At 43.7% G+C, this 143,485-nt stretch overlaps 7 protein-coding genes and 1 non-coding gene across 15 annotated transcripts in view; 3 read left to right on the top strand and 5 right to left on the bottom strand.

The window, feature by feature from the left end:
* The window catches only part of LOC121571563 (poliovirus receptor homolog), a 75,482-nt gene extending 25,507 nt beyond the window's left edge, over window positions 1-49,975 (bottom strand). Inside the window, exons 1-7 of one of the 3 annotated variants that reach the window (XM_041883098.2) lie at window positions 49,572-49,975; window positions 25,795-25,904; window positions 25,242-25,485; window positions 24,635-24,934; window positions 23,834-23,951; window positions 23,115-23,263; window positions 11,221-15,238 (exon numbers count right to left, since the gene is read on the bottom strand). In XM_041883098.2, coding sequence (XP_041739032.2) covers window positions 14,679-15,238; window positions 23,115-23,263; window positions 23,834-23,951; window positions 24,635-24,934; window positions 25,242-25,485; window positions 25,795-25,904; window positions 49,572-49,659 — 1,569 coding nt within the window. In that variant the 5' untranslated portion in view covers window positions 49,660-49,975 and the 3' untranslated portion in view covers window positions 11,221-14,678. Of the gene's footprint in view, window positions 1-11,220; window positions 15,239-23,114; window positions 23,264-23,833; window positions 23,952-24,634; window positions 24,935-25,241; window positions 25,486-25,794; window positions 25,905-49,571 lie in introns of those variants that run through there. The other 2 variants (XM_045221938.1, XM_045221939.1) reach the window with 2 other exon arrangements.
* A 7,639-nt stretch (window positions 49,976-57,614) lies between these two features.
* LOC121571564 (transcription factor 19) lies at window positions 57,615-63,348 on the bottom strand. Its single transcript, XM_041883099.2, has 4 exons — window positions 63,174-63,348; window positions 60,874-61,481; window positions 59,639-60,623; window positions 57,615-59,426 (listed from the first exon to the last, which is right to left on the bottom strand). The coding sequence occupies exons 2-4, from the start codon at window positions 61,130-61,132 to the stop codon at window positions 59,108-59,110; spliced, it is 1,563 nt and encodes a 520-aa protein (XP_041739033.2). The 5' UTR covers window positions 61,133-61,481; window positions 63,174-63,348; the 3' UTR covers window positions 57,615-59,107.
* A 1,582-nt stretch (window positions 63,349-64,930) lies between these two features.
* On the top strand, window positions 64,931-65,007 carry trnav-uac. Its single transcript has one exon. It is a non-coding gene; the product is annotated as a tRNA-Val (tRNA).
* Window positions 65,008-69,851: 4,844 nt separating this feature from the next.
* On the bottom strand, window positions 69,852-85,430 carry LOC121571565. The gene is made up of 9 exons (XM_041883100.2): window positions 85,300-85,430; window positions 83,131-83,189; window positions 82,761-82,781; window positions 82,328-82,600; window positions 81,685-81,984; window positions 81,156-81,443; window positions 80,669-80,847; window positions 75,955-76,053; window positions 69,852-72,116 (listed from the first exon to the last, which is right to left on the bottom strand). Exons 2-9 carry the CDS (start codon window positions 83,174-83,176, stop codon window positions 71,721-71,723), a joined length of 1,602 nt encoding a protein of 533 aa, XP_041739034.1. The 5' UTR covers window positions 83,177-83,189; window positions 85,300-85,430; the 3' UTR covers window positions 69,852-71,720.
* A 1,088-nt stretch (window positions 85,431-86,518) lies between these two features.
* Window positions 86,519-94,416, bottom strand: LOC121571567 (tubulin beta chain). The gene is made up of 4 exons (XM_041883101.2): window positions 94,245-94,416; window positions 89,693-89,801; window positions 88,891-89,001; window positions 86,519-88,709 (listed from the first exon to the last, which is right to left on the bottom strand). Exons 1-4 carry the CDS (start codon window positions 94,299-94,301, stop codon window positions 87,652-87,654), a joined length of 1,335 nt encoding a protein of 444 aa, XP_041739035.1. The 5' UTR covers window positions 94,302-94,416; the 3' UTR covers window positions 86,519-87,651.
* A 1,581-nt stretch (window positions 94,417-95,997) lies between these two features.
* LOC121571568 (flotillin-1) lies at window positions 95,998-112,298 on the top strand. The gene is made up of 13 exons (XM_041883102.2): window positions 95,998-96,150; window positions 96,952-97,018; window positions 97,148-97,223; window positions 97,361-97,451; window positions 97,955-98,098; window positions 98,907-99,026; window positions 99,172-99,267; window positions 108,574-108,726; window positions 108,961-109,142; window positions 109,386-109,431; window positions 109,744-109,881; window positions 110,098-110,262; window positions 110,917-112,298. The coding sequence occupies exons 2-13, from the start codon at window positions 96,976-96,978 to the stop codon at window positions 110,935-110,937; spliced, it is 1,275 nt and encodes a 424-aa protein (XP_041739036.2). The 5' UTR covers window positions 95,998-96,150; window positions 96,952-96,975; the 3' UTR covers window positions 110,938-112,298.
* An 801-nt stretch (window positions 112,299-113,099) lies between these two features.
* Window positions 113,100-128,840, bottom strand: LOC121571569 (zinc finger protein 384-like). 5 transcript variants are annotated; one of them, XM_045221932.1, is made up of 12 exons: window positions 128,700-128,840; window positions 127,299-127,366; window positions 126,716-126,974; window positions 126,369-126,491; window positions 125,853-125,891; window positions 120,050-120,201; window positions 119,781-119,857; window positions 119,378-119,602; window positions 117,433-117,600; window positions 116,823-116,901; window positions 116,456-116,614; window positions 113,100-115,848 (listed from the first exon to the last, which is right to left on the bottom strand). In XM_045221932.1, the coding sequence occupies exons 2-12, from the start codon at window positions 127,359-127,361 to the stop codon at window positions 115,456-115,458; spliced, it is 1,737 nt and encodes a 578-aa protein (XP_045077867.1). In that variant the 5' UTR covers window positions 127,362-127,366; window positions 128,700-128,840; the 3' UTR covers window positions 113,100-115,455. The 5 variants fall into 5 exon arrangements, with proteins under 5 accessions (XP_045077867.1, XP_045077868.1, XP_045077871.1 ...); XM_045221933.1 differs by lacking the exon at window positions 128,700-128,840 and adding an exon at window positions 127,926-128,108; XM_045221936.1 differs by lacking the exon at window positions 117,433-117,600.
* Window positions 128,841-132,526: 3,686 nt separating this feature from the next.
* The window catches only part of LOC121571571 (carboxy-terminal kinesin 2), a 12,312-nt gene continuing 1,353 nt past the window's right edge, over window positions 132,527-143,485 (top strand). The window contains exons 1-12 of one of the 2 annotated variants that reach the window (XM_041883106.2): window positions 132,527-132,649; window positions 133,094-133,126; window positions 133,361-133,447; window positions 133,570-133,663; window positions 133,815-133,868; window positions 138,863-138,898; window positions 139,021-139,228; window positions 139,543-139,708; window positions 140,187-140,354; window positions 140,592-140,705; window positions 140,862-141,146; window positions 141,389-141,553. In XM_041883106.2, the coding sequence (XP_041739040.1) occupies window positions 133,115-133,126; window positions 133,361-133,447; window positions 133,570-133,663; window positions 133,815-133,868; window positions 138,863-138,898; window positions 139,021-139,228; window positions 139,543-139,708; window positions 140,187-140,354; window positions 140,592-140,705; window positions 140,862-141,146; window positions 141,389-141,553 (1,389 nt within the window). In that variant the 5' untranslated portion in view covers window positions 132,527-132,649; window positions 133,094-133,114. Of the gene's footprint in view, window positions 132,650-133,093; window positions 133,127-133,360; window positions 133,448-133,569; window positions 133,664-133,811; window positions 133,869-138,862; window positions 138,899-139,020; window positions 139,229-139,542; window positions 139,709-140,186; window positions 140,355-140,591; window positions 140,706-140,861; window positions 141,147-141,388; window positions 141,554-143,485 lie in introns of both variants that reach the window. The other variant, XM_041883105.2, reaches the window with a different exon arrangement.

Here is a 143,485-nt window from a genome sequence, read left to right as displayed (position 1 = left end):
TCTAACTATGGACAGCACACTGAGTATAGCATTAACCAGATCCCGATCACACTCCTTTCTAGTCATATTGAATGAGATTGAATAGATTGGGCCTCGAATTGAATTAAAGCATTGTGTACGATATTGTATGGCTTTAACGGAGTCTAGCATTAACAGAGTGATAAAGATCCCCGTTGCACTCTCGTCGCTCCATTTCATTTCCCTCTGGCCTGAAGACCATTCTCCCTACTCCTATTTATGGGTGACACGCAACAAACTGCGAGACGCTCGCTCTGCCAGGCGAGTGGCCACCCAGGGGGAGAAAGACAACCAGACTGCCAGGCTGTACAGATGGCATCCCACGACAGACAGAAGCCACGGCATATATCACAACACTGACGCCAGAGTAGCAGGAAATAGGCCGTGGGGCGTAATAACGAGGGTACAGGGCGGGTACAATGGAAAGGGTAGAAATGACAGTAAATTACAGTGCTACCACCGTGGGGACAACAGGTCATTAATTGTGGATAGATGCATGGTGAGACTTTCTTACTAGTTACTGTCTCAGTGGGGGAGGAAGGAGACAGTATAGTCTGCTGTTTTTGCTCTTAGTGCAGACTGTCATGACATATAGATCTGTGGGGGGGGTGAGAGAGAGGAGACTGATAGAGAGACAGAGAAAAAGATGTAAGAGAGATAAATTGGATGTGCGTTTGTGTCTTCTAATGCGTCTTTGCCTGGGCGCGCGCGGCTCCACGTGGGCGCCCATTACCCAGCAGTCAGTGCTTTGAGACCGCCAGGCCGAAACGCCCGCTCAGGATTTCGTGTGTAATCAGGCCGAGCAGGTGAGCCACGCTCGCGCGCCGTCTCTACTCGTCAGGCTAACGCAAGCGGATGGACGGATGGACGGGTGATAGAATGAAGGAGTGACAGCTGGGTCAACGGCGGGGAGGGATGAATAGAGAGCCGGACGGATGGGAGTCATAGGATGGACTGGTTTATTAAGATGGTAAAGAAGGTGAAAGGTAGCGACAAGATGTATCCATGTGTGCTGAGGGAAGAGCCCTCAAGAAGCGTAGCCATGATGAACTGTATTCTGTTAGTGATGCTGCTGTGTGAGAGGGAGAGACCGTTTGGGCGTATGTGTGTGCGAGACAGAGCGATAGGGAAAACAGAGGAAGAAAGAAAATGAAATGGAGCCGAGAAAGAGAGAATGTGTGTAGCAATATTTGTGTGTTAACTACACATGCGTGCACGTACACTCCCACAATCGCATGTGTGCCAGTGTGTTAACCAAATAAATAGAGGTGAGATAGATTGACGTGAAAGCGGATATGAGACTCCATTATATCCACCTCACGTTTGTCGGGCAGAGCCGAAGATGGAGGGCTGAAAGACAAATTAAATGGATATCCCGGGTGAACACGTTCTCAGCAAGATCCTGACAACGAGATATGATCGGGGTCGGCTGGATGAGAGATGGAGAGGGGATAGACTGACATGACAATACCCCAATTTCCCCAGTCTTCAAAATGAGAAAGTGAGTAAGAGTGTTCAAGAGGTAGACAGATGGATGGATGGATGGATGGATGGATGGAGAAAACGAGAGGGGGAGATACAAGATATGAAGCAATATGGTGAGCTGCACAATGACGAGTGAGTGTGTGACTGATACACAGAGAAAGGTGACGGAGAAAGGTGACGGAGAAAGGTGAGAGAGAAAGGTGACGGAGAAAGGTGAGAGAGCGAATGAAAAGAGCGAGAGAAAGACAGGTGAAAAGATGAAGGGAGAGAGAGAGATGTGACAGATGACAATGGACAGAGGGGTTGAGTGGCTATTCATCATGCACTGAATAGGTAGGTAAATATTTGAGGAATGAAAAAGCTTCTCTCTCTCGCTCTCTCTCTTTCTTACTCGCTCTGACGGAAAGGTATAAGATAAACAAACCAAGCTGTTTTTGTTCAAACTAATCCTCAAATTCTCTAGAAGCTGATAGAGATGTTGAACAAACAAATACAAAAACATTTTAAATAATAAAAAAGGCATTTCCACAAATTGTAGAAATGTTTGTCTCATTCCACAAATTGTAGAATGAGACAAACACAAACACCCTATACGCACACGCCCAATCATCCACCCACCCACTCACACAAAACATATCTACAATCAGATCTACACACATATATCAGCAACCCGCCTCCACACACACACACACCCTATTCATCATCATCTTTGATTCCCTCAGCAAAGATGATGATTAGAAGAAAAAACAACCCAGTGAAAATCAGCCCAGAATATACAGAAGTACGTCATTTTTTCCTCTCCATCTTCTCTCCTGGTTAGGATCTAGGATCTAGCGCAACTCTGGAGTGGGAGCTGCCTGTTGGGAATCACGCTGGTGGGGAAAGGGCTGGATTAAACACTGAATGATCTGCAGAATGCCTGGAGCCACACATACACGCACATAACACACTCAATCGTGCACACACCCTCGACTTTGCATCAAAATAATTTCTGTTTCACAGTTCTATTCTTAAGCGCAAGAATATCCCCTTCCTCCTTCCTCACACACACACTCAAACTCATAAAGCACTAGCAGAATGTTGGAGGTTGGAGAACCAGAGGCGCTGTTGAATAGCTCTCCTACTGTGGAAGGAGTCGCCAATCTCTGTTACCAACCACTCTAAGAACACCAATTAACCATGGCTGGATTTAAGGGACGCCACGGAAACAGGGTTACTGTGGTCTGGCGGATGGAGCGATGGGCTGATGACCAGGAGGCTTGCGAGGGACATAAACTTAAGTGGAGGGAATGAGTGCTGCACTATTGTGCCTCTGGAGAATCCGTTTGAAACTAAACTCTGTAGATAGCTTGGTGAATAAATAATGAAAGCTAATTGGGGGACAGAATATAAATGTAATGGTAGGCTAAAGATAGTGTTCTGGATGGGGGGAAAAACATAATGGCTGTGGATTTAAAGGGGCACTCAACAGTTCTAACAATAACAAAGCGCCTCACCCCAACACTGTTTTGGTAAACAGCTGAGGGATAGGGTTGGCGAAATATAACCACTCAAATACAACTACTTGTTTACAATTACATTGTTTACAAAGAGTGGCAAAAAAGTTAATCCACCTTCAAGAAAACAATAAAAGTACATCTAATGCGATCGACCGTATGACTGGAGAGATACTAGTGTTACTAGAGATTCTACTGAATGTTAAATGTATTACATTTACATTTTACATTTTAGTTATTTAGCAGACGCTCTTATCCAGAGTTAGTGAGTGCATACATTTCTTTTTTTTTTTTATATACTATTACCTGTCAGGTATTTTAATTCTCTGTAATGTCTACTTGTTAAATTATTGTTATGTCTTGTTGTAAATTGTAATTGTTTGTAATCTCTTTTTTGTTCTGTGTTGGACCCCAGGAAGATTAGCTGACATTATGGCGTCAGCTAATGTGGATCCAAATAAAGTTATATTCTTCAAGAATCAATGGATATATATATATATCATTAATTTAAAAGTACAAACATTTATATACAGTGCCTTCAGAAAGTATTCATACCCCTTGACTTTTTCCACATTTTGTTGTTACAGCCTGAATTCAACATTTAATAAATATCTTGTTCTGAAATATCTCATTTACATAAGTATTCACTCCCCCGAGTCAATACTTTGTAGAAGAACCTTTGGCGGCGATTACAGCTTTGCATCGTCTTGGGTATGTCTGTACCAGCTTTGCACATCTGGATTTGGGGATTTTCTCCCATTCTTCCTTGCAGATTTTCTCAAGTTCTGTTAAGTTAGATGGAGAGCGGCGGTGAACAGCAATATTCAAGTCTTTCCACAGATTTTAAATGGGATTCAAGTCCGGCTTTGGCTGGGCCACTCAAGGACTTTCACATTCTTGCTTGTTCTGAAGCCATTCCAGAGTTGCTTTGGCTGTATGCTTGGGGTCATTGTCCTGTTGGAAAGTAAATCTCCGCCCCAGTCTAAGGTCATTTGCACTCTGAAGCAGGTTCTCATCAAGGATTTCCCTGTATTTGGCTCCATTCATTGTTCCCTCTTTTCTGACCAGTCTCCCAGTCCCTGCCGCTGAAAAGCATTCCAATAGAATGATGCTGCCACCACCATACTTTACGGTAGGGATGGTGTTAGACGGGTGATGAGCTGTGCCTGGTTCTCTCTAGAAATAGCACTTTGCATTCAGGCCAAATATATATATTTTTTGTCTCATCAGACCACAGAATCTTGTGCCTTATGATCTCAGAGTATTTCACGTGCCTTTTTGCAAACTCCAGGCGTACTGTCATGTGCCTTTTTCTCAGGAGTGGCTTCTATCTGGCCACTCTCCCATAAAGCCCAGATTGGTGAAGTGCTGTTGTCCTTCTGGCAGGTTCTCCCATCTCAGCCAAGGAACTCGGAAGTTCTGTCAGAGTGGTCACTGTGTTCTTTGTCACATCCCTGACCAAGGATCTTTTTTAATTTTAATTTGTTGTATTTTATTTTAATCAGCTTTAATTTTGCAAATAGATTGTGGCTTCCTCAACTGGCAGCTTCATGAAATAGTACCCGCAAAACACCAGTCTCAACGTCAACAATGAAGAGACGACTCCGGGATGCTGACCTTCTAGGCAGAGTTGCAAAGAAAAAGCAATTTCTCAGACTGGCCAATAAAAATAAAAGATTAAGATGGGCGGTCTGAGATATGGCTTTTTCATTGCAACTCTGCCTAGAAGGTCAGCATCCCGGATTCACCTCTTCACTGTTGAGGTTGAGACTGGGGTTTTGCGGGTACTATTTAATGAAGCTGCCAGTTGAGGACCAGTGAGGCGCCTGTTTCTCAAACTAGACACTAATGTATTTGTCCTCTTGCTCAGTTGTGCACTGGGGCCTCCCACTCCTCTTTCTATTCTGGTTAGAGCCAGTTTGCGCTGTTCTGTGAAGGGAGTAGTACACAGCGTTGTACGAGATCTTCAGTTTCTTGGCAATTTATCGCAGAACAAGAATAGACTGACGCTTTTCTGAAGAAAGTTATTTGTTTCTGGCCATTTTGAGCCTGTAATCGAACCCACAATTGCTGATGCGCCAGACACTCAACTAGTCTCAAGAAGGCCAGTTTTTTTGCTTCTTTAATCAGCACAACAGTTTTCAGCTGTGCTAACATAATTGCAAAAGGGTTTTCTAATGATCAATTATCCTTTTAAAATGATAAACTTGGATTAGCAAACACAACGTACCATTGGAACACAGGACTGATGGTTGCTGATAATGGGCCTCTGTACGCCTATGTAGATATTCCATTAAAAATCAGCAGTTTCCAGCTACAATAGCCATTTACAACATTAACAATGTTTACACTGTATTTCTGATCAATTTTATGTTCTTTTAATTTTCCCCGAACCGTACCACCCCACCCCTAATTGGAGTAAACTAATGGACAACAACATGTAGGCTTCTACTTCCAGCTTATACATACTATATACATTTTACGGACACAATATATTTTACATTAGTTATCTTTTGTTTGTTTTTAGTCCCATCCTTCAGCTACCCTCAACCCCTCCCATCTATCGCTGAACACCATCAATATATTTCCCATATATTTTTCAACTGTGCTGTGATGTTTCACAAAAGTTCTGAACCTATATACATTTTACGTACACAGTATATTTTACATTAGTTATCTTGTTTTTTTGTTCTTTTTGGTCCCATCAAGGTCGTTCTTGCCCGGTTGCTCAGTTTGGCCGGACGGCCAGCTCTAGGCAGTCTGGGTAGTTCCATATTTTTTCCATATCCTAATGATGGAGGCAACTGTGCTCTTGGAAACTTTCAACACTCTAGTAATCATTTTTATACCCTTCCCAGATACACTCCACTAATCAGGCCAGACGGAAGCCACTCATCAGGTAAATAAGGTATTTAAAAATATATATATAAATTAGCAAAAATTTATAAAAACCTGTTTTTGCTTTGTCATAATGGGGTATTGTGTGTAGATTGATGAGGGAAAAAACTAATTTAATCCATTTTAGAATAAGGCTGTAACGTAACAAAATGTGGAAAAAGTGAAGGGACCTGAATACTTTCCGCACTGTATATGCCTCATCACAATTCTATCTCGGTGATCTACGGACAGTTCCTTGGACTTCATGTTATAGTTTCTGCTCTGACATACACTGTCAACTGTAGGACTTTATATAGACAGGTGTGTTTCTTTCTAAATCATGTCCAAATAATTGAATTGGCCACAGATGGACTCCAATTAAGTTGTAGTGACATCTCAAGGATGATCAAAGGAAATTGGATGCACCGGAGCTCAGTTTGGCGTGTCATAGGAAAGGGGTGTGAATACTTATGTAAATCTGATATAACATTTTCAATAAACGTGAAAGAAAATCAAAAAAAAAAAATCACTTTGTAATTATGGGTTATTGTGTGTGGATGGGTGAGATTGTGTATTTTTTTACATCCATTTTGAATTCAGGCCATAGCACAACAAAATGTGTATGAATACATTCTGAAGATCCTGTAGCAATCGCAGAATGCCCCTGTAAAAAATATAAATTTAATCGTAAGCTAAAGATAGTGTTCTACATGGGGTAGAAAACATACAGTCGTGGTCAAAAGTTTTGAGAATGACACAAATACTAATTTTCACAAAGTCTGCTGCCTCAGTTTTGATGATGGCAATTTGCATATACTCCAGAATGTCATGAAGAGTGATCAGATGAATTGCAATTAATTGCAAAGTCCCTCTTTGCCATGAAAATGAACTTAATCCCCCAAAAAACATTTACACTGCATTTCAGCCCTGCCACAAAAGGACCAGCTGCCATCATGTCAGTGATTCTCTCGTTAACACAGGTGAGAGTGTTGACGAGGACAAGGCTGGAGATCACTCTGTCATGCTGATTGAGTTAGAATAACAGACTGGAAGCTTTAAAACGGAGGGTGGTGCTTGAAATCATTGTCCTTCCTCTGTTAACCATGGTTACCTGCAAGGAAACACGTGCCGTCATCATTGCTTTGCACAAAAAGGGCTTCACAGCCAAGGATATTGCTGCTAGTAAGATTGCACCTAAATCAACCATTTATCGGATCATCAAGAACTTCAAGGAGAGAGGTTCAATTGTTGTGAAGAAGGCGTCAGGGCGCCCAAAAAAGTCCAGCAAGCGCCAGGACCGTCTCCTAAAGTTGATTCAGCTGCTGGATCAGGGCACCACTAGTGCAGAGCTTGCTCAGGAATGGCAGCAGGCAGGTGTGAGTGCATCTGCACGCACAGTGAGGCGAATACTTTTTGAGGATGGCCTGGTGTCAAGAAGGGCAGCAAAGAAGCCACTTCTCTCCAGGAAAAACATCAGGGACATACTGATATTCTGCAAAAGGTACAGGGATTGGACTGCTGAGGACTGCGGTAAAGTCATTTTCTCTGATGAATCCCCTTTCCGATTGTTTGGGGCATCCGGAAAACACCTTGTCCGGAGAAGACAAGGTGAGCGCTACCATCAGTGTCATGCCAACAGTAAAGCATCCTGAGACCATTCATGTGTGGGGTTGCTTCTCAGCCAAGGAGTGGGCTCACTCACAATTTTGCCTAAGAACACAGCCATGAATAAAGAATGGTACCAACACATCCTCCGAGAGCAACTTCTCCCAACCATCCAAGAACAGTTTGGTGACAACCAATGCCTTTTCCAGCATGATGCAGCACCTTCCCATAAGGCAAAAGTGTTAACTAAGTGGCTCGGGGAACAAAACATCAACATTTTGGGTCCATGGCCAGGAAACTCCCCAGACCTTAATCCCATTGATAACTTGTGGTCGATCCTCAAGAGGTGGGTGGACAAACAAAAACCCACAAATTCTGACAAACTCCAAGCATTGAATATGCAAGAATGGGCTGTCATCAGTCAGGATGTGGCCCAGAAGTTAATTGACAGCATGCCAGGTCGGATTGCAGAGGTCTTGAAAAAGAAGGGTCAACACTGCAAATATTGACTCTTTGCATAAACTTTATGTAATTGTCAATAAAAGCCTTTGCCACTTATGGAATGCCTGTAATTATACTTCAGTATTCCATAGTAACATCTGACAAAAATCTCTCATAACACTGAAGCAGCAAACTTTGTGAAGACCAATCCTTGTGTCATTCTCAAAACTTTTGACCACGACTGTATATAAAATGGTAGTGAGTTTAAAACCCTCTAGACAGTATATGGCTGTGAGCAGTTGGGCAGGACTGAGCATGACTATCACTTCGCAGCCAACATAAAAAGGGTTCGATAACTAGTGCTCTGGCCATCATTTCGCAGGGAACGATAGGCACCAGAGAAGCAATGGTGCAGTGGTGTGTTTCAGGGGTGTCAGTTTTATATTTCCAAGCCAGAGAGAGAAGAGAGAGAAAGAAAGAAAGAAAGAAAGAGAGTAGCCTTCTGGTATCTCTTCCCCTTTGCTTTTGTCACCGCTGTGCAGAGAGCCCAACCAAAAATGACATGTCCAGTCTCCAAGTGCCCACGGTCAACTTCCTCTCCCTGTCTCAGTGTCACTTCCTTGGTTCTCTATTCGGAACCTTGTCATTGTAGCTAGCGAGCCAGTGCTATCCATTACCCACTGTCCTGGGATCAGTTAGGATTAGCTACTTTTAACCACATAACACCACATACCGACAGGTGACCACTTTGTGGGTGGTTGGTAGATGATGCTGATTCCAGATCAGCTGGAAAGCTAATCACTGGACTGTCCATTACCCACTGTTCTAGGATCAGTTAGCTTAACCCACATCACCTCAGATACTGACAGGTAACCACTGTGAGAGGTTAGTGGAGGCTGATTCCAGATCAGATGGTAAGCCATTGCACCTCAGGAAACACATTGAATCCTGTTGCTACCTTTGCCTTTTCAAAGGCGAGGTAAGCTTGCTCGGAGTTCTCCCTCATGCTCGAGTTCACACATACAACGACAACGCCACACCTGCCACACCACAGTTTCCCATGTGTATCAAGAATGGTCCACCACCCAAAGCACATCCAGCCAACTTGACACAACTGTGGGAAGCATTGGAGTCAACATGGGCCAGGAACTCTTGACACCTTAGAGTCCATGCCCTGACAAATTGAGGCTGTTCTGAGGGCAAAAGGGGTGCAACTCAATATTTGGAAGTTGTTCCTAATGTTTTGTACACTCAGTGTATATAGCCATGTTATTTTTACTCGTTGTTGTTATTCACTGTGTATTTATTCCTCAAGTCACTATTTCTATCTTTAATTCTGCATTGTTGGAAAAGGACCCATAATTAAGCATTTCACTGTTAGTCTACACCTGTTGTTTACAACGCTGTGACAATTGACAGCAAAACATTCCACACAGACAAAAGGTGACCGTTTTTTATGAGAAACTGAGAGAACATTCAGGAGGAGGCGAAATAGTCAGCCAGTGAGCAAATCCTGTCCATCTGTCCATCCCGCTGAGAGACTGGCCTGGAGAAAAGACACTTTAGGTCATTTATCTGACAATCTACGTCAATCCATTCAGCCTGAGTGGCGCGGGAAAGGTGAGAGAGCAGAGCAGCTAGGCCCCAGGGCGGTCCACACAGGGCTCAATGAAAGGCCCCCTGCGGCCGTCCACAGCCCTGCCGGTCCATTAATACTGGCCAGCCAGAGTCATTAGTGGCCTGTCGATATACTGTAGGCAGGCAAGCAGCCGGGAGGCCCGAACATAGCAGGCTATCAAGCGTTTCTGCTAGCCCTGCCCTGACACCCTCTGGCTAAGGTCACAACCCCCAAGGTAAACAATGAGCTACTAGGTCATGTGGGCGAGACACTTATTGGCGAGTCGAGGAAAATAATTTCAAGTATTTCGGCATCCAGCATTCAGCATCCAGTGTTTATTTTACAGTTTTTGTATATCTCAGTTTCAATATAATGTATTATTTTTTATAATTCTTGACAATTAATGTATAATTTGTCATGGAATTTTGACATGCCTGGGAATGCTGACATGCCTGAGAATGCTAACATCCCTGTCTTCCATTCATACTGGGGGATAAAGGCTCGTTTTTAATAAAATAAAAATAATTAGCATAGACGGTGGCCTACAAAATCCATAACAATTCACATTCTCTAACACAGAGGTATCGTGAGAAAAATAGTTCCAACCCAGTCACGGTTCAAAACAACGTGGAACTAATCGAATAATATGCATAATTACAAATAATTTGTAGACTGATAATTGACCGCAAGAAGCCCAAACAGATATAATATTTGACTAAAACAATTTCAAACCTTGCTTACATTTGTATACGATCACATGCTTCTTTCTATTATGCATGGGAATACTTGGGAACAGATTTCCTAAATTAAAATCACTTGGAGATGTTATCCTGGTGTTTTTACTGTCTTTTATGTCGAACAATGAAAATTCTAAAAATATATTATTTTTTGCTCAGAAAACTTGGGGGGCCAAATAAAACCACCCACGGGCCGAATTTGGCTCGCGGGCTGCCAGTTGGGGAACCCCGATGTACAAAGATCTTAAAAGGCTATTTTTTCAGTACCGTTCCCTGAACTGAAACTATGCCTATTCATGTCACCATCGCCTGCATTATGTCAACAAGGATAAAAGGTCAGAATGAAGAAAGGGTTTGACAGAGTGCCGCAAAGAGGTGTAGTCAAGGCAACAGACAAGGACCTAAAGTGGACTGAGGAGGACCATAAACGTCTCGCTCATAGACTACAGTCAAGGATGTTGTGGGGCAACGTAGTACCACAGGTTTGTCTGAATAAGCCACCTTATTTAAGTCCATAAAAATCGTTTGGAACTGTAGCCAACATAAAACACCATCCAGCCCACTTGTTGTAAACAACTCATTCAGGGAACCATCAATGCACCTACTTGAGAAACTGCTCATTGTCATCAGTAGTCTTGGCATGATGGTTACGCTACGTTTATTATCTCTCATTGTTCCACATGAATAACCCTACAGTTTCTCCAGCACTTTGGGTAATTACACTTGTCTAGATGGGGATGTTGTGGAAGAATGTGATAAATGTAACAAAGAACAGACACAGTTTTCTGTGTAATAATGAGAATCGTTTCAGTTTTATATCGAGGTAGACCAAATAACGGCAAGAGCTGAAGCAAAACATTGTCAATATGCATGTTACATACACAATCAAATCCACAGACGGACCACTACGCTGTCTGAACGTCACACATAAGACACAATCATATTTAGAAATCCATCATACTTTAATAACACCAGAATACAAAAATAAAGTGACAGGACAAACTGGAACGAAACACCCACACTGTCGGACGGTGATACAGAGGACATTGCTATACTAGCAGCTTGTAGTGAGAGACATAAACACCTGGGAATATAGAAGAATTGTAATATTAGTCATATTCTCCAGGTCATCATCCTGTCAATATTGTGCACAAGAACAATATACCCCACTGTAGAATTGAGCAGAAAATATGAATAGCTTATTATGCCAGGAGCTGGGCAGAACAGATGCACTACTAACATGACCACATAAATTAGTAATGCTTGTTGCATGTATGTTCTATTTATTTATACTATGTACACAAGGGACACAGGGAATACTGCATGTAGTGGAATTGTGAATTTAAGGCTTCATTTGTTTGTCTTGAGATTAGAGTCGGACAAGAATTGTAGGCTGTCGTGACCCATTATGCTTTTTAAAATAACCACCACCACTGCCCTTAGACAGGAAGGGTAATTGCATGCCAGAAACATTACTTTTTTTATTCAATGTGAAATTGGTGCTTGTTTACTTCTAAAACAGGGAAATGGGGAATCAAAGGTTTTAAGCCTCTGTAGAGAAAGATGTTCTCTCTTTTAATCTTAGTAAGATGGAGAATGATGGAGCCCAAAGAGGAACAATCTTGCCCCTGCTAATGGGAGGCATTGAACTCAAGGTGTGATAGGTCGGGGAAAGATGTTTTTGGGTGTGTGCATTCTACGGGTAAAACAAATCTTCAGAGGGTGTGTGATTATATGCTCTCGTGAGAATGTATCTGTGGAAGAGAGAGAGAGAGAGAGTGTTTGTGTGGAGAAGATGGTCAGAGCAGCTTGGAGTTCAAGGCCCTTGATAATATAATGTACCAGTAGGCTACAAGATACATGTCTTGACACATGTAATTACAGTAAGGTCATTTGTAGTCATTGGTTATTTTCCAACCAACTCCCATGATAGTAGTCTGTGATACTGGACCAATTTACCATCATCTACACAGCACTTACAAATAACATTTCTTATAGGAAGTCTTGAAGATAAATACACACTTATTTCATTAAATGGATATCTTACATCAAGATATACACAATCAACACTTCACATAAAAACACTTATTTTTCTTCGTCTTTTTTTGTATACCCATTCGCACGAAACATCATAAGGAAAACAGTTAATTTGAACACAGTGGTGATGATCTGATAATGTGATATGAATCTGTGATAAGAAACGGCAAAGGAGGGGGAGTGGGGCATAATATCTACAGAGAAACGGCCCGGATACCAATACCCAATCAAGACATACCAATACCCAATCAAGACATACCAATACCCAATCAAGACTTCATCTGGCCGGGGTGGCACAGGAGACCACTCCAAAGGTCCCTTTCAGCCATTCCGGCTCCGCCAGTGAAATATTCATATCCATGCGGGTCCTCATGCTAAGCAATTTCCTATCACCGTCACCCAACCACTTCATCAGTGAGGTTACTGTGCATGAAATGAGTGATGAATGACTCAGAGATAAAATCATGATAGGTTTAGCAATCCATATGTATGAAATTATGCAAAACAACTCCTGCATAATATTGGGCTATTGCGCGGTGAATCAGCGTGTGGGATACACAACTCAAAATCCACTCGCCGACACAAATCTGTACAATCACGCTACACACACCCTTGCACAATACACACACTCGTCAGCACACCCACACACGACCGCTACTTTAAAGTGAACGCCGCTAATCCGACAGTGGAACATACTGCGGGTGGGGTTAGCTCCTTAACCTCATTCCAGGTCTGGCAGCTAGTCAAATTCGGTCCACTCAGAACTCGAAAACACATATGCTGGCCAGGCTTAGAACTAATGGGCCTTGGTCAGAAATATCCCCACACACAGTCACAGGCATATTTAATGTGTTACTGCCCCCTTAGAAGGCCAGAAGAGATTTGTCCATTAACATACAGCTAAAAAAAACCTCTACTAAGTATTTTGCCCTGCTAAAAAAATAGAATATTTCTAAGTCTAAGAAGATAATTGATCGTAGACGGTCTACCTCATACCACCTCATAACTCCTACTGTATTCGGGAGCAAAATTTCGCAATTTCAGCCGTATGTGCAGCTTGGCTTAACTGGATTAATCGCACAAGTGCTCAATACCAGCCGGAAATCAGCCTCTCTCTATCCCTCTGCACAAGATAATGCGCAACACTTTTATGCTTCTTCTACTCCTGAATTAAACATGCGGGGTAGGAACAGCTTGTTCTGGTAAAAACAGAGCGGGAAATATTCCGCCTCTGCCTCTGATCCCTCGAGCGTCGGCGGCAAAACATTTCTTTACTATTAAAAAGACGCCGCATTGATCGACTTGCCGGGGAAATGGAGTCTGCATCCTTTTCTAATTGGTCAAACTGACAGGCAGAGGAGGTGGTCCAGTTAGAGCTGGGTGTGGCCTGTCGATCTGTCAGTGAGTGTCTCATCTGTCCGTGGCTCTGATTGTTCATGGAGCTGGTTGGTCCCTCAGAGTGGTAGGCTAGTCCACCTCAGACGGTGCCAGCTGAACCACTGCCTAGCAGTGACATCCCTGCCAACATACAGGTGGAAAAACAAACGGATCTGGTCGCCCACATCTCTCGTCCGAACCCCACCCCCAGCTTGGTCTACCATGTCACTGGCATCCCAAATGTAAAAGAAAAGAATCACAATACCAAAAGAAAGAAGGAAATGTGCATGAAAATGAAGTTGGTAGGACTAGCTCTGCCTAATAGTCATTATATGAGTCATTAAAACCAAATGCGGTTCAACAAGGCCTTAAGGCCCAAACATCTTGATAATACAAAGACCATTACATAACACTGTGTATGAATGCCTGTGATGATGCACATTAAGACAGCAAGTTACAGCTTTGTTCCTTGTCCTCCACACCGCGGTCCACTGGACGACATCTTGAAGCAGTAGCAGTGGTTATATAACTAGTGCGACCATCTATGAATTCGTCTAAAGTTTTACCATGAAGGTGACATTGAATGGTATGTTTCCTTACCAAGAAAAAGTCTTAGTGTTTGCAGTCCTGTGGATTAGTTAGCTACTAATGCAGTCACATGGTCATTCTTCATGTTTCACTTGCTAAGCTGAAATGAAATGGAGCAGTAAGCAGCATTGAAGATGAGTTACATGGTTTATTTTTTTGGGTAGACTGACTGACTTAGAGACGTCTAGTCATTCAGCAGCGCACTCAAGTCATCATTCTGCTTGTTAGAGATCAGTTTCAACTCCTTGTTTTAGAAAAGTATCATAAGCGTAGAATGTCTCTATAGTATGCAGGGGAAGGGGTGGTTGTTGGTGGTATCATTCGAGAGAGGCGGTTGGAGGTTGGTGGTGGACTCTCCTCAGCTCTCCCTCCTGGACCCTGTTGGTTGACCGTCCCTCTCTAGACGTAGATGGCAGTCCGGGAGATGACCGACCCGTCCCGCTGTGACTCCATGTCGTCGTCCAGGTACATGCTGTCCCCTCCCATCTCCTCGTCGTGCCGGTGGATGTGATAGGCTGGCGCCATGCCGACGCTGAAGCTGTCGTAGCGCTCCTCTTCCACCTCCAGGCTGTCGTCAAGTGCGTCGAACTTCCTGCGCTCCGCCTCATCCATTTCGCTGCTCAGCAGGATGTCGTGGGCGGTGGGGGTGGAGCCTGGCGGGCCGTGGTGGTGGAAGTCGTTGACCTTCTCAGCCAGCGCTCCAGGGTCGCTCTCGCGGTACGTATAGATGGGCCCGTTGATGTTGGCCCCAGTGCCTCCATTCTTGTTGCCAGCTCCACCGAAGAGGCGGGCTTTGTTCCCGTAGGCGCCTGGCTCTCCGTTGCTGGGGTAACCACGCCGTTGCCGGCGACTGCGGGTCACCAGGACAGCAATCAGCGCGCTGACCAGCAGTAAAGCCAGCAGGCTGCCGATGATAGCCCCCGCCAACACGCCCGCGTTGGACGGGTCCACTATGGCCTCTGCAGAGGGGGGGAGGAGGGGAGCAAAAGGTAGAGGAAAATACAAAAAATAGGGGGAGGAAAGGGTAGGGGGGTTGGTCGGTTTTTAATGGGCCTCTTTCCGTAGGAGTAGTACTGTTGTTCTGGTGCTCTCCTGGTGAGATGCTGTCAGTGAGGTGGTGGTGTCTCGATCAGTGTTGTTGCGATTTGACTGGGATTGATTCCTCCCCTTTAGTTGCAGTTTTTTTGCAGCCCCCTGTTGCCCATTTATACAGTACGGTTGGTGTGAGCCAAGTTTGAGCCGGTCCACTCTTGTTTCAGTAGAGAAACAAAAATGAGGAACACATTTTGTGACACACGATGTGACGAATCCCGGGTCTGATATTTTGACCGAGGCGTACATCGGGCACAACAACGCAGAGACGAGAGAGAGAGAGAGAGAGAGAAACAGGGACAGCGATAGGAAAATGGAAGTGAAAGGGGACTACAGAAGTGGTAAAGACTATCACTGTGGTCATGCATGATGGAATTGGAACACATCGACATACTGCTCTGCCCCCCCCCTCGCACCTAATGGGTCAGTTAGTTTAACCCTGGGCTATGAGCGCTCCCCCACTATAAACCAGGAACCAGTCCAATGGAGGAACTCAACTCAGAGCCACATGAGGCTATAAGAGGCCAAAGCCCACCTACAGTTTGATCCATTCCAAACCCCGACCTCATACAGGGCAGCTTGGAATGCCCTGCCAAGACAGAGGGCTTGGGAGATGCAAGGCCTTAATGTCTAGATCTAAATCTGGGTATGGGGAGGTGAAAACGTCAAAGCCACGGCACAGGGAGAACTAGGACAGGGGTAGTTGGGAGCCAGGACTAAATCAACCAGCAAGAGGTAATAAATGTCAAAATGATCACAGCGAGCTTATATCACCGCCTATATTACTGTCATGTCAGAGAGATTAGGGGAAGGAGCACAACAGCAGATCCGACCTGAACCATCTCTTCCTGTTTCGGAGAATCACAAATTAGCAAACAGGAAAAGAGATTCTCCGAACAGGAAAGAGGCAGGGAAAATAACATGGATCTGGGATGATGTTGAAAATAATGATGAGTACGATTTCAGGTTCTTGCTGTACAGTACAGGTAAAGTACCCATATGCATAGAACTGTAAATATCCTATAATAACCTAAGGTTGACGCACTCTTGGTGCACTTAACTCTTGTCTATTAAAATCCCTCCAGATAATATGTGAAGAGGGAATGTACCGCGTTGTGCTGCCAGTGCTGTACAGTGTGAACTCTATCAATGGGGTCAGAGCACCTTCTCAACCTACGCATGCACATTCACATCAAATCTCCAGTCCCATCGACCCCAACCCTCCCTCCTCCCCTTCCCTGAAAGTCTCCTGTGTTTCCATAACCATCTCAATCATTTCACATTCTTGTAGTCTAGTCGGAAGCGAGCGAGGTATTTCCTCAATCACCACAATTCCCTCCCTTTCTTTTCAGCCATATGGAAGCGGACACAAAATCTCTCACACGCAAAATGTATTTTTACTCCTCCATTTTAGTCTACAGCCAATTGAATCCCCCTCTCTCTTCGGATATTGAGAAGGTGCTAAATTATTTATTTCTGAGAACGCTGGGCAGATGTGCTGAAACTAAAGCAGAGAAAAGATGCCTTACTGAATAACAGCCACCACTTCACCCTCGTTTCACCTGGAACCTTCCTTTACAGTGGGGAAAAAAAGTATTTAGTCAGCCACCAATTGTGCAAGTTCTCCCACTTAAAAAGATGAGAGAGGCCTGTAATTTTCATCATAGGTACACGTCAACTATGACAGACAAAATGAGAAAAAAAATCCAGAAAATCACATTGTAGGATTTTTAATGAATTTATTTGCAAATTATGGTGGAAAATAAGTATTTGGTCAATAACAAAAGTTTCTCAATACTTTGTTATATACCCTTTGTTGGCAATGACACAGGTCAAACGTTTTCTGTAAGTCTTCACAAGGTTTTCACACACTGTTGCTGGTATTTTGGCCCATTCCTCCATGCAGATCTCCTCTAGAGCAGTGATGTTTTGGGGCTGTCGCTGGGCAACACGGACTTTCAACTCCCTCCAAAGATTTTCTATGGGGTTGAGATCTGGAGACTGGCTAGGCCACTCCAGGACCTTGAAATGCTTCTTACGAAGCCACTCCTTCGTTGCCCGGGCGGTGTGTTTGGGATCATTGTCATGCTGAAAGACCCAGCCACGTTTCATCTTCAATGCCCTTGCTGATGGAAGGAGGTTTTCACTCAAAATCTCACGATACATGGCCCCATTCATTCTTTCATTTACACGGATCAGTTGTCCTGGTCCCTTTGCAGAAAAAACAGCCCCAAAGCATGATGTTTCCACCCCCATGCTTCACAGTAGGTATGGTGTTCTTTGGATGCAACTCAGCATTCTTTGTCCTCCAAACACGACGAGTTGAGTTTTTACCAAAAAGTTATATTTTGGTTTCATCTGACCATATGACATTCTCCAAATCCTCTTCTGGATCATCCAAATGCACTCTAGCAAACTTCAGACGGGCCTGGACATGTACTGGCTTAAGCAGGGGGACACGTCTGGCACTGCAGGATTTGAGTCCCTGGCGGCGTAGTGTGTTACTGATGGTAGGCTTTGTTACTTTGGTCCCAGCTCTCTGCAGGTCATTCACTAGGTCCCCCGTGTGGTTCTGGGATTTTTGCTCACCGTTCTTGTGATCATTTTGACCCCACGGGGTGAGATCTTGCGTGGAGCCCCAGATCGAGGGAGATTATCAGTGGTCTTGTATGTCTTCCATTTCCTAATAATTGCTCCCAAAGTTGATTTCTTCAAACCAAGCTGCTTACCTATTGCAGATTCAGTCTTCCCAGCCTGGTGCAGGTCTACAATTTTGTTTCTGGTGTCTTTTGACAGCTCTTTGGTCTTGGCCATAGTGGAGTTTGGAGTGTGACTGTTTGAGGTTGTGGACAGGTGTATTTTATACTGATAACAAGTTCAAACAGGTGCCATTAATACAGGTAACGAGTGGAGGACAGAGGAGCCTCTTAAAGAAGAAGTTACAGGTCTGTGAGAGCCAGATATCTTGCTTGTTTGTAGGTGACCAAATACTTATTTTCCACCATAATTTGCAAATAAATTCATTAAAAATCCTACAATGTGATTTTCTGGAAAAAAATGCACAATTTGTCTGTCATAGCTGACGTGTACCTATGATGAAAATTACAGGCCTCTCTCATCTTTTTAAGTGGGAGAACTTGCACAATTGGTGGCTGACTAAATACTTTTTTTCCCCACTGTACATCTCCTTTCAGTAGTACACTCCGCACACGCACACACACACAGCAGTCTCTGCCTCGCTCACACACACAATGTGCTGTCTCGCTTTAATTCTCTCTCTCTCTCTCTCTCTCTCTCTCTCTCTCTCTCTCACACACACACACACACACAGCAGTCTCTGCCTCGCTCACACACACACTGTGCTGTCTCTCTTTAATTCCCTCTCTCACACACAGCTGTCTCTTCTCTGAATTGAATTGAGCTGCACCCTTGCTCCCCTACAGAGGTGAGGAACGCTAGGAGGTATTCCCCTCCCCAACCTCAGTGACATCCCCACCCTTAGTCACTCTGATTCCTCATTCACCACCACCTTCTTCCCAGCTGCAGTCTCTATATGCAGCAGTAACACTGTTTTCACCCAGTCGGCATGTACTCTTAAGTGGACTTGCTGCCTGCTTTCAGGATATGTCGATACACACAACAAGGAGGGGTGAACTAGTGTAGCTCCGAGTGCTCGACTCCCACTCTGACACACCACCTCAAGAATGTAAGCTCAGAGGAAATGAGCCTCGGCTAGGAGTTACTGAAAAGAAATGACTGCATCACATGATCGTAAAAACAAAAGACATGCTGTAAGCAGAGATGGGTGAATCTGGATTGGGTATTGATTCTCAGTGTGTGTCTGGTGGTATGTTTCTAGAAACACTGCATTTGATAGCTGCAAAGGCTAAACACCCTGTTAATGTGCATACTCTGCATAATGGATTATATAAACATTGAGCAGTCCATCAAATATGATGGGGTTACCGTCTAAACACATCTGATGGGTTTAGCTTAAAGCTTATTTAGACTCCAATTCTACAGAGCACACATAATATACACATTTGTTAGCGCATGCTTGTCTTAAGACTAAAAAAATTCATAACATGAACGTCTCTCTATTTTTAGATAAAGGACTCTGATTCTCAATCAGTTCTGTGACTACTGTACTAAGACTGCATTATACACAGGCACATTTGTTTTGAGACCAATTTTAAGTTGGACAAATCTGCTGCTATGATTGAATCCAGACCTCGACTGTTGATAGAGATCAACAAACCGACACACAGTTAATAGCAATGTAGCAATCTGCCTCAAAATGAGGTAATCTGCGTTTCCGTGAGTCATTCGTGGGGGGAAGCTGAAGAGGGGGAGAGAGAGAGACAGAGAGAGACAGAAGGAGAGAGAGAAAGAAGTGTGTGGTTCCAGCTTCATTCTTCCAGAACAGAGTGAGGAGGCCCCAAAGCTGGGGTAGAGGGGGAAAAGCAATCCCAGTACTAGTCCTGAAGGATTTAGGGTACTCTGTCTTCCATTGGCTTCCCATTAATTAATGATGGGGGATTATTTTGACAGATAGTCATCTGACCTGATGTGCCATAGAGCTAACCCTCTGGCTAATTGAAAGGTAGCTTCATGACCCTGGAGGATTACAGAGATGCGCTCCTCCAGCCTGAGGCTATGCAGATAGGGGAGCTTGTTTGTGCTGGGTCAGGCCAGAGGGCAGTTGCATTTATAAGCCTGGGAAAATGAGGAAAATGACAAAGCGCCAGGCACAAAATGGAAGCGTGTGAGCGGTTAATGCAATGGCAAAGCGTTCGGGCTTAGACTTTATCATTCAAATTGAAGTGCGGCCGCTCACAGGCAAGGCAATCATTGCCCTTTGCTTGGGTCTTTAGATGCCTGGCACGGGAATGCCAAAGCAGGCGTATCGTTCGGTCGTTCTTTGACATCAAACAGCTGAGGCAGAGCGGAATTGGGGGGGGGTCTCTCCTGAAAAAGTCAGGCTGCTACTGGAGGTAGGGTTGGTGGAGAACCTGATTGAGAACGTGGCCCCAGTTCATAAGGAAGCATAAGGTGGTTGCTGACATTTGAATGGAAGTCCTTCCTGACTAGTAAGTAATGCAATGAACCACGCACATTTCTATCAGAAATATTTAGGAAATATTTACTCAGATTCTCAGTCAGATACTCCTGGCCGCAGGCATCTTTCAATCATTCATTGTGTTTTGGCAAGGAGGTTCGATATTTAAAAAATATATTTTTTTCATTGACCAACCTTGGACAATAAACCTTGGACATCAGCACTCCACCAGACTGGGTTAGCTTGCAGAGCTTAAAGGGATAGTGCAATATTTTGGCAACGAAGCCCTTTTTCTACTTACCCAGAGTCATATGAACTTGATGAGCATGCTAGCTTTTCCAGTACACTTCTAATCATTGCGCTAAAGCTAGTTAGCTAAACTACCTTCAACTTCTTTCAAACTGCACGCAGAGACATACAAATGGCATCCATGAGTTCATCTGACTCTGGGTAGGTAGAACAAGGGCTTTTCCTCGAATCACCAAAGTCTTGCACTATCCCTTTAAGCTCCGCAAGCCAACCCAGTCAGTTGGAGTGCTGATGTCCAAGGTTTGTACATTTTGCTAGTTTTTTTAGGCTAGTTATTTGGCTTAGTTCTTTGTAACACACGTCTTCAGGCCTCGGGCAAGGTTACTAGGTCACATTGGACTAGCTCTGCAAACTACCTCCATTACATCTAGTCTTGATTGGAGGCAAATGGGCAGATATTCTCTAACTTGTTTATTTGTACCTTCCCGACAGGTTCTCCATGGGGGCAGGCTTAGCATCTCTCTGGGCGCCACGGGGCAGTCTGATAAGCCACCATGGCCAGGTGCCTGCCTCTCTCCTTATCTCCCTCACAGAGATGAAACCTCACAGTCTGGCAATTCTAACTACACCCCCTTAACATGGACACAACTGAGGCAGGAAACAAAATCTGCTCAATCAAGATGGATTAATCGAGATATGACAATTCATTCAAGATTAACTTCCAGTGGCCTCCAGCCAGTCCATCCCTGAGGAGGACACCCCCGGGAACTAATGCTACAATACAGTAGGGTACTAGCCCCGGGTTTATGTCAGCAGACATTTCAGTGCCAGTATTTCTTCTCGGCTAGATTAGTTTATTCTTCTGTCCCTGAGGAGGCTTGTGTGTGTGTGGGTCCAGTGGATGGCTTGCCTGAGGAAGTGGTGTGTGTATGTGCGCATGTGTTCTGCTGGTCAATTCAGAAGCGTTCCAGTGAACAGTGACAATAACGCTATGCACCGAGCCAGCTGGACCGCCCACTAAGGAGGGGGGCACTGGAGAGACAAGGGGTCGCGACACCCTGCCAGGTTGTTGAAATTCTAGCAGGAGTCATCTCAGAGTTCTATGGACTTTTCTGTTACTGTTTTACCCTTTCTAGCTCTCTGCCTACATGGACAGATCCAGATCCAGATCCAGCTGGCGCCTTGTCGACACTAATGCGCCGTCTCTGGCACGTGCCCGCTGAGCAAGTGTCGAGCGAGAGAGTGGGGCTTTTTCCTTTCGTCAGCAGAACTCTGTTCTTTCTTTTACTCCGAGACCATGGGTCACGTGACCGAACGCTCCTCTTTAAGAGAAAGGACATAATCTCCTACTTTGTGCTCTCCACCCTTGTTACAATCCCAACCTTAAAGGGGTGTTTTAAAAGCCACCCCCAGATAAATATCTCAGCGCTTTCATCTGAAGTTAAAGGGAACAGAGAGAGCTTTTAAAAGGATTCACAAGTGAAAATGAAGGTAACGGATTGTGTTTGTGCTACAAAGTGGTTTCATTTCAGTTGCTTCCTTTCAAATGTGTTTCTGCACACAAAACTCATACTGTTATGGGATGAAACACTGTTCAAAGCCAAGGACAAAGTCAATGGAGGTTGGACCAGGTTTTTTCTCAGGTACTTGCAAAGTTGCGGGGCTGGTGGGAGTGCCAGCCAGCCCTGATACTGTAGTCACAAGGCAACGCTGCTAGCTAGAGCACCAGAGGCTTACTTCTTCCCCACCTCCCACACGTTTCAGCAGTGTGCGCCTACAAAGCACCTTTGTTCTCAAAGGGAGACAATTCAAAATCTCTAAAAGGATTCCCACGGACTCTAAATGTAGCTTTTGCGTTGTTCAACTGATCGAAAGGCGGCACCCATTTTGACCAGGCAGAATCCACAATGTAACACAGCATAGCTGACATCCTACAAAGCACAACTGACGCCCAAGTCAAAGCTAGCCAACATAAGGCTGTTCTGTGTTTATTGGATCAATGTGTGAAAGCATGGGAGCAAAGAGAGGAGAAAGTGCATGCAGAGGAAGAGCGGACTCTTATTCGAAGGGGGGAAAGAAGCGATAGACCTACACTGAGGATGTTAGTGAGGAGAAAAGAAAACCCGGAAAACTGGCTCACACCAACTGTATTCCCGCATTAATAAAAAAAAACTTATCAGAACCTCTACAAACCAAACCTGCCCAGCAGATGACTGAGAGTAAGCTGTGAGAGAACGTTAGTCTCTGACAGAGTAAATGATGGAAAAATATCAGCCTGCAGGAGTTTAGCCCTGATCCCAGTGTGTGTGTCCCCACAAATGTCTGTGTGTGTTTTGCACATATGCTCGTGGGCAGGAGTGGTGTATCAGTGTGTGTATGTATCATTAAGTTGGAGTAGGCAGGCAGCCGTCACGTTCTCAGTGGGTTTGACTCACCGATGACTGCTGTGGTGACCTGGTGCTTGCTCACTCCCAGCCGGTTCTTCACCTCGCAGACAAAGGTGGTGTTCACAGCCTCATCCACCTTCCGCACGATCAGCTTGTTGGCGTTGATCTGCACCGTGTCAGGCATCGAACCTGACATGCTGTGTGTGGGAGGGAGAGGGGGAACAGGAGTGAGAGAGACAAACGATTTGGAAGAACCACAGCCATATGACCCGTTCCTGTTCCACAAATCCCGTTCCATATTCAGAACCTCAACTGGAGGAGCAGGCTGTCGGCTGCAACAACAGTCCATCTAACCGCCATCTGTCTATCATCACGAGACGAAACGAAGACAATGTGGATAATCAACAAGAAGAGAAAAACAAATTAAATATGGTTTTCTTTTCCATTTAACTGCTGCAGAGATGCTTGTGTTCCCCATTACGAGATAAAAGCAAGCTGCTGGGCCCCAGAGGACGGGCAATATTGGTACTCTAGCAGATCAGGTTGGAATTGTTAATTGATTGTTTATGCCTGACTGACTCCTTCTGTTGTCTGGGATAGACAGGGGAGACATTGTCTAAAGTAATTCTTCGGGCGAATTAAGACCACAATGGGGAAGGATACTCCAAAAGTCTGGGACAGTCATAAGAAGGATACTCCGTACGTCTGGGACAGTCATGAGAGGGATACTCCAAAGGTCTGGGACAGCTATGGGAAGGGATACTCACACTGTCCAAGTGACGGTGGTGGGGGCAGGGTTGCCAGTGGCCTGGCAGGTCAGGACAGCGTCGGTCCGGCCGATGTACCAGTTGTTATCATAGCCCACTATGGACACAGTCGGGGGATCTGAGAAAGAAGGGGAAAAGTACGAAAGAGAGAGAGACAGAGAGAGAAACAGACACAGATAGAGAGAGGAGAGAGAGAGGCAGAGAGAGAGCGAGGCAGAGAGAGAGAGAAAGAGGCAGAGAGAGAGAGAGAGAGAGAGAGAGAGGCAGAGAGAGAGAGGCAGAGAGAGAGAGAGAGAGAGAGCGCGAGAGAGGGAGAGAGAGCGCGAGAGAGAGGCAGAGAGAGAGAGGCAGAAAGAGAGAGAGATAGAGAGAGAGAGAGAGAGAGAGAGAGATGTTACTGCAAGTGAACACTGATTACCTACTGGAGTTCAGGAGTGGAAGAGACTTCGACACAGAGGTTTTCACAGCAAGAGTTGACCTATAAAGCATCAGTGAGACTGAAAACTACCGCCAGAGGAATGCAGAGATATGACTAGGGACTGATGTCTCACGCTAGGTAAAAACAAACACAGCAGCCCTAACATGCTTCTGAAATGGAGGATGTGAACCATGCTTGTGTGATGAATAACCCAACCTTGTCTGAGACCTGAGACCTAATGCCTATATTTAAAAAAAGTGTTTTTTACCCACTTGGTTGAATAAGACGGTTATTCAAACAGTTATTTCAGTAATGCCTAGGCTTTGGTTCAGAGGGTTAACATTTGTGTGGCGTGGGTTCGAAACCCAGTAGTTCACGCTTACACTCGACGGACAGCTTCATGGGGAAGGTTTGGGGCTTGTCCTGGGTGCGCTGGCTGATTATGCAGGTGACCTCTTTGCCGTTGTCCTCGGGCGTGGGCACCAGGAGGTACTCGCTCCTCACCGTCACCGTGCCGTCCGGCCCTTTTTTGGAGGTGGTGTTTTCAGTGCCACCGACCGCTCCCATCCAGTTGATGGTGGCCGCTGGCTTGCCGTCAGCCGCCTCACACTGGGCCACGACCACTGGTTTGCCGCTGGTGATGGCTTGGACGATAACGGGAGATGCAGAATTCTTGGGTTTAGCTGAGAGAGAGAGGAGAGATGGGGAGCGACTGCATGAGTGAGTTTGTTGTTGTGCATATACTGGAAGTGTGGTCCCTCAGAGTTTAATCAAAGATAGAGTGCAAGAGAAAGGCAGCAGTGATTCAGCTGGCGAGCATGAAAAGCGAGGCGATCGATGCGGCGGCTTAACAAGGTGGGTGCATTGGAACTGATGGGTTTCGTGACACCGCATTCATTTGAGGACACCATTAGTCATAGCACCGGAGCCCTCTCTTCGCCGAGTGCAATTAGGGCACAGACTGACAGAAAACAAACACCAGCTGCTCACCAAGCATGACCAGATTGGTGGTGCCTTGCTCATTGCCGCTGGGGTAGGTGGCGTACTCGCAGGTGTACCGCCCGGCGTCGGCCATCTTGAGGCTGGTGATGGTAATGGAGGGGTTTGTCAACGTGCCATGGATGAAGCGGACACGTCCAGTGAAGGGAGATTCGGGGAAGCTCTCGCCGTATGTGGGGTGAAAGACGGCAATGTTGTCCCTCTGGCCTTCTGTGGGCTCCCATATCCACGACACCTGTATCCAAGAGGAATGACAAGAAATTAGACAAGATCTTAGAGGGTTGCAGGATGGCAGTCTATGGACATAGATTTCACAGATCCAGGGGTATGAAATAGCATATTAAGAGAAAAGGTGAGCACCCACACTGACAGAATTTCAATGCAGAAATGTTTTCGGCCACAACGGTTGCTACATTAAAACTCTAGAGAACATCTTTACAGTACTGTCCTTTCTTTTCAAGGAAATCAGAGAGCAATATTTGTCTTTCTCTGCGTCAAGGCTGACGTGCACAGCAGGCTCTCTCATCATGTGTTATCTGGCTACCTGTGTGAGCTTGGTGTTTCCTCCGTCGACAAACTGACAGCGAAGGTCGACCGACTCGGTGGGGTACGCCTCCACCTCCGTCTCCACCCTCACCCGCTGACACGAAGCTGCTGTGGATGGAGAGAGAGAGACAGAGAGCGAAAAACAAATAAACATCATTCAGCCTCTAATTTTCTGCCTGTGGCTCAGGCTTACAGAACCCCCCCTCACTACCATCTCAGTTCCACTGAAAGCCCAGTGTATAGTAGAGATTGATCAGTACAGCATGTCGCCAGCCAGCTCGACAAGGGTGGAAAAATAGGGTGACTGAGTCTTAGCGGGTGTGCATCTAACTGTGCCAGCGCTGAGATTGTATAGAGTGTGTGGGTTTGTGTGTCTGGGAACAACTCATACTAATGCTGAGTGTAGAGTGATTGAACAGTGCATATGTGAGTGACTCTGCCATTGAACCAGAATTCCCACCGCAGGGAGACAAATGGGGCCGGGGCTGTCAAACTTCTTTGTCTACGACCGGAAAAGCAGCAATCAGCTCGATTTAGAGTTTATTTCTCAGTATCTATCTGGACTGCACCTCACCCTCTCACATCCGCCCCCTCCCGAAACGACATTAAATCACTGTGATCAAAATGCACCATACAGTTTGAGGACATTATTCACAGTGGTGAATGCTCTCTCTGTAGCAGGTATAAGTGCCAAACAGGCCATAATGCTGAAAGTGTCTCTTTCTCTTTCAGCATTAAGGCCAGTTTGGCACTTAGTGCATTTGGAAAGTATTCAGACCTTGACTTTTTCCGCATTTTGTTACGTTACAGCCTTATTCTAAAATGGATTTGAAAAATGCTCATCAATCTACACACAATACCTCAATGACAAAGCGAAAACAGGTTGTTCTTAGACATTTTGGCAAATGTATTAAAAATAAAAAAACAGAAATACCTTATTTACATAAGTATTCAGACCGTTTGCTATGAGACTCGAAATTGAGCTCAGGTGAATCCTGTTTCCATTGATCATACTTGAGATGTTTCTACAACTTGATTGGAGTCCACCTGTGGTAAATTCAATTGATTGGACATGATTTGGAAAGGCACACACCTGTCTATATAAGGTCCCACAGTTGACAGTGCATGTCAGAGCAAAAACCAAGCCATGAGGTCAAAGGAATTATCCGTAAACCTCAGAGACAGGATTGTGTCGAGGCACAGATCTGGGGAAGGCCTCCATCATTCTTAAATGGAAGAAGTTTAGAACCACCAAGACTCTTCCTAAAGCTGGCCGCCCGGCCAAACTGAGCAATCGGGGGAGAAGGGCCGATGGTCACTCTGACAGAGCTCCAGAGTTCCTCTGTGGAGATGGGAGAACCTTCCAGAAGGACAACCATCTCTGCAGCACTCCACCAAATCAGGCCTTTATGGTAGGGGCCAGACGGAAGCCACTCCTCAGTAAAAGGCACATGACAGCCCGCTTGGAGTTTGCCAAAAGGCACCTAAAGGACTCTCAGACCATGAGAAACAAGATTTTCTGGTTTGATGAAACCAAGATTGAACTCTTTGGCCTGAATGCTAAGCGTCACGTCTACAGTGAAGCATGGTGGTGGCAGCATCATGCTGTGGGGATGTTTTTCAGCGGCAGGGACTGGGAGACTAGTCAGGATTGAGGCAAAGATGAACAGAGCAAAGTACAGAAAGATCCTCCAGAGCACTCAGGACCTCAGACCGGGATGAAGGTTCACCTTCCAACAGGACAACGACGCTAAGCACACAGCCAAGCCAACGCAGCAGAGGCTTTGGGACAAGTGTCTGAATGTCCTTGAGTGGCACAGCCAGAGCCTGGACTTGAACCTGATCTAATATCTCTGGAGAGACCTGTAAATAGCTGTGCAGCGACGCTCTCCATCCAACCTGACAGAGCTTGAGAGGATCTGCAGAGAAGAATGGGAGAAACCCCATAAACACAGGTGTGCCAAGCTTGTAGCGTCATACCCAACAAGACTTGAGGCTGTAATCGCTGCCAAAGGTGCTTCAACAATGTACCGAGTAAAGGGTCTGAATACATATGTAAATGTGATAGTTTTTATTGACTTGTAATACATTTGCTAAAATGTCTAAAAAGCTGTTTTTGCTTTGTCATTATGGGTTATTGTGTGTAGATTGATGAGGGAAAAAACTATTGAATCCATTTTAGAATAAGGCTGTAACGTAACAAAATGTGGAAAAAGTCAAGGGGTCTGAATACTTTCCGAAGGTACTGTACACCTGTGTCATCACACCAGACTGAGCCTATTATTTAGAAGTATCAAAATAGAAGGCTCTGACTCACACAATTCACACCCAGCTCATATCCTGTTCATGGATTTCCAGTAAACTGATTTCCTTGTATGTCAGCCTTTTAGATAAACGAGGTATGACTATTGTGAATCTTAAAGGTAAACTCAGCGAGATGACGTTGCATGCAAGTAAACACAGTGGGTCGATTTCCACAACAACTAAGAGCGTTGAAGCGTGAGGCTAAACTTCTGCTGTTTTGGTCCGGTAGCTACCACATTCTAGCAGCGTGAAGCGCACCCGTGTACATGCGCACATACTCTGTGTGACTATGTGAGAGCAAAGTCTTGCATCGCACTCATCTCAATATCTGTAGTGCTGTTTGTTGTAACGTTATCTCGCTGAGTCTACCTTTGAGCACACTTAGCAGTGCTGTGCATGAAAGACCCGGCATGGGCATAGCCTTGAACCGGTTCCTTCTGCAGGCTAAGCTGAGATGAATAAGAGAAGGCAGGTTAAGATCTCTACGTCTTTCTTTCAAAGCACTTCAGTGTGAGGTTCGAGCTGGCAACCACAGGAGTTCCTTTGAAAAACAATGACTTCCAGCATCAACAGAAAACACGTATTAGATCCGAGTGAGCGCAGCATCGAGAAATCAGCTCGACAGTATCACGAAGGAGAGCTGTGCTTCAGCTCAATACGGGCTGACAGACATATGTAGAAGAAGACCAGAGAAACCCCAATCATTAGGCCTGCTTCTTACTGGACAGTATTGACCGTCAAATCATGAAAAATATACAGTACCAGTCAAAAGTTTGGACACCTACTCATTCAAGGGTTTTTCTTTCTTTTTAATATTTTCTACATTGTAGAATAATAGTGAAGACATCAAAACTGTAAAATAACACATATGGAATCATTTAGTAACCAAAAACGTGTTAAACAAATTTTAGATTCTTCAAAGTAGCCACCCTTTGCCTTGATGACAGCTTTGCACACTCATGGCATTCTCTCAACCAGCTTCACCTGGAATGCTTTTCCAACAGTCTTGAAGGAGTTCCCACATTTGCTGAGCACTTGTTGGCTGCTTTTCCTTCACTCTGCGGTCCAACTCATCCCAAACCATCTCAATTGGGTTGAGGTCGGGTGATTGTGGAGGCCAGGTAATCTGATGCAGCACTCCATCACTCTCCTTCTTCGTCAAATAGCAATTACACAGCCTGGAGGTGTGTTGGGTCGTTGTCCTGTTGAAAAACAAATGATACGAGTGTCACCAGCACAGCACTCCCAAACCATCACACCTCCTCCTCCATGCTTCACGGTGGGAACCACACATGCGGAGATCACCCGTTCACCTACTCTGCGTCTCACAAAGACACGGCGGTTGGAACCTAAAATCTCCAATTAGGACTCATCAGACCAAAGGACAGATTTCCACCAGTCTAATGTCCATTGCTTGTGTTTCTTGGCCCAAGCAAGTTTCTTCTTATTATTGGTGTCCTTTAGTAGTGGTTTCTTTGCAGCAATTCGACCATGAAGGCCTGATTCACGCAGTCTCTTCTGAACAGTTGATGTTGAGATGTGTCTGTTACTTGAACTCTGTGAAGCATTTATTTGGGCTGCAATCTGAGGTGCAGTTAACGCTAATGAACTTATCCTCTGCAGCAGAGGGAACTCTGGGTCTTCCTTTCCTGTGGCGATCCTCATGAGAGCCAGTTTCATCATAGCGTTTGATGGTTTTTGAGACTGCGCTTGAAGAAACTTTCAAAGTTCTTGAAATTTTTCGGATTGACTGACCTTCATGTTTTAAAGTAATGATGGACTGTCGTTTCTCTTTGCTTATTTGAGCTGTTCTTGCCATAATATAGACTTGGTCTTTTACCAAATAGGGCTATCTTCTGTATACCACCCCTACCTTGTCACAACACAACTGATTGGCTCAAATGCATTAAGAAGGAAAGAAATTCCACAAGTTAACTTTTAACAAGGCCCACCTGTTAATTGAAATGCATGCCAGGTGACTACCTCATGAAGCTGGTTGAGAGAATGCCAAGAGTGTGCAAAGCTGTCATCAAGGCAAAGGGTGGCTATTTGAAGAATCTCAAATATAAAATATATTTTGATTGGTTTAACACTTTTTGGTTACTACATGATTCCATATGTGTTATTTCATAGTTGTGATGTCTTCACTATTATTCTACAATATAGAAAAGAGTAAAAATAAAGAAAAACCCTGGAATGAGTAGATGTCCAAACTTTTGACTGGTACTGTATATGTTTTATTCTATAGTCCTGTGACACTCTTATCAAGTCTACTCAATTCATGTAGACATTCTTTATCAAATATATTCCTTGATCATTCCTGCATTAGTCAGGAATCATTAGGGATCATTAACATCACTAAGCAAACAGGAGTAAGCGATAGCCTATTGTCACAGGGCTCATTTAACAGGCAGACTTGAGCCCATGGAATATATGCAGAGCCAACATCACATGCATCTTCCGGCTTGTAAGCAGCAGTGAGCAGGAAAGATAAAATTATTAACACCTCAGCCATAATCAGTCGTGTTATCCACACTGGGCCAATTACAGATTTCACACACGCACATTTCCCCTGCTGCCTGATGGCTTTTACTAACGCTCACCTCGTATGTACAGTGTTTCTGATTTGTTTCCGAACTTCATCAAAGCAATGTTGGCCAAAGTGAAATGTGGGAAGCGAAGAAACAGTCGAAATGAGACAAATTATTAGAGGAAGCTTTACAACCTGGAGTCTGGCTCATTTAAAAAGCGTGATCAGTTCTGTACGTGGAGCACCCTTGACATTTAACAATCCGAACAAGCAAAAATGTAGTTAGTCAAGCGCAAAGGCGTAATTACCGATATTTCTGCCAGAACGATGTGAAAGTGGCAAGGGGGGAAGGCACACAAATGAATAACAAGGGTTCAGGGAGGAGGCGCTCTGCTGGAGCCACTTGTCGAAGAGCCGTGTTATTTCAGGCTGGATTGGAGACAAAAGAACAGGTACGGGTTCTGGCCGAGTTGTCAGGCAGCCAAAATGAAGAGAGAGAGAGCGAGAGAGAGAGGAAGATGGAAAGAGAGATGGAGAGAGAGAGAACGAGGGAGGGAACGAGAGAGAGAGAGCAAGAGAAAGATGGAGAGGAGACAGAGAGAGGGAGAGAGGGAGCCAAGGCCTGCAGAGGCGGTACTAGGAGTGTGGAGGGCACAGGTGCAGAGAAACTACAGAGTGAGCTGGGAGAATGGGTGAGCTGCATGTGGGCACTCTGTTCTTTTTGTATATATTTTTTCAAAATAGATGAAAAAAAGAAAGCAGGAAAGAGGATAGAGTGCTGCTGTGTACTTTAGCCCAGAATGTGTCGAACACGAAATGAGTCGAAAGCAAAGGCACCTTTCCCGCCCGCCACTCTTTATGTGGCTGACCCGTGATGAGCATTGGTGCAGTGATGACATCTCTGCCATATTAAAGCAGACCTCCGGTGAGCTGGCCCATTCATCCCCCTCTCCCTCTCTCCTCCCTTGCGCTTCCCTTCCCACATCTGAATCCATTAGCTCTGCAGGTACACTGATCACAGCCAAATGGTCCACGCTAGAGGATTAGGTCGTGGCAGCTAGGGTCATGCCGCGCTCTCGCTCTCTCCCTCACTCTCTGCCACTCACCTTGGTCTCCCTCTGTCCTTCCTCTCTCTCTCCCCATCCCGCTCTTCTATACAAACACAAAAGGCACACCCTAATATGGACAGAGCACAAACTCAATAAACACACACCATGCAGGAACAAAGACACACACACCTCACAAAAGGGACACACACAGATAGACACACACACACACACACTCAGAGTGCCTCCAGCTGTTTCCCCTGACTCTCCTGTCGATCGGACAGACACTAAGCAGACTGATCCTCTCAACTGGCTGTCACTGACTGCCGGCTAGCTCTCTCGCTCTCCACTTCTCCCTTTCTCTCCCCCTCTACCTCCCTTCTGTTCAGCCCCTCCACTCGCTCTCCCCCCTCTCGCTCTCTTTTCCTCTTCATCTCAAGGTCAAAGTAGTGCTCCCTTCTCTCTTTTCTGCATTCCCCAATCCCTTAGTCCCCATCTCTCTCTTTCATCTCCACCACTTTGCTCTGTGTCAGACCTTCTTCATCTGCCGCTCTTCCTTTTATCTCCCAGGGTCTCAAGTCGGCTCTCTTTACCTCCAATGTCCCGTCACGTCGTTCATTCTCTCTTAAGCCTTGCTCCTGCTTGTACACTCCCACTCACTTTCTCCCCACTCCCCTCACCTCCCCCCCCTCTCTTTGTGCCGTTCTTCTACCTTCATTTTTCTATTCTGCCCGTCTGTCCTTGTAAAGGGATAATGGTGATATGTATGGGAGTGTGTGCACAAGCTCTATAAAGAGATATACTGAGATATTGAAATTTGATATGTGTGTGTGTGTGTGTGTGTGTGTGTGTGTGTGTGTGTGTGTGTGTGTGTGTGTGTGTGTGTGTGAGAGAGAGAGAGGGAAAATGAATTGTGTATCTTTGTGTAAAACAAAAGGATATATGAATTTAAGTGTGTGTGTGTGTGTGTGTGTGTGTGTGTGTGTGTGTGTGTGTGTGTAGAGAACTGGCGATTGCAAGATCTGCATAGCATACAGTGTGTTCCACTCTGAGTGAATCCTCTTCCCAAAGGGGTTCAGTAGCCATGCATCATGTCTCTGGAATGGCTATCCAACCGCACAGCTACAGCTCTACTCCACAGCCCTCCTATGATAAATGTATGTGGGCCTCAGCACTCCCTCTCACAAACCTGCTAACATACCCCCAAACACAGTTATCCACTGTACATAACCTATCTACAACATACCCCCAAACACAGTTATCCACTGTACATAACCTATCTACAACATACCCCCAAACACAGTTATCCACTGTACATAACCTATCTACAACATACCCCCAAACACAGTTATCCACTGTACATAACCTATCTACACACAGAAAATAAAGACGCTATTCATTTGGCTACAAATGCATGTTTATCAAACATGCATGAATGTGGACCTAAGCTGTGTGCGAGACAATGTTTGTCTTCATACTTCTATATACAATTATTTTATCATTCCTGTTCAGAAAAGCCCAAACACAGCCCTGCAGCCTTGGCGCTCCATTCTGCCCGATTCATAATTCATCCGCCTGGTTAAGAGGAGAGAGCTCTCCCTCTTATTAAATTATTGACAAGCAACATCTACACTGCACCTGGCCAGGGGGAGGAGGAAGAAACAGATGGGGAGGAGGAGAGGGAGAGGGTACGGCAGGAATGAAATGAGAGAGAGAGAGAGAGAGTAGAGGTGGATTGGGTGAGTACGCTGCGTTTCCCCATTATTTAGAAGCCTTGTCGATGCCTTGTTGCCACGGACTCCACTGCTTCTGTCATGGGGCCGCAATATTAATTTGAGAGCCATTAGAGTCGGTCTCTTGTCTGCCGGCACACAGTACTAGAAGTTAATAAGTGAATGGAACAGAGGCAGCGCAGAGTGAATGTCAGCTGACAGAGAAAAGCACTTAAGACGAATTAAGTCCAGTTGCACCCAGTGACTTTGTCGCACGTCAACAATCGTCGCTATTAAGAGTGGTCAACGACAAGCCAGACCCTGCCCATGTAAATGTCTTTGATAGAGGTCTGTTGAAAGAATGGATGTCACACCTTCCTTCCTTCCTTCCTTCAAATATGAAAGGGAAAAGATGCGTAGGAGCTGGAGTAATGGGAAGGGAGAAGTCTGGAGTAATGGGAAGGGAGAAGTCTGGAGTAATGGGAAGGGAGAAGTCTGGAGTAATGGGAAGGGAGAAGTCCTTTGTGGACATTTGACATTGTTTGGACAATGCCTTTTTTCTGTGGTGGGATAAACGCAGCTTTTCCCCATTACCACATGTCAAAGCCATAAAGAAAAGCCACACCACTACAATTACAGGGCATCCACTCCGGTTCCTTTGCCAGAAATCCCAGACTATGGGCTCTAAATCCCACAATCCATCCAAAAACGACACTTCCCAGAATCCCACCTGGGCTGTACATTATTTTCAATTAAGAAAAAAAATGACATTGTATTGCAGTGAAATGTGTTGTTTTAATGAGTGTTTGTCATCTACGGCAGAGTTTCCCAAACTCTGTCCTCAGGACCCCAAGGGGTGCACGTTTTGGTATTTGCATTCGCACTACAAATAATCAACTAATCATCAAGCTTTGATTATTTAAATCAGCCATGTAGTGCTAGGGCAAAAACCAAAATGTGCCCCACTTGGGGTCCTGAGGACCGAGTTTGGGACATGCTGCTCTACGGGCTGTCGTGTAACGTAGATCTGTCATGTACCGGAGCAAAGACCTATTTAGCTAGGGATTAACGTCATGGTTTTAGGAAGGTATTTATTCCTAAATCTAACTATTAATATGGTGAATAATAAACTAGCTCTGTGAGTGTGTTGGGGGGGGCTCTCACACGGAATAAGGTGAGTTTTTAAAGAGCACAGTATCGTCACCGAGTAGCAGGCAGCAGTGTCCACATTTATAGTCAATCATCACGTTAAGAAAACCACACAGGAGGGGAAACATTGAATTACATTAAGGGCAAGATACTTATCCACTAGAATGAGAATAGGCAGCTTAATCCGAGTATGTATTACAGACCTATCACTGTCCTGAACACAGATGAAAAGGTGCTGGGAAAGGTCCATGCAAATACTTTTGAGGAAGGTCCTTGGAGGAATAATTAGTCCTGCTCAGACCAGGTTTACTTCATACTGCATTGTTACAGTTCAGACAGTAGGTACTGCAGGTTGTTCCAGACTCATCCGCTCAATTGCCTGGTTATTGATTTTGTACAGTGGTCTTATCTGGTAGTCTCTGTAAACTGTAGTACTCCATTGCACACGGTTGCTTTTTCTTTTAAGTAAGCGGGTACAAAATGCAGCTCAAATATTGCGCAATTGTTTTTTGTTTTTTTACCTAGCATAGTAGTGGGTGGGAGGGCATCGACGGCTTGTAAACAATGATGATTCAAATAGCAGCTGATTCACTCCAGGCACTGGGCTAGCCCTAAGGAAGATACTTCACCTGATTTGCTTCAGTTAACCCTCAACTGCTTGAAATGGATAATGAAATGGGTACAATGTAAACGGCCCCAGATGATGTCATCGGTTAGCTTGCTGAATACCAGGACACTACTGAATTAATGCACCATGCCTCTAAATGGGAGGCAACATGCAGTGAGTGCACTATTCAACGGAAACAACATCTGTTTCAACTCCAGACGGCAGTCAAAGGTCTCACTGTGCACACCATTTCCATCAATACAGCAAACCTGACATGCATGCACAGTGTTTTCATCAACATGCCTTAGGTATAGATTTGGTGACGTTACATATTTATAACTGCAGCAAGGACATTGCCGTAAGGGTAAAACAGCGGTTCAGGATTTTAGTTGCGTCAGAGCCAACCTGGTAGAGGTGTATCTCGGCTGTGTCTCAGGAGTTTTCACTCTGGGCCGGTAAATCACAAACATGCGGGTGGTGAAATAATGCCGGCTTTGTGATTTAAGTCCTCAAATTAGGGGTCTTGCTGCTTGTCGCCCTATTGAGGGATTCACACTGATTAAAAATACCCAAATCTCTCATCTCTGGCTCCTGGGCTGGGGACGGGCTGCTCTCTCCCGTTGATTACATACATATCTGGCTCTGCTCTGATCCCTGGATTTCCAGGATCACGGGCACAATCTGCCAGATGGGTGGGGAAAAAACATAACAGGAGAAATCTAATTAAATAACATTAGTTCCTTGGGCTAAAATATACTCCTCATGTCTAGCACCTGTGAATGACAAGGTGGAAGTGTCCTTTTCACCTCTACCCCAATGTGATTGGCCATTCATATAGTTGCCGTCACCTCTTCCTCAATAAAGGAAAGATACGATTGCTTAGATCACAAGGCCAAGGTTCCTGGATGTCAAAGTCCAGCTGGTCACACTGTGCACCTAAATGAGGTGGGGGGGGTCAACCTTGTCAGATTCCATAAATTCAGTTTTGGTTTCTGGTGACTCTGTCCACATCAAATGTCTTATCTTTCCTCCCAGTTCCATCTGGTTAGTAATCTTAAACTATCACACACACATGAGATATTGTACCAGTGCCCTTCAATCAAAACGTCCTTGGGGGAGATTAGTCTGGACGAGAGACTGTCCAAATCCCTCCCCTCTCTCCCTGTCTTTCGGCAACAATATCAATATTTTCATGACTCAATCAAGCCAACCGTAAACAAGTTGTAAACAGACTGCAATTTGATCCCAACCCAGCTCGTGACTTCCAGGAACGCATGCTGTGCTTTTGGTCGTCAAGGAGATGTGATGGAGTGACTGTGGATGAGGCAAAGCAGCTGTGAAGCTGAACAACAAGCTGTTCTTTCTCAGTCACATCTGGTGACAGCCCGCTCATCACAGAGCAGACACTGCCAATGGTGGAAGGGGGAAGGGGAGGGGCAGGAAAGGGGGAGGGATGGAGAGATAAGGTGGTTTGTGGGGGGGGTAATAGAGTTGGAAGAGACCATAGTCATTTAGGCCTATACAAGGATGGATAATTGCATAGTAATTTAACATATTTGTAAACCTGTTATTCTATCCTTGACAGCAATGAAGAAAATATGCATTCACTAGCATATGTTACATACAGATGATTAAGTGTGAGTACAGAATCTGAGGTATGGCAGTTGAAAGTGTTGATATGCCGACCAGTGAAACTATAACGTATGATGATGAAGAACGACTCTTAAAGTACAAGACTACAAGTTTCAATAGAGAGCTGGTAGGTATGCTTCAAGAGCGTTCTAATTCCAAAACAGGCTTCTCCCCAGGAAACCTTATCACTTGCTAAGCCCGTCTCCAAGAGTCTCTTCCCTCCTCCACGCTTCACTTCGCCTCTCTTCAATCCCATCCACTGCGTCCGTCTTTCAGTCTGTCCTTCCTCTCACTCACTCGCTTTCATGTTTCCCTCTCTCTACACCACATCAGTCTCCCTCAAAAGACAAACAGAAAATGCCACGCCAAGTCTGGAGAATATTCATCCATCTGCATTTCTTTTAACACCTTGCCAAGCCTCTGTCACAGAGCGGATAAGGCATGCAAAGCGATCATAAAAGTGACAGACACAAACAGAATAACAAGGTTATATGGTTGCTCAAATCATATACACTCACTGGACAGTTTATTAGGTACACCACCACGTTCACAGAAATGGATTGCTCATACAGACAGTGTGTCACGTGGCCGGGGCTTGCTATAGAAAACAGGCAGACAGGCATCCAGTTACTGTTCAATTGAACGTTAGAATGGGCAAAACAAGTGACCTAAGCAACTTTGAGCGTGGTATGATCGTCGGTGCCAGGCCTGCCGGATCCAGTATCTCAGAAATGGCCGCACTCCTGGCTTTTCACGCACAACAGTGTCTAGGGTTTACCGAGAACGGTGCGGCGAACAAAAAACATCCAGTCAGCGGCAGTCCTGTGGGCGAAAACAGCTCGTTGATGAGAGGTCGAAGGAGAATGGCAAGAATCGTGCAAGCTGTTGTGTGCAGAACGGCATCTTGGAACACACAACTCGTCGATCCTTGTCACGGATAGGCTATCGCAGCAGACGACCACACCGGGTTCCACCAACCAATCCGCAGCAACTGCGTGATGCCATCACGTCAGCATGGAGCAACATCCCTGTGGAATGTTTCCGACCTGTAGAATACATGCCCCGAAGAATTCAGTCTGTTCCCGAGGCAAAGGGGGTCCAACCCGGTACTACATAGGTGTATCTAATAAACTGGCCAGTGAGTGTGCACCTTCACTGTGGTCTACCAAGGTCTTTACCCTGTCTGATTTTTACATAAACATCCTCATATAAAAATACCAGTGAAGAGGTGCTCTCCACATTCACCCACCTCTTTGGGAAATGTGCCCTGCGTGGGTATCGGCTTACAGAGTCAATGGAACTTGACCCCTTTTTATGTAGCAGTATGTTCACCACTATGACCGTGGGACTGATTTCTCATATTCATAAAAAACTAGGGCACAAAAAAAACGAGAGCTAAAACAAAGTGGTCAGGAAACCCAGGCTGGTCTATTTTCTGTGTGGTCTGACATACTAGCCTGGCCAAGGTCTGTGAGCTGAGCAAATGGCTCCATGCCGCGTGAGGTCTTCACCAGAGGAAATGCGCATGATACGACAAATTGTGTTTTGTTATTCTCCGATTTTATCTTGTGGTGTGTTTATTTAGTAGCCGAGGTCCATGCAGAACAATTGAGCCATCCATCTACCCACTCAGCAATAGCATTTCCTCTCTTACAATTTGCTCTCGCCTAATTCAATTCGTCTTGAGTGGGCAGGTGCACAAAATCCTTGCATCACCAGACTCACGGATAGAGATGCACAGGGTGTGTCGAGTCTATCCATTTCACTGTCAGATAGATCAGTAGCTCTGCACAGATACAGCTCAATTAAATTCTAACCAATAAGGGCTGTACAAGAACCCTTACATCATTTGGATTTACTGATGTCCAGTCACAGGGCGTTGGAGCCCATCCGTTTCAGATCACTAGATCTGTGCAGATTGCAGCTCAGTTCCGCGATGTGAAACAGCCTCCGACTCTCCCCACAGGCTTCTGTGGAAATCTCCCATGCCAGGCATCCCTATTCATCCTCACCCCAGTCTCGCCCCTATCTGATGTGCTCTCACTAAGTATAGACCTTTTTCACTTCAGCTCATTAAGGAGAAATGTAGACACCTTCCCTGTCAGCTTAGCACTCCCTCCTCCCCAGCCCCCCTTCCCTGTTTTCGATTACTTATGAGGCAACCCCGCCTCTCTCCTCTCTGCCTTCTGCCCTCCGTCTCAGTGACAGATCATCTCCTCCATTAACGCAGTACAACTCCCTCCATTATCTCTCCCTTCTCTGACTACTTTCTTTTGTCTGCTGCGGTAGTTTCGCTCTTTCCTGCTGTTCTTACTCGCTGTTAGCATTCGCCCCATTCTGGTTCTTCATGCAGTTCCCTCCACCTCTTCTTTCTCCATTTCCTCTCCTCTGATTTATTCCTGTCAGATCTCTCTCTTTCGCTATCTCCCTATTCATCAACACCTGTGTGTCATTATCCCAGTGGGTAAATAGCGGCAGATTACCCGTCTGTTTTCCCTATGCACAGTTGAGGTCAGCCGAGCATCCTCTGATCCAAACCTACAACACAGTATGAAGCGCCTTAATTCTGATTCTGGGTCAGCTGTTATGGACACCTCTTCAGGAGGATGCCTGCGTGGCGAAACAAAGCCTCCGCTCGGGCTCCCGGTGTGATCACTAATTAGGTGCTCGTCAGCCTGTCCTGTTCCTGTTAACTCCGGCATGGTTCCCCCCCAACAGTGTCCCCAGAGTGTAGCTACTGCCTAATGAAGTCCTGTAGCCATCACTGCTAATGGAGCCGTCACATTGCTTATTCCAACAGTGCTTGGTCATGGACCCTCTCCAGCATCCGCTGCCTTATACGATGGGAGGCTGCACCGATGCACAGCTTATCTGGCAGACTACTAGAGTGACAAAGATTGAGAGTGACAGTCTGTGTGCGAGTGTGTCTGTTGGGGTCAATGGCAGCGGTGTCACTGGAGATTCGTAGCGATATGATGATACATTAGCCCACATTTGTTCTGGAAGGAAGGAGAGTGTCCACTGAACGATACTATACTACCACTGAGACGGTGGCCCTGGATAGGGTGACTGTTCCATTCACAGTCATTCAAAGTATCTGCTGAGATTGGCTCTCTCGTTCACTACAACCCAATGCAAACAAGCTTGGCGGAGGCGGTGTACCATTCACTGAAGTTTTACTCATTGAGAAACTGTTGAGTTCCGTTGGCTTTACATTAGAGTTCATCTGTAATCTTTTAACCCTTTTATTTGGAGGCTGACCGAAATAACGAAGAATGGAATGCCAGAAATGCTCACTTCATGTTGGTCGCTCTGAGGGAGAGCCCGTTGCGTTTTCCTCCCTCTCATTGGCTCTCCTTCCCTTCTGTTCACATCTGAATAAATAAACATAGGGTGGGGTGGCGGAGTGGGAAAGTAGGGCACTTCAACCTGGATGTGATGTAACAGCCTAACTCATTTGCAGAGATAGGACACGGAAATACTGTGTGTACATACACAGAGAGAGACAGAGAGAGAGAGAGACAGAGAGAGACAGGTGTTACTGCAAATTGGAGCAACTATATGAACACTAATTACCTACTGGGGTGCAGGAGCGGGAGACGCTTCAACACAGGGGAAAGGAGCGATTGAGAGCATGTCTGCTAAAGAGGGGAATGGTTTGAAAAAGGCAAATTATCAGGCAGTCTGTGCCAGGGAGAGGTAAAGAGGGAGAACAAAATGGAATATAAGAGATGGAGGGCTGGGTTTAAGAGGTAAACTGACAGTCACTGAATCAAGGGAAGTGGAGAGGTGCCCTGAGAGGGGAGGAAGGGAGAGAGAGAGAGAGAGAGAGAGAGAGAGAACAGGGGAGGTAGAGTGAGAGAAAGAACAGGGGAGGTTGAGGCGAGGGAGAGAGAGATAGACAAAGTGGAAGGGGAGCGTTTCGACATGGAGACAGGGGGTACAGAAGGGCCACATTTCCACAGAGTGCATTAATAATATATGCCGGCTTAAGCATTTCATTTGAGAGCGAAAACGTTCCTGTGGGCATGACATGCAGGCACAGTCCCCCTCCTTCTCTCTTCTGCTCCCTCCCAAGGCAGAGTCTATTTAAATGTCTAATTTAAATGTGTGTTTAATCGGGGAGTGTCATAGCTCTAATCGCGGCTGGCGTCACAGCCTCCTCTTCCCCTCTCACTCTCCTCATCTCCGTCTCTTCCTCTCTCTCTCGGCTCACAGCCTGCAGCGCGTTTAGACTGTCTCTGGGAGAGAGCAGGAGAAACGAGAGGGAGAAAAGAGAGGGAATAAAGTAGTCCCTCTGCCCCTGAGTGCCGGGCCTTGTGATGATGATGAATTAATGAATCGCTGACAAACTCTTGGGCTGCAGACGAGTGTAAGCACACGCAGAGGGGGCGTGACGAAGGGCGAAAAAAAGCATTGCGTCTGGAATTAGGAATGAATAGAGTTGGGCCGCAGCCAACCGGGCGGCGCCTGAGGGGGGTTGGGGGATACTCCGGGGAGATGATTCCAGCGGCAGAACGTGGACGCATGCCCAGAATAACCCCCTTCAGCTCCCCCCACCTCCAGCTCCCCAAAATACTGGCACACGCTGCGCCCATGCACACAGAGTAATCGTAAACACAGCTCGGTTGCAACGCAAGGCCCCAATAAAGGGGAGAACCGGGGAAGGAAAAGCCCCTGGGGGCCGGCGGGGTGGTTTTTAGTTCAGGGGAGGTCTTCAGCAACACGCACTAATGCTCTCCACAGGCAGAATGTGCAGCGATACGGCAAAGCTGGCCAGAAAGATTTTTCTAAATATATATGTCTTCACTCATCCGGTTTCTTCATCAACAACTCCTCCAAGGCACAAACCCCCTCAGAGTCTTCGGCATCACATTCTCTTCAGGTTTCTCCTGTCGTCGTACGTCCACAGTTCTCTGTCCAAGGGAGATATTGGCGCCCACTCCACCGTTACCTTAACCTATCTGACCTCCGCTGACCTCTATCTGGTATGTGTCACTGTCTCCTCTTCCCACACATGGATGGTGGTCTGAATCGACCCCACAGCTCAATACTGTCAAGGCTCCATTAAGACTGAAAACCATCTTGATTTAGCACCAGGTTCCTCACTGGGAGGAGAAAAAACATGGTCTGTTTGCGCTCCATTGTTGTGTCGCTGGGAAAGCTCTTCTATTCTGATGGCAATTCTTATCCTGGGTATATAATTAGCAATTGGGTGGAAAAGGTCACGAAATCCAGGGGCTTTTATGAGATGCAAGGAAATTTAACTAACGATTGATGGATGACTGCGCAGGTTTGGGAATTCCCTTGGGATTGCGTAGTCAGCCTTGACTTGGACGGCGCACTACTATCAATATCATTATCGGTATTGTTATTTCAATGCATTAACAGGGCGGCTTAAATATGTTTTTTCCTCCCACATGAATAACATCTAATTCTCTGTTGTCATGCTGGCCTTGTTAATGAATTAGTGCTACGTTGCGCTTACAGAACTGTTATTTATCCTTATAAAAGAAAGTTAAGTAATACGCATGCTTTCTCTCTCACCTATTGACGATACCGCTTTACAAACATGGTTTCTCTAAACCAGTTCCAGATTGAGTGGCTGTCGCTACAGTACATTCTAGAAATAGAACATAGATAGATGTTCTGTGCCACAAGGACCATTGTTGGAAACAGAATCTCTTTGGAGTGAAGCCCAATTGTCCTTCACACCATAATGGAAGAAAATGTACACAAGGTCTAATGGTGACAGCAACAGGCTGGGCCACACACAAACAGCAATGGTCTAATGGGGACAAAATCCCAGCAAAGTAGCTATTCACCTCCATTCATGAGTGGCAAAAAAAACAGGCAGCTCCTCTCTGGAGTGCTGTTTCGCAAGATAAAACACAAAAAAAGAGCCGCTCAAAGGTTGATCTGGATCCAGTTTTTGTTTTTTTTATCATCAAAGAATCCCAGGGGCTACAGTTTGGGCAGGTAGAACAGATCCCAGAACAGTGGGAGAGCTTCTCTCGTACAGGTTAGGCACAAAGGCTTCAAAGGGCCCCTCTCTCAATGCTCTGTCCCAGTGAGAATGGTGGGAGGGAGAACATTCACAGTCTATTTCTGTCTGGAGAGGCCAGGGCTCAATTTTTCCAGATAGACTACATGATGAATAGGACAGTGGATGACCTGTCACACAGTCCACCGCAGGCAGGGCGCAGGGCTTCGTGGACTGGAAAGCCATCTATGCATCATAGGGGCACGACACTCAGTTTAGGTGGCAATTAAGCTCCACCCCAGAAGGCATCTGCCTGGCTCCTTCCAAAGGCAGGACAGCAAAAGGGCACCAGGAAGGAAGTCATACCTGCAGGACAGGTATGTCTAGATCCACTGGGTCATCTTTTACTGTCCGTCCAGTGCAGGCACACACAGTACACTACCCCTCCCCCTACTCCTACTAAAGTCTGCAGTCTGACTCAGGCAGTGGTAGGGGTTCTGAGAAGCTCTGACACGCTATGTTAATTAATCATCAAAAGCGACACTGCAATTAGTCTGTGCTACATTGTTCTGATTTATGGTGCAAAGACAATGTTTGAGCTGGCATATGTTTTCAGGCATAAGAAATACTTCATTCATTATGAATGGGGAGACGCGTCATCTCGACTACGGGTCTAAGAGTTGAAAAGAGGCACGCTATTGAAAATCCATGTTAAAAATAAATGTTAATTGTAAGAGGAAATTAATATTAGATTAGCAAACAGACCGGCAAGAACAGCGAATGAACAAACAATATTAACTGTAATCATTGTTGGTCGTTATGGGGTGCCAACTGCAGGGGCATTCTCTCAGTAAACCCCCTCTCTCTGAACATACACAAACACAGCATTGAGAGGGAACAGCGAGGACAGTGTGGAGAAACACAGCTGGAACATCAGGGATGGAGGGGGGAGACAGGAAAGTCCTTAGGGGAAGATAGTTCAAATAAGCACTTCTTCCAGCCTTTTGTACTACGATATCTGGGTTCAACAACTCAGGCTGAAGATCTTTTGTCTACTCCTCTGACAGAGAACTGGGAAATTCGAGAACAAGATATGAGGCAGAGTAGCGTCTTCTCTTAGATATTATTGTACTACGTACATAGTTTGGCAAAATGAGGGCATATTTATCATGACAAGATGGTGAACTCAATTGAATTGAGCAGGGAAAGGGAGAGAAATTGAGACAGTCAAACTAATCTGCTCTGCTGTGTGTAGCCGCCTAGACGCAGGGGAAGGTGTGCAGAGGAATGGATTGCAAAGATGGAATAGAGAGAGCAGGGTGGGATAAGGAGATGGTGGCTGGAGAGGCAGACCACAAAGGGAGAGAGGGAGAGAGAGAGAGACATGGCAATAGATGGAGGCTTGTGGCCTCGGTCTGAGGGTCACCATTACAGATAAGCACTAAAATAAACATGACCATGCCTGTCCCTCTCAGCCACAGAGTCAGTGAGAGATGGAGGGATTTCAGGGGGGAAATATGAAAGAGAGAAAGGATAAAAGAGACAGAGAGAGCCAGTGAGGGTGCCAGGGATTAATCTTAGAGGACTGGCTTTAATGTGTGACAGAGAGACAGAATGGGAGTTGGAGAAAGAACGAGGGCAGAAAGCCAATTTCGCTTTTCACAAGTAATCACGCTGGTAAGCCTTTTACAGGAAAGTGGGCGAGATGCTTTCTTATGACATGGTCATTTCAGACAGCATTTCTCAGCACTGAGCAGACACTCAGGAGACGGTGGTGCTTGCTGAACATCAACAATAAACCAATCAATATAAACCAATTCCTGCTATAGAGGCACATTATGCCTGGGTGGAGCATAAATGCCTTGGAAAATGTTCGATGAAACATTTATTAATCACCTTTGTGCAGGCTAAGGAAATCTGTTGCATGCCTGAAAGGCAGAAGTTAACACCTTCCCGTAACTTTCACTTGGCACTGCTCATCTGATCGCACTTTGAACAGAGAGTGGGAGATGTGAAAGAGGAAAGATTGAGCACAAGGGAGATCTTGAGAGAGAGAGAGAGAGAGAGAGAGGGGAGACAAAGAGGAAGTGAGGGATGATGAGCATAAATGCGAGAGTGGAGAAAGACAGCAGCGAGGAGAGAGGCTGAGAGAGTGATTATGTTAAACAACACTGCAACCCACGGTAATTGTGCTGTCTCGCTCCACTGCCCATATTAAGGCAATGGGCGCGTGAGTGAATGGGTAACCTTAACCTGTATTGATTCAAAACCCTTGCTGCAGTGCTTTCCAGACAAACAATGTATTTGCAAGGCACAGAAACTAGCGCACACACAAAGACACACAAACAGTTGCCAATGAACTTGTGAACCTTGCTGCGAAGCTAATCTGGAAATTCTTCAAATTCAGCCAGAAAGGCAGATGACCTCCAGCGGTGGGGAAGCTTGCATTCCGATCACCAGGGGCTATGCGATGAGCGTCACCCCATGTGACACACACCGACTGAGCAATTGCGACTGATGATAATGATGATGATGGAGGTGGGAGGCCTGCCATGTCTTCCCTTTGGCAGAGTCCAGCCTGCATCATCCGGGAAACACAGACAGACAAAAACCTGAATGGAGGAATTCATGCCATCCCCTTCTGTAATCCACAGAACAAACAAGCTGGCCAGGGGGGCTTGGATAAGGAGGCAAAACGCGCTGTCTGGAAGCAGGCGTGCCAAAGACGGCGTAACTGCCATGCCTTACATAGGCATGCAGTCACCTTGGCTTGTTGTGGTGTTACCCAGAATACTGCACCGGCGATGGGTTATGTACTGCATATCAGCGGGTGAAAACAACCAGAGTCTGTGGAGGGTCGCTGTCATTGCCACCTATTCTATGTCGGTGAAATGGTACACACTAAACGCCTTAACCGTTTCCCCTCACCAGTGCTGTGTGCTGTCATAAGCCTCGGAGCAGTGTCTTCCTCCATACACTCCAGTGGACACACTCCCAGGATGAGGCATCCCACTGCCTCTGACACGCTCCGGGCGGCTTATTCCGGGAAAACCAGAAGCATTTTGACACTCAACAGAGAGTGGCAGTGTCGCAGCGCAATAAACTCAAGACACTATAAAAAGTTCCAGGAATAGCGAGAGGTTGACAATTCCCCCACACTTGTCAAGTTCAATGCGGTGCGTTACGGGGGCAGACTCGATTCCAGAGCCATGTAACTGGGAGGCTAGATTGTGTTATTCTAGTCGTTCTGGGTTTCAGTTGGATCAGATCATGCCCCTGTGTCTGATTAACTGTGTTCAGTGCCGTGTGCTGGATGATTCCGCCAGCCTCCTGTCAATGTGTATGAATGTGTGATGCTGCGAACAGTAAGTCTCCTTAGCATGTGCTCACATTTCCCTTCCGCACTCACCAGTAAAACATTCTTAACTGTTTAAACATTTGTGTAGGCCTGGATTTTATAAGCCAGGTACATAGGATTGGGCCTACTGGAAATTGCATGCAAAAAATGTAATGGAGCATACTTGAAAGAGAACGCATCTTATTAGCAATCTCTGCGGCAATCACTCACCCAGTGTGAAAATTGGGCGAATATAAGTCACACCCCCGAAAGTGAAACACCATAGAAACATCCCACGCTATTAGGCTATCATCACATTTCTAAAAGCCTCTGCACTGAAAATAGACTCTGGGGTTAAGACATGCCTGTCAGTTTCAATTGCCAAACCCACTGGTAAATGGAAGCAACCTTTTTATGTTTTTGTTTGCTACACAAGACAACATGGGGCATTTGCTACTAGTTGCGCTAAAAAAAATATTTTTTCCACTCAGAGTCATAAAAATGCATCCTGCCCTCAGTGTTTTCCATGCATGTAATTTTATTCCTTTCTATTTTTGTTTTGATGCCTAGGGTTGAGGGAGCTGCACAAATAAAAATCTGAAGAAAGTTGTGGTAATACCATCTCTCTACAGGAAGCAACTAGATCCATTTTTGTTTAGTCCTCAAGTTCAAGTTTTGCCTATAGACTCAACAAAAGTAAATTGATACAAAAGTAGTGGAAAAAGTGTCGGTGCTCAGCTCCTGTTTGATCCAGACCAGAGACAGCCTATAACATGTCATAGAAGGGTTACGACATCTACCATGAAGACAATTCATCAAGTGTTTGTCATGCCTTTTAACAGTCAGACAGAATGGTCACCAGGTCTGCAGAGACTAAATGTCGTGATAAAGTGCTTGAAGGAAAGTACGCTGAAGTGGCGCGGACAAGTAATGTGCTGTAGCCGTCAGGCACAATTTTCAATCAACCCCTGGAATTACTGAGGGATATAAAAGTAATTAATAAGGCTTGCACTGTCGTAGCGAAAATAATTATTATATTCTAGGTCTGTTTTAAATAGAGAAGTGCTGTGAATACATTTCCACCCCGACACTGGTGTAGAGAGATGTTGGTGTGCAGAGAGATGTTGGTGTGCAGTATGCAAATGAGAATGACATGCTTAACGCAGGGGAGTCGCAGAGAACCCAATCAGACATTCTGATTTAGGCAGGGGGCACATGGAAGGGCGAGAGAAGAGTTGTTTTCCTAGCCCACTCAGAAATCCATCTCTTTAGCCTTTGTTTTATCTCAAACTGCAGGTGGGTGGAGAGGTTTTGAAGACTGGAAAATCAGTAGCTTATCTACCTCCATCTCGGTTGCATCAGCAGGAGGGGTTGACCTAACCAACTTGTTGCAAACGATTTAGAAGTTACTCGATGGTGGAGAGGGCATTTATTGATGGTGTACACATCTCAATCGAATCTTATTACTCCTCCATAACACTATTAATTTATGATTATATTTGCATTAATTACTGCACTGCATTTCTTTATCCATTTGTGCAGGTGCAGTTCTATTCCATTTCTCTGTTAAGATTATCTGGGTTATTCCACAGTAATCCTTGGAGACGGTTTACTGTTAATGAAAATAAATTAATGATTTTCTTTTGATCTTGTTGTTATAATAGAGTTGGTTATTTCCTTTGAACACCTGAAAACCTCTACATGCAAGAAGAACATGGTGTATACATTCCCCTACAGTGAGAGGCCTGATTTGGTTGAGCTGAGGACATGCAGGGACTTTTGTCTAAACATTTTCGCAGTTTGAGTCCCCCCTCTGCTTGAGTCTCTGACAAACCAGACATCTATAAACAATGGGGCCCAGAACTCAGGGGGAGATGGGGGGGGGGGGGGTATTGGGCCTTTTAATTCACCAATGACTAAAGCTGCTCCAACAAAGGGCCCGGACGGGAGCTGGAGAACAGTCTGAAAATAGGCTAGAAAGAGAGAATGGGCATGCTGTGAAAGGGCTGAAATTTGTTTTATGTGGGTGTGGGTATTGGATTGGGGGGGGGGTTGTTATCTGAAGTGTATTTAGGATTCTTTGAATGTTGCTTGAGCTCTGAAATCGTAAACATTCAGAAATTGTTTAGCTTCAATTCATACTGCAGGCCTTACTATACTGACACCTGTTTGTAAGGAGGATTTGTATGGGCATAAAAAGAGCAAGAAGAATTCCTAGAGAACTGAAATTGCTTTGGGTTACTAAAAAGACATTACAGCACACAAAACTGATTTAGTTTTTCACAACCCTGGCCTGAATTCAATATTTATCAATTAGTACACTAGCAACACCACCAGAAAAGATGGACACCTCAATGGGCAAAATTCATGCTGCCACTAAGGAGTATCCATGACAACCAGCTCAAAATCTCTTTGACCTATAAACCCATGCAAACCTCTACCCAGAAACTCTTAATATGATTAAAAGTATCAGGCTACAGTAAATATAAAACACAAATAGATTAGGCCTATGCAACAATGTGCACTGTGTAATCAACCATCAAATCCCTCAAAAATCGAATAGCCCTAAACCCTAACAGGTTACAATCAAAACATCTATACTCTCTCAGGTCAAACACCAGTCCAACCTTACAAGACCTCATACTTTATTTTTCATAGCCATGCTCTGGTTTTGGTTGTGATAAGGCTTGCAGTCAATGCACTCTTCAATGGTGCTGTATATGCAGATGAGTTCTTGGATACGTGACAATTGAATTTTTTATAAGGCTAAAACAAAGAAGTGTTAAGGGTGAATGTAGTTACCATCTTCATTTGTAGTTCATGTAGTTACCATCTTAATTCTACAGTTTTGACAGACGATTTGAGGCTACACTAGAGGACACCACACAAAACGACCATAACCATGTGTCTTGGCTGACTGTTGTTGTACAGCAACACCCTGTTGCTTTTTTTCTGACTTAGTTTCTGCCATTGTAAATTATCAGTTAGATCACTGTTGTCTGAATGAAACTTGTTATCTGAACGGATCTGAGGAAACCAAAACAAATGTTCAACCGAGGTGTAAAAACAGAACACGCACACAGCGAGTAAGGTGATTCAAAACAATCACACTTGCTGTCTACGCGCTCTGAGAAATAAATACCCCGGGAGGCCACACCTTGCATGCATAACATGGCGTACCGAAACTCGGGATAAAAGGAACCAGACGGTATTGTGTATAAGTCAACTTCCACAACAGGTCTTGAGAAATCCACCACCGCCACCTCTGAAATCATGTATGAACGTGTGGGTGAACCACACAATGTGCATGCTTTTCACATGGGACGGTGGATGGATCTATATGGCACATTTCGGTTACCGATACTGAACCTTTGAAAGAACGTGACCCATAGTAACACAGAAAGAACACAGAGAGAGGTAGGTTGATAAAATAACCTGAGATGACAGAATATAAGTCAATGTTCATGTTCCTTACCTTGAATAATCAGAAGGACCACTGCGGTCACCAATAAACAGTTTTTCATTGGTGATACGGGGCAATGTTTAGCGTAGTCTCTCGCCATTCTAAAAAAACGGGGTGGACATGAAATCCCCACTACCACACCAGAACGCACTGAATATTCCTTGACCGATTTCTCAGGGGGCAAAATCGAATAAGAATAGACCGCAAAACAGACCGGAGTCGGTAAATTATGGGTACGGACCGTTTGCTCTTCAGTCCGACGTCTTATTTCCTCGATTTCAAATTACAGTCGACTCTTGACAGTCACACAAAAGCATTCAAAACCCCTCCCCGTATGGGGCGGACGTAGCGCGTACAGGTATGTCTACCGTGTGTTCGCTACTGTTGAACCAAAAGAAAGTAACGATAGTGTTCGTTCGGCGTGTCGATTAGTCAATTCCACTCAGCATTCTGGGAGATTGATTGTGATGTCACAATAAACTTTTCTCTAAACTTCAACATAGGAACGCATACAGCCTATTTTTCAAATTATTACAATAGAGAACATTCTTGCTTATTCCACTGACGTAAATTGATTGTGGAGAGATCCATTTTCTCTGTCTATTCAATATACATTTTTCGCTGTATGATATGGCATGAATGATATCACAGTGTTCGGCTACACAGTGGATAATTGGGGTATTTTGAGTGGGTGGCAACCAATGATTAATATGTACAGTATATGCTGAGACCACAGGTTGAAAGGCAGCATAGATAGAAATCAAAAGAAAATGCTTCCGTTAAATTGATCAGGTTGAAAAAAGTAGTGACGTTTTAGGGACCTTCCCACCACCAACACTCATTACTATGAAACATGAAATTCAGGAACGTCCCCAAAATAATATTTGCAGAACAAATATTATAGCTGACTAGCTGTTTCACAAGATTTTGACTTTCATTTACATAAAAAAAAAAAAAAAACGTTTAGTCATTTAGCAGACTGTCTTATCCAGACCGATTTACAGTAATGAGTGCATACATACATTAATTTAAATCCTCTGTTGATCAAAGGCACTCACCAATAATATTAATAAGGGCAACTAGTAAAGAAATAATGAGCAGTTGACAATTAGTTGCTTGATTTTCATCATCAACAATCTGCACAAAATGTGGTATTCAGTCTATTGATGATTATAGACTGGTGTTGTTCGTCCTTACGTCATTTCCCAACTTGTATCCAAGATGTCACCTATTTAAATATGTATGCATAAACACACCGTCATAACCTCCTTATGGATGTATACATGTCGCTCAGAGGAGAATGTTGCCTCAGAATATGATCCTGTGATTGGTGGTATGGCCACAAGCTGTGAGATACTTCTCTATTAGCAGCTCATTATCATAGTGATCATCAGCTGACTCTCTGTCTTGGCAATACTCTCAATCAAATAATTAATAGTGGTGGAGCATCGAAAACCTTCTGTCCTCTAAACAAGTGACCACCCCCGTGTGTGGGTGTACACAGCATACAAATCACCAACTACAGTGTGCCATCTGTTGTCAGTTTGATGCAATTGCGGCCACATCCATCGCCTCGCGTTCAGGTTGTCCTGGCCTTGGCTCCTCAATCTCCTTCCAGGGAGGAATATAAATCAACCACCACCCCCTGACTGGCTGTCAGCTCAGACACCTATTGTGTTATTTACCCAAGATGCTTTGTTCCACGGCTGGAGCCAGGCAAGCTAGCAAAGTGCTAGCATTGTTTTCTTTGTATAGGAGTCCATGAATTGTAAATGTGGTCCTCTGTTTTCACTCCCATTCCAACAAGCCCCAAGGCCCATATGGTTGCCATCTGATTTGTGTGGATATAGATTAGTATGTTTTTCTAAGAGGGAAGGGAACCCGCAGGTTGCCAGATAATCTTTAATCTGCAAACGTGGAGCTGTGGGTGAGAGGTGCCTGTCCATCACGATAAGGAGCCTGCTGACATGGCTGAGATTGGAGGTTGAACACAACAAACGGCAGGGGGCCAGAGCTGGATGCCATCATTGTGCCTGGGCAAAATGGAGGCAATGTTCACTATCACTCAACCAAGGGTAGATTGGGCAGGCCATGTCATCTGCAACATCTAGCTGGCACAAATGTAGGTTTACAGGGTCGTAGTCTAAAATTATTCATAACTTTAGCCCTGGGGTTTATTGGGGGTTTATTAGGGTTTGTGTTGGGGTTAGCTCCATGGAGACCAACTACCTCTAGATATTGTCTTAGTTGTGCTGGTGAACGTTAAACACTGAAATACTGCACTGTTCAATTGGCAATCTTTTTCAACTAATAAAATAATGTGTTTTTCTGTCCCAAAGCTCTGCCAATTGTCTGACCGGCACTACTGATGGCTCGACCCAAGGAGGCTTCAATGGAAGACTAGTCCTTCCACTGTGACATACAAACCAACAGAAAGACCAAGCCTACAGTATCTGTGGAAAACAAACTGCCCATCAAAAAGCTGATTTGGTAAAACCATGTCATCAAAAGAGATGACTAAAGTAAATGCATCTGATGTTTAGTAGCCTCTTCCATCTCCCCCTCTCTCGGCCAGACCCTGTCCGTGCCATTTGAGAAATTGCCCCTGTGGCCAGAGATCGGCTCAGAAGAATCAGATTGATTAAACAAGCTGCCGCTTAATGTGATCATGTATCAATCGGAGTGACACGTTAAGCGCCGTATGTCTTAGCCGTGGCAGCCTGCTTCATTTTTTAAAGTATTGATCTCACATCTCCCTCCTCTCTCCTCCTCCCTCCATATTTTACATTTACATTTACATTTTAGTCATTTAGCAGACGCTCTTATCCAGAGCGACTTACAGTTAGTGAGTGCATACATTTTCCCTCCCCCACGATGACTTAATTCTTCCCCCTTTCTTTTCATGCCGTCAATAGAGTTTAACCCTCTCCCTTTCCCCTCCCCTATTAGCTGAGCTGTAGCTAAGTGTTGCTTTGGTAATGGTACTCCAAAGGAGCAGCAGATAGTTATGTTCGCTTTAATTAAAGACATTAAAGGGCTGGAGAGACATGGAGCCCCGGGGAGGAAGCGTTCTCACACCTCCTGAAATACTCTCTCTTTCTTCCCCTCCCTCTCTCACTCTATCTTCCATTCTCTCCATCTCTCTCCCACTCTTTTCTCTTCCTCTTCTGCTATCTGTTTCTCTCTCGGTGTCTCCGCCACCTCATCCCTGGTGTTCTCCGACTCGTGAATATCTTCATTAGTTTAGTACCGTGGACTTTGTTTACAGTTAATTAGTGTTTTCCCTGTTCATTTATTTCCAGCACATTTGTTGCCGGATTTAAGAAATGGTGTGGGTTTGCGTTTCAGGCACAAGGGTGGTAGCTGTGTGTTTGTGAATATATACAGAGGCCCTTGTGTGTGTGTTTACAGCTTCTGTGAGTTGGCATTTGTCTCACCTAAAGCGTATACATTTGTGTGACACACACAGAGAGGCTTTTGTTCTCATGCTGAGAAAGCCTCTCCTAGAAGTCCTTGTTGCATCTGGTCCGTCTTGTTTCTCCATATTTTGCAATTTTTACACATTTTAATCGCATCTGTTCTGTTCCCTGTACGGCGTCACTGGCTCCTGTTTGTGTGTCCGTTCATCCACTCCTCATCCGCAATGCACAGCTCACACACAAACACAGTGGCAGGCAGGCGCTCTGATCGTCTCACATCCTCTCAACACTCCTCCATAAATAGAAAACTGGCTCCCCAGGGGGAGGAAACAATGTTTGGAGGACAGATTAAAGGGGGGAGAGCTCATTGAGGGAGGGGCTGGCTGGCTAGATGTGTGAGTCTGGCGAGATTGCCAGTCCGGTTGAATTTCCTCACATTCTCTCCCAGTGTGAGAGAGCCTTTGGGTTTTACATCCCTTGTACTTGACTCATGTCCGCTGTTTGGCCCCTCTGCCATGTGAAATAGTAGGCGTTTTACTCCCATCACATATAGACTTAGCTAAAACAATTACTGAGAATGGATTGGGACAAGAATACTCATTTATGTAAGCAGCAGAGCAGCTGCAGAGCAAGTGTATCACATAATTGGCAGTTCAACAGCGGTTTGCCCTTGTGGAAGACTAAGTGGGCACTCCTTCACAGCCTACAATAAAGCCAGCTGTCATTGCTACCATTTACTTTCATCCACTGAGTCTCAACTCAATTGTTATGACTCAGAAATAGCTGTGCTACCTGTGGGAAGGTAAGGTGGGAGCCATAGAATGATAACATTCATTCTCCAACACATACCCCATAGGTGCAGTTAAGTACAATCTTGTTTTCTTAATAAGATTCACAATAATAATTATTCTTGTGATGTTAACCTCCCGACCCCAGATCACTCAAACACCCAGACGCTAGAGGGTTGATATAGCCAAATTGTTTTGAATTATAATCAACTGCTTTTGTGATGTTAACCTCCCGACCCTAGATCACTCAAACACGCAGATGTTACAGTGCAGATATAGCCCCACTTGCTTTGAGATTAGGAAGGACTGGAGACTGATGGTTGTTTTGTTTACCACCTGTGGACTGAGTTCAGAGAATGAAGCATGCCACCCACTGTGAGATGCTGGTGTGAGTGATGGCCTTGTGTGTGTGTGTGTGTGTGTGTGTGTGTGTGTGTGTATGACTGGTCATTTCATTACATGTTGTGATACCAGTATGTGTTGTATGCTCAGGCAGCATGTTAAACCCTCTCTGATGAGCCTAACGACAGATAGGGTGCCGTTAAAGTGTCATGTCCAATAACTGCCACACTTACTCTTCCCTCCCTCTGACATCAGGGCCATCCATCACAGTTGGTTATCTGTGACATAAAGCCTGGTCATGTGGAATGATCACCCCCCTACAACAGGCACATTATAAATGTTTAATAGGTGTTCCAGGCTGATTTTAACCCAAGTTAAGTATCTGACTATAATTTTGTGACCACGAAACATGGCCATGAATGTATGAATGGACTATCTCTGTCCCATTGCCCGCCTGTGGTGATAAGTAAAAAAATCATTCTCCTCTCGGTTCTGCTAAATGTGATTTACAGTGGGGGAAAAAACTATTTAGTCAGCCACCAATTGTGCAAGTTCTCCCACTTAAAAAGATGAGAGAGGCCTGTAATTTTCATCATAGGTACACGTCAACTATGACAGACAAACTGAGAAAAAAAATCCAGAAAATCACATTGTAGGATTTTTAATGAATTTATTTGCAAATTATGGTGGAAAATGAGTATTTGGTCACCTACAAACAAGCAAGATTTCTGGCTCTCACAGACCTGTAACTTCTTATTTAAGAGGTTCCTCTGTCCTCCACTCGTTACCTGTATTAATAGCACCTGTTTGAAATTGTTATCAGTATAAAAGACACCTGTCCACAACCTCAAACAGTCACAATCCAAACTCCACTATGGCCAAGACCAAAGAGCTGTCAAAGGACACCAGAAACAAAATTGTAGACCTGCACCAGGCTGGGAAGACTGAATCTGCAATAGGTAAGCAGCTTGGTTTGAAGAAATCAACTGTGGGAGCAATTATTAGGAAATGGAAGACATACAAAACCACTGATAATCTCCCTCGATCAAAATTATCACAAGAACGGTGAGCAAAAATCCCAGAACCACACGGGGGGACCTAGTGAATGACCTGCAGAGAGCTGGGACCAAAGTAACAAAGCCTACCATCAGTAACACACTACGCCGCCAGGGACTCAAATCCTGCAGTGCCAGACGTGTCCCCCTGCTTAAGCCAGTACATGTCCAGGCCCGTCTGAACTTTGCTAGAGTGCATTTGGATGATCCAGAAGAGGATTGGGAGAATGTCATATGGTCAGATGAAACCAAAATATAACTTTTTGGTAAAAACTCAACTCGTCGTGTTTGGAGGACAAAGAATGCTGAGTTGCATCCAAAGAACACCATACCTACTGTGAAGCATGGGGGTGGAAACATCATGCTTTGGGGCTGTTTTTCTGCAAAGGGACCAGGACGACTGATCCGTGTAAAGGAAAGAATGAATGGGGCCATGTATCGTGAGATTTTGAGTGAAAACCTCCTTCCATCAGCAAGGGCATTGAAGATGAAACGTGGCTGGGTCTTTCAGCATGATAATGATCCCAAACACACCGCCCGGGCAACGAAGGAGTGGCATCGTAAGAAGCATTTCAAGGTCCTGGAGTGGCCTAGCCAGTCTCCAGATCTCAACCCCATAGAAAATCTTTGGAGGGAGTTGAAAGTCCGTGTTGCCCAGCGACAGCCCCAAAACATCACTGCTCTAGAGGAGATCTGCATGGAGGAATGGGCCAAAATACCAGCAACAGTGTGTGAAAACCTTGTGAAGACTTACAGAAAACGTTTGACCTGTGTCATTGCCAACAAGGGGAATATAACAAAGTATTGAGAAAATTTTGTTATTGACCAAATACTTATTTTCCACCATTATTTGCAAATAAATTCATAAAAAATCCTACAATGTGATTTTCTGGAAAAAAAATCTCATTTTGTCTGTCATAGTTGACGTGTACCTATGATGAAAATTACAGGCCTCTCTCATCTTTTTAAGTGGGAGAACTTGCACAATTGGTGGCTGACTAAATACTTTTTTCCCCCACTGTATTTAAACCTTTTAGAATCGTACTTTTAGAACCTGTTGTTACTGGCCTGTTTTATTAATTATTGAGTTGCAACTTTGAACTGGAAGCATTATAGCCCGGAGAGTTCTATAATGCTATCATTCATTAATTTTCATGGCCCATTAATATTGTTTGACTGTAATTGATACACTCATTAAATTGAACACAAGGCTTACGAATAGCGCACTCATTGTGTTCCAGACACTTACCTCTCAGGCTGTAGTATTGAGTAATAGGGTTTTCCCTCTTCTTCTGACTGGTGCTGGAAGCCCAGGAAATAGGAAGCATCTCATATCCTGCACTGAGGGCAGAGACAGGTTCTTGGGGGAAGTGGCAGCTGCTTCAGTGATCCCATTAGGCCTCAGTAAGTCTGTGTGTCAGTCACACCACACCTCTCAGGCACCAGAGAACATATGGAGCAAAGTCTCGCGTCTGGGCCTGTTTGGCTGAGGTGTCTGATAATATTCTGTGCCAATAAGTGTACTGTAATCTATCCATCCCAAGCCTATTTTGTCCCTCGCAGTAATTTATCTCAATATTGAATTCTCTTTGAATTGTGTAAAGAAAACATGATTTTCATTGAAAATAATTGGGAATTGCTGCATAAATATATCCAGACTTGGGTAGTTTTATACCAGGCACTTATAAGTGATGTCAACAGCTGTAGAGTTCACTTAAAAGAACAAGACAGCCCTCTGCTGGTGAAAAACAAAAACGTGAAAAAGCGTTTTAGCTCCATGTTCTCATTACCACCCTCCCAATAACAGTAGAGTATTTTCCCTCAGACTACAATTATCTGAGCCAAATAGATTTTCTTCTCCCTACTGTCTAATTTCCAATCACCTCCAAGGTTCCCAGAATTAACACTTGTCTGTTGCTGTGGCTGGCCCAAAAGGGTTGCCGTGGAAACACGGACAATGTAATTTTCGCCCTTGAGGGTCTGGCTGGGTTTTTCCCCTGTAATCTGTTTCCCTGGCCGTCTGTGAGTATGTCTGCACAGATCTGACTCGGTATCATTCTAACCAGGGCACACCTCACTAACCTGAGAGCAGACATGCTCCAATTGGAGAAAAAATCTGGATGAAAACCTATTTTAAAGGCCAGAGAACGTTGTCACGACCCAGAGCCATAGATGGATATGTACCCCAGAGGGCCGAAGTCTGAGTCATGGTAATATCATGGTGAATAGAAAAGAAGCTCCAGCACACACTGGTGATCTTGATGCTCCATGAAATCTGTGAAGCTGCTGCATCAAGATCACCAGTGTGCTAGTTTCTTTCCAATTTTGTACTGTTTTATCCATGCACTTGGTAATTCAATAGCCAATAGGTGTTAGGGCTACTTTTTAAATAAGCGTCATAGTGAACAGAACAGACTTGTGAACTACAGGTTGAAAAATATATTCCATCAATACATTTTTAAATACCTTTTATTTCTTCCCTGATAACTTTGAAGACAAATACCAATAATCGGAGAGAAACATCCAACAGTAACGTGCTCTTGCGAGCTGATCTTATAATCATTAAAGTGAAGACAGTGTGAAATCTTTTGTTATACATCAGGTGTAGCAAACCCTCCTCCTGGAGAGCTACTGGGTGAGCAGGCTTTTACTCCAGCCATATTATATCCAGCCAATCAAGGTCCTAGAGAGCAACTGATTAGTACAATCAGGTGAGTTATAGTAGGGCTAGAACAAAACCCTGCAGGAGGGTAGCTCCCCGGGAGTGTTGGTCATGCCTGCCCTACAGCTTGATTAAAGAAAAACTCCACCCAGATATTTTGGTATTTGTTTCATTAGTCCATTGTTGACATAGTTCCAAAATGTTTTGCTTGTCAGCAATCAAGTTTTCAAGATATGTAACTTACAAATTACAGAAATCATCTCCGTATACTGCATTTTTGGAAAACTCAGCATCATGATACTAAATGCATAATACGGGGATGATTTCTGTATATTAAAAGTCACATATCTTGAAAACTTGATTGCTGACAAGCTAAACATTTTGGGACTATGTCAACAAAGGACTAATGAAAGATACCAAAATAGTTTTTGGGTGGAGTTCCTATGTGTTATGGACAGATATGCATACGGTACATTGTTAGAGACATAAATCAAAGTCATCAGAAAGCTTATGTTAATTCAAAGAAAACAAATAAGTCAGCATGTTATAGATCTGAAATCGAAAATATCAAAACAGTCTTTTAGGGAAGATTAAAACATTAACTACTAAAGATAGGATGAACACAGAAAATCCATGGTCATCTTTTTTGCGTAAACATCTTTACTCAACAGGATAGAACCAAGCTAAGCATATCCTTGCTCGATTATTCGTATTGTGTGATTATGAGAGTATTGCAATGCATACTGTGTTACTGCAGATATGAATTCGGTGAATTCTCCAATACCACCTTCATTAGCCTTAATCAACAGCAGGTTATTCACAACCCGATATAGAAGTACATAGTTCACAAAGTTATAAACCTGCTGTCTGTTACTGTATATCTACTTGTTTCCAGACTTGTACTGTACACCAGAGTAGCCTTTGTGTAGCTAAAATAGTTCAACACAGTTTATATCAGTCCCCGGGGTTACCACTGCTAACCCAAGTTCTAGCTTTCACTGTTTACCTCAAATCATTGCGCAACAGAGCGAGTGTGGATGAACACTTGGATGAAAAATGTCAGTTTAGGGCTGCCTCTAACTATTATGTACATGAGACCTGCCCCACAGTCCATAAGAGCCTCAGTCGCACCTAAAAACCTCCACAAACACTGTACAACATCTACTTTAATCATATAATCAACAATCGTATTTTTTCCAGAAACAAGCCCCAAATTCATTGTGGTATGATTAAGGCATTAAGTGTGCTGTAGTTTAGGGGGCTGTGATCCACTCCTGCTGAATCAGCGGCAGCCACAGTGGAAGTCTGCATTGGGGTCCAGCAGGAGGTTCTTGCGGTCACAGTGCAGGCAGTCCAGGTGGTACCAGGCGTCGCAGTCGTCACACTGGACCCACTGCACCGTGTCCTGCTGGGGCAGGCGGCAGCGAGGTGCGGCACACGGCTCCACCCCCTGGGACACTCCCTCCTCTTCGTCTTCTGAGGAGGACGAGGAGGAGCTCGAAGAGGAGGACGACGAGGATGAGGAGGACGACGAGGAAGAGGAAGGAGGGGGAAGGGAGGGCCGCGGAGGAGGGTGCTTCCTTGGTCTGCCCCGCCGCTTGCTAAAGGGAGGAGAAAAGCGAGGTGTGTGAGTGTCACATTTGACTTTCAATATATTCACTCTATTTCACCAAAAATATATATTTGAGAATGTGAAGAGACAACGGAGCATATATATTTACAGAGAAGGAAAATGTACAGTGAAAAAAAAAATACTATGACATGATAGAGCAACATCACTGTAGTTTGGATGCTGTCATGAGGGCATTCTCACCCAGTGGTGACGTGAAATCTGGCAAACTGTCCTGCCCGTCCACTCTCCTCTTTGCAGATCCTCAGGGACGGGGACGCCAGCGAGTAGCTCTCTCCTCCCACCACCATAGGGGAGTACACTGGGGAGCTGTGAGCCCGTCGCCTTCCCCGCCCAGAAGATGGCGGCGAGAAAACATTCTGCTGGCGAAACACAGAGATGTTCATATTTGGCCCAGTCCTTTGATTGTTTGGGTCGATCTCCCGCCTCTGATTGATATTGAAGGATACATGGTTGAGTTTGCCGTTAGCGACGATTGTGTGACAGTTTGCGATCGGTTTAGGCACAGGCTTCAGTTCAAACTGTCGTTGTACATCCTGGTCCGTTTTGAGTAAAGAAGCGTGGAAACCCTCAGACTCAGACTTGTAGAGGCGCCTTCTCTTTGTCCCTCTCTGTCCATCCTTCAAGCTTCGCTGGTTCCTGGCCTCGTCCGAGCTGCCATCCTCCAGAAGGACAGTGTGGGCTGACTTGCGCCTGCTCTTGGATGACGGCGGGAGTGACTTGGATGAGGCCACAGAGGTAGTAGGTGGAAAGGGAGGAGGGGTGGAGGGCGGGACCAAGGATGTAAAAGGCGGGGAGGTGGAGTTTGGGTCTGTGATATTGCCGTCACTCCTCTTAAATGTCCAAGGAGTCCCATTGATCTTGCTCAGGCTTCCAATGGAATTCAGAATGACAGTCGCCCTGTTGATGGACAACGTGGAGAGATCCAAGTTGGCCACCGCCTTGCGGTCCAGGCTCGTTCTGATTCGGTTCTTCAGGTCGGAGGAGAAGGTGCCGGCCTTGGGGATGGTGATGGCGTCGAAGTCCAACGGCCGCACGCTAACCTTCTGGAAGAGAAAGTAGAACTCTGGGCTCCCTCTCTCTGATTGGCCGCCGAAGGTGAGTGTGTCACCATCTGAGAGCTCCCATTGGACACTTGGCTGCAGACGGACTTCATTTACCCAGGTACCTGGCATAGGAAGGTGGAGGAGAAAGCTCATTAGATGAAAGGCTAGTAGAATAGAGTTGAATGAGACCTAAGGAATCTAAACATAAGTGTGTGTAGTTGTAGAATATGTATAAATAGTTTTTTAAATAAATAACAAAACCCTCCCAACGATAGAATGACAGACACCAGACTACATCATAGATGGATGTCTACGATGGTGATTCTTCTAAGAGCGGTGTACTGTAATCATGTGGGATGGTGTGGAACTCACCATGGCTGCTCCGGTCCTTTATCTGCACCTTCCAGCCCCCCTCGGCCGCCCCCTCCGCATCCCTCTCAGCATGCAGCTCGGCATGGATCCGGGACACAGACGTTGAGTCCAGTGTGACATCACACAGCTCTGCCGCACGGCCCAGCCGAAACACTGAGTGGGTCAGCGCCGGCCGGAACGTGTACAGGTCCCGAGCCGAATCCGTGGAGGACGAGCCGATTCTCAGCAGCTGGAAACACGGCTGAACTCCGGACAGCATGGCCACGACTCACCGATCCCCACCCCAGTCAATGACAGCTACTTTCTTACATAGAGCTTTCCATGGCTTAAACAGCACTTAAGTCAATGAATGTGATGAAAAGCTGTCTGTAATGCTGGTAAAAGCTTGGTTCTTAGTATGTGGTGTTGAATGAATTTGAACAGAGTAAACATTAAAACTTTTATTTTTATTTTATTGTATACAATCTATAACCTGCACGGTTATTTTCTGAGTAATGTCACCTAAATATCAGTTGTAATGCTAATAAGTACAGTTGACTAAGCTAACTAGTTCATAAATTGACACTAAAAGGCTGGGGGATAGAACTGGCAGCTTGAGGTAGTTCAATCTGAAAAGAAGGAAGAGGGAAATTCTTAGACAGCATGCCAATGATTTCAAACTATATTTTGAAAGCGGAAGCAAAGTACTTTAAGCATATGTTTTCGTTTTAGTCTCCTCCATCTCCCCTAACCGAAGTTATTTGTAAGGATTATTTTCTCTCTATTAATAATGTAAAATTAACAGCTGTATAGAAAGACTCATGTGAAGGCCAAATTACAGAGGAGGAACTTATTGATGCAATTAAAGCCTTTAAGTCCGGGAAAACTCCAGGGCTGGATGGCATACCAGTTGAGGTATACCAAACCTTTTTTTATGTACTCAGAGGACCATTATTAGCACTCCTATTGAAATTGTAGATGATCAGATACTCAACAAGGTCTGATTTCATTATTACTGAAACAGGACCCAAGCGGTAAATATAAAGATCCAGTCCATAAAAAAAAAATGTGAGGCCCCTTACACTTCAGTGTTGTGATGCAAAAATTCTAGCAAAATGCATAGCGCATAGAATTAAAAAAGGTATTGTTGGATATTTTTCATCCTAATCAGACAGGTTTTTTACATGGACGATACACTGGAGATAAGTACTGGGAACAACAGAACACTATGAAAAATCTGGGAAACCAGGCCTGGTATTCATAGCTGACTTTAAAAAAGGCTTTTGATAAAGTACGACAAATGTATTTTGTTAGTCACTCTCACTCCGATATATTAAACTGCAAACATTGCTCTCCACCCTATGGAAAAATGTGTAAAATTGCAGGAAATGTGCTGTAAACTGCAAATGTTTCTCTCTGCCCCATGGAAACACAAGTAGAATTGCATCAAAGTTATAAAATTGCAAAACCTTCTCTCCACCCCATAGCAAAATGTGTAGATTTGCAGCAAACTATTTAAAATTGCAACGTTTTCTCTCCGCCCCATGGCAAATGTGTAGAATTGCAGGAAATTAACTCTAAAATTCTCTCCACTGTCAAAGGTTTTGCTTGCAAGAGAGAGAGAGAGAGACAGAGAGATGGGGGGGCAACAAAATGTAATTTAGGGACCCCAAAAGGCTAGGGCCAGCTCTGACTGCAAGTTTTGGTATGGAGGTGGGTATAAGCCACTGTGGCCCCTCATGATGAGTTCAGATTGTGGCCCCCACCCCCATCAAAGTTGCACATCCCTGCCCTATCTAGTGCATTAATCTGCATCTGAGAAAAGTTCCAGAAATAAAAAATATGCATCAAAATAGACTTTTACATGTAGTATAGACTTTTACATGTAGTATATACTTGTACATGTAGTTGAATAGTAGTAGGTACTACCTTGGCGTTATGAATGATGCACATTGTTCTATGAAAAGCTAACAAATTGGATGTAGCTAGCTAATAGCTAACGTTACTGGATGCCTGACAGACAGTGCTGGTGACTTGCTAGTGTAGCCGTGTAGCTCAAGGCTCGTGCCATGCCATGGCACAGGGACAAAGAAGCAGTGGACAACTGAATCACTTTTGTTAGCTCGCTAGATAGCTAGCTAGCTAAATTACAACGAATATTTTTTGCCAAGATGACTATACAAATGTCAACTTAATATATCGTTACACCGATTAAGAGGTGCATATCATTATGAATTCAAAATACACTACTAGGAAAAAGCATTTTAAAATCAAGGCGTAGACAGCTGGATAGTTCCTGTAATCCACATTGAAAGTCATACCTTCACAAAAGTGGGTCGAATCTGGTGCACTTGAATTCTCTTCCACTGCCTAAATATGATGCTAACGCTGCCGATTGTTTAAAACTGTCGATATACTTTAGTATTTTGATAACTTTTGACTTATGTTCAATTTAATCGTCGTTGTTCGCTGAACGGAGATTTTCGCGTTCTTTTCCCCAGGAAGTCCTTTGAAATTTGGCGCGCCAGCCGGGCTTTCTTGCGCGAGATTCCACGCCGCTTCCGCCCGCCTCTGTGCTGTCACTCACAGCTATGGCACAGTTTTAAATTAAACTCAGTCACTGCAGAGAGAGGTAGCTACCTGGCCTGCTACTACATATGAAACGTGTAGGTAGGTAGGTAGGTAGGTAGGTAGGTAGGTAGGTAGGTAGGTAGGTAGGTAGGTAGGTAGGTAGTTAGTTAGTTGCTAGGCTGTCTGTTGTTTTTTAGTTTCCTGTAATTAAGAGAGGACATTATTCAAGAAAAATAAGTTGATAGATATAAATACGTTTTTTTTAGAGCATTTCATACCATGTGGCCCTCGCCTTAGAAAAGTGCACTGCAGCACCAGCTGTAATTACAGATTGTAGGCCTACTACAGCAGATCATGTGATATAACCAAATATTTTTGGTGTCCATTACTAAACGTTACAGGTTTTCCTATACAAAACAGCTCCATAGATCTTTCAACTAAACTGCAATTGGCGATAGGCCTACTCTCTTCGTTCTCTATTCTGGAAAACAGTTATCTTATAGATGTCCCTGTCCAGTTGCAGGTGGTTCTACAAAAAAAACAGAGAAAACTAAGAAAGGTTCTTCACAATCTTAGCTTCTACACATCTAGAATTTCCCAGCATCTTTGCCGAAACTAGTCGTTTCTACACTAAGAAGGTTCCCTAGTGAGTTTACCTCAGCTTAATATTTTTGTTCCAAAAACGTAAATCATTATGTTGGAAGAATATATTGCAGACATGGCACTGACACAAGACACAATAATGGCATCATTTTCCATCGCTGTCTCTTCAAAATCCTTTAATGGACATTGCTAATTCATTACAGAAAAAAACATATAAAAAAAATTCTGTGCATGATGCCAAAAGTATAACATTTTATAAATTGTTAATTCTAGCATACAAGGGCATAGTTGTTTGTACAAGATAGCGAAGTATTATAAAAGTCAATGATAATATAGCTGGAGAACCCGTATGAATTCTGGACTTAAACCTAACAGACAAGTTTGGAAAGTAATTCATTTTAAATGAAACAACAATAAAATGCAATAATAACAACTGAGGTTTGCATGCATCATTTCATTTGCAGAAGCAGTTTTCCTGAATAAATCGGACATATTTTTCCACCAAGGTACCTGAAATAAACCTGCCAGGTAGGTATAACATTCAGCTGAATTCAGCTATGGCCTTCGGGCTAGTGAACTCAACCCAGAAGTAGGTAAACTGGACATATATTGCTGAATACTAAATACTACTGAGTCCTGTTTGTGTCACTTTAAAGGATGTACATACATGATAGGCTTAATAATGAATAGTCATACTGTGTTGCCAAAATCACACATTCTTTACCTGTATATAGCATAAAGTCACCCCAAGACTTACTCTACCGTTCAAAAGTTTGGGGTCACTTAGAAATGTCCTTGTTTCAGAAAGAAAAGCAATTTTTTTGTCCATTAAAATAACATAAAATTAATCAGAAATACAGTGTAGACATTGTTAATGTTGTAAATGACTATTGTAGCTGGAAATGGCCCCCGTGTAGCTCAGTTGGTAGAGCATGGTGCTTACAACGCCAGGGTTGTGGGTTTGATTCCCACGGGGGGCCAGTATGAAAACATATGCACTCACTAACTGTAAGTCGCTCTGGATAAGAGCGTCTGCTAAAATGTAAAAATTAAATGGCAGATTTTTTTATGGAATATCTACATAGGCGTACAGAGGCCCATTATCAGCAACCATCAGTCCTGTGTTCCAATGGCACGTTGTGTTTGCTAATCCAAGTTTATCACTTTAAAAGGCTAATTGATCATTAGAAAACCCTTTTGCAATTATGTTAGCACAGCTGACAACTGTTGTGCTGATTAAAGAAGCAATAAAACTGGCCTTCTTGAGACTAGTTGAGTATCTGGAGCATCAGCAATTGTGGGTTCGATTACAGGCTCAAAATGGCCAGAAACAAATAACTTTCTTCTGAAACACGTCAGTCTATTCTTGTTCTGAGAAATGAAGGCTATTCCATGTGAGAAATTGCCAAGAAACTGAAGAATCTCGTACAACGCTGTGTACTACTCCCTTCACAGAACAGCGCAAACTGGCTATAACCAGAATAGAAAGAGGAGTGGGAGGCCCCGGTGCACAACTGAGCAAAATGACAAATACATTAGGGTGTCTAGTTTGAGAAACAGACGCCTCACAGGTCCTCAACTGGCAGCTTCATTAAATAGTACCCGAAAAACACCAGTCTCAATGTCAACAGTGAAGAGGCGACTCCGGGTAGCTGACCTTCTAGGCAGAGTTGCAAAGAAAAAGCCATATCTCAGTCTGGCCAATAAAAAGAAAAGATTAAGATGGGCAGTCTGAGATATGTATTTTTCTTTGCAACTCTGCCTAGTAGGTCAGCATCCCAGAGTCGCCTCTTCGCTGTTGACGTTGAGGCTGGTGTTTTGTTCCAGATACTCAACTAGTCTCAAGAAGGCCAGTTTTATTGCTTCTTTAATCAGCACAACAGTTTTCAGCTGTGCTAACATAATTGCAAAATGGTTTTTTAATGATCAATTAGCCTTTTAAAATGATAAACTTGGATTAGCAAACACAACGTGCCATTGGAACACAGGACTGATGGTTGCTGATAATGGGCCTCTGTATGCCTATGTAGATATTCCATAAAAAATCAGCCGTTTCCAGCTACAATAGCCATTTACAACATTAACAATGTCTACACTGTATTTCTGATCAATTTGATGTTATTTTAATGGACAAAGAAATTGCTTTCCTTTTGAAAACAAGGACATTTCTAAGTGACCCCAAACTTTTGAATGGTAGTGTACTCTCACCCCTGGGTGTCCATTTGCTTGCATACCATGTAGGCTGACATCAATATTAAGAAAATAGAATTTAATGCAGGTGCAGGTCTACAAAAAACTTGACCTCTCATTCTAGCATTCTGACAAGTTTTTTCCCTTTATATTCTTAATGTTTTTTCAAGACAAACCTTTCCTAAGTCATCACATCATAATAATTTACTACCCATTCCAATTAACCTAAAAAAAGAAACTGTTAGACGTGAAAATTGCAGAGCTGATTTTGTAATGGCATTTGCGGGCGAGGTGTACATTATTCCAGTCTTAGCCATAATAATATTGACAATGAGAATACCTAATTGACTGCATGAACAGACACCAACAGGATAGGATCTACAGTGCAATTTAAATATTACAGTATTCCTGCTGTCTCACAGGCAGTCTACAGGTCAACATGCAGCAGTAGTTTTTGGGAATACTACAGCTATGACAGCAGATATTTGCATAAAGCTTAATATTAGTTATAGTCTTGATACTAAGAGTTCTGATGAAATGCTCAAGCGTGTCTAGCATCTTCCAAAAAACATTCTCAGGTGCTGATACTATCGCGTGATAGATGATATGCGATGCAACAGAGAGCGGAAGAGAGAGGGAGACAGAAAAATAGGCATTTTACTGCTATTATGTGTCCTCAATCACTCAGTCAAAGGCATCTCCTATATAATGTGTATCAGTATAACTATCTACTGTGAACATAGTGAAAGGATAAATGACGCAATTCAGGGATATAAAATGTTGCATAACTTTGCAGTAAGAAACAACATTGGCTATGCACATGCAATATATCTAGGCTATATACAAGAGTGCTTGAAAGTGAGCTTTAGGTAATGTTTGTAAGGTATAGTAGTATGTGTGTATGAATTGTAGATATACTTTTTTTTACCCTGTATTTTTTTAACCAATTTTGGTGCTACAGCATGGATATTGCTCAAGATTCAATCAGAAGTCAATACCCCTTCAATTAACTAAAATAGGAATGGGTTCAAATGTACTTCACCAGACCATGGATTCAGTAGCTTGTTACCTGATATGGAAGGGATAGCTTTAAAGATTAGGTGGCTTTTACATTGTCTTTAGTCAAAGTGGTCATCCATCTTAATCCAATCAGTGCAAATTCAGCACCAATTTAACACAAATCTATAAAATTGTAATACTCTACAAAACCAAGATAATAGCCAATAGAATATCAACGATCAAGTAGCTACATCATATATTATTAATTTATACATAAGATATTTATGCTGTCCAGTATTCTCATGTTGCATTAAAAACTATTACAGTGAGGGAAAAAAGTATTTGATCCCCTGCTGATTTTGTACGTTTGCCCACTGACAAAGACATGATCCGTCTATAATTTTTATGGTAGGTTTATTTGAACAGTGAGAGACAGAATAACAACAACAAAATCCAGAAAAACGCATGTCAAAAATGTTATAAATTGATTTGCATTTTAATGAGGGAAATAAGTATTTGACCCCTCTGCAAAACATGACTTAGTACTTGGTGGCAAAACCCTTGTTGGCAATCACAGAGGTCAGACGTTTCTTGTAGTTGGCCACCAGGTTTGCACACATCTCAGGAGGGATTTTGTCCCACTCCTCTTTGCAGATCTTCTCCAAGTCATTAAGGTTTCGAGGCTGACGTTTGGCAACTCGAACCTTCAGCTCCCCTTCACAGATTTTCTATGGGATTAAGGTCTGGAGACTGGCTAGGCCACTCCAGGACCTTAATGTGCTTCTTCTTGAGCCACTCCTTTGTTGCCTTGGCCGTGTGTTTTGGGTCATTGTCATGCTGGAATACCCATCCACGACCCATTTTCAATGCCCTGGCTGAGGGAAGGAGGTTCTCACCCAAGATTTGACGGTACATGGCCCCGTCCATCGTCCCTTTGATGCGGTGAAGTTGTCCTGTCCCCTTAGCAGAAACCCCCCCCAAAGCATAATGTTTCCACCTCCATGTTTGACGGTGGGGATGGTGTTCTTGGGGTCATAGGCAGCATTCCTCCTCTTCCAAACACGGCGAGTTGAGTTGATGCCAAAGAGCTCGATTTTGGTCTCATCTGACCACAACACTTTCACCCAGTTCTCCTCTGAATCATTCAGATGTTCATTGGCAAACTTCAGACGGGCCTGTATATGTGCTTTCTTGAGCAGGGGGACCTTGCGGACGCTGCAGGATTTCAGTCCTTCACGGCGTAGTGTGTTACCAATTGTTTTCTTGTTGACTATGGTCCCAGCTGCCTTGAGATCATTGACAAGATCCTCCCGTGTAGTTCTGGGCTGATTCCTCACCGTTCTCATGATCATTGCAACTCCATGAGGTGAGATCTTGCATGGAGCCCCAGGCCGAGGGAGATTGACAGTTATTTTGTGTTTCTTCCATTTGCGAATAATCACACCAACTGTTGTCACCTTCTCACCAAGCTGCTTGGCGATGGTCTCCCTTTAAGAGTGTGCTCCTAATCTCAGCTTGTTACCTGTATAAAAGACACCTGGGAGCCAGAAATCTTTCTGATTGAGAGGGGGTCAAATACTTATTTCCCTCATTAAAATGCAAATCAATTTATAACATTTTTGACATGCGTTTTTCTGGATTTTTGTTTTGTTTTTCTGTCTCTCACTGTTCAAGTAAAGCTACCATTAAAATTATACAAACGTACAAAATCAGCAGGGGATCAAATACTTTTTTCCCTCACTGTAAACCTTCATTTTAAACAAAATAGCAAAGTAGAATCATACTTGTATTTTGCATTATTATTTACAATAGCTGCAATAAAAATAAAAAATAAACGCTTTTGTTATACTTGAACTTTTTCTCATGTAATTATAGTTGTGCTTTTTCTTTCAGACACCAATCATGTTTGACTTACTCTCTTGAGTTCCTCTCACAGACATCCTAAATCGGATACAACACGAGGTAGCGATATTGCTAGCAGACGCTGTCCCCAACAACAACTATGCCACGTCCCAGAATTCCTGGGACTGTTTCACCCCTTCATAACCTTTGCTTTGACCTTTGTCTATACACACACACCAATTATACAGAATGCCTTCATTAATAATATGCAGAACCTGATCGGACTAGAGTTGAAACCAGTGGGAGGCCTTAGTGGAATTGTTTATCAGACATTGTAATGGGTGTATTAATATACTGTTTCTGAAGCAAATGGACTGGTGATGGAAGTCTTTGTAACGTATATTTGCAGCAAATGGACAGATGAACATCTCTCACTGATGTTATCTGAACGGTCGGGGAACGGTTCTGTGTTTTTCCTGTTCAGACTGAATAGATTGAATACATCCGGGATATAGGCCTATTTGACAGTACAATTCTAATAGAACTTAGACAATACAATCATCATGAAATGTAAGCGGTTCAGCAATCACGATGTTGGATAAGAATTATGTTCTGTTTTGCATTATGACTTTGCCGCTTTATTGTAATCTAGTCATTCATCCTCACCTATCTGGAATACAACGCTTTGCAAAAGATGCTGCACTGAATTGAGATGAAGTAGCTACTGTTATTCATTTAGAGATTCTGGGTGGGATGTGTGGTTCAAAGAAATGAATCCCACAATACATATTGTGTTAAAAGGAAATGTGTAAACCTTCTCCCATAAAGACAGTGATGAATGCAGCAGCAAGTGCATTGAATCTTAATAACTTGCTGGCTTTGTTGGGGCTCCAGTCTCAATAAGCAGTGTTTTTAGTCTGTCAGGAAAGTTGGCTTAATTGTTAGCATTTATCAATTCAGCACTGAGTTCATTTTGGCTAACAGGGCCGTGGAGTCAGGCAAAATAGTAATGAAAAAAGGAAGGGTGACATCATGCAGGTAATTCATTCTCAATAGGGCTGCCTTATCATATTCTTTCACAATCACTCTTGAGTCTGCCTTTATTAAAGGGCAGCGATCCAAACATTCAGGTCACTTCGAAAGGGATCATTGTCATGTCCCATCCGTCAGAGAAGTTCTAGAAGTCCCTGTTCCAAGGCTTGTTCCTGCAGTGACTGGGGTTGTAATGATAAACGTGCCCTAATGTGGAGGGTTTAGAATGGCCTGATGTGAAGTTGCCATTGTATTAGTTCCAGGTCATTTGTGTTGCAAGATGAGGGATGTAGTAAACATTTACTTTGCTGGATGATGTCATCAAAAGTGGCAGAGATTGGACACCTTGTTACATGCCCAGGGACACTACTAGCTTTCTTGCAAAGCATGGTGTTATTCAATCTACTAGCTTGTGTCAGTTAGCAAGAACTATGTAAGAAGATCTTGGGGGTTTTAGCTCTCCAACTCTGGTATTCTATAGAGGCTATATGCTGAGACAAGCGCTTTCACTGAGTTGGTGCCAAAGCCTTCTGCCATGCCTGTACTTTCTGTTAATAGAGTCTCTCTGGATGTAATGAAATTGTAGCGGTGTAGGCCCATGTCAGATACTCTGGGCTTATGTTTGTCAGAAGCATTTCTCCGAAAATAAAGTTGTCTTTATTGGTTTTGTTAGTCTAGTATTACAATGTTATTTGTAGAATTAATTTGGTCTATTACCATGTCATACTTTTTGCGGCTATGTCTATGTCCCCACATACAGCTTTGGTGGTAAGAACATTCAATGCTAATAAGAAAGATAGATCAAATATATTGTAGCTCTGTCAAAAATGTTTACATTTTTGTCATTAGAAGAATTCTGGGATTCATTTTTACAGGATTATAAAAAGATGTACTCAGAAATCAGTGTGCGCTCATTCCTTTTGGGCATTGTAATCTTAATCTATTTTCAACAAACATCATAATGCATTTTCCCTTAGTCCACCAAGTTATCTTAGATATTATCTCTGAGTCTGTGGTTCTTAGGCCAAGAGAGGCATGCATGGACTATACAGTCATTAATACTATCAATTGCCTCTTGGGCCAGCTAAGGAGAAATCCTGGCTTTTAAGTCTAATTTAAATGCATGTGTAATGGGGATCAGTCTGCTGCTAACAGCTTAGCTTCCTCCACTGTTCGACTGCCCCATACTGGGCTCAAACCAGTGATCCTCTGCTTCGCAACACACGTGACCGCCCTCCTTGAGAACGTTCCAACGTGTTGAGCCACCCAAAAGGTATCAATTGGATGGCCCTTATTATTATTATTATTATTATCCAAGACATTTCAAGCTAGCTGTGGAGTGAGCTTCCGATATGTTCTTCACTCCGTTACACATGCATTTCCTGTATGCACAGAATTCATGTGTTCTAATGAGCTAGGGTCTTGTATTGTTTCTTTAGGGATTAAGTCTAGTGCATTTAGACTGGCAATTTTTACACCAAGCATTTTTGTGTAGTTTACATTTAAAAAAGCAGTGATCAGGATTTGGGTTATGTCTGCGTGAGGGGGGGAGTAATTGAGGCTGAAGAGTAAAGATTGTCAGGGTGTCTGGTGGTTTGTGTCTGCGCTTTAAGAATACAATGCAGGAGCTCTCAGGCGGTGGTGCTCTCTGCAGTAGCATTGGGAACTGACGGGCTGATAGCCAGCTCGGCGCCCCTGGATGCCATTTTTGGCGTGGTGACACCCATCAGGTCTTCTTCAGGGGCGTCGGCCTCAGACTGGGCCTGGGTCACGGGGCTGGGGCTCATGGCCGAGTCGGGGGTCCGGTTTGCGCTCTGGTCTCCCTCGGGGATGATGGTGGCGGCCACGCTGTCGGAGTTGTCGAGGAGCAGCTTGTGGGAGGTGAAGGTCTGGGGTACGTCCGTCTCACATTCGCTGTCCAACGGGAGGGCGGAGGAGTTGAACTCTACCCCCGAGTCGCTCATCTCCAGGAAGTTCTTGTCCGAGGAGAAAGTGTGGTAGCGACCTGCTTTGGATACCTCCAGACCCTGTGGAAGGAAAGTAACGTGGGGGAAGGGGAGAGTAAAGAAAGGTTCAGCAAAAAAGGAACATGAATTATTAATTTCGTATGTTTCTGCAAATTTAGTTTAGGTGCTGCTTGGCATGGAGAGTGGTTATTTTCAACCTTTTATGGAAACATTGCCCCAGTATTTCTGTTTATGTCTGTCTACATTTCACACATTTGCAATTATAATGGTCTAATCTGTTTTCCTCTTGCACCTTAATATGCTCACTGGTAGACCACTTCCCACGCCATTATTGTCACGGATTCTGCCGAGACTGCTCCTCCTCCTAGTTCGGGCAGGCTTCGGCGTTCGCCGTCCCCGGAGTACTAGCTGCCACCGTTGAATGTTTCTTGGTGTGATTGCTTTGGTCTGTCTTTTACACCTGTGTCCGTTTGTGTCTGATTACGTGTCCTATAAGTTCCCTGTTTTGCATTGGTTAGATTGTGTGTTGTTTTTCGCCTGTCCGTAGTGCTGCGTGTTTTTGTATCTGTTTATTTGTTTATTTGTTATACGCATAGTTTGCGTATTGCTCGCCTCTGTTTTGTTGAGGCCGTTTACTGTATCCTTGCCTGGTGGTTTTTCACAGTAAATTTTGTTGGACTAAGCTTCGGTGTCCTGCGCCTGACTTCCACACATCATACACCTCAGCCTTGACAGAACAACACACCACTATGGAGTCAGCAGGAGCAGTGGCGGCACCCAAGTCGCTGGAGGATCGGATCAGCGACCAAGACACCATGATCCGGCAACTTGGGGCCGCCATGAACGAGGTGTCCAACACTCTGCGCCGGTTGGTTACTGGAGAGGTGCCCACGCCTTCTCACACCATCCCATCACCAACGGCCAGTCCTCCTCTCTCAGCACCGGAACCCAGTGGCATACGGCTCTCGCTCCCGAGGGCATATGACGGTTCTGCAGCCGGGTGTCAGGGGTTCCTCCTGCAGGTGGAACTCTACCTGGCTACCATACACCCAGCGCCCTCGGGATACGAGAGCGTCTCCGCCCTCATCTCCTGTCTATCCGGCAAGGCGTTGGAGTGGGCCAACGCCGAATGGAGGGGAATAGACGCCGCTACCATCACCTACGCGGAGTTCTCCCGCCGCTTCAGGGCTGTCTTCGATAACCCACCTGAGGGAAGGCGGCGGGGGAGCGTCTGTTCCACCTCCGACAGGGGGAAGAGGAGCGCACAGGAGTTCGCCCTGGAGTTCCGGACTCTAGCGGCGGATGCGGGGTGGAATGAGAGGGCCCTCATCGACCATTACCGGTGTAGCCTACGAGAGGACGTTCGTCGTGAGCTGGCCTGCAGGGACACCAACCTATCCTTCGACCAGTTGGTGGACATCTCCATCCGTCTCGACACCCTGCTGGCTACCCGCGGACGTCCCCGAGTGGGGGTCGTCCATTCCACCCTCCAGCACCTCCGAGCCGATTCCCATGGAGCTCGGGGTGCTGGCGCTAGAGAGAGGAGGAGAGAGAACCCGAGGGGGCCATCCCCTGCACCAACTGTGGCCGTGGAGGACACACCACGGCCAGGTGCTGGGGAGGGTCTCCTGGGAGAGGGGACAACAGGTCACGCACTGGGGAGTCATTTCCAGGTGAGTAGGCGCCCCACTTACCCAGAGCTCTCTGTTGGTCACATGAGTATACCTGTGAGATTTCCACAGGTGGCACCTCATTCCCAGCATAAGGCGCTAGTAGATTCAGGCGCAGCTGGGAATTTTGTTGATCGTGCATTTTGTTATAGGTTAGGAATTCCCCTTCGGCCGGTAGAAGCCCCCTTTCCTGTTCACGCCCTAGACAGCCGGCCGTTGGGGTCGGGGCTGATCAGAGAAGTCACAGCACCACTTAAGATGACAACGCAGGGGGTCATGAGGAGATCATTCAGTTTTATCTGATTGACTCTCCTGCGTATCCCGTGGTGCTGGGGCTTCCCTGGTTAGCGCCCATGATCCTACCATTGCGTGGCAACAGAGGGCTCTTATGGAGTGGTCTGCCCAGTGTGTAGGGAGATGTCTAGGTGTTTCCTTAGGGGCGACCTCGGTAGAGAGTCCGAACCAAGTGCCCGCAATGCGCATTCCCCCTGAGTATGAGGATTTAGCACTTGTGTTCAGCAAAACGAGGGCAACACGGCTACCACCTCATAGACAGGGGGATTGTGCGATAGATCTCCAAACAGGAGCGGCACTTCCAGCGGAGCCGTGTGTATCCCCTGTCTCAAGAGGAGACAGCGGCTATGGAGACTTACATAGCCGAGTCCTTGGCACAGGGATACATACGGTCCTCCACTTCCCCATTTTCCTCGAGTTTCTTCTTTGTGAAGAAGAAGGACGGGGGTTTGTGCCCGTGTATTGACTACCGTAGTCTCAATCAGATCACGGTTAAGTACAGTTACCCTCTTCCACTGATTGCGACTATGACAGAATCATTACGCGGAGCGCGGTTCTTCACAAAGTTGGATCTCAGGAGCGCGTACAATCTGGTGCGCATTAGGGAGGGGGATGAATGGAAGACAGCATTTAGCACTACCTCGGGGTACCACCCAGAGAGCAATGGGCAGGTTGAACGAGTCAACCAGGATGTGGGTAGGTTTCTGAGGTCCTATTGCCGGGACCGGCCGGAGGAGTGGTCTAGGTATATCCCCTGGGCAGAGATGGCCCAGAACTCTCTCCGCCACTCCTCCACCAATTTAACACCTTTCCAGTGTGTTTTAGGGTATCAGCCGGTCCTGGCACCATGGCACGAGAGCCAGATCGAGGCCCCTGCGGTGGGACGAGTGGATTCGGCGCTCGGAGGAGACGTGGGGACGCTGCCCATGTCCATCTGCAGTGGGCCATCCGTCAACAAAAGGCGAGCGCCGATCGCCACCGCAGTGAGGGACCGGTGTACGCACCGGGAGATCGAGTCTGGCTCTCGACTCGAAACCTGCCCCTCCGCCTGCCCTGCCGGAAGCTGGGTCGGCGGTTTGTGGGGCCCTTTAAAGTCCTGAGAAGATTGAACGAGGTGTGTTACAGGTTACAACTGCCTATTGAGTACAAGAATATTAACCCCTCGTTCCATGTGTCTCTTCTCAGGCCGGTGGTAGCTGGCCCACTCCAAGAAGATGAGATAGGAGAGACCCCTCCGCCCCCTTTGGACATCGAGGGGGCCCCGGCGTACAGGGTCCGGACCATCTTGGACTCGAGGCGCCGGATGAGTGGTCTCCAGTATCTCGTGGAGTGGGAGGGGTACGGTCCGGAGGAACGGTGCTGGGTGCCTAGGAGGGACATCCTAGATCCGTCCCTCCTGACTGAGTTCCACCGTGGGCATCCCACGCGCCCGGGTCCGCGTCCTCCTGGCCGTCCCTGAGGCCGGGGTCGGCGCACGGCTGGAGCCGCGCGTCAAGGGGGGGGTACTGTCACGGATTCTGCCAAGACTGCTCCTCCTCCTAGTTCGGGCAGGCTTCGGCGTTCGCCGTCCCCGGAGTACTAGCTGCCACCGTTGAATGTTTCTTGGTGTGATTGCTTTGGTCTGTCTTTTACACCTGTGTCCGTTTGTGTCTGATTACGTGTCCTATAAGTTCCCTGTTTTGCATTGGTTAGATTGTGTGTTGTTTTTCGCCTGTCCGTAGTGCTGCGTGTTTTTGTATCTGTTTATTTGTTTATTTGTTATACGCATAGTTTGCGTATTGCTCGCCTCTGTTTTGTTGAGGCCGTTTACTGTATCCTTGCCTGGTGGTTTTTCACAGTAAACTTTGTTGGACTAAGCTTCGGTGTCCTGCGCCTGACTTCCACACATCATACACCTCAGCCTTGACAATTATATGTCCCTGAGCCCTGCTTACCTTAATGGTGACCTCCGTGCTTTCTGTAGCATTGCTGTTGTCCCACGTAGACGCCAAAGTGGATTCCTCAGCGAACCGTGTATAGGCCTCTTGAACAACCTACCAACGACAACACAAGAGGGTCGTATTATAGCAGGAACCCACGGCAAGCACATTACAGTAGCAATCACAAGTTCACTTCACCATGTACACTGCGAGTCATAAAAAATACATACGGGTAAATAGGAGTTGGCACACAAAAAGCACATGTACTGCACGCGAAGCTCTTATATAGATGTATAAGATCGTAAGGTGTATATATAGAGTGACACATTGAGAGACTGGAGTTGTTGGCTCGAAAATAACACCCTGGAAGTTTAGAGGACCAGGCTTCAGGGAACCATCGTTCTTGAGGGACAGGGAATCGCATACTAGAGTGTGTGTCAGGAGAGAGATAGAGGTAGATCAATTGAGTTTCATGTCGGAATGCTCCGGAAACTGCTGTTGCGACCGCAACCGCAAAGCCAATCAGACAAGCTGTCCAGGTTTGTCACCTAGTCTCCAGAAATCTATGGCTAAATCCATAATGAAGTGGGACATGAAGCCTTGCTGCATTTTAATAGTGGCGTCTAAACCTCCAGAGCAAACCCCTTACAGGGGGATTAGAACAGTAGAGGCCACTCACATCATGTCACAATATATACAATACATGTAAATTATCTACGGTACACCACTTTCAAACACAAAAATGTATAGCATCAGGTGTACAAAAATTACACAGACACACACATAGACACAGACAAATACGAACAAACATAGAAACGGCACACTTTTTCTGTTGGGCTAGTAGCTGATTAAGCAATATACACCCCCCAGTGTCGCAAACTTTGAATAGTTACTACAGTACTTGAATTGGCCCAGCTTCCCAAATCCAGATTAAGCCTGTAACTGGACTAAAAAGCACCCTCAACAGAGATTCTCCATTGAGCATGCATTTTAGACCAGGAGTAATCTGTGTCCAGGAAACCCATCCAGTGTGTACACTTAAACTACATGTCATAATGCACAATGCTCTTGATCGATGTACAGTAGTTATTTGATGCAGTAATTGATGATGTGTAGGTCTATGCACTCATCTCCACAGTATTCCAATACTAGAGAACACTAATTGCTATAATACCAGAGTGTAGGGCTGTGATAATCTTAGTCCAGGTGGCAATTTAATCCAGCGTATTATACAGCCTAATCCCACATTATGTCTGTATACTCTGCGAGTACTGTAAGTGTGTTACTAACTACATGTAAAAATCCTGGTTCCAAATGTGCAATTAACAAAGTACCACAGCATATAATCAAGAATACAAGTGGTAGATCTAGTCCAGTATCACCAAGCCAATTGATATGTTAATCGCTACTGCCCCGATCTTAGACAAACGCACAGCAGATACACACACACACACACACACACACACACACAAATCAGCACATACTCACACATACACATAAATACATGTTTACCTTATAACTCCGCCTCCAACAATAATATATGTGCATGTGCGCTTGAGAATAGCTGAATCGTATTGGACGGCTGCATCTGTATGCTTATTTGCACTGAGGCTATGACTGCAGTTATCATGAACAAGTAACTGCAGTTATTTGTCAGTTTGGAGATTAGCGAAAAGAGGGAGGGGTGAGGAATGGATGGCACAGACAAATAATCACTGATGATGGTGGGAGGCCCACACAGCATAGTGACGCTATGACCATCCCCAGAGCGTTAGTACAAACACCAATACAGATTCATCCACTTAACACTACGGAATGAAGCCAGAACACAGTTCTCTCACCAAGCAGAGGCTCCAACGGAGGCTCCTTTAAGAGGGAGAAACGTAACGCAAAGGCAAAACGTTAACTAGATTTTCCCCCAATTTGTAATTAGGCCGACATCTATTGGGTGGACCAAATACAGTGGGGAAAAAAAGTTTTTAGTCAGCCACCAATTGTGCAAGTTCTCCCACTTAAAAAGATGAGAGAGGCCTGTAATTTTCATCATAGGTACACGTCAACTATGACAGACAAATTGAGAATTTTTTTTCCAGAAAATCACATTGTAGGATTTTTAATGAATTTATTTGCAAATTATGGTGGAAAATAAGTATTTGGTCACCTACAAACAAGCAAGATTTCTGGCTCTCACAGACCTGTAACTTATTCTTTAAGAGGCTCCTCTGTCCTCCACTCGTTACCTGTATTAATGGCACCTGTTTGAACTTGTTATCAGTATAAAAGACACCTGTCCACAACCTCAAACAGTCACACTCCAAACTCCACTATGGCCAAGACCAAAGAGCTGTCAAAGGACACCAGAAACAAAATTGTAGACCTGCACCAGGCTGGGAAGACTGAATCTGCAATAGGTAAGCAGCTTGGTTTGAAGAAATCAACTGTGGGAGCAATTATTAGGAAATGGAAGACATACAAGACCACTGATAATCTCCCTCGATCTGGGGCTCCACGCAAGATCTCACCCCGTGGGGTCAAAATGATCACAAGAACGGTGAGCAAAAATCCCAGAACCACACGGGGGGACCTAGTGAATGACCTGCAGAGAGCTGGGACCAAAGTAACAAAGCCTACCATCAGTAACACACTACGCCGCCAGGGACTCAAATCCTGCAGTGCCAGACGTGTCCCCCTGCTTAAGCCAGTACATGTCCAGGCCCATCTGAAGTTTGCTAGAGTGCATTTGGATGATCCAGAAGAGGATTGGGAGAATGTCATATGGTCAGATGAAACCAAAATATAACTTTTTGGTAAAAACTCAACCCGTCGTGTTTGGAGGACAAAGAATGCTGAGTTGCATCCAAAGAACACCATACCTACTGTGAAGCATAGGGGTGGAAACATCATGCTTTGGGGCTGTTTTTCTGCAAAGGGACCAGGACGACTGATCCGTGTAAAGGAAAGAATGAATGGGGCCATGTATCGTGAGATTTTGAGTGAAAACCTCCTTCCATCAGCAAGGGCATTGAAGATGAACGTGGCTGGGTCTTTCAGCATGACAATGATCCCAAACACACCGCCTGGGCAACGAAGGAGTGGCTTCGTAAGAAGCATTTCAAGGTCCTGGAGTGGCCTAGCCAGTCTCCAGATCTCAACCCCATAGAAAATCTTTGGAGGGAGTTGAAAGTCTGTGTTGCCCAGCGACAGCCCCAAAACATCACTGCTCTAGAGGAGATCTGCATGGAGGAATGGGCCAAAATACCAGCAACAGTGTGTGAAAACCTTGTGAAGACTTACAGAAAACGTTTGACCTGTTTCATTGCCAACAAAGGGTATATAACAAAGTATTGAGAAACTTTTGTTATTGGCCAAATACTTATTTTCCACCATAATTTGCTAATAAATTCATTAAAAATCCTACAATGTGATTTTCTGGAGAAAAAAAATCTCATTTTGTCTGTCATAGTTGACGTGTACCTATGATGAAAATTACAGGCCTCTCTCATCTTTTTAAGTGGGAGAACTTGCACAATTGGTGGCTGACTAAATACTTTTTTTCCCCACTGTACATAAGGATTGAGATAAAGATGATGGGTGGACAATGGCAACATTGTGGGCTGCGGACAAAACACTTGAAATTACCACTATGATGGAATCTGCCATATGGAGAGAGTGATGACTGATGATATATGGATGATCTTATTTTGTGTGATTCAAAGCACCACACATCCAGAAGGCTGACACTGGGTAGACAGGTTTTGTTCCTTGGTGAATTCCAGCGAATTAATCAAAGTAAATTAGGACCTTAAGTTTAATTAAAGCTAATTATCTGAGGTTTATAGGTCAAGACTAAAGACGAACACAGCAACGCACACTGATAGAGGAAAAGAGAGCGGGACAGGCAAAGGTATAATACAGTTCATGAACACTGACATTTTTCTTTGACCATACTTAAAAGGTTGTTGCAACATTTTACAAAATGACATACTGGTTACCTTACCCTTGTAAGCAGTCTATGGACAAGGTATGACAGAAACCCATGCTTTGGTTTTGTTTAACTTTTTAGTATTTGTGGCACAAATCCAATGCAAGTTAATGGGTACAACATTTAAATGTTCACGCTTCATGTCCAAATCATCTCTAAGTAACTACATTGAGTTACAAAACCAATTTTAAGATACTTTAGGATGATTTGGACATGAAGTGCGAAAATACTAATGTTGTTCCCATTGACTTGCATTGGATTTGTGCCACTAATGCTGAAGAGTTAGCAGTTGAAACAGTGGCCAGGTAAACAAAACCAAAGCATGAATTGCTGTCATACCTTGTCCATAGACAGGGTAAGGAAGCCAATACGTCATTTTGTAAAATGTCTCATTATACCTTTAAGAGGTCTTACCATCACCATTATTTCTCTTACAATCACATTGCAATCTGCGACTTGTGTAATAGGAATATAGCATTATCATTTTGGAATCATATTCCGCCATTGTCGCAGTGTGCTATGGTCTACGAGTATATTAGGCCTGCAATCATAGTAACAGGATTCCAAAATACGTGATAACTGCGCTCTTGAAGAGACAATGGACGATAATTGTTAGTAAATTAAGTGTTTCGACGTGAGAATAGCATACAGATATGATAAACCAGATGCTGTTTAACTATAGTAAAGGGGTTGGATCATGGTGTCTTAACGTTGTCACCCCTGTTGAGGAGGTTTAAGGTGAGTTACCTTGACGAATGCGTCTCCATCCCCCTTGTCTGCCTGCTGGGCGATGAGGGCAATTTGCCTCGCCTTCTCCGCCCGACGGCGCACATTGATCAGGCAGGAGAGCAGACACACCAGCAAGAGGAGGACCAGGAGGCCCAGTAAGGAGAGGATTGCAACATACAGCGTGGGTAATTTATAGGCTAAAAGAGAGAGGGAAGAAGAGAGAGAGCATGGAGGAAGGAAAGACATAAGGGTAGAGGATGGACAGGAATATGATAAGAAATATAGGAGAAAGACAAGCAGGCAGAAAGGAAAGGAACACCAAGAAAAGAGGAGGGATGGATGACAGAGGAGGCGAATGTGGAGAGTTCCAATATCAAAAGGAGAGAGTGAAATATACAGTGCCATTGATGACAAGAAGTAGAAAGAGAAGGAAAATACCATTAATAGAGGTGATACATGAATCCATATGTGAAAGCCCTAGTCTCCTCCCTGACCCACGGTTTACCTTCCACCTCCAGGTAGATGTTGGTCACAGGAAACCCCAACAGGTCTGTCACTCTGAAGAGCCCCATGTCACTGACCCGGACCCTCTCCAGAATGCACATGGAGCCTTCTACAGTCAGCCTGCCATCCAGTGATGGGTCCACCGGCACCACTAGCTCTCCATGCTCTAGTATGACCCGTTCCTTCCGGTCCCAGTCTGGAGTGTACATGAGGTTGACTTTGGTGTGGTCCACAAACAGGTTGATCTTCAAAGTACTGCCATATGATAGGTGGACAAAGTTCTGATGCTCTTTGAAACGAAGGGGAATGAGAAAAATGTGTCAAATAATTCTGGTTGCTCTTATTTTGACTTGTGTCTTTCAAGCTTTATCAATCATATTTTGCCCATACCACTAACCACAATTTCAAAACCCCTAGATCAAGCATTATCTCCCTTCCATCTCTGACATTGACCACTCCCTCTCTGACTTTGACTACTCCCCCTCTGACATTGACCCCTCCCTCTCTGACTTTGATCTTCCTCATCTCACCTTTCACATTCAGGCATGACCTCCTCCTGACTTTCCCGTCGCGGTCCAGTACGGTGAAGCTTCCCTCGTCTGTCCCCCGCACCATGCTTAGAGTCACCCTTTTCTCTGACACACTCAGACGACCCTTGTACTCCTCCGCGGGGATGGAAGTCTGGTTGAGCAGCACCACCGCCGGTGGCTCGGTGGTCTGATTGACCTGGGCTTGACTGGACCTGAACTCCAGGGTGATAGGGCCCAAGATGTCGCTGAGTGGGATGTGGTATGTTTCACCATACTTGACCACCTGCTCCAGCGCACAATCTACCAGGGAGCACACAACAGCACAGCACTATCACTCAGCGCTCCGGGGGAGTATTTTATTCCTATACAGTTTCATTTGCATCAGAACAATGATCGTAATCGATTGAAGACCAAATGCAACTACGTCAACAATGCAAGAAACGTTCATTTCGATCGACGTCTGCCTCTAAGGGTTACATTGTTTTTGCGCTGAGATAGGATACGATCTTAGATAGTGAATGTATTGGATAAACAGTGATTTGAAGAAGTATACATAAAAGTTGATTGCAACATTAGAAGCAAAGTTTGAAGAATTAGAAGAGCTGAAGGTTAATTAACTGTACAGTAATTAGAAGAACAGTACCCCTGACGAGGAGGATGATGTGTTTGACATCGGCAGGCACCTCTGTGTTCTTGATCACGTACATGCCTTCGTCCTCCTCCCCCACATCCTCCAGGATGAGGTGCTTGAGGGAGTTGAGCTGGGCCCGGTGGCTCACCACCCGCCCGTCCCTCATCAGGACCACCTCGGCGGTGGGGTTGGAGGTGGGCTTGAACAGAACATCAGTGCTGACTAGGGATGGGAGAGGGATGTGCACATCTTCACCGAAAAAAGCAATCTTGTGTTCTTCTTTGACTGAAGAGAGAGAATGTAAAAGAGGTAGAGATTGATAAGGGTACGCATAAGTATAAGGAATAATATGTCAGAATCATGGTAAAGTTACTGATGGTATTCATACTTAATCTTCAGGTTTTGACAGTCACTGACAAAAACTCTAGATCATGCTTGACTTTACCTTTCAGGGATGCAGTCAGAACTGTAAAGTAAAAGAGAGGTTTATTTTAACATTACTTTACGTTCTTTGTCAATGTTTACAAAGAACCTTCAAGAAGTTAGAAATCCTTTGTACTGCTGGAAGAGAATCTACAGAACTTGGCAAATATCACAAAGCATTTGCAATGTCAATGCCCTACATTCTCACTGCAAAAATAGAACTGCTGTCAACAACATAAAAGGAAAAAAGGAACAGATAATAAATTACTCTACCCATGTTGTACTCATTTGAATAAAATCTGATATAGTCATGTAACTGTGTCAAACTTTCCTTTATGCTCTTTCAGCCTCTCAATCGAAATCCCTGGTGGCTAATTCACCAATATGCTTACCAGTGCAGAACACAGCTCCAAACACGGCAACACCAATTATTTTCATCTTGATTGAATCTCTGGAAAAAAATATATATATATTTTTTACAGCAGCATATTGCTTATCTAAATATGGATTTAATTATTGTACATGCATGCAGAGTATACAAATACCTTTCAAACTAAATTGTAGAGATACAGTATGAAGATTAACAAAACATAATACGGTATAGTTTAAATCTGGACATGCAGTGCTCCTATTAAAGAATATACTCCTAGTAATTTATACTGTAACTGGGAGTCTGCAGTGGTAATGACATAATTTCCTGAGGTTAACATGAGTGGCTTGTAGTTCCTCAGGGCATTAGCCAGCTCTTTTGTGTGATGAGGCTGACCACTGTTAGACTAGAGTGGACATGAGCCTAGGCTTGGGCCACCATTCTGCCTACAGTGACAGGAGATGGGGAGGAGGGGAGGGGAAGAAGCTAAGTGGCTCCAAGGATCCTCGTTTACAACCACGAAAGAACACAGAGTGCTGTTTAATAAGCATTGTCTCTTTCAGCCACATAAATGAAGAAATTACAGAACTGTCTTTTTTCATGTCATATTCAGGACAGGCTGAAAATCAAAGTGTAGCCAGAGTTTTGAAGGCAATTGGTTTCCAATGAGCTGTATTTAGTGTCAGAGTTTAATAATTGTGCCATTCAATATGCCAAGTTAATTGAGTTTGAATGGTCTGCTATTATGTTGTACACTGCCATTAGCTTATTGCATACTGAGTTGTACCAACTGAGTTGTGTGATAAATTGTGCACTTTTCTCAACCCTGGAAGTACAAAGGATGTAAATCAATCACAAAAAGTTTGGCTTTTGATGAATGATCAGCTGCTTTGGACCATTGCCTGAAGGCCAAATAATTCATGGTCGAAAGTAGGCTGTGCCGTTTTCAGAACAAGCCATATAGGTCACTCAATATTTGTATTGTGGGGTGTAAAGATGAACTAATGGTGTTCACCCCAATTTATCGCACATATCTCATCCGTTTGACATCCGGTGTCGCTTTTCCTCCTCTACAAACTCACTCGCGCGCAGCATCCTTTTTTTTGTTCTATCTCTCAGCGGTAAAACAGTGTGCAGTCTGTCCACGGGTGTGTCATGCTCCGCTGCATGGGCTATCCCAACAAGATAAAACAGCGTTGGTAATGATGAGGACTGTACTGCTCTGAGGAATTTGGAAGACAGAGAAGAGCCCTGCTCGTTCCAGCTACGATTTATGTTATCCGTGTGGATTTTGACAAAGCTCGCACTCTCTATTTTGCGCGTATCTCACACGCACAAACGCTCCCTTACTCCCCCCCCCCCCACCCCCTTTCGCACAAGACCAAGTGCCATTAAAAAGCTGTATTCTCTCTTCAGTACATTGAGTATTTTACCATACCAAACACTTACTCAGCGACTATGCAAAATTTGCCATCGGTCGTTCCCATTAATTACGTAGCCTAACGATTGGGTGTCCTGGCAGTGTGTCCACGCATTAACGCATTGGGCAGGACATCAAACAAATAATGAACAATAACCAATTTCACATTCAACTACCTACCATTCGTTGATCAATTACATAAACGATTGAGGGTGAGGGTGGGTGAAATATAATAGGCTTATGATTTTTATTTTTTATTCCCAGGCCTATAATGAACTGCACCTTTGATGGGGAGAAGAAATAGCCTAGAAAAAACGAACCCTCCTCATATTGTTTGTTCTGGTGTTCATTGTAAGGATATAGGCTCCAATCTGAAGATGCAGCGAGGCCGTTTAACCTTTCAAAATAGCATAAATAGCCTATGAAATGCTGCCTGGTGCCCAACAATGGTCATTGTCCCGTTTCTATTTTCTATTCTTAGCCTTTGTTTATGGGAAGTGCTATACTTTACATGTAAAATAATCATGATGTTTTATGTTTTGTAGGTGAAGATGAAGGTAATTACTGTCATCCTACCCGTCTCTGCTGCATTCCCCGTAACACGCCCTAAATCACCCATATTAGATATAGCTGTTAGGCATGCATAAAAAACAACCAGATAACCTGCCAGCAAACGAAAAAACTGCAAAATTTAACCCATACATTTCCCGATGAAATAAAAAACCAGTAGAACTGAGCAGATACCGATGTATCATAATTGCTGGTAATTACCTTTCAGACAGGCTTGGATCCGAAAACAGCAGATGGGACTTGCGGGGTACAGGAAGTAAGGTTTTCTGCAAAATTGTGTTTTTCTGTTTTTTTTAATATCTTCCTCCTCTCCCTCACCCCCAACCAGTCAAAGAAAGGGACTTCAATGGTGTTACGAATCGGGATTATCTGTAGAGTTTCGGAAGCTGTCGGCTTGTGGTCTATTAATGATCGGTGGATCTCGTGCAATTTCGTTAGAATCCGGAGGTTCTGCTCTGGAATGCCACCACTCATATTCATGTGGGATTTTGACTATGGTATTATGACTTCACATCTTGTTTGCTTGATGTGTGATTAAAATAAGAACACAGATAACCGTTTTATTCCAGGAAAGTACCAACAAATGTAATATATATATATTTTTTGTCATTTAGCAGACGCTCTTATCCAGAGCGACTTACAGGAGCAATTAGGGTTAAGTGCCTTGCTCAAGGGCACATCGACAGATTTTTCACCTAGTCAGCTCAGGGATTAGAACCAGCGACCTTTCGGTTACTCCCACAACGCTCTTAACCACTAAGCTACCTGCCGCCCTATATAAATATAGTTGTATAGCTTTAGATATCCTGTAGGCTACAATATCTCACTTATAGGTGGGTTAGTCACAGTGGTAACTAATGAATTAAACAAATTCAAAATGGCCCTCCATTCATGACCTAATTAGTTTTTCATTTATCTGTTTTGACTCTTTTTTTTCTCTCCTCCTCCTCCTCCTCCTCTTCTTGAGTTATTTCCCCACTGGTGGTGAACTGTTTGTACTAGCATTAGTGGAGCCAAGGGATACTCCGATTCCATACCTGTTGTTTAAGAAGCATGATGTGACAAATACAATTTGATTTGTCTGTCACTGCTTATGCCTTTTTGGACCCATCACAGATCCAGGCGAACCAATCTACGTATTCTAATCTAGTGTGTGACAAGGTAGCAATATTTTTGGGTTTATCTGCTGTTTTCAAGTGGTTATTCATATTCATACTCTTTTCTAATCTTGTTTTACAAAAAATTGTGCCTTTGCCCAACAGTTTATTGATTTAATATTTGTTTCTATTGACCTGATTTAAAAAATGTTCAATGCAATGGTGTTACAGTAAGTGTTTGCAATAGTTTCATTGTGAGTGTATTATTGCTTCATTATACCGCAATAATATCATTATTTTCCTTCCAATAATAACAACAGAGAGAGGTTTTCTAAAAATGCCTTTTTATTTCTCCCCAGAGGCAACAACTTTTCACTTTCTCAAGGATAAAAAAAATATATATAATCAGAATAGAAAAGAACGAACAAAACACATGCAAGACGGTTGCAGTTTCAGCCTTTCATAGTGCAGCACAGATGTCAACAATACCTGACACTATAGCAGGGTTTGGACATATAGACAAACTGGTTTGACCTAAAATAACAATGGCTTCTATTTGAATAGTTGTTCAATATGTAAACATTTACTAAAATGTTCTGTACACACACATTTGCAGAGGTTCCTTCAGATAATCTTGTTTCAAAACCTTGCTATGGTCAAATGGAATGAAATTCCTGGAACTCTCCCTATTATGTTCCAGTTCGAGGTCGTCCCCACCGAGACGTTGGTTGGTGTCCGGGTGAGGGCGGCTCCAGGTGGAGCAGACACCTTCATCAAAGTCAGCCCAGAATCAAGACTGTTCATAAGTTAATTAGTCTGATCCCAGATCTGTTTGCCAATGGCTATAAGTTAATAACCTTAGTCTCAAAATCAAAACTCCATCTGTGGGGTGAGAGGTCCTGTAGTGCATATGTGGTCACATTCACATTTATTTGTGACATGATTCAATGAAAAATGGCAACAACAACAACAAAATAACACTGAAAATAACAGGAACAATCTTTTCATAGGTATAGGCTTCTTCTTTGCCTTTCTTTCAACAACATTGTTTCTTAACTTACTGTATATTTATTCATTAATTCCTTTCTGGGTATACAGTCAAGACCATGCAGTACATGTTGTCACAGTAAATGGAATGCAGACTGTGTCCAGTTGATTTGTTGATTATGCTGCTGTCACTCCTCTCCTCCTCCCTTACATTCATTCACCCATGTCCAGTCACAGTCTTCAGTCATTCTGTTCTTGTCGAGCTATTTCAGCCATTTTCAGATAGGATCCTCAATTTCTGGATTTTCAATTGGGCTCCTCCTCTTCTCAGCTATGTTCTATAGTATTCCTCCAGTTTTCTTTTGGTACTTATTTTGTTTTTCTCTTTTTGTGGTATTTTGTTATTTTCCAGCTTTTTGTAGGACTTTTCTTCATTCTTCCACCTCGCTCGTGTTGCTTCACTCCATCTTTAAGCATCCTCCTCAGCCTCCTCCTCAAACTCACCCTCCTCCTCAGCGGTGGCATCCTGGTACTGCTGGTACTCAGACACCAGGTCGTTCATGTTGCTCTCTGCCTCAGTGAACTCCATCTCGTCCATGCCCTCTCCGGTGTACCAATGGAGGAAGGCCTTGCGGCGGAACATGGCGGTGAACTGCTCAGAGATACGCTTAAACAGCTCCTGGATGGCTGTACTGTTGCCGATGAAGGTGACTGCCATTTTGAGGCCTCTTGGAGGAATGTCGCAGACGGCTGTCTTGACATTGTTGGGGATCCATTCAACGAAGTAGCTGCTGTTCTTGTTCTGGACGTTGAGCATCTGCTCGTCCACCTCCTTCATGGACATGCGGCCACGGAAGACAGCGGCGACAGTAAGGTAGCGACCGTGGCGCGGGTCACATGCGGCCATCATGTTCTTGGCGTCGAACACTTGCTGGGTGAGCTCAGGCACGGTGAGGGCACGGTACTGCTGGCTCCCCCTGCTGGTGAGGGGGGCGAAGCCGGGGATGAAGAAGTGGAGACGGGGGAAAGGCACCATGTTGACGGCCAGTTTACGGAGGTCGGCGTTGAGCTGGCCGGGGAAACGCAGGCAAGTGGTGACCCCGCTCATGGTGGCTGACACCAGGTGGTTGAGGTCTCCGTAAGTTGGCGTGGTGAGTTTGAGGGTACGGAAGCAGATGTCGTAGAGAGCCTCGTTGTCAATGCAGAAGGTCTCGTCTGTGTTCTCTACTAGTTGGTGAACCGAGAGCGTGGCATTGTAAGGCTCCACCACAGTGTCCGACACTTTCGGGGAGGGCACCACGCTGAAGGTGTTCATGATGCGGTCAGGGTACTCTTCACGGATCTTGCTGATGAGCAGGGTGCCCATGCCCGAGCCAGTGCCCCCACCCAGGGAGTGGGTGAGCTGGAAGCCCTGGAGGCAGTCGCAGCTCTCAGCCTCTTTCCTCACCACATCCAGGACTGAGTCCACCAACTCTGCTCCCTCAGTGTAGTGGCCCTTTGCCCAGTTGTTTCCTGCACCGCTCTGACCTAGAAACATCGGAGGAAAGGAGGGACATAAGAACACTTCAAACCCTATTTTACTTCAAAATGACAGGACTGTTTCATAATGACTTTTTCACTCCGTTTAATTTTCCTATGTGCTAACTAAACGTGATATGTCCCTTCAATTTTCAAGCAGTGCTAAACTCAAACCCCTCTCATTCCTTACCAAACACAAAGTTGTCTGGTCTGAAGATCTGTCCGAAGGGTCCAGATCTGACAGAATCCATGGTGCCGGGCTCCAGGTCCACTAGGACCGCTCTGGGAACATACTTGCCACCTCCATGAGAGACAAAGATTGAGAGACACACACCAGCTCAATATTGCAGGGAACAATGGGTTATTTGATGTCAAGGGGAGTGGAGCTCCTATCTGTCCACCAGGGGGAGGACAAAATATATCACGTCCTGTACACCTCCATTAGTCCACGAATTGTGTGATCCTATACAGTTTCCCCTGCGACATTGAGATTTTCACCCATTACATTAATAGCTTTGCAGTGTGACTTGGCCTCCACAATCACCCTACCTCAACCCAATTGAGATGGTTTGGGATGAGTTGGACCGCAGAGTGAAGTAAAAGTAGCCAACAAGTGCTCAGTACATGTGGGAACTCCTTCAAGACTGTTGGAAAAGCATTCCTCATGAAGCTGTTTGAGAGAATGCCAAGAGTGTGCAAAGCTGTCATCAAGGCAAAGGGTGGCTACTTTGAAGAATCTCAAATATAAAATATATTCTGATTTGTTTAACACTTTTTTGGTTACTACATGATTCCATATGTGTTATTTCATAGTATTGATGTCTTCACTATTATTCTACAATGTAAAAAATAGTAAAAATAAAGAAGAACTCTTGAATGAGTAGCTGTGTCCAAACTTTTGACTGGTACTGTATGTACATGTATGTGTAAGCACCAAAGACATTCTTCTGTTGAAAGGTTATTTGTAACTCTAGAGGGTGTAGATGTGCTACCTGAAGCCTCGTTGTAGTAGACACTGATCCTGTCCAGCTGTAGGTCGCTATCTCCATGGTAGGTGCCTGTGGGGTCGATACCATGTTCATCGCTGATCACCTCCCAGAACTAAAGAGTACAGATCGATAAATGTCAACCCGAGTGGCTTGAATTGACACAGGCCAGCACTGCTAAAGTGCAGGTTGCGCTGAGTGGCTGAACTACCAACAGAATGTAATAGCCCATTCCCTTGTGGGGTGGTGTGAGGTCAAGTGGTTGGTAAGCTGAGCTAGTAGTGTATAGTTGGTTATTGTTGTTGTTACTATATTATTACATTAGATATTTAATGAAAAAATGACTATTGCTGTAAAGATGAACATGGCCCTATATCATATAAGGTATTCTCTACAACACAACTTACAAAATATCATGCAAGACAAACTATTATTTTAAGTTGAACCATATACCATATGGATATTCAATACATGACATAATTCCAAAACTATTCAAAATCTCTTCCAGTGGCGTTGTCTATCCTGGCACAGATGTGTGCTCTTGACCTCCCAGCTACCACATGGGCGAAATAAATGCTGTCGAGTGTAGAAACCATAGGCAAATCCAAGAGATAATTGCCTTCGCAGTCGCAAGACATTGAGCAATATATTCAAAATCGCATTTGCAAGGCTGGCCCCTAGCCCTAAATACCTGTTTCTCTTCCTGAATTAGTGCTTTTTAGCTAGGCTACAGAGTCCCCCTTGTGCAATGTACAGTACAATCACAGTTGGGGTGTGCTCTGTGTATTCATTAGTGCAGCTTCACAGTCACACTGCAAAGCTATGTGGTATTTTGAAGTCTGAGAAGTTTGTGTGTAGTAGGACTGTGTGCATGCGTGAGGGTAGATATGAGTATGTACAGTGAGGGGAAAAAGTATTTGATCCCCTGCTGATTTTGTACATTTGCCCACTGACAAAGAAATTAATCAGTCTATAATTTTAATGGTAGGTTTATTTGAACAGTGAGAGACAGAATAACAACAAAAAAATCCAGAAAAACGCATGTAAAATTTTTTATAAATTGATTTGCATTTTAATGAGGGAAATAAGTATTTGACCCCTCTGCAAAACATGACTTAGTACTTGTTGGCAAAAGCCTTGTTGGCAATCACAGAGGTCAGACGTTTCTTGTAGTTATATGCCATTTAGCAGACGCTGGTGGCCAACGATTTAGTTGGCCACCAGGTTTGCACACATCTCAGGAGGGATTTTGTCCCACTCCTCTTTGCAGATCTTCTCCAAGTCATTAAGGTTTCAAGGCTGACGTTTGGCAACTCGAACCTTCAGCTCCCTCCACAGATTTTCTATGGGATTAAGGTCTGGAGACTGGCTAGGCCACTCCAGGACCTTAATGTGCTTCTTCTTGAGCCACTCCTTTGTTGACTTGGCCGTGTGTTTTGGGTCATTGTCATGCTGGAATACCCATCCACGACCCATTTTCAATGCCCTGGCTGAGGGAAGGAGGTTCTCACCCAAGATTTGACGGTACATGGCCCTGTCCATCGTCCCTTTGATGCGGTGAAGTTGTCCTGTCCCCTTAGCAGAAAAACACCCCCAAAGCATACAAACACCCCCTCCATGTTTGACGGTGGGGATGGTGTTCTTGGGGTCATAGGCAGCATTCCTCCTCCTCCAAACACGGCGAGTTGAGTTGATGCCAAAGAACTCGATTTTGGTCTCATCTGACCACAACACTTTCACCCAGTTCTCCTCTGAATCATTCAGATGTTCATTGGCAAACTTCAGACGGGCATGTATATGTGCTTTCTTGAGCAGGGGGACCTTGCGGGCGCTGCAGGATTTCAGTCCTTCACGGTGTAGTGTGTTACCAATTGTTTTCTTGGTGACTATGGTCCCAGCTGCCTTGAGATCATAGACAAGATCCTCCCATGTAGTTCTGGGCTGATTCCTCACCGTTCTCATGATCATTGCAACTCCACGAGGTGAGATCTTGCATGGAGCCCCAGGCCGAGGGAGATTGACAGTTCTTTTGTGTTTCTTCCATTTGCGAATAATCGCACCAACTTTTGTCACCTTCTCACCAAGCTGCTTGGTGATGGTCTTGTAGCCCATTCCAGCCTTGTGTAGGTCTACAATCTTGTCCCTGACATCCTTGGAGAGCTCTTTGGTCTTGGCCATGGTGGAGAGTTTGGAATCTGATTGATTGGTTGCTTCTGTGGACAGGTGTCTTTTATACAGGTAACAAGCTGAGATTAGGAGCGCTCCCTTTAAGAGTGTGCTCCTAATCTCAGCTCGTTACCTGTATAAAAGACACCTGGGAGTCAGAAATCTTTCTGAGAGGGGGTCAAATATTGATTTCCCTCATTAAAATGCAAATCAATTTATAACATTTTTGACATGCGTTTTTCTGGATTGTTTTGTTGTTATTCTGTCTCTCACTGTTTAAATAAACCTACCATTAAAATTATAGATGGATCATTTCTTTGTCAGTGGGCAAACATACAAAATCAGCAGGGGATCAAATACTTTTTTCCCTCACTGTATACATCCAAGCGTGCATGGTTGTGTCACTACCACTGGTGTCACTTTTCCGATCTGGGAGGCTGCAGTAATAACAAAGGATTAGAGTAATCTGGATAAACATCTAGCCTTAGAGAGGATGACAAGATCAAGAGATGGCGTAAAGAGCTGCTTAAAACAACTCTATACTTATGCTAGAATATCTACCGTCCATGAAGATTTATTATAAATGGCTAAACAAGAGAGAGAGAAGCAATACTCCGTAGGCTACCATGTGAGCAGGCAAAGTGGAACCATCCTAGAGGAATTAGCCTACTGGGACAGATTGATGAGGTGAGACATTAAGGCGAAACTTCGTTAAGGAAGTGGCACAGACTGTCATACGAACTCAACTGACCCTAATCTGAAATAGAGGGAGACAGAGAGCGAGAGAGCGAGAACCTTGTTTTATATCAAACACCTCTTGAGCTTTCACTCCACTTTACCATCTATTCTTTAACCCATGTCAATATCAATAAATATTAGTGAAATGTCCAATTATTGTTCACTGTGCTCTCTGGTAATACAAATTCTCATTTAACACATCAACAAGTTAGGGCTACCAAATTAGGCTAGTGATACACTCCATTTCTCATAAGAATTCCATTCACCACGAAGGGTAGGCCTGAATAGACTTATGTAGCTATCTGGTATAGACAGCATATTTATAGAGTTATTGAGGCCTTATGGATATTAAATTATGTTGATGACATTTCACTGGCCCACTGGACCCTCCATGGCAGTGTTCCCAAATGGTGTTGTGTAAAATAACTAAGTTGTGGATAAAAACATATACTACACTAAAGTGTCAACTCGACTCCTTCTCACAAGCATTAGTCATTTAAACGATGTCATCTGCTCTCATAGTCCACCACTTGTTCATATCCCTCCCCCCGCCCAGAAGTCCCCGTCAGTTGTTGGCGTTCATTCCTCTCTCCCTTGCCTGCTTCAGCAACTTTCCCCTTTTTTTCTTAAAGGACGTTGATTCAGTTCCAGCAAGACAACAGCTGTAGTGTCCCCGCTATTCTATGTAAATCACCATAGCGTTAATAGTGGTGCATTTTACTGGTCTATTATCCGCACTCAGCCAAGAGGCGATGTGTCAATGCGCAACAGGGCATGCGTTTTTGTCGTAAAAAGCCCTTTACTCTTTTACAAGTTATGTTTAAAGTTTGACTTGTGCCACAGCCTAAAGATGATTCAATAATATGATAGGAGGCTATCCAGAGACATAACCTACTAACGTAAATGTCTAATGCAAGGAATAAGCCTAGCCTACTGAGACTAAAATTATAGGACATTTTAACTTGTCAAAAAAAACGAAACAAATTGTCTCGAAAATGCAATCTTTGCGCATCAACATCTGTAAACCGCGGGGGGTGAACTAGCCTATATGAAGCTATAGTTTTTTCCATAGTGTCATAGCTGTAGGACTAAGTGTCTTGTGTAAATGTCTAGTTGTTTTTTTATTTGTGTTTTAAAATCTTCAATTTAGACATCTCTTTTTCGTAGTCTATTGAAGAGAAGGCTATTCCAGACACAAAACAATTAGCGTGGCAAAAAGGGCAGACAGACGCCCAGCGAAATCACGTCTCGATAGTCCCGTTATCTCACCATAATAAAATAACTGTCAGCGTTTTTCCAGTTGCGCTTTCTTCTAAGACTAGTTTACATTGGCAAAAGATAAATGTATATCCAATAAAGAACAAAAACGATTTAGAAGCTTTACAACTGAACTGAAAAGCAGACAACAAAAGGTATATTCATTCCGGTACTCTTCATCCATTAAATGGCCATCTCATGTTAGAAAAAGAGACCATAACGGACATTTCTGCATTGAATGTTTATCATTTAGGCCAAGTGGAAATGTTTTACTTAAAATACCCATAGCCAAGAATACAACTTTTTGAGAAGCAACAAATAGTTTGTATAATGCATTATTTATTAATTCCCAAATGTAAGCCTAGACATTGTTCGTTTAAGTTTTCAAGATTCTTACCTTGGCCCCAATCTGGTTACCGCACTGGCCGGCCTGAATGTGTACGATTTCCCTCATTCTGAATGCGTGAAATAATAGAAAATACAAGAGAAGAAATGGAATGCTGTTATGTCGACACAGCAGACACACTCACCGCTGTGAAGTATGTGGATGAAACCTTTGAGCAAGGCGGGACAAAGAATTTATAAATCTGGACAGTGGCCAAACCGAAGCTTGCGCTAATGATTGGTCACGGACTTCGGAAACCCAATCTTGATTGGCTGAGGAAAGAACATCTAAGGGGTTTCTCTGCGGTAAAGAAAGGGGCCGGAAGTAGAGAGGGAGTGCCCCGTCCCGCCCTGTCAACACAGTCCTGTTGGAGCAGGCAGGCCATGGAGTCAGCGCACTGATTATCAAAAATGTTCTAGATGATCATGAATTGTATGACTTGCCCCAAATCCTGTAAGACTCCTATACAATTGACTATGAATGCAAAAACGTATTGTTGGAAAATAATCCCCCCCACCCCCCCCTATTAGATGTGAAAATAGTCCTTAGAATAAAACAATAAAAAAGTGATATTGTGTACAGGAATTGATTCCTTGAAATCAGTTCAGCCAAGACAAATTACTTACATATTGATAACCTTACTACAATAATCCAAAATGATGTTCATTATCCTAAATTATTATGCAGAATACTATCTTCTGCTGTTTTGTTATAACGTCCAATGGTCAAATGTAGCATGGTTAGATACGTGTTGTGCTGATTACCCCCGCTCACTTCACTTGAAGCCTTAATAAGACAAACATTCAATGGGGTGGTTGTATGAAGCAACCTGTACAACCTGTCACATTGGTGTCATGATCCAATGTAGTCCCCGGTAGCTCAGTTGATAGAGCATGGCGCTTGCAACGCCAGGGTTGTGGGTTCGTTTCCCACGGGGGGCCAGTATGAAAATATATGCACTCACTAACTGTAAGTCGCTCTGGATAAGAGCGTCTGCTAAAATGACCAACAAAAAAATTAAATAAAGAAAAATGACCCAGATCACAGCAATGTGGCCTCACTTGAAAGAAGTTTGGTTGCCTTCAGAATGAGAGCCTATGAATAGACAATTTGAGGACACACACATACATATACACACACATCTCACCACTTTTCAAATAGGCATAATGCCTCCACATCAATCAATCAAATGTATTTATAAAGCCCTTTTTACATCAGCAGATGTCACAAAGGGCTTATACAGAAACCCAGCCTAAAACCCCAAATGTAGAAGCACGGTGGCTAGGAAAAACACCCTAGAAAGGCAGGAACCTAGAAAGAAACCTAGTGAGGTACCAGGCTCTGAGGGGTGGCCAGTCCTCTTCTGGCTGTGCGGGTGGAGATTTTAAGAGTACATGGCCATTAAGACTAGATCGTTCTTCAAGATGTTCAAACGTTCAAAGATGACCAGCAGGGTCAAATAATAATCACTGTGGTTATAGAGGGTGCAACAGGTCAGCACCTCAGCTGTAATTTTCAGTTGGCTTTTCATAGCCGAGCATTCAGAGGTTGAGACAGAAGGAGGGGGGGGTCCCATCCATCTAATTAGGTACTGACACAACAAAGAACAAAGGGCAACTAAAGTGCATTAAGTGGATCATTTTGTTGATATAGCTAAGTAATTCGACATTGTATTTCACACTGATCATTGAGTGAAATACAATTCACCACCGCACCACCAGATGGCGACAGCATATTTTGCAATGGGCGTGAGACGATGGACAGAAGCTTTTTTTACGGAAAGACCAATAACGGGACAGACGCTTCATATATACATATAGTCATTGGACAGACGATAGCAAGAATAACACTGCTGTATTTTGACAGAAATAAAAGTACTGTTGCGACGCATTCTGCATTAGTTCATTCTGTCAAATTGGTAAGTGAACGGACATATTTTGCCTAATCTTTCGACTGATTTGATGCATCTCGGATTGCAACATATGTAAACATCAGTGGGGTCTGGCAAAAATGATAGTGGAATTGGATAAATATGTATCATTGCTAACGAGTTGCTACACCCTTGCATGTTTTATTTATATCCTATTTACATGTGTGTTGATACATTTGTTGATACATGTATGAGCTTGTCTGTCTATGCTCTTTAAAAGCAAAATGTCCTGGATGATGCTGCGCAACATCTACGCAAATTCAATCAGCTGCCAGTGTTGTCTCGATAGCTTTCTCAAGGCTCCTGCCCGTCTCGATAGCTTTCTCAAGGCTCCTGCCCCTTTGGATTTTCATGGAGAAGATTACAATAGTTATAATACTGACCACCTGCTCAAATTCTGATTAAATGTTAATTGAAATATATAAAACATTTAGTCACATTTGTTACTTACAGTAGCTATATAAAATTATTATTAGGCCAACTGTATAGATTTCAGTCAAAGCTGTCAAGCATGACTGATGAATTAAGCTACACATGCTTGAGCAATAGGCCAATGTAAGACTCTCAAGTAACCCACTGTCAGGCCCATTGTCCAGCTTGTTGTCCTCTGTAGCTCAATTGGTAGAGCATGGCGCTTGTAACGCCAGGGTAGTGGGTTAGATCCCCGGGACCACCCATACGTAAAAATGTATGCGCACATGACTGTAAGTCGCTTTGGATAAAAGCGTCTGCTAAATGGCATATTATTTTTATTATTATGAAAATTGTGTGTTGTTTTTTGTTTTATAGGATCTGAGGGAGAAGAAGAAAAACATGTTCTACACATGTGGTCCAAATGAGGCTATGGTGGTGTCAGGTCCATTCTCTAATCAATACAATTCTGTTCTCCATTTATAAACATATTACATTAAAGAGCTGTAGGATGGTAGTAATACTCTCATGCGTATCTCACCATCCTCCCTCTCTCTCTATCTCTGTTCCTCAGGGTTCTGCCGTTCTCCTCCAGTAATGATTGCTGGAGGCAGAGTGTTTGTGCTTCCCTGTGTTCAGCAGATCCAGAGGTACGGTCTCTTTTCCTGTTCATGTCTGCAAACGCATATATTGGCCATGCATCGCCATTTACCATTGTTTTGGGATATCATACTACAGCATTGTGGAATGATTATATCTCTCCCTCCTTTCCTCTCTTCTCTCCCAGGATCTCCCTGAACACTCTGACGCTGAACGTGAAGAGTGATAAAGTCTACACCCGCCATGGGGTTCCCATCTCAGTCACTGGTATTGCCCAGGTTTGTCTCTCCATCGTTCTCTGTCTCTGTTTCTTCCTGAGCCAATGTAACTGCACTATGCTGTTACAGTCATTGAAACAGGTTTAGACACCCTAGTTTTGAACTCAGGTGTAAGGGCTTTCTTTAATGAAGTACGTATCAAGTAGCCAATTAAAACTTGCCATCTGTTTTGCTTATATCAATCATTTATACACTGGCATTAAATGATTAAATACCTCACTCTCTTGTGCTGTGGACAGAACAGAGTAACCCTGCCTGTTTGAGTGTTGATACAACTATTCCTGCTGTGTAGTTGGGTAGTGTACAGCAGATGCTTCTGTTTGTTTAGCACTGTGCACACCTGAGTCATGTTCATTAATCGCCAACAACAGAGTAAAACAGGGAGGGGCTACCTGAACTTCCTCAGAAAATGCAAATTTTCGTTTTCTGTTTAAATTTTTATTTCAATGTTTTCGGTTGCGTACCCTAATGAACTATTAACCTGTGTTCTCTCCTCCCTCCAGATGAAGATCCAGGGGCAGAACAAGCAGATGCTGGCCGCAGCCTGTCAGATGTTCATGGGGAAGTCAGAGGGCGAGATCGCCCAAATAGCCCTGGAGACACTGGAGGGTCACCAGAGGGCCATCATTGCCCACCTGACTGTGGAGGTAAACTTGACCTTTTTAGCACAGCTGTGCTGCGGTCGTTGGCACAAGGCGAAGCCGAGTACCTGCCGAGTACCCAATCACAATGCTTGTTTTGACCAACCCGTTGTAGAACATCTGTTTTGCAAGATGTCACAAACAGATCTGGGACCAGGCTACATTATACCAGCTCACTCATTTTAGTGCAATATAGAAACATTTTGGCACTATTTGCCTTCTTCATGGTTGCATGAGGTAAACTGGACCGCACCCTTACTGGCCACGTCCACAGTTACAGTTATAGGTAAACAAACAGCACATTATAGCAGCTCACTGATTTCAATGCTGTAAAGCCATGACCAAAGCCAAGAGCTTTGGCCAGAGATACACTCCCCTACGCATTTATTCGGACAGTGAAGCTAAAACTTTTAATTTGGCTCTATACTCCAGCATTTTGGATTTGAGATCAGATGATTCATATGAGGCGACAGTACAGAATGTCACCTTTTATTTGAGGGTATTTTTGTATGTACCATACTCAAAACAGCACATTGCATGGTAGAACTGTCTTGTGACATACCATAACAAACAGACCATAACAAACAGACCATAACAAACATACCATAACAAACAGACCATAAGAAACAGACCATAACAAACAACAAATGAAACAGTTTTATATATACAGCCGAACCATAGTCATATGGAAATCTATTTCTGGCTATGTGTTCAACTACATAGTAACATGATGGAGAGGGAACACTGCATCTTTTCACTGTCAAATGAAAGTATATTAACATAGGTGCTAACTCTGTTATTTCACCCCCTTCAGGAGATCTATAGGGACCGTAAGAAGTTCTCGGAGGAGGTGTTCAAGGTGGCCTCGTCCGACCTGGTCAACATGGGCATCAGCGTGGTCAGCTACACGCTCAAAGACGTTCACGACGACCAGGTGTGCTTTCTCTCTCTACTTTCAATGGACACTCCATTCTTGCAACTGATCCAATGCTAGGTAAATAATGGACACTAGATGGATGCCAGGTAAATAATCGACCCTAAACTAAAAGCATGTTGTTGTCTTCCTCTCTGTGGTTCAGGACTACCTCCACTCCCTGGGGAAGTCCAGGACCGCCCAGGTGCAGAAAGACGCCCGCATCGGAGAGGCCCAGTTCAAGAGGGATGCTGTGATCAGGGTGGGCCACCTCTCTCTTCTCTCCACTCTCTCCTTCTTTCTCTTCTTGAACCCTTTATCCTTTACCTTGCTCTTGTTTATTTCGGAATTCTCTATCATATTTCCTTTCGCTTGGTTATCCCTATCCGTTCTTACTTTTCTCTTTTTATATTTTAAATGTTTAGGGGGTAGATCAGCTTTAATATTGCAGATTGTAGCTTCCATCAATGTCATTGTCTGCATAATTTCCAATCTCCCATATATGTTTTTGTAAATATACATATTCATACATACAGTTGAAGTCGGAAGTTTACATACACCTTAGCCAAATACATTTAAACTCAGTTTTTCACAATTCCTGACATTTAATCCTAGTAAAAATTCCCTGTCTTAGGTCAGGTAGGCTCACCACTTTGTTTTAAGAATGTGAAATGTCAGAATAATAATAGAGATAATTATTTATTTAATCTTTTATTTCTTTCATCACATTCCCAGTGGGTCAGAAGTTTACATACACTCAATTAGTATTTGGTAGCATTGCCTTTAAATTGTTTAACTTGGGTCAAACGTTTCGGGTAGCCTTCCACAAGCTTCCCACAATAAGTTGGGTGAATTTTGGCCCATTCCTCCTGACAGAGCTGGTGAAACTGAGTCAGGTTTATAAGTCTCCTTGCTCACACACGCGTTTTCAGTTCTGCCCACACATTTTCTATAGGATTGAGGTCAGGGCTTTGTGATGGCCACTCCAATACCTTGACTTTGTTGTCCTTAAGCCATTTTGCCACAACTTTGGAAATATGCTTGGGGTCATTGTCCATTTGGAAGACCCATTTGCAACCAAGTTTTAACTTCCTGACTGATGTCTTGAGATGTTGCTTCAATATATCCACATAATTTTCCTTCCTCATGATGCCATCTATTTTGTGAAGTGCACCAGTCCCTCCTGCAGCAAAGCACCCCCACAGCATGAGGCGGTTTTGGAGCAGTGGCTTCTTCCTTGCTGAGCGGCCTTTCAGGTTATGTCGAAATACAGTGAGGGAATTACAGTGGGGAGAACAAGTATTTGATACACTGCCGATTTTGCAGGTTTTCCTACTTACAAAGCATGTAGAGGTCTGTAATTTTTATCATAGGTACACTTCAACTGTGAGAGACAGAATCTAAAACAAAAATCCAGAAAATCACATTGTATGATTTTTAAGTAATTAATTTGCATTTTATTGCATGACATAAGTATTTGATCACCTACCAACCAGTAAGAATTCCGGCTCTCACAGACCTGTTAGTTTTTCTTTAAGAAGCCCTCCTGTTCTCCACTCATTACCTGTATTAACTGCACCTGTTTGAACTTGTTACCTGTATAAAAGACACCTGTCCACACACTCAATCAAACAGACTCCAACCTCTCCACAATGGCCAAGACCAGAGAGCTGTGTAAGGACATCAGGGATAAAATTGTAGACCTGCACAAGGCTGGGATGGGCTACAGGACAATAGGCAAGCAGCTTGGTGAGAAGGAAACAACTGTTGGCGCAATTATTAGAAAATGGAAGAAGTTCAAGATGACGGTCAATCACCCTCGGTCTGGGGCTCCATGCAAGATCTCACCTCGTGGGGCATCAATGATCATGAGGAAGGTGAGGGATCAGCCCAGAACTACACGGCAGGACCTGGTCAATGACCTGAAGAGAGCTGGGACCACAGTCTCAAAGAAAACCATTAGTAACACACTATGCCGTCATGGATTAAAATCCTGCAGCGCACGCAAGGTCCCCCTGCTCAAGCCAGCGCATGTCCAGGCCCATCTGAAGTTTGCCAATGACCATCTGGATGATCCAGAGGAGGAATGGGAGAAGGTCATGTGGTCTGATGAGACAAAAATAGAGCTTTTTGGTCTAAACTCCACTCGCCGTGTTTGGAGGAAGAAGAAGGATGAGTACAACCCCAAGAACACCATCCCAACCGTGAAGCATGGAGGTAGAAACATCATTCTTTGGGGATGCTTTTCTGCAAAGGGGACAGGACGACTGCACCGTATTGAGGGGAGGATGGATGGGGCCATGTATCGCGAGATCTTGGCCAACAACCTCCTTCCCTCAGTAAGAGCATTGAAGATGGGTCATGGCTGGGTCTTCCAGCATGACAACGACCCGAAACACACAGCCAGGGCAACTAAGGAGTGGCTCCGTAAGAAGCATCTCAAGGTCCTGGAGTGGCCTAGCCAGTCTCCAGACCTGAACCCAATAGAAAATCTTTGGAGGGAGCTGAAAGTCTGTATTGCCCAGCGACAGCCCCCGAAACCTGAAGGATCTGGAGAAGGTCTGTGTGGAGGAGTGGGCCAAAATCCCTGCTGCAGTGTGTGCAAACCTGGTCAAGACCTACAGGAAACGTATGATCTCTGTAATTGCAAACAAATGTTTCTGTACCAAATATTAAGTTCTGCTTTTCTGATGTATCAAATACTTATGTCATGCAATAAAATGCAAATTAATTACTTAAAAATCATACAATGTGATTTTTTGGATTTTCGTTTTAGATTCCGTCTCTCACAGTTGAAGTGTACCTATGTTAAAAATGACAGACCTCTACATGCTTTGTAAGTAGGAAAACCTGCAAAATCGGCAGTGTATCAAATACTTGTTCTCCCCACTGTATATATATATATATACAGTGGGGGAAAAAGTATTTAGTCAGCCACCAATTGTGCAAGTTCTCCCACTTAAAAAGATGAGAGAGGCCTGTAATTTTCATCATAGGTACACGTCAACTATGACAGACAAATTGAGAGAGAAAAAATCCAGAAAATCACATTGTAGGATTTTTAATTAATTAATTTGCAAATTATGGTGGAAAATAAGTATTTGGTCACCTACAAACAAGCAAGATTTCTGGCTCTCACAGACCTGTAACTTCTTCTTTAAGAGTCTCCTCTGTCCTCCACTCGTTACCTGTATTAATGGCACCTGTTTGAACTTGTTATCAGTATAAAAGACACCTGTCCACAACCTCAAACAGTCACACTCCAAACTCCACTATGGCCAAGACCAAAGAGCTGTCAAAGGACACCAGAAACAAAATTGTAGACCTGCACCAGGCTGGGAAGACTGAATCTGCAATAGGTAAGCAGCTTGGTTTGAAGAAATCAACTGTGGGAGCAATTATTAGGAAATGGAAGACATACAAGACCACTGATAATCTCCCTCGATCTGGGGCTCCACGCAAGATCTCACCCCGTGAGGTCAAAATGATCACAATAACCACACGGGGGGACCTAGTGAATGACCTGCAGAGAGCTGGGACCAAAGTAACAAAGCCTACCATCAGTAACACACTACGCCGCCAGGGACTCAAATCCTGCAGTGCCAGACGTGTCCCCCTGCTTAAGCCAGTACATGTCAAGGCCCGTCTGAAGTTTGCTAGAGCGCATTTGGATGATCCAGAAGAGGATTGGGAGAATGTCATATGGTCAGATGAAACCAAAATATAACTTTTTGGTAAAAACTCAACTCGTCGTGTTTGGAGGACAAAGAATGCTGAGTTGCCTCCAAAGAACACCATACCTACTGTGAAGCATGGGGGTGGAAACATCATGCTTTGGGGCTGTTTTTCTGCAAAGGGACCAGGACGACTGATCCGTGTAAAGGAAAGAATGAATGGGGCCATGTATCGTGAGATTTTGAGTGAAAACCTCCTTCCATCAGCAAGGGCATTGAAGAGGAAACGTGGCGGGGTCTTTCAGCATGACAATGATCCCAAACACACCGCCCGGGCAACAAAGGAGTGGCTTCGTAAGAAGCATTTCAAGGTCCTGGAGTGGCCTAGCCAGTCTCCAGATCTCAACCCCATAGAAAATCTATGGAGGGAGTTGAAAGTCCGTGTTGCCCAGCGACAGCCCCAAAACATCACTGCTCTAGAGGAGATCTGCATGGAGGAATGGGCCAAAATCCCAGCAACAGTGTGTGAAAACCTTGTGAAGACTTACAGAAAACGTTTGACCTGTGTCATTGCCAACAAAGGGTATATAACAAAGTATTGAGAAACTTTTGTTATTGACCAAATACTTAACTTCCACCATAATTTGCAAATAAATTCATAAAAAATCCTACAATGTGATTTTCTGGAAAAAAAAGTCTCATTTTGTCTGTCATAGTTGACGTGTACCTATGATGAAAATTACAGGCCTCTCTCATCTTTTTAAGTGGGAGAACTTGCACAATTGGTGGCTGACTAAATACTTTTCCCCCCCACTGTATATATACTACCGTTAAAAAACGTGGGGTCACTTAGAAATGTCATTGTTTTCGAAAGAAAGGGAAAAAAAATTGGCCATTAAAATAACATCAAATTGATCAGAAATACAGTGTAGACATTGTTAATGTTGTAAATGGCTATTGTTGCTAGAAACGGCTGATTTTTTATGGAATATCCACATAGGCGTACAGAGGCCCATTATCAGCAACCATCAGTCCTGTGTTCCAATGGCACGTTTTGTTTGCTAATCCAAGTTTATCATTTTAAAAGGCTAATTGATCATTAGAAAACCCTTTTGCAATTATGTTAGCACAGCTGAAAACTGTTGTGCTGATTAAAGAAGCAAAAAAACTGGCCTTCTTGAGACTAGTTGAGTATCTGGAGCATCAGCAATTGTGGGTTCGATTACAGGCTCAAAATGGCCAGAAACAAATAACTTTCTTCTGAAACGCGTCAGTCTATTCTTGTTCTGAGAATTGAAGGCTATTCCATGCGAGAAATTGCCAAGAAACTGAAGATCTCGTACAACGCTGTGTACTACTCCCTTCACAGAACAGCGCAAACTGGCTCTAACCAGAAAGAGGAGTTGGAGGCCCCGGTGCACAACTGAGCAAGAGGACAAATACATTAGAGTGTCTAGTTTGAGAAACAGGCGCCTCACAGGTCCTCAACTGGCAGCTTCATTAAATAGTACCCGCAAAACACCAGTCTTAACGTCAACAGTGAAGAGGCGACTCCGGGATGCTGACCTTCTAGGCAGAGTTGCAAAGAAAAAGCCATATCTCAGACTGCCCATCTTAATCTTTTTTTTTTTATTGGCCAGTCTGATATATGGCTTTTTCTTTGCAACATATACACACATACATATACATATACATACATATATACATACATACAGTGGCTTGTGAAACTATTCACCCCCTTGGCATTTTTCCTATTTTGTTGCCTTACAACCTGGAATTAAAATTGATTTTTTGGGGGTTTGTATCATCTGATTTACACAACATGCCTACCACTTTGAAGATGCAAAATATTTTTTTCCTGTGAAACAAACAAGAAATAAGACCAAAAAAAAGAACTTGAGCGTGCATAACTATTCACCCCCCACCCCCCAAAGTCAATGCTTTGTAGAGCCACCTTTTGCAGCAATTACAGCTGCAAGTCTCTTGGGGTATGTCACTATAAGCTTGGCCCATCTAGCCACTGGGATTTTTGCCCATTTGTCAAGGCAAAACTGCTCCAGCTCCTTCAAGTTGGATGGGTTCCGTTGATGTACAGCAATCTTTAAGTCATACCACAGATTCTCAATTGGATTGAGGTCTGGCCATTGACTAGGCCATTCCAAGACATTTAAATGTTTCCCCTTAAACCACTCAAGTGTTGCTTTAGCAGTATGCTTAGGGTCATTGTTCTCCTGGAAGGTGAACCTCCGTCCCAGTCTCAAATCTCTGGAAGACTGAAACAGGTTTCCCTCAAGAATTTCCCTGTATTTAGCGCCATCCATCATTCCTTCAATTCTGACCAGTTTCCCAGTCCCTACCGATGGAAAAACATCCCCACAGCATGATGCTGCCACCACCATGCTTCACTGTGGGGATGGTGTTCTCGGGGTGATGAGAGGTGTTGGGTTTGCGCCAGACATAGCGTTTTCCTTGATGGCCAAAAAGCTCAATTTTAGTCTCATCTGACCAGAGTACCTTCTTCCATATGTTTGGGGAGTCTCCCACATGCCTTTTGGCGAACACCAAATGTGTTTGCTTATTCTTTTCTTTAAGCAGACACTATCCTACCGATCCTTGACTTCGGCGATGTCATTTACAAAATAGCCTCCAACACTCTACTCAGCAAATTGGATGTAGTCTATCACAGTGCCATCCGTTTTGTCTCCAAAGCCCCATATACTACCCACCACTGTGACCTCTACGCTCTTGTTGGCTGGTCCTCACTACATATTCGTCGCCAAACCCACTGGCTCCAGGCCATCTATAAATCACTGCTAGGAAAATCCCCGCCTTATCTTAGCTCATTGGTCACCATAGCAACACCCACCCGTAGTATGCGCTCCAGCAGGTATATCTCACTGGTCATCCCCAAAGCCAACACCTCCTTTGGCCGCCATTCCTTCCAGTTCTCTGCTGCCAATGACTGGAACAAATTGCAAAAATCTCTGAAGCTGGAGACACTTATCTCCCTCACTAACTTTAAGCATCAGTTGTCAGAGCACCTTACCGATCACTGCACCTGTACACAGCCCATCTGAAATTAGCCCGCCCAACTACCTCATCCCTATATTGTTATTTACAGTGGGGGAAAAAAGTATTTAGTCAGCCACCAATTGTGCAAGTTTCCCACTTAAAAAGATGAGAGAGGCCTGTAATTTTCATCATAGGTACACGTCAACTATGACAGACAAAATGAGAAAAAAAATCCAGAAAATCACATTGTAGGATTTTTAATGAATTTATTTGCAAATTATGGTGGAAAATAAGTATTTGGTCAATAACAAAAGTTTCTCAATACTTTGTTATATACCCTTTGTTGGCAATGACACAGGTCAAACGTTTTCTGTAAGTCTTCACAAGGTTTTCACACACTGTTGCTGGTATTTTGGCCCATTCCTCCATGCAGATCTCCTCTAGAGCAGTGATGTTTTGGGGCTGTCACTGGGCAACACGGACTTTCAACTCCCTCCAAAGATTTTCTATGGGGTTGAGATCTGGAGACTGGCTAGGCCACTCCAGGACCTTGAAATGCTTCTTACGAAGCCACTCCTTCGTTGCCCGGGCGGTGTGTTTGGGATCATTGTCATGCTGAAAGACCCAGCCACGTTTCATCTTCAATGCCCTTGCTGATGGAAGGAGGTTTTCACTCAAAATCTCACGATACATGGCCCCATTCATTCTTTCCTTTACACGGATCAGTCGTCCTGGTCCCTTTGCAGAAAAACAGCCCCAAAGCATGATGTTTCCACCCCCATGCTTCACAGTAGGTATGGCTTCTTTGGATGCAACTCAGCATTCTTTGTCCTCCAAACACGACGAGTTGAGTTTTTACCAAAAGGTTCTATTTTGGTTTCATCTGACCATATGCCATTCTCCCAATCCTCTTCTGGATCATCCAAATGCGCTCTAGCAAACTTCAGACGGGCCTGGACATGTACTGGCTTAAGCAGGGGGACAAGTCTTGCACTGCAGGATTTGAGTCCCTGGCGGCGTAGTGTGTTACTGATGGTAGGCTTTGTTACTTTGGTCCCAGCTCTCTGCAGGTCATTCACTAGGTCCCCCCGTGTGGTTCTGGGATTTTTGCTCACCGTTCTTGTGATCATTTTGACCCCACGGGGTGAGATCTTGCGTGGAGCCCCAGATCGAGGGAGATTATCAGTGGTCTTGTATGTCTTCCATTTCCTAATAATTGCTCCCACAGTTGATTTCTTCAAACCAAGCTGCTTACCTATTGCAGATTCAGTCTTCCCAGCCTGGTGCAGGTCTACAATGTTGTTTCTGGTGTCCTTTGACAGCTCTTTGGTCTTGGCCATAGTGGAGTTTGGAGTGTGACAGTTTGAGGTTGTGGACAGGTGTCTTTTATACTGATAACAAGTTCAAACAGGTGCCATTAATACAGGTAACGAGTGGAGGACAGAGGAGCCTCTTAAAGAAGAAGTTACAGGTCTGTGAGAGCCAGAAATCTTGCTTGTTTGTAGGTGACCAAATACTTATTTTACAACATAATTTGCAAATAAATAAATTAAAAATCCTACAATGTGATTTTCTGGATTTTTTTTCTCTCAATTTGTCTGTCATAGTTGACTTGTACCTATGATGAAAATTACAGGCCTCTCTCATCTTTTTAAGTGGGAGAACTTGCACAATTGGTGGCTGACTAAATACTTTTTTCCCCCACTGTATTTTGCTAATTTGCACCCCAGTATCTCTATTTGCACATTATCTCTTGCACATCTATCATTCCAGTGTTAATACTAATTGTAATTATTTTGCACTACATTTGCACACACTGTATATATATTTTTTCTGTTGTATTTTTGACTTTGTTTTATTTTACCCCATATGTAACTCTGTGTTGTTGTTTTTATCGCACTGCTTTGCCTTATCTTGGCCAGGTCGCAGTTGTAAATGAGAACTTGTTCTCAACTGGCTTACCTGGTTAAATAAAGGTGAAAAAAAAAATGAAAAAAAAAAGCAATGTATTTTTTCTGGCCACTCTTCCGTAAAGCCCAGCTCTGTGGAGTGTACGGCTTAAAGTGGTCCTATGGACAGATACTCCAATCTCTGCTGTGGAGCTTTGCAGCTCCTTCAGGGTTATCTTTGGTCTCTTTGTTGCCTCTCTGATTAATGCCCTCCTTGCCTGGTCAGTGAGTTTTGGTGGGCGGCCCTTTCTTGGCAGGTTTGTTGTGGTGCCATATTCTTTCCATTTTTTAATAATGGAATTAATGGTGCTCTGTGGGATGTTCAAAGTTTCGTATATTTTTTTATAACCCAACCCTGATCTGTACTTCTCCACAACTTTGTCCCTGACCTGTTTGGAGAGCTCCTTGGTCTTCATGGTGCCGCTTGCTTGGTGGTGCCCCTTGCTTAGTGGTGTTTCAGATTCTGGGGCCTTTCAGAACAGGTGTATATATACTGAGATCATGTGACACTTAGATTGCACACAGGTGGACTTTATTTAACTAATTATGTGACTTCTAAAGGTAATTGGTTGAACCAGATCTTATTTAGGGGCTTCATAGCAAAGGGGGTGAATACATATGCACGCACCACTTTTCCGTTATTTATTTTTTATACTTTTTTGAAACAAGTTATTTTTTTCATTTCACTTCACAAATGTTGACTATTTTGTGTATGTCCATTACATGAAATCCAAATAAAAATCCATTTAAATTACAGGTTGTAATGCAACAAAATAGGAAAAACACCAAGGGGGATGAATACTTTTGCAAGGCACTGTACATACATACATATACATTACTTTTCTCTTTCCTCGTACTCCATCTCAACCTTTCCTTTTCCAATCTCCTCTTGTTTCTTTTTTACACTTTCTGTGTGTCGCTCCCTCTCTGTAGGAGGCCCATGCCATGCAGGAGAAGATCTCAGCCCAGTATGTCAATGAGATCCAGATGGCTAAGGCTCAGAGGGACTATGAGCTGAAGAAAGCATCCTATGACATCGAGGTCAACACCAAGAAGGCAGAGTCTGAGATGGCCTACCAGTTACAGGTATGTCCATGATATTACACTAAGACATGGATGTATTGTATAGCACACCCAATCTCGTTATTTGTTTGTTCTCAAAATCACAACATATAGAAAGCAGCTCACTAAACCAATTGAAACAAAGCAACAAAAAGTAAAACACAGAATAACACAAAAATATAGAGGAAAACATAACCTCTTAAAAATAGTCATAAAGAGTACTACTGAGATCTTGGTGTTACCATTTTAACCCGTCAGGTGGCCAAGACCAAGCAGCGCATTGAGGAGGAGAAGATGCAGGTCCAGGTGGTGGAGCGCTCTCAGCAGATCATGCTCCAGGAGCAGGAGATCACCCGCAAGGAGAAGGAGCTGGAGGCAAAGGTCAAGAAGCCTGCTGAGGCAGAGAGATACCGCCTGGAGAAGCTGGCCGAGGCCCAGCGGTGAGTAACAGCCACAGGTCTCCAAATGACCTTTCACAAATTATATATTGTATTTTGTGAAAAATGTATTGCATAGACAATGAAAATATACTAGATATTAATGCGTTCCATGGAGTATGAGACAGACAAAAAAACACATATACAAACTATACTAAATATGTAATATGTACTATATCCATAGTGTATACCTCACTGGCCAACTAAGGTGTATGAGATAAAATAAATATGTTTCTCTTCCGACAGTGCACAGCTCATCATGGAGGCAGAGGCTGAGGCAGAGTCCATTAGGGTGAGTGAGCATCACATTGTTCCAGATGGATTCTGAAAACAAAAGTACATTGTTAGTATAGGATTGTTACTGTTCCAAGCATGTTTTACCCCTAAAAGCAGATAATTATTGTCTGTGACTCGTTTGAGCAGAGAGCACTTTAATGGTAATAGGAGAAGTCTATGTTTACCACACTGAAGTCATTTTGCTTGTTGAATCAATACTACTAAAAATTGCAGTTAAATTACAATAAGTTACACCCAAGGAAGCTGTAACAACATAATATGACCGTCATAACAAAAAAAGAACAAACCAAAAAATATTCTCTCTCAGATTAAGGGAGATGCGGAGGCCTTTGCTGTGGAGGCGAAGGGGAGAGCCGAGGCGGAGCAGATGGCCAAGAAGGCTGAAGCCTTCCAGCAGTACAAGGAGGGAGCCATGGTGGACATGTTGCTGGAGCAACTACCACTGGTGAGAACACCTTCAAAGAGATAGAGCTCAAATACACACTTAGAGCGGAATCCTAATTTGAGATGTGCGCGTTTAAAAATCGCGTAAATCATGCATTGAATAGAAGATTTGTATGTTAGTTAGTACACATAATTGGGTGATCACTCGTCACTGGGTGAGTTTTTGGGCATAGAAACTGGACGAACACCTCTCATATGTTCCTCTGCCCTCCTCTAGATGGCGGAAGAGATCAGCAGGCCTCTGGCGCAGGCTCAGAAGATCACCATGATTTCCAGCGGCGGCGCCGAGGTGGGCGTGGCCAAGCTCACAGGGGAGGTGCTAGACATCATGACCCGCCTTCCAGCGGCTGTGGAGAAACTGACCGGAGTCAACATCTCACAGGTGAGACAGCATAACCAACGATGTGTGTGATGTATTATATAACTAGATTACTGTTATATGTCTGCATAACAACATTCTCAGTAGGTCTCCAATTAATTATACCAGTGGTTACCTCCAAAAGTTACAATAATAATGTTTTATTGTTACATACACCGGAATAGGTGCAGTGAAATGTGTTATTTTACAGGGTTAACCATAGTAGTACAGCGCCCCTGGAGCAAATTGGGGTTAAGTGCCTTGCTCAAGGGCACATCAACAAATGTTTCACTTTGTCTGCTCGGGTATTCGAACCAGCGACCTTTTGGTTACTGGCCCAACGCTCTAGAGTTATATTTCACAGAATAGGATATATGAATAACTTGCCAGATAACTGTGACAAACACGCATGTACATGTATAACTCTTCATTTGACGGTTTATGAAGAATGCTAAAGGTCAATATGGGTCATCGTAAGTTTTGAGTACAAGATAGTATTCCATGCAAATTTCAGGTTTGTAATGTTAGTAAACCTAGTTGGCTAACTCACTGATCCTACTTTGTGAATCCTTGCTCCTTCATTTTCTCTCTTTCTCCAAATCTCCCACCCCCCCACCCTCTCGCTCTCTGTATCGCTCGCCATCTCCCTCTCTCTCGACCTGTCCATCCATTCTCTAGGTGACAACTCGTGTGGGCTGAGGAGAGGCTCCGGTGCTCAGGCAGACCTATCATCACACCCCTGCCTGGCTCAGGCAGACCGGTCATACCCCTGCCTGGCTGTAGTGTCTGCATATTTGTCTACTATCACAGCCTCTCCTCAAGTATGTTATTACCAACAACTTCTATCAATCCCCCCTTCTTTCCATGTGTCTTAATATCGCTTTCTCTGCATATCTCACCTTTCACCTCTAACCCGTTTTCTATTGGAATGCCTTGTCACTCTGTGTGTATATTTGGCCCTTGATTCCCTCCTTTATAACTGCCTGTGTCCACTGCCTTGCTGCCAAACCCTAAGTGCATCTTAACTGGCGAGTTCAATGCAAACGCGCAATCAACCTCCAGTCAGTATTCTCATTCGCAGCATTCAGTCTTATTCATCAGAAGCAAAGGTGTCCTGACCAAATCCGTGTTTCATTGTTTTTAATATTACTGGTTGTCGTTTTAGTCTGACAAAATGTATTTGGTTAAGAGAAAACGTCATGGCTCTGTTGATACTAAGTTTAAGTAACAATGAATGTAAAAAATATTAACCATTCAAAGTATCCAATATTCTAATCTATACCTGCAAAGGCTCTTGGGAGTAGTGTGAATAGGCCAGGCAACTCAGTATATTATTATTTTCTATGGATTTCTATCTGCAAAATGTGTGCTTTCCCATTGATGTGTGTCTACTTTCACTGTTACGACACGTAACTGGCGTGTTTTTGAAGATGTTTTCATTGTATTTTCTGCGTCTCTCACACTGAATTATCCTATTTAATCAATAGTCATTAGAAAGGACCTTTTAGTCAAGATTATGTAGCAGTTCTCACAAATGTGACTTGCATTACTTTAGTCCAGAGTGCTAGGGGACTGGTTTACTACTCGGTTATAGCTGTCAAAATGGTAATATGATGTTATAATCATGGAATTATTGCACTGCCTAACACGACATAATGTCAAGCTGTACTATTTATGTTCATTGAGATGTACTGTTAGCATTGAAGCTACGTTATTGTTAAGGTGGTCCTCAGAGCAACTGGAATAGTAGCTGTGAAAATTAATAATAAAGGGAGGAATTTTCTGTTAGAAAAATGTTGATTGTCATCAGAAGTAGAAAGAGAGGAGGTGTCATGTAAAAATAATTAATTCTGAAAGCAGGTTTTTTCTCTTTTTGAGAACCTTTTGCAGCCCAAACTAAAGCTAGCTGTGTCGTATTGTACTAGTAATGAACATAACTACTAATGGACATCATAGCACGACATACAAGTATTGAGTACATGGCACATACACTGAGTATACACCCACTTCTGCCCTCAGAACAGTCTCAATTCATCGGGGAATGGACTCTACGAGTTGTTGAAAGCGTTCCACAGGGATGCTGGCCCATGTTGACTCCAATGCTTCCCACAGTTGTGTCAAGTTGGCTGGATGTCCTTTGGGTGGTGGATCATTCTTGATACACACAGGAAACTGTTGAGTGTGAAAAACCCAGCAGCGTTGCAGTTCTTGACACAAACCGGTGCACCTACTACCATACCCTGTTCAAAGGCACTTAAATGTTTTGTCTTGCTCATTCACCCTCTGAATGGCACACATATACAATCCATGGCTCAATTGTCTCAAGACTTAAAAATCCTTCTTTAACCAGTCTCCTCCCCTTCATCTACACTGTTTGAAGTGGATTTAACAAGTGACATCAATAAGGGATCATAGCTTTCACCTGGATTCACCTGGTCAGTCTATGTCATGGAAAGAGCAGGTGTTCCTAATGTTTTGTATACTCAGTGTATTTCATGACATTGCATTTCACCAGAGGAAAGGCAAGTGGTCATTCCTCATCACTGTATGTATTGGCTGGTGCAATCAAATTTCCCCTCTGGATGATTAATAAAGTACTATCTTATCTTATCATTCAATCATTGCCTCAGATCAGTATGTTCAATGGAAATCATTCAGAAAGCATAGCTTGCTAGCCCTGTGTGTCTCATGGCATTGTAGGGTCTAGTGAGCTGACTGATTCAGTATAGGAAGTGAGGCTGACAATTAACTTGCCTTATCCCCACACACTTTCACCCTCTACCTCATCATCGCCACACAAGATCCCGTCTTATGTACTGATGACATTACACTGAATAGTCTGAAATGTATTGAATTGTATATTTAATTTCATTTTTTTTTTTTGTCGTATTTATTTATGTGAAACACGAAATCATGCATGTGATTGTTATATATAAGTGTGCTTTTTTCGATGGAATTTGTCAGGAGCCTGAAGGCATAAGTAACCAAACCAGGGACTGAACCAGAGGTTCCAAATATGGCCAAAGCATCAAAATAAGGGATATTTTAGATGTTGTAATTACTGTAGAAATGCCTCTACAGTACCCGTTTAGTGAAGTATTTTAAGATGTGTGTTCAATTTAGCTTGAAAAATTTTACACTGTACTCAAAGATAAGAAAATCATATCTAAAATCAGCTTTTTATGTCAAGTTGTCACATGTATCATACTTTATTAAGAACCTTCTGAGCTCAGCGTCTTGGCCTGGCTTTGTCAAAAAGGGTTACCTTCAGTTGCATCATAAGACCAGTGTAATCAAACCTCCTTATCCTTACTAACACAATGCTACCCTGTTTCCTGTGTTGTATCTTACTTTAACCAGGACATAATCTACTTTCATGGATGTCCCTTGTTTTGCCAATAAATAATACCAATAGTTGCTTATTATATATTCTTAAATGGCATGTTTCAGTGAAAACCAAACAAAGCTTGGGAAAAAGTTACTTACTATACATTTAATGAAAAGAATAGGATGAATTCCATGGCAAGTAGATTGTATCCAGGACTGGTTTCATTTTCTTTGAGTTATATTAGAATAGTGTGTTGTTTACTTTGTTTTACTATGTATTATTTTCAAATTGCTGTGCACTGGTGTCATGAAGAACCTTAGACATTTGTATTTTGTAGGAAACATATACCCTTAAACTATATCAAATACATAATTCCTTTGATTCCAAAACCACAACCCTCGTCTTCCCTTGTCTTCTTTGGTGTGTGTGTGTGTAGGAAGGTTGTGAAATGGGCATGGCACAGGGTACGGCAAATTAGTGTCCCAAACACAATCACCTAGCGAACACAATATTTTATATTATTTCAATGTATAATTTACCTATGTACTGTACATTGATACAATACCTTCAAACTGACTGTCCACAGCATGTCTGCATGCAGGAAAAGGAGAATCGGACAGCAAGCTTGTCATCTCCGACTGTCTCACTTTATTGTCCTTACAAGGAGAAACAGTCTGTTCTTATGAATGTGTACTGTGCATATACAGCGAGTGTAGCATAAGGGTAGTTAATAACGGCATTAGGAGCGATAACAATACGAATATTGAGAACTGTTATTTCAAAAGACACAATGAAGTACAAGGAGTATAAATAAGATCACCGGCCAATCACGAGCCAGCTCAATAAATACAGAGCAGAATAGAGCTCTGTGATTGGACGGGTCAACGATTCATTACTTTTAAAGTTATTTTGTTTTCTTTTTCATATGCATTTAGATCTCTGGTTTACTTTAGAGGCAGTACATCATTCCCTTTTTTTGAATGAAAACTCATTTCTATATATATCTACATAGATTACAGTATCTTCCAATGGATAATAATGAGGATAACATTGATAGTTGCGTACTATAATAATAACGAAGGTAGTAATATTCCGTATGAAAGGTTTTAAAAAACAACAACTCGTTATAAGTACCTGACAGCCAATTCATTGTTTCAAGACAATCCACCTTTATCCCCCGCACCCCTTGCTTTGCAAGAATGAGTTGGGAATATAGAAAATTATCATTCTTAAATACAAAATCTGCTCTGTTTCTAGATGTTTCTTCTCACTCACTTTCCTTGCACAATCTTTTTACTTTCAAACGCCGTTCTTTAACACATTCCACTGTTGGTAGAAAAATACATACATATGATAATATACATACAACTAATAAATGAAACGATGAGAAACTGAGAGGAAAAAATACAAGATTGATCAAGTGCCTTCTATATATCAGCCCCCCCTTTTCTAATCTCTTCTCCTTTAAGTGCATTCTTTGAACCATTCATATATCATCTCTTCACTCAATACTGGACTACATATCCCATACTTCCTCTTCATCTCAGGTTTCCTCTTCATACCCTCCTTTCCTTATTCTCTGATTGGGTCTTACATCGCCAAACCTCATTCTTCCATCCATTCCTTCGCCAACCCCAAGGCAGTGTAGTTTTTACTTAGTCCTTTCTCCCTCCCAGTGGAGGCTGGTGGGAGAAGAAATCGGAGGACGGCCTCATTGAAATAGCTGGAATCAAAAACATTCAATGTGTTTGACACTGTTCCATTCCAGCCATTACAAGGAGCCCATCCTCCCATTTAAAGTGACACCAGCCTCCACTTCTTCCCTCTCCATTCTGTCCATCTTCCGCTCTGTCCAACCTCCTCTCCTCCCCTCTGTCCATCCTCCCGCTCTATGAGTTCATGTGCTCCACCTGGATGGCTGAGGTGGACACGGTCAAGCAGAGGTCCTTATGGGCCGACAGATCAGCCACGCTGACTGGCTTGTACTGGATCTCGCCGGCCGACACTGTCTTGTACTGGTGCATGTCGAAGGGGCATGGCACGCCTTCTATCTGCGGGTAGCTGCCCTGCTGGGGGTTGTTGGGGTTCTGGGGCTGGTTCTGACCCGGGTTCTGGCCTGCCCCTACAGGACCACCCACTGCATTTGCCCCGCCTCCTCCTCTACCACGGCCCCTCCCCCTGCCCCCTCCTCCAGGGGTGTGGCCCTGGGCCTGCTGGGCGGCGACCGCCACCGTGAGGGAGTCCGGGTTGTGTTTCCGCATGTGTTTCATCAGGTAGGTCTCCTGGAGGAGAGGAGAGGAGAGGAGAGAAAGAGGGTGAGTGAGGTGGACAGTGCAGTGAACACTTACCATGCAGTGGGTCTTGGGAACAAAATGCAAGGGCTTGGCAGCACCTACATACAAACTCAGTAATATGTAGTCTATGCAAATTACTGGAAATAATATAGGCCTAGCGTATATAAACTACAGTAGAGGGGGGAGAACTGTTTTTAACTACATAGCCAAAGCCTACCTGTACAGTCCTATACAACCCTATAGGTTACCATCAAGCCAAACTACTGCGTGTACTTGTTAATCTACTGTTCTACTGGTTGTTTAACTTTTGTCACTACCAACTAACTTACAACCTGAAGTAGTCCTTCAAGTAATCTAATACTGCAGTTACTGAAAGAAGTACATACAATGAATTAGTCTCCACCCTCACAATGCTCTAGCCCCTCCCCTACAATATGACATTGCTGAACACCACTTTCATACAACAGGCCCCTCACAAGTGGGGAGGCCTTGAATCGAGAAAGTAAAAGCATGTGGAACTCTTTTAAAAGGGGTGGGACTTTATGTAGTTGAGGAGGAGGTAGAGGAGGAGTTTTAGGGTGATTGGCAGGCGTACCGAGGTGTAGGCGCGGTTGCACAGGCCACAGGAGTAAAGCTTGGCATGTTTGACCGTGTGAGTGGACATGTGCACCTCCAGACTGGCCGCGTCTGTATAACCGCGGTTACAGTTGTGGCACTTATACGGCTTGTCTTTGTTGTGCTGCCGACGGTGAGACTGGGGGAAGCAATGAAAGAGTTAATACATTATGATTATTGTGACTATAACGTTATCATGTCATATCATTAACTGTACGTAATGAATTTAGAGCTAAGTGAAGTTTTGCTATGAGAAACTTACAACCAAATATATTGAAATTGAGATGATTATTGTCCAAATTTGAGATCTATTGGACTTGTGAATTGGATGTAGAAGGCCTGCCTACCTGTAAGTTGGACAGCTGAGTGAATGCTTTCTCGCAGCCAGGATGGATACACTTGTAAGGTCGGTCCCCAGTGTGGATCCTATGGAAGTGAAACACAGTCTGTAATGAACTACAGCTCCCAGAAAACCCCAGTAGCCTGACTACTTTCATTACAGCGTCACTCACTCCAAGCAACGGACAGGAAAGACGGAAAGAGAGATATCCAATCCTAAATCAACCACACTATCCAATGGTCTTTCTTGACGGCCCCTCAGATAGTTTCCACCATATTGCTTACTGGTAAATCCAACCAGTCCTTTCAGATGTCAAAGTGTAGGGGATATGCATATTGGCTACAGCCTCAGGTCCAAACCGATGCTGACATGAGGGAGGAGCCAGAAAATGTAGCCAAACTTGAATGAGACTTCTAATTACATCAATATATGCTAAACGCTTTATTAAATAAGTATTTGGGGATTAGGGTTGTTTTGAAATTGAGCAAGAAGATAAGAGGATGAGAGACAACGAGGGAGAAGGAAAGTGAGAGGAAAGCAGAAAAAGAGGAGTAGATGGAACTAGAGAGGGTGTGTGATGACATGACTGCCCACTGTCCCTGTTTAGTAATGTTTACCTGTGGTGCTGCTGTAAGTGACTGAGTTGCCTGAATGTTTTCTGGCAGAAGGAGCAGGTGTAGGGCTTGGACCCACTGTGGATGCGGATGTGCTGGGCCAGGTAGCTGGAGTTGGAGAACGATTTGGAGCAGTGGGGACACTTGTGCGGTTTGCCCTCAGTGTGGTTTCTAACAAGGGGATGGGGAGATAGAGAGAGAAAAAAAGAGAGATTTATAATATATAAAATCAGCGACGAATGATCCGGAGATCAAATCATATAATCAAATCACCCCAAATCAAGTTTAGCGCAGTTTGATTGACAGTGTGCACTTTTTGTTGTTGCTGTGTCGGAGTTGCGAAACACAGTACGAAAACAAACAGCAGGCACAGTCCCCCTTTCCTTTCTCTCTCTCTCTCTCTGTCTCCACCTATGGTGTGCTACCGATATTGTGTGGTAATCCTACAGAGGCCTACTGCTAAGGAATTTGAGTGAAGGCAAGCGCTCGTCTTTCTCTTGAAACCAAAGGCAAAGAATTGTGAGGGGCATGTGAGGGAGGAAATGTAATAGAGAAGGCAAAGGGAGCACTTCATTCTACCAGAACGGTGAGGGTGGGAGGAAGGGAAAAGTATTTTATTGAATTCCTCATAAACATTCAAGAAACCAAAGACTGGTTGAAGAGATGGTGCACAGATAGAACTGATAGTGTCAGGGAAAGGCAGCGAAAGAAAAGGAAGAAATCAATATGGAAAGATGTAGTCTTTGATAGGTAAATGTAGATAGAGCCATATTATTTGTCTGACATAATTTTTTTTACATTATGATGCTGTTTCAGGGATAGTTTACCCAAAATTACATCCTTTCCCCAAGGATGGACGTGACTTATTCGTCTTTGCTGTGTTTCTCCAGCTATCTAAAAGGAAGAATGCAATCTGTCACTTTCAAAGAAGTTAACCCCCTCTTCAGATTAAATGTGGTGTTCCACAGGGATCGATTCTTGGACCTCTATTATGTCTAGTTTACCAAACACATAAAAACTACTTTCTCAGGTTGTTTGCCAATAACATAAGAAACTTTCTTTCCCAAAGAAATCTGCAAACCACACATAAAAACAGCCTCCAAGATAGCAAACAACGCAGATAAACTTAAAATGTAAATACAACCAAGGCACTCAATCTGTATTACACTTGAAGCCCGTACTGTGGTTTTTGACCTCCTCTACACAATTTGTTTTTAACCTAGCACTGAATGTTGTGTCGTAAAATTCTTCGTCTACGTCTCTGGTAATGGTTATATACTGTATCCCTGTCTTCCGTATGTTCCTGCTTGTCTGTTTGCATGTAAGTGAACATGTGGAACAGAGAGCAGGAAAGCAGACAGTCAGAAAAGTAAAATGAGGGATAAGGATGCGATAGGAAGAAAAGATGGACACCACAAAATTAAGAGGGTACAGGCAAAGCAATCAACAGATACAAGGACATAACTGAACGATTTCATCAAAGTTGGCAAAAAGCAATTTGGCAAGAAAAAACATTTCAAACAGCACACATGCTCCTTATAAAAGCTGTGACATTTCGACAGTGAAAAAAGGGTGGTGCTGCTTTGTCACACCTCACCAGAAATATAAATATCGGGCTTGTTTATTCTAAACCTGCTGTCATAGATGAAGTACAATAAGACATTTTTGTAAAAGTATTATTGGGAGTAATACTGTATTATTTGCATTGCCAAAATAAAACCCCATGTTTCTAATGCAGAGTAGTTACTCATATTGTAATGGTCAAATTCAAAGCCAAATGATGAGAAGTACATTGGTATCAATCCCTGAATTTGTAGTGATAGTGATTGTCTTTCCTACCAACCCTTCATTCTTGTGTGACAATCTATATTCTGCAGTCAAACACCTATTCCCTGAAATCAACCACCACACACACTCACACACATACACGCCAGGGAGGCAGCAGTACCGTGTGTGCTGCTGTAAGTGACTGAGTTGCCTGAATGTTTTCTGGCAGTAGGAGCAGGTGTAGGGCTTGGACCCACTGTGGATGCGGATGTGCTGGGACAGGTAACTGGAGTTGGCGAACGATTTGGAGCAGTGGGGGCACTTGTGTGGCTTGGCCTCTGTGTGAGACTTGGCGTGGATCTGCATGTCCGACTTGCTGAAGAACGTCACCGCACACATCCGGCACCTGGAAGAGGGGTAAGAGAGAATGGCAAGTGGTGGAAATGGAGAGAAAACAAGAGAAACTGAGAACTGTATAGACATGGAGATACTTTGAATGGGGAATAAATGACAGGGTCAACTTGGGTAACAAATAGTGAAAGTTAAGGAGTAAAAAGTATGTAAGCACAAAGCCTCTAATATACCTGTATGATTTGGTCCCATCTTTGTTCCCATGCTCATCCTCATCATTTGATAAGTCATAATGGTCGGCAGTGTGGTGCTATACACAAAAACGAAACAATTATTTATTTAATAAACAACACTTTGCTTCACTATTCCTGAAATAATGACACAACAATATGTAGCCTTAACGTATTTTATCATTATGGATTGGATTAAACACAACATAATACTCAACATAACATCTGTAGCGGCTTAGTTATTATGTGACATCACTTCAAATCTCAATCACCTGCCCCCCAGCAGCCAGGTGTGCCAGAATCAACGCATCACTTCCTGGGGGGAGGGTGGCGCCCGCCCTCGGCATCATCGACTTCTTCTTCCTGCCCCGCTTCCCGGGCGTTGGCATGACAACAGGAGGGATGATCAAATCCTCTTTCTTGTCTGAAACAGGGACAAAAAAACAGGATGGGGAAAGGAGGGATGAAGGGAAGGGGAGAGAACGGGGGAGAAGAATATAGCTCTGATTAAAACAGACCAAAAACCACACAACATATCCCATGGGCCTCTGCTTGGTGAGTATCATCCAAAGCGGTGTCTCCTGGTATGCAATGGTGAAAGCAACAACGTGTGAGTGGTATATCACCCCATTACACTGAGGCATTTTCATCTCTTCACCCATATATTGGAACACCTGACAGACTTCATCGCTGCAAAAATAATCGGTTACACTCAACTGCCTATTTGGACAGCGTGCACAGATACAAAACTAAACTAAATTGATTTTGCTTTTTGAATGGGGCAGATACTGTAGTTGATATGTTTTGGACATTAATCCAAGACAGTGATTTTCATCAACCTTTGGATGATCACATTCATGGATGGAATTGCACCACCAGAGAACATGGCGGCGTACTCCAGATCACTCCATTGGTCCTCTAGATAACTTCCTTGGACCATTAGTGGGGGTGCATCAGATCATATTCTTAGACTTTCAGATTGGGTTTTTGGAGTCTTGGCCTTACTTAGACAACTCTACTGGACCATCAACAGGTCCCAGATCTGATCATCTTCATAATATGTTGTGCGATGTATAGTGTGAGCTTAAGTCCAGTAAAACATTACATCCAAGCATCCTGCACGTTTGAATAAATGTTCTTTGCAGCTTATAACAGGCCTTACAGCAGCGTTTCCCAAACTAGGGGGTCGTGACCCCATGTGGGGACGCCTGATTTGAAAATGGCGTGGCGAAAGAAACTCGGAAATAAAAAATGTACGCTCGGTTCATAGAACCGTAACCTCCGGTAGCCGCTAGACGCGGACGTAATAAACAGAGCGGTTTCTGTTTTCTTCCTACAATTGTGGCGTTATCTTTAAAAACGGTTTAAGCTACAACATATTATGACCCCATCACTGAAACATAAGACTCAGGAAAACGTAAGTGTCTTCTGTTTCGCTCTACAATGCCCACAAGCCGCGCAGGACTCATTCAAATAAAGTGGACAAGACCAGGCACTAAATCAGACTTCATCAACTTCATCAATGATTATGTTCTTTTCTACACAGAAAATCATACAAAATTATTGCCTGATGATCTTCTGAACTTCCCAATACCTTTCTGATGCATTTCAGTCACTTCAAACCATACTTCCTTCAGATTGAAATACTGTCAAAAGTACTGTCGGACTGATTTGTTATAGACTGTCATAGCACCAAGAAAGTAAACATTGGCCGTTGATTACATCACCTTTTTTTTTTTTTTTTACATGGTGGGCCGCACATTTATTCTCACAAATGTTCTTTTTTGTGATCCGAACACCTCAAACTTCGATTCGTCTGTCCATAACACTTTTTTCCAATCTTCCTCTGTCCAGCGTCTGTGTTCTTTTGCCCATCTTAATCTTTTATTTTTATTGGCCAGTCTGAGATATGGCTTTTTCTTTGCAACTCTGCCTAGAAGGTCAGCATCCCGGAGTCGCCTCTTCACTGTTGACGTTGAGACTGGTGTTTTGCGGGTACTATTTAACTATTTAACTCCTCTTTCTATTCTGGTTAGAGCCAGTTTGCGCTGTTCTGTGAAGGGAGTAGTACACAGCGTTGTACGAGATCTTCAGTTTCTTGGCAATTTCTCGCATGGAATAGCCTTCATTTCTCAGAACAAGAATAGACTGACGAGTTTCAGAAGAAAGTTATTTGTTTCTGGACATTTTGAGCCTGTAATCGAACCCACAATTGCTGATGCTCCAGATACTCAACTAGTCTCAAGAAGGCCAGTTTTTTTGCTTCTTTAATCAGCACAACAGTTTTCAGCTGTGCTAACATAATTGCAAAAGGGTTTTCTAATGATCAATTAGCCTTTTAAAATGATAAACTTGGATTAGCAAACACAACGTGCCATTGGAACACAGGACAGATGGTTGCTGATAATGGGCCTCTGTACGCCTATGTAGATATTCCATAAAAAAATCTGCCGTTTCCAGCTACAATAGCCATTTACAACATTAACAATGTCTACACTGTATTTCTGATCAATTTGATGTTATTTTAATGGACAAAAAAATTGCTTTTCTTTTGAAAACAAGGACATTTCTAAGTGACCCCAAACTTTTGAACGGTAGTGTATATATATATATACAGTGGGGAGAACAAGTATTTGATACGCTGTCGATTTTGCAGGTTTTCCTACTTACAAAGCATGTAGAGGTCTGTAATTTTTATCATAGGTACACTTCAACTGTGAGAGACGGAATCTAAAACAAAAATCCAGAAAATCACATTGTATGATTTTTAAATAAGTTATTTGCATTTTATTGCATGACATAAGTATTTGATCACCTACCAACCAGTAAGAATTCCGTCTCTCACAGACCTGTTAGTTTTTCTTTAAGAAGCCCTCCTGTTCTCCACTCATTACCTGTATTAACTGCACTTGTTTGAACTCGTTACCTGTATAAAAGACACCTGTCCACACACTCAATCAAACAGACTCCAACCTCTCCACAATGGCCAAGACCAGAGAGCTGTGTAAGGACATCAGGGATAAAATTGTAGACCTGCACAAGGCTGGGATGGGCTACAGGACAATAGGCAAGCAGCTTGGTGAGAAGGCAACCACTATTGGCGCAATTATTAGAAAATGGAAGAAGTTCAAGATGACGGTCAATCACCCTCAGTCTGGGGCTCCATGCAAGATCTCACCTCGTGGGGCATCAATGATCATGAGGAAGGTGAGGGATCAGCCCAGAACTACACGGCAGGACCTGGTCAATGACCTGAAGAGAGCTGGGACCACAGTCTCAAAGAAAACCATTAGTAACATACTACGCCGTCATGGATTAAAATCCTGCAGCGCACGCAAGGTCCCCCTGCTCAAGCCAGCGCATGTCCAGGCCCGTCTGAAGTTTGCCAATGACCATCTGGATGATCCAGAGGAGGAATGGGAGAAGGTCATGTGGTCTGATGAGTCAAAAATAAAGCTTTTTGGTCTAAACTCCACTCGCCGTGTTTGGAGGAAGAAGAAGGATGAGTACAACCCCAAGAACACCATCCCAACCGTGAAGCATGGAGGTGGAAACATCATTCTTTGGGGATGCTTTTCTGCAAAGGGGACAGGACGACTGCACCGTATTGAGGGGAGGATGGATGGGGCCATGTATCGCGAGATCTTGGCAAACAACCTCCTTCCCTCAGTAAGAGCATTGAAGATGGGTCGTGGCTGGGTCTTCCAGCATGACAACGACCCGAAACACACAGCCAGGGCAACTAAGGAGTGGCTCCGTAAGAAGCATCTCAAGGTCCTGGAGTGGCCTAGCCAGTCTCCAGACCTGAATCCAATAGAAAATCTTTGGAGGGATCTGAAAGTCCGTATTGCCCAGCGACAGCCCCGAAACCTGAAGGATCTGGAGAAGGTCTGTATGGAGAAGTGGGCCAAAATCCCTGCTGCAGTGTGTGCAAACCTGGTCAAGACCTACAGGAAACATATGATCTCTGTAATTGCAAACAAAGGTTTCTGTACCAAATATTAAGTTCTGGTTTTCTGATGTATAGATTCCGTCTCTCACAGTTGAAGTGTACCTATGATAAAAATTACAGACCTCTACATGCTTTGTAAGTAGGAAAACCTGCAAAATCGGCAGTGTATCAAATACTTGTTCTCCCCACTGTATATACAGTTGAAGTCGGAAGTTTACATACACTTAGGTTGGAGTCACTAAAACTCGTTTTTCAACCACTCAAATGTCTTGTTAACAAACCATAGTTTTGGCAAGTCGGTTAGGACATCTACTTTGTGCATGACACAAGTAATTTTTCCAACAATTGTTTACAGACAGATTTTTTCACTTATAATTCACTGTATCACAATTCCAGTGGGTCAGAAGTTTACATACACTAAGTTGACTGTGCCTTTAAACAGCTTGGAAAATTCCAGAAAATGATGTAATGGCTTTAGAAGCTTCTGATAGGCTAATTGACATCATTTGAGTCAATTGGAGGTGTACCTGTGGATGTATTTCAAGGCCTACCTTCAAACTCAGTGCCTCTTTGCTTGACATCATGGGAAAATCAAAATAAATCAGCCAAGACCTCAGAAAAAGAATTGTAGACCTCCACAAGTCTGGTCCATCCTTGGGAGCAATTTCCATACGCCTGAAGGTACCACGTTCATCTGTACAAACAATAGTACGCAAGTATAAACACCATGGGACCACGCAGCCATCATACCGCTCAGGAAGGAGACGCGTTCTATCTCTTAGAGATGAACGTACTTTGGTGCAAAAAGTGCAAATCAATCCCAGAACAACAGCAAAGGACCTTGTGAAGATGCTGGAGGAAACCGGTACAAATGTATCTATATCCACAGTAAAACAAGTCCTATATCGACATTACCTGAAAGGCCGCTCAGCAAGGAAGAAGCCACTGCTCCAAAACCGCCATAAAAAAAGCCAGACTACGGTTTGCAACTGCACATGGGGACAAAGATCGTACCTTTTGGAGAAATGTCCACTGGTCTGATGAAACAAAAATAGAACTGTTTGCCCATAATGACCATCGTTATGTTTGGAGGAAAAAGGAGGTCGCTTGCAAGCCGAAGAACACCATCCCAACCGTGAAGCACAGGGGTGGCAGCATCATGCTGTGGGGGTGCTTTGCTGCAGGAGGGACTGGTGCACTTCACAAAATAGATGGCATCATGAGGAAGGAAAATTATGTGGATATATTGAAGCAAAATCTCAAGACATCAGTCAGGAAGTTAAAGCTTGGTCACAAATGGGTCTTCCAAATGGACAATGACCCCAAGCATACTTCCAAAGTTGTGGCAAAATGGCTTAAGGACAACAAAGTCAAGGTATTGGAGTGGCCATCACAAAGCCCTGACCTCAATCCTATAGAAAATTTGTGGGCAGAACTGAAAAAGCGTGTGCGAGCAAGGAGGCATACAAACCTGACTCAGTTACACCAGCTCTGTCAGGAGGAATGGGCCAAAATTCACCCAATTTATTGTGGGAAGCTTGTGGAAGGCTACCCGAAATGTTTGACCCAAGTTAAACAATTTAAAGGCAATGCTACCAAATACTAATTGAGTGTATGTAAACTTCTGACCCACTGGGAATGTGATGAAAGAAATAAAAGCTGAAATAAGTAATTCTCTTTACTATTATTCTGACATTTCACATTCTTAAAATAAAGTGGTGATCCTAACTGACCTAAGACAGGGAATTTTTAGTAGGATTAAATGTCAGGAATTGTGAAAAACTGAGTTTAAATTTATTTGGCTAAGGTGTATGTAAACATCCGACTTCAACTGTATATATATATGTAGTTCTGTCCTTGAGCTGTTCTTGTCGATTAATGTTCTATATTATGTCATGTTTCATGTTTTGTGTGGACCTCAGGAAGAGTAGCTGCTGCTTTTGCAACAGCTATTGGGGATCCTAATAAAATACCAAATACCAATTCAGAGTGCAAGTCAACACAACAAAACCACAGGACTGCAGGGCTTTGCTGCTAAGCAGTAGGGATGGATGATGGCATATGGGGAGGAAGTATTGGGCTAGGTGGGGCAGGGTGGAGGGGAGATGGAGCTGAGTACTCACTGTGGCTGTAGAAGTAGAGAGAGGCGTGCTGGCTGCTCTCTGACAGAAACCGAGAGAAGAGGAGAACACACTCAACACACGGAGCTCACTACCTGGCTCGCTCCCTCTCTCTCTCACCGCAGAGGGTGGGGGGGTTGGATCAGGTCAAGGGTTAGTGGTTGGCTGCTGGCAGCGCGTTGCAGGGGTTAGCTCAAGCAGCAATGCGTGTTTTACTGTGTGTGTGTCTGTGTGTGTGAGTGCATAATGCATGTCTGTGAGTGTTGAGGATGGAAGTTTGTGATAAAAAAAAAGACTGTAGAAGGTGGTACCCTTGCAGGGTCAGCCCATATCAACCATGGGATTAAATTGTTTTTTTTTAATGCTCCAATGAATGTACAGTATGTGTGTATGTAAGTGTGTGCCAGTGAGTCTGCTATGGTTGTTAATAAGCCAGGACAGATTTGCAAGCCGCTCAGGCACACAACCTATCACAGTGCGGGGGGGAGAGGGGAACGGGGAATGGGGTGGAGGTTTTACCTGTGTTTGTGGGGTGCAGTGCGGACACTATCATGGTGGTGGCAGGGGGTCCAGACACAAAAGATTGTGTGGAGGTGGGTTGAGAGACCAGGGTGCCTTGGGGAGTGGTTATCACTAGCCCCGCTGAGAGGGAGAGAGAGACGGTGACCTGACTGCACCACACCCCTCCAAGAGAGCCGAGGTACACATTACACACTACACACACAATGAAATACTGAGAACGTTTGCGAGACATCCCTATAACATGATTAAGCCAGACAGTAACAGGGAGGAGATACACATAGAACAACCACAGAGGATAGCCAGACAAACTGACACTGGCAGAGTGTCTTGTCTTGTCTACTCACCTGCCGTCATGATGCCGGTGGACTGGATGGGCACCACCGTGATATTCTGTGAGGTGTGCGGCTGGTGCAGGTGCCCGCCTACGGAGTTCAATTGGACGCCACCGCCTCCACCTTCCTGTTTGGGCACCACCCGGCCTCCCGCGTCCATGGTGAGCACGGCGGTGGGATAGTGCGAGGAGGAGTGAGGGAACGACGGAGAACACTTATTGTCCGGACCCAACTGCTCCTTCATCTTGTTCAGGAACATGGCGTTTTCAATCTATAGTGGAGGGGAAAGGTGGATAGGAAAAGAGGGGTGGAAAAGAGAAAGACAGGTAATAGAGAGAATGGGTGAGATGCCAAAGGAAATGAGTAGAGGTGGTAGAGGTTGATAAGGGAAGTGGAAGAGAGGAGGGGCAGAAGTGATCATTTGGGGAGGCTTGTTGTTTTGTTACTTACACATGAATTACAATGAATTTGATGTTTTGCCATCCTCACCTAAGGTGTAAGCTCATTATTTATTAGTGCTAACTGAAATGTATTGTCTTTATTTGTGACACCACCATGTACATTTCAAGATAAGGTCCAGTAATAAGGTTTCTACCTGTCCTTGTACTGTGGGAACGGGAGACCAAAAGTATGATGAGTTGAAATGGGAATCTTCCATTATTTCTGTAATTGAAAAGCAACATAACTTATAAACACGTGCTCGTTCGTCATCGTCAGTTGAAATGAGACCATGCCCATCTCAACTCATGTCTGGCCAAAGTTATTGGTCTCTTGCAAATGCTAAGCATATCTAAGAAGTTGAGTAAAATAAAGAGTTTTGTTCAAGGGAATAGGCTATGTTGAAAGATACAAAAGTCGAGCTAACACTGTGTTTTCTTCACTGGCATGCATTTTGCCCACTGCCAATATATTTAACTAAGATAGAAAAGTGTGATCCATATCATATGCAAGTCTCCATGGCCCCCGGACAGAGAGTGTTGCTGTTGGTCAGAATTGTAAATGGCATTTTACAGTTCACATACAAATAAATGCATGCAGAGTGCAGTAGAGGGGGTGTACAGAAAGTATGTTTAATCAATGGCTACTTATAACTTCTAGCACAGTCTACAGATGTGATCATAACAAACAAAACAAGTATGGATACATTGTATTGCATACATAATAGAATATTTAACAGAAATATTTAAATATGCCCTGGAAACTACTAGCTAGCTTCTCTCACCGAGCTACATGGCTGGAGTGGGCACTATAAATAGCAAGGAACAATGTCGTCTGTCATTGAAAACCATCCAGCTAGTAGGTGTATAACATGGGAAGTTATTTATTGTAGCTTTGTAACTCCACCAGCAACAGAGGTGTCTGCTAACCATTTTGATGTGGAACATTGAGTTCTGTCAAGTTATAGTACCGGTATTTCCTATCCCAGGCCAGGGCACACACACACACAAGACAGCTTGCCAGCCAAAGGGATAGCTGCCGCCGCCGCCGCCACCACCTACAAGAAAACACTCGCCTACCCTTTCTTTCAACTAAATGGCTGGTGGCAAGCTTAATAGACTGATATTGGTGTTAGCTAGCTAGTTAATTATCTAACAACAACAGATGAGTGAAATCTGAGCTAGTTAGCTAACGTAGAAGCTAGCTAACTCTTTGAGGTTAGCTAGCTAACTTGCCTCAATTAATTTCTGCTTTTGTTAGCTAGCTTGCAACTATGCGGCCTATTTTTTAAGTCGACAATAAACAAATAAACTTCCGCTTGAAAACAACAATGCCTCCACCCCTCTCACTGTTCGTCACACTGAGAAAATAAAAAAAATAAAAAAAGAACTCGCGAATAAAAAAAACAGAGAAAAAAACGTCGAAGCCAATGCCCCTGTGCGAGACGCAGCTTCATGCAGACTTCCGGCTGTCCAGATAGAGGATAGCAGCAGCTCGTATGAGTTGCTCTGTAACACACAAATAATTAACGATTGAGTAATAACTCGATGTTAATTACCGGTGTTGGCGATTCCTTCTCAACCCCCGGGCTCCCGCGGGTCGGGACAGTTCGGAAACTCAGTCCAAATCCACCCGAAACCTCAGATTCGCAGATTTTTTTTCCTCTATTTTTTTTTCTTTTTCCCTCTTGTGGGTCTGCTCCGCTCTACACTTCCGGTGCCGAGAAATTGATTTCCGGTCGTTGGGGTCCTGTACAGTGGTAGCCTTCCACTATCAATGATGGCTAATACAGGTATGCCACAGTACAGGCAAAGACAGGGGTTCCCAAACTGGGGTCCCGGGTACAGTTTCCAACAAGTTGCAAGAAAAAAATTATGCTCCCCCATCAGATATTGTTTCCCCATTATATTGTAGCGAGCGGGAAGCGCACCCTGGTCTCCGGCGTGAATACCTTGGTCTCCGCATCGCGCCAATAGGTTTAACCCACTTGGTGCGAATTGTAATGTGGCTCATATAGCGAGGATTGCTACACTGCCCTCTCCGAACGGGAAGCCACGTCCCCTTGCTTCGACTAAACTCAGCCCCCTCACATCCCAGGCTGTGTGTTACGATGGCCCCACGGCCGCCATCCCGTATGAAAAATGTATGCACTCACTAACTGTACGTCGCGTCTGCTAAATGACTAAAATGTCAATGTAAAATGTAATCCCACTTCTGACTTCAATGTAGCGAACGCAAAGAGAAAACTCAGTCCAAATGTAGCGTACGCAAAGGCAAACACCCTAAGCACCGCGCCAATAGGGTTAACACACTTGGTGGAAATTGTAACATGGCTCACATCTGCTAAATATGTGTATGTGACCAATTGTATTGTATTTTATTTGACATGGTGAGGATCGCTACAATATACTGTTCTCTATCAGACACTGCTTTCCCATCATATAGGCCTACTGTTGTTCCCCCATCATGGCCATAATTGACATCGCTGCCTGTGACGTGAACAACAGCTGGGCATGATGGCCTTAACCTGCTTCATTCCTGCTGAGACATTACCACACACCAGACAACCCTGAATAGCCTGGGATACATGGGTCCAATCCAGCAAAATATCACTAAACCCATCCAAATGCAAAATCACCTTCGCCAAAAGACCTTAACCCATAATTACCCTTACTGAGTAGGGAATACGGGCCCCAGGTCTCCCACCCAAGGACCAACCCTGCTTAGCTTCAGAGGCAACCCAGGAGTGGGGTGCGGGCAGGATGGCATGGCTGCTGGCAAGCTATGGCCAACCAACTCCGAACATTTTTCCTCTGATGGCTCAAAAGACTTGGAGTTTCCAGGGAGGACCTCACCAACACCTACTCTGGGTGCATCCACCCGACACAGTGCATATGTAATGCAAGCAGTACATACAGTGGGGGAAAAAAGTATTTAGTCAGCCACCAATTGTGCAAGTTCTCCCACTTAAAAAAATGAGAGAGGCCTGTAATTTTCATCATAGGTACACGTCAACTATGACAGACAAATTGAGAGAAAAAAATCCAGAAAATCACATTGTAGGATTTTTTATGAATTTATTTGCAAATTATGGTGGAAAATAGGTATTTGGTCACCTACAAACAAGCAAGATTTCTGGCTCTCACAGACCTGTAACTTCTTCTTTAAGAGGCTCCTCTGTCCTCCACTTGTTGCCTGTATTAATGGCACCTGTTTGACCTGCAGAGAGCTGGGACCAAAGTAACAAAGCCTACCATCAGTAACACACTACGCCGCCAGGGACTCAAATCCTGCAGTGCCAGACGTGTCCCCCTGCTTAAGCCAGTACATGTCCAGGCCCGTCTGAAGTTTGCTAGAGTGCATTTGGATGATCCAGAAGAGGATTGGGAGAATGTCATATGGTCAGATGAAACCAAAATATAACTTTTTGGTAAAAACTCAACTCGTCGTGTTTGGAGGACAAAGAATGCTGAGTTGCATCCAAAGAACACCATACCTACTGTGAAGCATGGGGGTGGAAACATCATGCTTTGGGGCTGTTTTTCTGCAAAGCGACCAGGACGACTGGTCCGTGTAAAGGAAAGAATGAATGGGGCCATGTATCGTGAGATTTTGAGTGAAAACCTCCTTCCATCAGCAAGGGCATTGAAGATGAAACGTGGCTGGGTCTTTCAGCATGACAATGATCCCAAACACACTGCCCGGGCAACGAAGGAGTGGCTTCGTAAGAAGCATTTCAAGGTCCTGGAGTGGCCTAGCCAGTCTCCAGATCTCAACCCCATAGAAAATCTTTGGAGGGAGTTGAAAGTCTGTGTTGCCCAGCGACAGCCCCAAAACATCACTGCTCTAGAGGAGATCTGCATGGAGGAATGGGCCAAAATACCAGCAACAGTGTGTGAAAACCTTGTGAAGACTTACAGAAAACGTTTGACCTGTGTCATTGGCAACAATGGGTATATAACAAAGTATTGAGAAACTTTTTTTATTGACCAAATACTTATTTTCCACCATAAATTGCAAAAAAATTCATTAAAAATCCTACAATGTGATTTTCTGGATTTTTTTTCTTCTAATTTTGTCTGTCATAGTTGACGTGTACCTATGATGAAAATTACAGGCCTCTCTCATCTTTTTAAGTGGGAGAACTTGCACAATTGGTGGCTGACTAAATACTTTTTTCCCCCACTGTATGTAGCCCCAGCTGGTCTTTGAGCCCTGTTATAGCTCCCTAACAACAGCTCTAACTGTGTGTGATGTGATAGGATGTGAAAAGTTGTTATGGGGTTTACAGGTTGTTGTTTTTTTCACCTTTATTTAACCAGGTAAGCCAGTTGAGAACAAGTTCTCATTTACAACTGCGACCTGGCCAAGATAAAGCAAAGCAGTGCGATAAAAACAACAACACAGAGTTACATATGGGGTAAACATAACATAAAGTCAAAAATACAACAGAAAATATATATACAGTGTGGGCAAATGTAGCAAGTTATGGAGGTAAGGCAATAAATAGACCATAGTGCAAAATAATTACAATTTAGTATTAACACTGGAATGATAGATGTGCAAGAGATGATGTGCAAATAGAGATACTGGGGTGCAAATGAGCAAAATAAATAACAATATGGGGATGAGGTAGTTGGGTGGGCTAATTTCAGATGGGTTGTGTACAAGTGCAGTGATCGGTATCATAAACAATAGTAGCCTATCTGATGGGGATACATTATGGGTGAACAGTATTTGATAGGGAACAGTATATGATGAGAGAACAATGTATTTTAGGACCAGTAGGTTTTGATGAATGTGAAAATGGATAGTATTAATGTATTTTATCTATAACATAATAATCATAATAATTCACACCCCATCCCCCAAAAAAAAATATGAAAAAAAAAAGATTTGCCAATGTGCTGTGGAAATATCTTTGGAAAAAAGCTATTTTTTTCATTAATTCAAACAGAGAATGGAAAACTGGTTTACATAATAATTCAATATTGGAAAATGTAGACTACAAAGTGATTGTTTGAATCCATGCTTGTTTTTGTTTTTTCTCAATTCCATCTTGACTGTATCTGACTGTTTCGTATTAAATTTGCTCATATGTCCATATTTAACTTAATATTGTTATTTTATAGAGCCAAGCTGACGATTCAGAGATATATTTATATTTTATATTCGATATCATATTTAATTTAATTGATCCAACGACTGATCGGATCAATGGATTTTCTGTATAGGGAATGGAATTGGCGGAAAATTGCCCATCCCCCAAATGACTCCATTTACATTGGATTGGGTAGTAAGGAAAAAAGAAGGCGGGATTGTGTTTCATGTAACACGATTGGTCTAAGGTCAACCAATTACGTTGGAAGGTGTAAAGCGCCAGCAAAACGTTTCTATTTGAAATTCAAACGGCTGTGGTATCTGCAGCGAAACATTTTAGTCATTTAGCAGACGCTCTTATAGTTAGTGAGTGCATACATTTTCATACCAGTGTGAACACGCATATTGGTAAGAAATATTGCTAAACTGCCATTTCAGAAATGTCTTGTTTATATGTTTGTAAGGCTGTTTGAATTTTGTATGACTGCTATGGCTTTGCCCTTCCCTCAACTTTACAACGACTTGCTGGTTGTATAAATTTAGCTAACTAAGGTTTGCTACCTAACTAGTTAGTTAGCTACTGTACAGTAAGCCAGTTAATTTTTGTTACTCCAACCAAATATTCTTATAGTTAACTACACTCCTGCTAGCTTGCTATTGGTGTATTCACACAACTAAATCATGGCTCTCTAGCTACAATCTATACAAAGTTGCAGTTCGTAATTCAACCCACCATTCTAACGTTACTTGGCTTGCTAACGTTAACAGGCCAATGGTTTCTTTTTAACTAGCCCTGTGTCATGCCATTGATTCCTTTATGGTTAACATTACATGTTGATCGCTCTGTTTTAGGTACATAGAAATTCAAGCCATATGAATAAAGAGGTGAGTGGGAGTCTGATATAACTAGCTAGTTATCAACCTAACGTTAGCTATCAGTCTGAATAGGGTGGTTTTGGATATCATCACAAGCTTAGGCCAGGAAAGTCAGTTAACTCTTTCGCTATTGACAACTACAGAAAAACATGTAGCTAAATGGAGTGCCTGCTACAATCTGTTATCACTTAGTAATGTTAGCTGATTTCTCTCTTTCCCTAACAAATATTCCTCCCTCTGCAGAGCACCTCCCGCCTACCAGTCATGTCTGGTAAAAGAGTCCTCTCCTCTAGTCAGGAAAGCATAAACTCTGACCAACAACCTGTTCAGGTGTGTAGCTATCTTCTGCAAAACTGTAATACAGACACTGATGACAAACTTGTTAAATTACTTTATGCACCACAAACAAGTTAGACGGTTGCCAGTGAAAAAAAAACAAATGTCTCCTTTAGAAAAAGATGAGAAGGGTTGATTCCGACCCAAAGATGAGACAGGCAGCTAATGCGATGGGAACAAAGAGGCCACCTCCACCCAAGCGAGCTGTTGGTGAGTGTCCTCTCAAACACTTAATTGACTGGCTTGGCCAATGTCATCACTGCTTGTTTCTCATAGTTTTAGCACAGTCTTTCTGTAATACCGGTATGTTTTTTTAATTTTTTAATAGGTGTCTTATCCTTCCCTCCCTCTCTCTTAGCAGCCAAACTGATTCAGCCTACAGGAGCAGCCACTGTAGCTGCTGCTCCGTCTAGAGGTGAGATGCTGTGTATTTTGAAAGATATAACAATATTAATAGCTCGCCTTGTCAGTCTACTGTCTTGTTTGTAGGGCTGACCACATTTAGTCGACTGGTGGATTGTTTGGTCGATAGGCTGTTGGTCGACCGAGATTTCTTTAGTCGAGCAGTAGCAACAACAAAAAATACAGTGGGGAGAACAAGTATTTGATACACTGCCGATTTTGCAGGTTTTCCTACTTACAAAGCATGTAGAGGTCTGTAATTGTTATCATAGGGACACTTCAACTGTGAGATGGAATCTAAAACAAAAATCCAGAAAATCACATTGTATGATTTAAGTAATTAATTTGCATTTTATTGCATGACATAAGTATTTGATACATCAGAAAAGCAGAACTTAATATTTGGTACAGAAACCTTTTTTTGCAATTACAGAGATCATACGTTTCCTGTAGTTCTTGACCAGGTTTGCACACACTGCAGCAGGGATTTTGGCCCACTCCTCCATACAGACCTTCTCCAGATCCTTCAGGTTTTGGGGGTGTCGCTGAAGAATACGGACTTTCAGCTCCCTCCAAAGATTTTATATTTGGTTCAGGTCTGGAGACTGGCTAGGCCACTCCAGGACCTTGAGATGCTTCTTACGGAGCCACTCCTTAGTTGCCCTGGCTGTGTGTTTCGGGTCGTTGTCATGCTGGAAGACCCAGCCACGACCCATCTTCAATGCTCTTACTGAGGGAAGGAGGATGTTGGCCAAGATCTCGCTATACATGGCCCCATCCAACCTCCCCTCAATACGGTGCAGTCGTCCTGTCCCCTTTGCAGAAAAGCATCCCCAAAGAATGATGTTTCCACCTCCATGCTTCACGGTTGGGATGGTGTTCTTGGGGTTGTACTCATCCTTCTTCTTCCTCCAAACACGGCGAGTGGAGTTTAGACCAAAAAGCTCTATTTTTGTCTCATCAGACCACATGACCTTCTCCCATTCCTCCTCTGGATCATCCAGATGGTCATTGGCAAACTTCAGACGGGCCTGGACATGCGCTGGCTTGAGCAGGGGGACCTTGCGTGCGCTGCAGGATTTTAATCCATGACGGCATAGTGTGTTACTAATGGTTTTCTTTGAGACTGTGGTCCCAGCTCTCTTCAGGTCATTGACTAGGTCCTGCCGTGTAGTTATGGGCTGATCCCTCACCTTCCTCATGATCATTGATGCCCCACGAGGTGAGACCTTGCATGGAGCCCCAGACCGAGGGTGATTGATCGTCATCTTGAACTTCTTCCATTTTCTAATAATTGCGCCAACAGTTGTTGCCTTCTCACCAAGCTGCTTCCCTATTGTCCTGTAGCCCATCCCAGCCTTGTGCAGGTCTACAATGTTATCCCTGATGTCCTTACACAGCTCTCTGGTTTTGGCCATTGTGGAGAGGTTGAAGTCTGTTTGAGTGTGTGGACAGGTGTCTTTTATACAGGTAACGAGTTCAAACAGGTGCAGTTAATACAGGTAATGAGTGGAGAACAGGAGGGCTTCTTAAAGAAAAACAAACAGGTCTGTGAGAGCCGGAATTCTTACTGGTTGGTAGGTGATCAAATACTTAGGTCATGCAATAAAATGCAAATTAATTACTTAAAAATCATACAATGTGATTTTCTGGATTTTTGTTTTAGATTCCGTCTCTCACAGTTGAAGTGTACCTATGAAAAAAATTACAGACCTCTACATGCTTTGTAAGTAGGAAAACCTGCAAAATCGGCAGTGTATCAAATACTTGTTCTCCCCACTGTGTGTGTGTGTATATAAGACATCTGTCTGATTCACGCTGAGGGGACAGATCCATTGTGGAGGCCATGGGGGTGGCACAGTCAATCAGTCTAAGACATGTGCTACTGAAATTGTATATGGTTATATTACATAAACAGTGGTACAACACTAATAAATATTATTTTATAACAAATGCGCCTTCTCCCGCGTTGGATAGTGGTCGCTGTCCACGGTTCTGAAACACATCAGTGCACTTTTGAATTGGCGGCTTTTCCTAGACCATGTTGCTATGTACATAATAGCAAAGTTAACCAGCATATTGTTGTTGAGAACAATGCTGGAGGCAGCAGCAGAAGGAGGAGATGAGAAAACAGCCCTTGCCTTATTGTCTAACAAAAGTGAACAGAGAGGAAACGTGAACTTCATTAGGTCTATAATCAATAGCCTAACTTAAATGTTCCTGGCTTTATAAATCATCAATATATCTACAGAAATAAGACAGATCCTGCTTCTGTTGCCTATTTGAGTGTTTGTTTAATAGCCTACTGATTCCGTGAGCACCAAGGCTCACACAACAACATGTCAAGCAAACGATTTCACAAATTCGGCTGTTTTTAATCTTTGCTTTGCTGTAATAAAGGGTTTACACTTTTTTTTTCTTTTCTGTTAGAACAGCCTCTCTGGTATTATTTATAATTTATTTAGTATTTACACTGTTCCAAATTGTCCGAAAAATAATATTTATAATAATGCTCGTTTTTCTTGATCTCCTTATTGTTATTATAATAATAAGTAATGTCATTATCATTAGTAGGCTTAGTATAGCAGTATTGTATAAACACCATCGAGCTGTAGGCCTAAGAACACATCCTGTTTAGTCTTAATACCGTAACTTACTTAGTCTTAATACCATAACTTACTTAGGCCTACATTTCAATACTTCTATAGGCTACTGTATCGTTCATTTGTTCATGTCAGCATACAAGTCATTCATGACTTTGAATTGCAATCAAGCATTTTTAGTTTAAAAATAAAGCCAGCCTTGAATAATTAGTTCCATTTCAGAAATTGCATTAATGAATGAATTCGGCTGTTTTCAGTCTTTACTGTAATAAAGTCTCCTGTAGCTCAGTTGGTAGAGCATGGCGCTTGCAACGCCAGGGTTGTGGGTTCGTTTCCCACGGGGGGCCAGTATGAAAATGTATGCACTCACTAACTGTAAGTCGCTCTGGATAAGAGCGTCTGCTAAATGACTAAAATGTAAAAATAAAGGCTTAGCAAAAAAAATAACGTTACAACAGACTCTCTGGTACGCTTATACTTTATTTAGTGTTGTTTACATTGTTCCAAACGGTCAGAAATGATATTGTAATCTATACAGCACCTGTTTGGCACACATATGCACGCAGCGCTAGCTCCTTACCGTTTTTTTCTTGTTCTCCCGTATTTTCAATAAGTCACATTTATTCCACACATCTGACTTTACCTCCTGAGCAACGTGTAAATATTCCCCTGTTTTTTAGTTTATTTGTCACGTCCTCTGCATCAATTTTGCTGTCACGTGTTCAGAATTAGTTTATAATCCGTTTATTGATGTGATTATGATATGCTATAGGCACGGCCTGCCCGCTCATCAGGCAGGATTAGGCGGCAGCCTATGGCGGCAGATTGACGAGGGCGGCATTTTCTGAGTTAAACTGATCAAGACACACATCCAACAACAACACATAAAACCTCACATAATTATGCGCAAAAACAATGACCATTTCTCTCAACCAGTGGCATATGGGCTTTTTAGGTGAGCGCTGATGCTGGCCTTTGATAAGCAGTGGCCACTTTGTCAAAGGCAGGGGCACAAAATATTTTTTGTCCATTCCCAGCGCGCCTCTCCAGGGTGCTGTTGGAGAGATGCAAATCAAATGTTATTTGCCACATGCGCCGAATACAACAGGTGTAGACATTACAGTGAAATGCTTACTTACAAGCCCTTAACCAACAATGCAGTAAAAAATAAAAAAAGATGTTAAGTAAAAAATAAAAGCAAATGACTAAAGACCAGCAGTAAAATCTAATAACAGTAGGGAGGCTATATACAGGGGGTACCGGCTAGTCGAGGTAATTGAGGGAATATGTACATGTGGGTAGAGTTAAAGTGACTATGCATAGATAATAAACAGAGTAGCAGCAGCGTAAAAGAGGGGGGTGGGGTGGGGGGGCAGTGCAAATAGTCTGGGTAGCCATGATTAGCTGTTCAGAAGTCATATGGCTTGGGGGTAGAAGCTGTTAAGAAACCTTTTGGACCTAGACTTGGCGCTCCGGTACCACTTGCAGCGCTCCACCAACGTGCAGTCAAAAAATAATAATCTAACATAAATCATGTAGCAGATATAGGATATGGTAGTAAGAATATGTGGCCTTTTCTGAAGCCTACAGGCTGGAGATAAAATGTATGACAATGTAATGAGACGGACACTTTTTACATCATGCAGGTTTCTCCGATCAAATAGCCTAACCTAAATGGCGCTCAATTAACAAAAAAATTAGCTGTCATGTTAACAAAGCAACATATCTTAAAAACAGGACAGGTCAAAGTAAAATGGCCATTATGGAATGGACAATCAAAACTGTTGTCCAGGAGTTTCATCCCATTGTAATGATCAGTGGTTTGACGTTTGTATCCGTACATTTTTTGACAAACTTATCATAGCAAAATAGAAAATATTTCTGCATTTCCCGCATTGCAAAAAGGCTTGCGATAACTCCTGATGGAGTTGGGTAGCTGATATTCAGAGCTTAAATAGCCAAATTGATTAGTCACAGGAATCAGGACTAATAAAGCCAATGCAAAGGCCTACCACATGGATGGGCATTCATAAAATTCCATTGCGGGCTGACATTGTAGGCTACACACACTAGTAAGCACGAGCAGACATCTTTTGGACGTCTTTTTTTGGTCCTGTCTGGACGTTGCTTTTTGGTGATTTACAAATGCTAGGCTAACCACAGATGGGTATTCATAAAATTACATTTCAGGCAACACTGTAAGCTACACCTCAGTAAGCACGGACTGACTCCTTATGGACTTGTTCTTTTTGTGCAGTTCCGGACTGGCCTTGATTTTCCACAGACATTGGTTTTTGGTCCGGACCAAATCTGAACCAATCATAGATGTCTATCTTTGGTTCAGATTTAGTGCGGTCCAGACCGGCCTTGATTTTAAACTTTTTTTTTTTTATACCCTGAATAGGTTTTCAGAAGCCCAATGCATCCGTCGCTAAAGCAGGTAACTACCCTAGGCCCTGTTTTTTCACATGGTCCTTCCTTAATAAAATGTTCTCTATCTTGTATCTACTAACATTCTCTTCCATATCTTAAGACATGAGGGTGTTGAATGTGTTTCCCTAGCACCAACAGCAGCTGTTGGGGGTTCACGGCGGCCTGCATGGGACCTCAAGGGGAAAGTTACTGACATGGAGGGCAAGATTTCCAACTACCAGAGCAAAGTCAAAACAGTGGCCCAGGAGAACGAGAGTCTGAAGGAGTCTGTAGCTAAAGGCAGACAGAAGGAAGCACAGATGACTTCAGAGATACAAGAACTCCACACACAGCTCAGGTACGGAGTACCATTGAACATGCATAGGGTCGACCATTATGTGAAAATGAGTGTAGTGGCATGGGAAAGGGCATTGTAACCACATAGGAAAGAGTGACTTATTTTGCGTAAGGAACGTCGGGTAAGTGTTGATTTAGCAAAACAAGTGGACATATAGCTGAAATGTTTTCTTCCCTTGAGTGTTATACCAGTCATAACTTTATGCATACATTTAGCCAGTAGTGCAGTAATAATAACATGATAGTATCACTACATGTGACTCTTTTGGTCCTTTTGTGTTTGCCAATCTTACCCAGTTTTTCTCTGTGTTGCAGCCACTATGAGCAGGAGCTGGCTACCCTGTCTGGTGTCAAAGAGCAGCTGACCATTGTATCCAGTGAGAAGGCCTCCTTGGAGAAGACCCTATGCAACCTCACTGAGGAGCACAAAGTTCTTCTGGGCTTCAGAAAGAGTCTGGAGGCCGAGCTTCACAATGTGCAGGTAGAGCATCTTCTGTGGATTCTATGGCAGACTACAACACCAAAAGGTGTAATGCCGCCACCAACTGGACGGGGTAACAAAAATAGTAGAAAAGGTCAAAATAAAACCCATACGTGATAGGAAAAACAAACTTAATCCAGCTAAAATAAAACAATTAAAAAAAAAAAAAACATTTACAGAACATGTTCTCCCACACAAGAAGTGAAATAGCACGCAGGCCTACTCATTGTGACAACTGATCATCTTGACTGCTGTGACATGAGATTAATGGTGTATAGCTGTATTGAGTGAGGTCTGTTTTTATAACGTGCCTCTGCTCCTTGGTCAGTAATATCGGAGGAAGTCAGGCATAGCCATTTGGTCCAGCCTCATTAAAACCCATTGCCATTATGTTTCTTCGACAGAACCCCTGTTGCAGCCCAATATTTTTTTAATGTGCATCTGGTGGATCAGTGTCTGACTTCTCTCTTTCTACCAGACCCAGCTCTCTGTGCAGGGCTCCACTTTCTCCCGTTGCCAGACCACACTGAGGGAGACCCAGGACACGGTCTGCAACTTGGAGGAGACTGTGGCCCGCCAGACAGACGTAATTCACTGTGGAGAGATGGAGCGCCGGGGGCTCCACAACGCAATCCAAGAACTAAAGGCAAGTCAAGTGGGTCATTCAGTAGGGCGAATGCTCAATGCCCTGAAGATAGGATTGCATACAATTAAATTCTCCTGAGCCTATTGAATTCGTTTTTTCTTTCTTATATTTCTGCTTCAAACATACTGTATGTTCTCGTTAGATAGGCCCCTGTCCATTGCAGCTCAAAACAGGAACAAAAAGTTGCAATGCTCTTCTCAAACTAACAAGACTCTGACCGCTCTCTTATTTCTATAGGGAAACATCAGGGTGTTCTGCAGAGTGCGCCCCCTGCAGACCGGCGGGCAGATTGACCATATTCAGCTCCCGGCCCACGATAACAAGGCTCTCACACTGGCCAAGACTGAAGAGGTAACAATGACACACCTAAAGCGTAATCTTGAAATAAGTCACTATATAATATATTTTTTGGTAATTGTATGTTTTTCAGTGTGGTCCTCTAATCTTGCTTTACAAGTGTCAGAAATTGCAGGAAGAAAATCCTATCACTCCCCCATTCCCATGTAGTCTCACATAGGGCGCTCCGGAGACATCCAAAAGAGCTACAACTTCAGCTTTGACCGGGTGTTTGGGCCCTCCACCCCGCAACAGGATGTGTTTGAGGAGATTTCCCTCCTGGTGCAGTCAGCCCTGGATGGCTACAACGTCTGCTGCTTCGCCTACGGCCAGACGGGCAGTGGCAAAACCTACACCATGGAGGGGGGCGAGATGGAGGACATGCGTGGGGTCATCCCCCGGGCCGTGCAGCAGATCTTTCAGACCTCCAAGACACTGCGGGAGCAGGGATGGCAGGTAATAATGATACCATTGGTTTTCAGCCGACTGCGTGGTAGCTGTCCCTTCAGCTGAACAGTTCTATTACAGTGAACGGAATTTGAACTTGTTTATTTGACGTTTACTGTATCAATGTGTTTCTGTTTTTTAGATCAGATTATGTATTTCCCGTTTAAGTCGAATGAGTTGAAGCTGGTGTTAAATGCATGGTACTTGCAACATGTAACCCTTTTGACTGGATTCTGGTTTCTTTTTTCCAGTTTACATTTACTGCCAGTTTTGTTGAGATCTACAACGAAACTCTGCGTGATCTCCTCTACACTGGCAAGGCCAACAAGAGACCGGAGCACGAGATTCGCAAAAGTGCCAACAATGAGGTCACCGTCACCAATCTGACCTACCAGAAGGTCAACTCTGAAGATGAGGTGGGCATTTCAACACTCATATTAGCCTAAATTTCACTGTTAGATTTATTTTATTTGTACATTTTAGATGTAAAGGTAGACTATATATATATTTCGAATCGTTCAGTAAAAATAACCAATAGCGAATGATGACCTGAACTCGAAAGAGTCATGATTCTACGAGCTTCTCGTTCATATGTCGTTCACCATATGGAGCTTATTGGAGCTGTCATTTGTGACTGACTTGTGTGTGCATTAAACAATGTACATTTGTTGATTGCTAGGCATACAAATATGATTATTTCTTGATACATTTGAAACGCGGTCTTGTTTTGGCCGCAACCGGACTAGATTGTGAACCACTCTTGGCAGAATGCATTGCTTGTGAAAAGTAGCCTCACGACTCACACTAAATTATTCTGCTGCTCTGTCATTCGCTATATGCATCTCACAATGCCGAGAAGAAAGTAACGTCCGTGGGCGTGGCGTAGCATTTGACTGGTGTAAGGAGTCTGGGTAGCCAGGCAAGGAGATGGGCACAGTCATTCGCAATCTGCAGCCCCTCAAAGGGTTCGAGTTTAACAGAGCTGTGTCCATAACATTCAATAATCAATTAATCGCAGTCATCCTTGCACCATGCGATCAATTATCAGTTCTAAACATGTATTTCTCTTCTCTATGCTCATCTATTTTCATGCGCGCATATGACAGACTGTTAGTTGGTGGTCGGAGTGAGTCTTGAGCCTCTGAGCCGGAGGAGGGTGTATTAATCCTGCTGTAGGAGTCACTGCGGCCAGCACTAGCAGGTCAAACTAAAGACTAAAATTGACGAGTCAGTCAGAAAAAAAAATCATGACTCTCAAGCCAGTAAAAAGTAGTTAAAACTGCACATCACTACTGTGTACAAATGCATACCAGTATTGCTGCAGGGGTGCTGTACTATATGCCATTGCTAACCCTGTAAAAATAACATTTCACTGCACCTATCTGGTGTATGGGACAAGAACATATACAGTGCCTTCGGAAAGTATTCAGACCCCTTGACTTTTCCCACATTTTGTTACGTTACAGCCTTATTCTAAAATTGATTAAATCGTTTTTTTCCTCATCAATCTACACACAATACCCCATAATGACAAAGCAAAAACTGGTTTTTAGACATTTTTGTATTCAGACCCTTTACTCAGTACTTTGTTGAAGCACCTTTTGGCAGCGATTACAGCAATGAGTCTTCTTGGGTATGACGCTACAAGCTTGGCTCATCTGTATTTGGGGAGTTTCTCCCATTCTTCTCTGCAGATCCTCTCTAGCTCTATCAGGTTGGATGGGGAGCGTTGCTGCACAGCTGACCGTCTGGTTCTTGGTCACCTCCCTGACCAAGGCCCTTCTCCACCGATTGCTCAGTTTGGCCGGGCAGCCAGCTCTAGTAAGAGTCTTGGTGGTTCCAAACTTCTTCCATTTAAGAATGATGGAGGCCACTGTTCTTGTGGACCTTCAACGCAGCAGACATTTTTTGGTACCCTTCCCCAGATTTGTGCCTCCACACAATCCTGTCTGTGGGACCTTATATAGACAGGTGTGTGCCTTTCCAAATCATGTCCAATCAATTGAATTTACCACAGGTGGACTCCAATCAAGTTGTAGAAACATCTCAAGGATGATCAATGGAAACAGGATGCAGCTAAGCTCAATTTCAAGTCTCATAGCAAAAGGTCTGAATACTTATGTAAATAAGGTATTTCTGTTTTTCATTTTTTATAAATGTGCAAACATTTATAAAAACCTGTTTTCGCTTTGTCATTATGGGGTATTGTGTGGAGATTGAGGAAAATGTTTTATTTAATCCATTATAGGATAAGGCTGTAACGTAACGAAAAAGTCAAGGGGTCTGAATACTTTCCGAAGGCACTGTATTCAAAAAATATATAATTACCTCAATAGTGGTTATGATTC

This window comes from Coregonus clupeaformis, chromosome 8 (assembly GCF_020615455.1).
Source record: "Coregonus clupeaformis isolate EN_2021a chromosome 8, ASM2061545v1, whole genome shotgun sequence".
NCBI lineage: Eukaryota > Metazoa > Chordata > Actinopteri > Salmoniformes > Salmonidae > Coregonus > Coregonus clupeaformis.
The sequence above is the reverse complement of the archived record's forward strand: the minus strand, read 5'-3'. Positions and strand labels throughout refer to the sequence as shown.

Coding starts and splice junctions, on each gene's coding strand:
- LOC121571564 (XM_041883099.2), bottom strand. CDS start 61,132: ATGCTGTCCGGAGTTCAGCCGTGTTTCCAGCTGCTGAGAATCGGCTCG. Junction 60,624..60,873: donor AAAGGACCGGAGCAGCCATG/GTGAGTTCCACA, acceptor TTCCTATGCCAG/GTACCTGGGTAAATGAAGTC. Junction 59,427..59,638: donor AGATTTCACGTCACCACTGG/GTGAGAATGCCC, acceptor TCCTCCCTTTAG/CAAGCGGCGGGGCAGACCAA.
- LOC121571565 (XM_041883100.2), bottom strand. CDS start 83,176: ATGAAAATAATTGGTGTTGCCGTGTTTGGAGCTGTGTTCTGCACTG. Junction 80,848..81,155: donor CATCTACCTGGAGGTGGAAG/GTAAACCGTGGG, acceptor TCTCTCTTTTAG/CCTATAAATTACCCACGCTG. Junction 72,117..75,954: donor GCACGGAGGTCACCATTAAG/GTAAGCAGGGCT, acceptor TTCCTTCCACAG/GGTCTGGAGGTATCCAAAGC.
- LOC121571567 (XM_041883101.2), bottom strand. CDS start 94,301: ATGAGGGAAATCGTACACATTCAGGCCGGCCAGTGCGGTAACCAGATT. Junction 89,002..89,692: donor CTACTACAACGAGGCTTCAG/GTAGCACATCTA, acceptor TCTCTCATGGAG/GTGGCAAGTATGTTCCCAGA. Junction 88,710..88,890: donor ACCAGACAACTTTGTGTTTG/GTAAGGAATGAG, acceptor CGATGTTTCTAG/GTCAGAGCGGTGCAGGAAAC.
- LOC121571568 (XM_041883102.2), top strand. CDS start 96,976: ATGTTCTACACATGTGGTCCAAATGAGGCTATGGTGGTGTCAG. Junction 97,019..97,147: donor TGAGGCTATGGTGGTGTCAG/GTCCATTCTCTA, acceptor TCTGTTCCTCAG/GGTTCTGCCGTTCTCCTCCA. Junction 99,268..108,573: donor AGAGGGATGCTGTGATCAGG/GTGGGCCACCTC, acceptor CCCTCTCTGTAG/GAGGCCCATGCCATGCAGGA.
- LOC121571569 (XM_045221932.1), bottom strand. CDS start 127,361: ATGGAAGATTCCCATTTCAACTCATCATACTTTTGGTCTCCCGTTCCC. Junction 116,902..117,432: donor CACTTACAGCAGCACCACAG/GTAAACATTACT, acceptor TCACTTCCATAG/GATCCACACTGGGGACCGAC. Junction 116,615..116,822: donor CTCAGCTGTCCAACTTACAG/GTAGGCAGGCCT, acceptor TGCTTCCCCCAG/TCTCACCGTCGGCAGCACAA.